The 144179-nt window shown below is 41.4% G+C and overlaps 3 protein-coding genes and 3 non-coding genes across 6 annotated transcripts; 5 read left to right on the top strand and 1 right to left on the bottom strand.

The window, feature by feature from the left end:
* Positions 1-6114: 6114 nt before the first annotated feature.
* LOC139646145 (kelch-like protein 10) lies at positions 6115-10554 on the top strand. The gene is made up of 5 exons (XM_071522072.1): positions 6115-6260; positions 6993-7482; positions 8318-8932; positions 9318-9467; positions 10192-10554. The coding sequence occupies exons 1-5, from the start codon at positions 6115-6117 to the stop codon at positions 10552-10554; spliced, it is 1764 nt and encodes a 587-aa protein (XP_071378173.1).
* Positions 10555-44597: 34043 nt separating this feature from the next.
* Positions 44598-109871, bottom strand: LOC139646061 (contactin-associated protein-like 4). The gene is made up of 22 exons (XM_071521966.1): positions 109800-109871; positions 104429-104576; positions 98242-98448; positions 92440-92615; positions 92069-92215; positions 89969-90236; positions 88079-88228; positions 86516-86687; positions 80778-80884; positions 79665-79784; positions 78622-78822; positions 76216-76378; positions 74635-74762; positions 73856-74026; positions 70945-71163; positions 61064-61303; positions 56733-56957; positions 54529-54662; positions 51361-51448; positions 47692-47910; positions 45861-45932; positions 44598-44797 (listed from the first exon to the last, which is right to left on the bottom strand). Exons 1-22 carry the CDS (start codon positions 109854-109856, stop codon positions 44598-44600), a joined length of 3612 nt encoding a protein of 1203 aa, XP_071378067.1. The 5' UTR covers positions 109857-109871.
* LOC139646072 (E3 ubiquitin/ISG15 ligase TRIM25-like) lies at positions 67560-75566 on the top strand. Its single transcript, XM_071521977.1, has 2 exons — positions 67560-69213; positions 75547-75566. Exons 1-2 carry the CDS (start codon positions 67560-67562, stop codon positions 75564-75566), a joined length of 1674 nt encoding a protein of 557 aa, XP_071378078.1.
* On the top strand, positions 85661-85743 carry trnal-caa (transfer RNA leucine (anticodon CAA)). The gene has a single exon. It is a non-coding gene; the product is annotated as a tRNA-Leu (tRNA).
* Positions 88816-88898, top strand: trnal-caa (transfer RNA leucine (anticodon CAA)). Its single transcript has one exon. It is a non-coding gene; the product is annotated as a tRNA-Leu (tRNA).
* On the top strand, positions 89379-89461 carry trnal-caa (transfer RNA leucine (anticodon CAA)). Its single transcript has one exon. It is a non-coding gene; the product is annotated as a tRNA-Leu (tRNA).
* Positions 109872-144179: the final 34308 nt, after the last annotated feature.

Below are 144179 nucleotides of genomic sequence, written 5' to 3'. Positions count from 1 at the left end.
GTTTTGAAACACCCTGCACCTTCAGTAGAGGACGACACATTTCAATCTCATCCACAAACTGAACGAGTCGTTGTCTGCCGGAGCAAAACGAAGCACAAACAGTGACAGAACTGTAATAACGGAGTAATTAAAGATCATTTCACGCCCCTGCGGTTTGTGATGCAGCAGACGCAGAGAGCTATTAGTCAAAATTAGCCGGGATGCTCAGAGGCTCGTCAGACCTGTCAATCAACAGACGACCTTTCTGATCAGCAATACTGAAGCTGATGAAGGCTGGATAGATGAAACAAGCAGAGTGTAACGGCCCTGTAAAGACACAGCTCATTCATCTTTTCAGTGTGCTGTCTCCTCTTAGTTTTTGGGTCTTTTCATGCCTCTCACACCGGACTTTGTCTTTGTTTGTTGTATGAGTTGAGGACCATTCAGCCTCTAGTTGTATTGGTCAACTTTTTCTGTCCAGTCTTGGTGCGACTGCTGTGCCTTATGTCAAATTTTTGGAGGAACAACCATTTGCATGTGAACTGACTGCAGTCAGAGGAGGAGCCAAAGGGGTGGTCAGGGTGGCACCCTTGAAATCAGTTTGGTGCCACCCCAAATTTCTTTGTACATTGTAATGTATCGTGTGGGTATCAGTAGCGTCAGAGTGCGTATGACGTCATGACGTAGAGTTGGTACACGGAAGTCGAGATAATAAAACGTGGTTCAGTCTGCAGCGGTGTCCGAGTCACATCTATACAACATACATCATTGGCTTTTTAACTCTGATTGGCACATTGAAATTGCCTGAAATGTAAGATTGCATTCTTTTAAGTTACCAAGGCGCCCTTTTTGACAGAAGGAAGTGCTAAGGAGTGACAGGTGTTGATGTTATATTTCATTTTTTATTTCAATATGAGTCCTTGCAGGACGTATGCAGGACGTTGTCCTGCATATGTTGAGCATATTCAAACTTATTTCTTGAATCTTGAGTACACACAATTGATTAAAAACAATCAAACTATATATATATATATTGCACTATAGTTCATTTTTAACTCTCAAACTTTTTTTTATGCAAGGTCCAGAAGAAAATCCAGAAGAAAATTAAAAGTCTTTCAAGAATTAATATTGGGAAAGTTGTGATTGTTCTTTAGTGTCTTTGAACTTTGGACAGTTTGTGTTATAAATCATGATGGAGACAGCAGGTTTCACATTTCTGCGAGGCTGTGAAGGACAGATACTGTATATTGCAGATATTTGAGGATTTCCAAAGCTACTTTTAAACAGTTTTGCAAGAGATTTCCTCTCGGCAGAAAAGGACTAACACTTCAAATGAGCATAAAAGCTCTTTTTTTGCAGCAGCATAGGGGGAATTTTATTACATTTTACCATTGCTGTATAGCTTTCCTAATTCAATATATCATAATTTCAAAAAAACACTTCGATGGAAACCCAGCAAGTGTCTTGGAGGGAGACCCAAAGAAAAATGACTGTGGAGTTGAAGTTATATATTGAAGTGCTCTAAATTCCTGAAATCCTTCATTGTGATTAACACAGTTGCTTCTCGGTCTCCTGAGGCGCCGGCCGGCGGTGAGAAGTCTGTTTAAGATGCCAGACAGCAGACAGACAGAGAGACGGAGGAGGATCCATCAGAGAAGAGTGAAAGCTCTTCATCTGTCAGACTGAGTGCGATCCTCATCAGTCATGCAGAGAGAAGAGAGTAATTACACAAAGCTGATCTGTCAGCTGAGGCTGTGGTCTGGACTAATAGAAAGTCAGTCCACTCGTGTGGATGATATGAAAACATGTCTGCTGTTTGTTGGCTGCCTGTCTGTCTTTAGTATTCCTGCTGTACGGCTCCATGTTGATTTGTTGTTGAAAGGTTCGTTCAGTCCAATAAACCATAAAGCTCCATTTCATCCCTGAGTGAGAAACCTGAATGGTGTATTGACTGGATGGACATTAGAGGGGATGAAACTAGATGGACATGACCTACCTATCTCCCCCTCTCTCTTGCTCTCTCTCTCTCTCTCTCTCTCTCTCTCTCTCTCTCTCTCTCTCTCTCGCTTTCCTCTACATTTCTTTGTTTCTACTAAACACTGACCTATGTTTCCTTTCTTCCTTTTCTCCCTACCTCTCCCTTTCTTTCTGTCGCTCTCTCATTCTCCATCTCATGCCGTTTCTCTAGATTTTCTTTTATTATGAACCGTTGACCTTTCATTCACGCCTCTAATCAGAGGCAGAGAGATGGACTCTCTGCCTCTGTATAGATGACCCTCTCTGCTTTTATATCTATGCAGTATTCTTCCCATTTGAAGACAACAGTAGTGTATATTTTCCAGCAGGGAGCAGTGTGTGTGTGTGTGTGTGTGTGTGTGTGTGTGTGTGTGATGGCAGATGCCTGCTGAGGTTTGTCCCAGTGATTTGTTTGTCCTGCAGTATGAGTTTGCATGCCTGTCATTAAAGCAGCCAAGCAGGGAGAAACCGTCTGTCTGTCACACGCCGCTCTGTGGCTGATCTGAGTTCAGCTTTCCCCCGGTTCACTCTCTGTCTGGCTGTGTCTCTGTATAACTCTCTCTCTCTCTCTGTCCCCCCATCTCTCTCTCTCTCTCTCTCTCTCTCTATCTCTCTGTCCCCCTATTTCTGTATAAGTTTCCCAATCTCTCTCTCTCTCTCTCTCTCTCTCTCCCTCTATCTCTGTATAAGTTTCCCAATCTCTCTCTCTCTCTCTCTCTCCCTCATCACATTGTCCATTTCACTATATATACTGTATCTATATATATACTGTTGTATCTATATATACTGTATCTATATGGATCCTCAGCACAGTCATCATTCAAATAAGCAGATAGTCGAAAAGCCACATCAACACACAGCGCTGTCCTGAGCCTGTGATAGAGTGCATATTGGTATGGGAATGTGCTGTATGTGTGTGTGTGTGTGTGTGTGTGTGTGTGTGTGTGTGTTAGCATGCAACTATGAGCTTATCTAAGTGTGTGTGTGTCCATGTGAGTGAGTATGTATGTGTGTTATTCCCCATTATCTGAGGCTCCCAGCTCTCTAGACATTTCATTTACAGTATATATGGATCATTGTCTGACAGCCCAGTCTATAATAAACCTGTTTATTTCCATCCATCTCTCTCTATAATAATCCCTGAGCTGCAGCCACATCCTCACAGTCTCCTCTTCCATACATTTTCAGTGTAATGCTCTTTTGTTTTCATGGATGAGATGAGATCTGGGAAAGCTAATCAAACTGTCTGTCTCTCTGCCTGACTGTCTGTCTCTCTGTCTGTCTGTCTGTCTCTCTGCCTGCCTGCCTGTCTCTCTGTCTGTCTGTCTCTCTGCCTGCCTGCCTGCCTGCCTGTCTCTCTGTCTGTCTGTCTCTCTGCCTGCCTGTCTTTCTGTCTCTCTGTCTCTCTGCCTGCCTGTCTCCCTGTCTGTCTGTCTCTCTGTCTCTCTGCCTGCCTGCCTGTCTCTCTGTCTGTCTGTCTCTCTGCCTGCCTGTCTCTCTGTCTCTCTGCCTGCCTGCCTGTCTCTCTGTCTGTCTGTCTCTCTGTCTCTCTGCCTGCCTGCCTGTCTCTCTGTCTGTCTGTCTCTCTGCCTGCCTGTCTCTCTGTCTCTCTGCCTGCCTGCCTGTCTCTCTGTCTGTCTGTCTCTCTGCCTGCCTGCCTGTCTCTCTGTCTGCCTGCCTGTCTCTCTGTCTGTCTGTCTCTCTGCCTGCCTTCCTGTCTCTTTGCCTGCCTGCCTGTCTCTCTGTCTGCCTGTCTGTCTCTCTGTCTGTCTGTCTCTCTGCCTGCCTGCCTGTCTCTCTGTCTGTCTGTCTCTCTGCCTGCCTGCCTGTCTCTCTGTCTGTCTGTCTCTCTGCCTGCCTGTCTGTCTCTCTGTCTGCCTGTCTCTCTGCCTGCCTGCCTGTCTCTCTGCCTGCCTGCCTGTCTGTCTCTCTGTCTGCCTGTCTCTCTGCCTGCCTGCCTGTCTCTCTGTCTGCCTGTCTCTCTGCCCGCCTGCCCCTCTCTCTCTCTGTGTCTCTGTCTGCCTGTCTGTCTCTCTGTCTGCCTGTCTACCTGCCTGTTTGTGTGTTTCTCCATCTGTCTGACATGCACTGTTGATTTTTCAGTTTCTCTGCCTGTCTCCATTTGGTGTGTGTGTCTTTCCCTCTCTCTCTGTCTATGTAACTTTGTAATGGTAATTTGTTTTTTTCCACGCCACCATGTTGGAGGAGAGACAACAAAAGGAAAGATAAGCCTCTTGCTCCCTGACAAAACAAAACAAATGTCTTATTTCTGTGCAGGAGGAGATTCAAATTATACTAAAAGAATGGGAAGGGATCAGGAAAGAAGAGCTAGGTAGCAGTGTTCCCTTTTGTCGTCCTCTGTTGTGCCAAAATTAGTTTCACCTAAAAAAACATTATTTCCCCTGGCAGTGTGTGTTTGCCTCGATTTCATGTCAGCGTACAAAATAACATCATTTTGATTTTTGTGGATTGTTTTCGTCTCGCTGGCTTTTTTGTTGTAAATATTCATAATATAACAAAGAATGAAAGTAGCCCAGAGAAAATAATCTACCTATCCAACATTATGATCATTAAGAGTAAATTTAAGATCTTTTTTTAGTATAGCTTAAACCTAAATGGTTAATTATTATTATTTGTATTGCTGTCATTGTTGTTATTATTACTATTATTATTATTACTTTTTTTATATATTTTATATATTCCTATGTGTTTAACTTTGTAACTATGTAACTAACTTTTACTCTTTTTTTATTACTCTGTAAAGCACTTTGAACTACATTTATGAAAATGTGCTATATAAATAAACCTGACTTGACCTGACTTCAGTAGTTGCCTTCTTATGAACGGAGATCAAGCTTGTTTGCGATCTTATTATCTCAAACCACAGGCGTCCACTGATTCTACATAACAAGGAAGTTGTCAGGCTTTACTTTAATCTACTTGTCATTTATTAAGCTAATTTCCTCCACAATAATTTCCTTTACAGCAGCAAAACAACAACAACACACACTGAGGACAAAATGAGGACACACTGCCAGGGGAAACACAATTTTGAGGTGATGCAAATTTTATCACAACACCTCCAACATGTGGCTGTGTGTCCCATAATCACTGGTAGCCACTGTCCAAAAAATTGCATGTGAGGCCTTTTTTATTCCAGTGATACAGAAAAAGAACATCACCCTGCATGCACCATGTGGTTTGTTTAGTGGCGTGTTCAGTGTTTTTCCTTGACGACGACACAGTGAAAGTGAAAACAGGTGTGATGTAGAGGCTATGTACGGGAAGTCGATGAGGGCCGGTTAAATCTGTTACGACCAATTAAGGAAGGCTGGGGCCCCTTTCCTTAGTCCCTATTCCTATAGAATGGCTTCTTATAATGAGGTCAAACAATTGCTTTTCCATCTTTTGTACTTAAAACAGAGGAGGATAAAAAAGTGTCTTTCTTTAAGAAAAAAACTGCCAAAAACACTCTTTTTAATGTATTGGCATGAATGCTTACTTGGAGGACAACTTTTTCTTTCATCTTGGCGTCTTTTTTTTTTAGCCTTAAAGCAATATTTCACTTAGTTTTAACATGGGGGTTATTCCCAGATATATATATATGTATATATTCTGGTTTTCATGACTGTCAAGTGCCGAATAACACAATACATATATATATATATATATATATATATGTATACATACAGTATATATATATATTACTATAACTGCAGTCAAAAACCCACTTTGGAGCTTAAATGCAAGATTAGTTAGATCACTGAACATGATGAAAATCTCCATACGACAATTCTATTCTATTTCTATGGCCTTAATCACATTATAGTAAGGTGTTGTTGGAGTAAAAACAGTATCACACTATAAAGTAAATAATGAAAATAATGAAATTGTGTTTTTATTTGTGTTTCTGTGTTACTATAATATCGACTGCTTTAATTTCTGTTTATTGTGAGGCTTTGTGATGCAATAAAGAGCCACAGAATCTGACCAAGAGATGCTTGAAGGTTCATGATTCTCACATGCAGACAAACTGGTGAAACCTGACTGAGAGAAGGACAAAATCATTCAGGACCTGAACAGTAGAGAAAATGATATCATATTGATCGATAAAACAAAATGAATGAACAAGACAAAGCATCAAACAGCTCAGTGTTTAATGAGCTGCGTCTGGAGGGGAAACTGTGTGACGCGGTGATCAGAGTGGATGACGTTGAATTCAACGCCCACAAGATCATCCTCTGCAGCTGCAGCTCATACTTCCGGTGAGTTGTGAGGAGATGTCAATAAAGTTTTACTCTTTAAATAGAGAAGGAAAACAAAATCATGCTTCCAAAATGATGACTGAATCAACTGAATCTGAAAAACAAAACCAGACCAAAAAGTCTCACTGCATCATTTCTTACTGCGTTACTTCTCTTTAAGTCAAGTCACACTGTTTCCTACAGAGCTTTTAACTTTCTAACAAAAAATATAACAACAAAAAACGAGTAAAATTATTGTTAAATAATCTAATTACATACAGCAAGCATTGCAAAATGATTGGGGGAAATGTAAACTGGATGCAGACAGACGTAAATGGGCTGTAACTCTAAATGACACTGGTATTTTCCTTTTAAGATATGAGGCCTGGTTGTGTGTGTGAGTGTGTGTGTGTGTGTGTGTGTGTGAGAGAGAGAGAGAGAGAGAGAGAGAGAGAGAGTGTATGTGTGTGTGTGTGTGTGTGTGTGAGAGAGAGAGAGAGAGTGAGAGTGTGTGTGTGGGTGCATGCATGAATCTCATCTTACATCACTCTTTAATTGATGTTCAGGACTGTACTTCACTGAATTTTCTGCAGTTAAACTCAAACCTGTTACAAATTTCAAGATACAAGGCCTGATTGTGTCTATCTATGTACATATGCATGTATGTGTGTGTGTGTGTGTGTGTGTGTGTCTTGAAAGAAAATAACATTCCCAAAATAATCCTCTGCTCTCCTCTCCATCCTGATCCCACAGCGCTCTCTTCACCCACGGCTGGACGTCCCAGGAGCAGCGGCTGTACAACATCCCCGGCGTGTCGGCCGACATGATGCGCCTCCTCGTCGAGTTCGCCTACACCCGCTCTGTCCCGGTGACCGAGGAGAACGTGGAGGAGCTGTTGGCGGCGGCGGACCAGCTCTGCGTCATGGGCGTCGTACGCACCTGCTGCGAGTTCCTGGAGGAGCAGCTCTGCCCCGAGAACTGCATCGGCATCTGGAAGTTCGTGGACGCCTACTACTGTCCGGACCTGAGGCGCAAGGCCTTCCGGTTCATCCTGCGCCACTTTGAGGAGATCGCCGCGGCCTCCGAAGAGTTCCTGACGCTCTCTCTGCAGCAGCTGGCGGACATCCTCGAGCGGGACGACCTCAGCGTGAGGCAGGAGAGCACGGCGTTCGAGGCCGTGCTCCACTGGATCGGCCACTCGCCTGAGGAACGTAAAGGTCACATCTCTGTGCTGCTGCCCAAGGTAACCGAGGGATGGACAAGAATATGAGGCAGCTGTCACTATTTTATGTTTAACATCTTTGGTATTTAAATGATGGTTTTAGCCTGAGTGCAATAGTATAATCGGGGTGGTAGTCAAGACCACCTTAGTCGAGTCCAAGTCAATTCTAAGACCGGGTCCAAAGGGAGTCAAGACAGAGACAAAGTCAAGACTGAGACCAGAGCAAATCGAGTCCTATTCAAGACCAAAATAGACAATAAACAGTGTGCAGGTCTTTCCAAATGCAAAAGTAATGGGTTTCTTAAGGATGAACAAAGATATATAGATCTATCTGCAGGAGCTGTGCACTAACCACTTCAACATCCAACTAATCAATGAATAGAAATTCGAGGGGCGCCACACATTAGAATTAGATATAATCCATTTAATTGTTTGTAGTGCTGGGGAGAAAAAAAAACAAAGGTGGCCAAGGTGGAGAAAAACATATCTTTGAATTGTTTAAGAAAAATTTGGGAGGCAGGAAAAATCCAATAATGTATAATTAAGTCAACATCCAATAATGGCTGAGAACATGAAAAGTCAAAGACAAGACAAGTCCAAGACGAACCCAAGACTTCAGAAAAGTGTTCTGGAGACCAGACTCAACACTAAAGTATCATAAAGTCGAATTCCTAGATCAAATATTTGGGAGTGCAAGGAGTGCAAGGGGCAAAGCTACAGATGACAAATGCAACAAATATTCCTGGGTGCTTGTTATATTATAAAATTATAGAATATATTCCCCAATATCTGCCTCATCTCACAAATCTGTTCAGACTGTTTAATTTCTAACTTGTGTCTTCTCCTCTCTGTCCAGGTCCGCCTGGCCTTGATGACCGCAGAGTATTTCATGAACAACGTTAAGAACAACACTCTGGTGAAAGACAATACAGAGTGTAAGCCGGTCATCATCAACGCACTGAGGGCCATATACGATCTGACCATAAACAGACCCTCCAGCCCAGATGTCCACCCTCTGAGCCGCCCGCGCCTGCCCCATGGCGTCCTATTGGCCATCGGAGGCTGGAGCGGCGGCAGTCCGACCAACGGCATGGAGGCATATGATCCCCGCGCCGACCGCTGGGTCAACGTGACGGATGACAGCGAGAGTCCTCGGGCTTACCACGGCGCCGCTTTCCTCGACGGCGTCGTCTATTGCGTCGGCGGCTTCGACAGCGTTGAGCATTTCAACAGCGTGCGGAAGTTTGACCTCGGCACCCGCGCCTGGCACCAGGCGGCGCCCATGTACGAACGCCGCTGCTATGTCAGCGTGGCCGTTCTGAATGGGCACATCTACGCCATGGGAGGCTACAACGGACATGTTCGGCACAACACCGCCGAGCGCTACGATCCTAAGACCAACCAGTGGACTGTGCTCCCGCCCATGCACGAGCAGAGGAGCGACGCCAACGCCACAACGCTCTACGGCAAGGTGGGTGGAGCTAGAAATAACTCAACAAACAGCTAGAAAGATTGGGAGAGAGAGAGGGGGACGAAATGCCAGCATCGAAAGACATTTCATCTATGAAGGTTAAAAAGCCTCATTCTCAAGCCAAAAAAGCAAATGACAAAGATATTTTATTATTCCAATATTTAGCATGGGGATATATCAGCTCTTCACTAGACAGATCTCTGCTCTAATTAGTTGCTTATTCCTCTCTATTGTGAAAATGTGACTGTATTGTTTGTGTCAATTACAGGCCACCGTAAGCTGAGCCAGAGGCCTACAGTCAATGTTGTTGTAATTCCTCCTGGTCGCCAGCAGAGGTCTATAAAAGATCACATTACTTACTTAATGTCCCTTTAACTCTCCCTAGGTGTTCATCTGCGGCGGTTTCAACGGGAACGAGTGCCTGGCGACAGCTGAGTGCTACGACCCAGAGACCAACCGGTGGACGCTGATCGCCGACATGAGAAGCAGGCGCAGCGGCGTGGGCGTCATCGCCTACGGAGAGCACGTCTACGCAGTAAGGAGCACACAAACACTGATGACACTCATATGACGCTCAAACACTCTGAAACACAGAGAGGAGACTCCAGCCGGACACTAGAGGACTGTCAGGGAATGTTAGGGAGGGTTTGGTTACCGGTGGTTTCAAGTAGGGTTAGACCGATATATCGGGCCAATATTGGCCTTTTATTAAAAATCACTATCAGTCAGTCAGTGTCGTTCACCACTGATATGATGGAGGTTCCTCCCTGACCACAGGTGCAGGAAAACAATCTAGAAAACCTACAACAACATTTCATTATTATTTGTAAATTAATTCTTAATTTAAAGGCAGTAATGTTTCCCAGAGTTTCTCTACCATTGAACAGGTGAGGTGGGTCACCCTGCCTTAAAGATCTGCTAACACTGAAAGAATTTCATTAGTCTGGGTTTACAGCAGAGTTTTAATGCACATAACACAGTGGTTCTCAACCTGGGTAGATAATTTTGGCAGGTCGCAAGATGATTTTTTTTATTTTTTCTTGTGAAATACCGAGTACTACAGTTTTCAGCCTCTCTGATAATCAAATGGAACGACCTGAAAGGTAAAATCATTCTCTGGTTGTACTGTCTTTAACGGGGCTTCGTTTTAAGGGGTCACAAGAGCAAAAGGTTGAGAACCACTGCACATAGCATGAACGCAGCACCAGCCCCACCTCCACTTGAAACCTCTGACCCATAATCCTCCTCTCCTGTCGTAGGTGGGCGGCTTCGACGGCGTCAACCGTCTCAGCAGCGTTGAGGCCTACAACCCGCTGAGCAACACGTGGCACGCCGTGCCCTCCTTGCTGCAGGAGCGCAGCAACTTCGGCATCGAGGTGGTGGACGACCAGCTGTTCGTGGTCGGAGGCTTCAACGGCTTCAGCACCACCTTCAGCGTGGAGTGCTACGACGAGAACACCGGCGAGTGGTACGAGGCCGATGACATGGAGATCTTCCGCAGCGCGCTCAGCTGCTGCGTGGCACACGGACTGCCCAACATGGCCGAGTACGCCGCGCCTCGCCACGCCCTGTCCCTCCCCGGCACCGAGGAGCCCGCCGGCGGGTCAAGGGGATCCATCTAACATCTGGATAGACCTATTTTTAGCCCAGTCCCACCCGTCCACCTTGGCATAGACTGGCATTTATAAATGAATAAAATTCATTTCTCTTTGCATCTAACAGGAGTGGTACTGTTGTTATTCTAGGATTTTTTTCATTTTGTGTGACTCTTTGTTAGCTTTGTGTTCAAGCCCCCATAACAGTGAGAATCCACACTGCTGAAGTGTCCTGAATCCCTACCTAATGTCCTGAAGACACTGAATCCCTACCAGCTTCAGTGTGTTGGTCTGTAGCTGAGCCTGTGTGTGTGTGTGTGTGTGTGTGTGTGTTGGGGGGCGGGGGGGACAAAGTTCTAATGAGTCAATTCCGACATATGACATTACTTATCATATGTCAGTAAGAGTTACTTCTTAATGTAATATAGCTCATTAACATCAGTACAACACAGCAGCATCCAATCACTTAAAAACGCTTTCCATCCTGACATCGGCATTTCTTACATCCAGTACATTCAATTCCAAGTTGTCACATGGCAAAGCAAGTTTCACTGTTCAGTTCACTATTCGTGGCAATATTTAATATGTGGTCAAATAGTGCAAATACATGATCACCACCTACTAAGCTGCATGGATAGTTAAAGTGTGATTTCTTGAATGCCACTGCAACACATTCACCTTCATTTGTAGCATCATTAGCTGCTGTCAAATGGCTTTTGTTTCTCATTAAAACTCTGTGTAAATGCCACCAAAACGAAAAGGACCTTTGGAACTGTGGTCCACAGAGAGACAGGCAACATCAAAAGACTTGCTTGTTATTCCCACAGTTTTCTTCCACGAAAATACACCCAGTGAGGAGGACTGTAACGAACAGTGTAACCAATTCTAAAAGTTGAGATTTTATTGGAATATAGCGATGCTTGGTGGATCAGTTGAATGCTGAATTTACCAGGAGACACTAACAAAAATGACTTGAGTCTTGATCTACGAGTTATGAAAGTTACATTGGTTGAGAACCAAGGCATCGTTAAACTGTCAGATCTTTGAATGGAGTTCGACATGATGTTCTCTCAACACCAGAGAACGAAAGGTACTATGTACAGGCTGAAGCAGAGTGTGTAAGTGTCTATCACCAGCTATTCCTGTTATCGTGTGGCCATGAAGCTGTGAGAATGTGCCCCCTCAAAAATTGTGGGTGCGTGACGCTCCTGTCTCCAGAGGTTTATCTGTTTGGCTACAGGCGTATGAATCGTCTTTGTCCTTCACACGGCGTCTAAAAACACCTTCGAACCAGGACTGTGAGGCAGTAAAGGAGCGGATGTGTAAAGTTTCATGCTTAAGACAATTTGAAGCTCACGTTAACATGATGCCTTTATTAGCATGCATGGCAGCAAACTGTTTATTAGCCAGTAAATGTTATCTAGAGGAGGCAGGGGGTAGAAAACAGATCGCTGAGGGATAAATAGCAGCCTGGTGTTTATTCTTTAAAGATGGAAAGATTAGGAGGGTGCTGGATCTGACAAAATGTTGGATAGATATTTACTGTCAATCTGTTTGACTGACTGACTGACTGACAGACTGACAAATACATTGCATGCCTTCTTGAATTTTTTTATGTTAAAATGATGTTTTGAGCACCAAAGGGCACCAAAGTGAGGCAGCGAGTCCAGTAGCTGATATCAGAGGTTCAGAGTGGTCGAAACAAGAGAAAGTCAAATCAGAAGCGTGTTCTTATTGATCCTGTACAGCTTGATCCCAAAACTATTGAGGTATGTAGAATCAAAGGCTTCACCGTAAGCCTAGAGCCTTCTGTCAGAAAGAGAGAGAGAGAGAGAGAGAGAGAGAGAGAGAGGAAGAGAGAGAGAGAGAGAGAATCAAACACTGTACCACTCACTAACTCCTACCAGAGAGACTGTGGGGGAGAGAGAGAGAGAGAGAGAGAGAGAGAGAGAGAGAGAGAGAGAGAGAGAGAGAACCACAGACTAAAGGAAAAATCAGGCAGAATCAAAGGCTTCACCGTGCGTTTGGGAGTCAGCTAGGTGGGCAGAAGCTCCTCAGTTCCTGGATGAAACATTATGCAGATACAGACCAGAACGGTGTGAAATATTCGAGCGGAGCCGCCACCATCTCCACCGCCAGCAGCCCAGAGGGGGAAGCAGAGGAAGATAATTAAAGAGGTTTTGTTGCAGCGCTGCAGTGAAACAGCCTCAGGTCGACAAAAAACTGCTGCCGCCACAGGGAGGCTTCAACCAGCAGGGAGGAAGAGGAGGGAAGACCGACTGGAAGATAAATCACATTATGATACCTACATCTGAGCATGAGCACAGACTTTACAGGCTGAAGATTTAAAAGTTTTTCTTCTTCTGCGGTGGATACAAAGCCATCGACTCTCTATCTCACCATCGCGGACCAAAACCAAATATCTAGTGAAAGCAGTTTTTTCTAAAAGTAATTAAGAAAATAATGCTTATTTTCCTATTGATTTTATATTTCTGAAATTATACAATGCTGTTTCGACAGGTGTCAAGAGCCCAAAGGTTGTAAAAGTCACTCAACATATAACTGACCAAGGAAACTTTCAATTCAGGTGATAAAAAAAAACACAATAGCAGTCATGTGATTTTTTCCCATGACAGCAGCATGTCACTATAATGTCAGTTCCTGTACAAGCAAGGACAGGGTATAAAGCATTAGATCTTTTCTTGCTGAGGATCCTCTCCCCTCACTCCACTGCGTTGTGTTAACTAGTGTTAATTAGGGCTAAGTAGAGTTAATTAGTAAATGGATATTCCTGTCCATTTGCAAGAGGAGTAGGAATCGTTAGTAAAAGTCTTTAGTAAAACACAGTATATTTTCCAGTGCTAATAAAGTTAATAAGTGTCGATTTGTCGGTGGCAATTGGCTGTTCAAAACTCTTAAAGTGTAAAATGAACTCTGATGGGTGTGGACTTATAGAAACACTCATATAGTATTGGACTGCACTCTGAGTTAAATTCACACTGACGATTTTGCTGTGAAGTCATTTGTACCAGTCACTTGTAAGTTGTTCATAATGTTTTTCAAAAAGCCATTAGCAAGTCTTAGTAGAAGTCTTTGCAAAAGTCATTAGCAAACATTAAAAAGTCTTTCTAAAAGTCATTAGTAAACATCCTAAAAAGTATATCAGTCATTAGCAAGAGTCATTAATAAAATTCTTCAGTAAAAGCTTTTTTAAAAGTCATTAGCAAAAAGTATTTAGAAAAGTCATCAGTAAACATCATAAAAAACTCTGTCAGTAAGAGTCAGTAAAATTCTTAATAAAACCTTTTATTACTTAAATTTTTTATAAAAGTTGTTAGTAAATGCCATTAAAAAGTCTATAAAAGTCATGAGTAAAAAGTCAGTACTTTTGTATTACAGTAAAAGTTGCAGCCGTTAAAAAAATGAAGTATCAGTCTAGTCGAAGTCATTAGCAGTTCAAATAGAATGAACAGTGTCCTGCTCTCCAGCTGTGAAGCTCCACTTCATTAGTTCCAGCTCTTCTCCTCCTTTTTCCCCTCCTTCTCTCCTTCCCTTTACACCTCGTTGTCATCCTTGACCGCCTCCGTCTATCCCTTTCTTCATCTGACAACCCTCATGCTTTTAACCCTCCCTCCTCCCTCCTTCCCTGCTTCATCTGCTTCCTTCCCTACATCCCTCCTTTCCTTCCCTCCCTCCCTCCCTCCCTCTCCTTGCCACTTGTATTTCCCCCAGCAGGATGATGATGAGTTGGCTCGGCTCCATCTCATTTTCCATGTCCTGCAGCCGTCAAACAGTTAAGTCGGTCCTGTAAAGCGTTTGGTGTCTTAGTGTAATCCTCGCTCCCAGTGTTCGCTGTCACAGTTTGGCTTCTAACCGGAGGAAACGTCCAGGGGTTTTTTATTTTTAGAAATGGGAGTCAAACATTCTAGTGTTCACTGTCTCAGTCTGTCTTGTAAATGGAGTGGAAGTTCAGAGATTTTTTTTTTTTTTTTAAGAGAGGGAGGGAGGAAGGTAGGTAGCAAATGAGGTAGGGAATAAGGGAGGAAGGAAGGGAATGTTCACTGCCTCAGTCTGAGTCCAGTGGTTTTTGGAAAGGAGAGTAATTAGTCTGAAGTTCAATATCAGTTCACTCAGTTCACTGCTTTCCCTGACAGTCTTGCCCTGTCAGGGAAGGTTTGTTTTATTAAAGGGTGAACTAAGTATTTCATTGTGTTCACTGTTTCTACTTGTCTTATAATTTAAGGTAAAGTTTAATGGCTGTTAGAAGAGAGGATTAGAGATTCTAGTGTTCACTGTCTCGCTCTGTCTCATAACTGGAGGCAAAGTTTGTTTTGTAGAGCAATGTATTGAATATTACAGTGCAGCATGAGGGGAGAGGAGAGGAGAGAAGAGAAGAGAGAGGAAAAGGCAGGAGAGAGATTGCTGAGGTTAAAATGGGCCTGAGTCCACTCAGTAGTACGATGGTGTATTAGGGCCATTGTAGGTGTTTTTTTTTTTTACCGCAGCCGGGGGGAGATGGGTAATATACTGAGAAAAAAAGCATTTCTGAGATTAAAGTCAGAAATTTGCGAGAAAAAAAAAAATTCTAAGATTAAAGTCAGAAATTTGCAAGAAAAAACTTGGAAAAAACATACTTTAAATTGGCAAGGAACCACGTTGGTTCATTTTGCAGGTAAGGATCAAACAAGTGGAACACTTCAGTTTTCTCCACACCACAGACACCTTGAACATGAACGCCACACATCAGTGGAACATAGCATCAAGTTTACTTATCTAGATAGTGAAATTAATGAAGTTTTAATTAGTTTTTTTTCTCGCAAATGTCTGGCCCTAATACGCCGTTGTCGTACAGCAGGACCGATGCTCTAATTGAAAACAACTCAACTTTCAACTTTAGATTCATTTGTCCCAGATGGGCGACTGCTTCTGCAGCAAAGTCATAAACACAAGACAAACAAGATCCAAGAAGAGCAGGGACTAACCGAATGCAGTGAACGGGAATAATCAGATCATAACAGCGATAATATCATCACAGACTGAGATCGCTATAAAAATAAAAAAAAATACATACACACATATATACACACTCCCACATATACATACACATGCTGCTGATAAAATCTACACAAGCTATTAAAAAGGACAAGATACCCGATAAGTAGTAATAAGTGATTACAAGTTATCCCTATCTAGATGAATAATGAGATAATTAAATGACTGGGGCTTATGGAGCTCATTTAACAAAGTAGAAGACTGTGTGCATGTGCATACTCACACACACACACACACACACACTCCTCCAGCCTCAGCGCAAACATGGCTGATAGGGAGAGACCTCAGCCAGCTGCAGATCTCTCCAAATTATCAGGGGCTCAGTGCAAAAATGGCCTTTAAAGTTCATAAAATGCCTGTGAAATTAAAAATGAGGGGGCAAATTATACGGATAATTAAAAATACCTGTCATGTTTTTTTTTACTGAGTTGTCAAATATTCACGTATGAATGAAAGTATGAAAGTACTGTCCCCCACAGGCCACCGTAGGTGATTTGGAGCCTATGACCAGGGGATTCTTTCCAGTGCGTTCTGGGTGAGAAAAAGTATGTATGCAGCCTGAACCAGTAGAAGACATTGCCACACACAAACCACTGCATTGGCAAAAAAATAAAACAACCAATATCAGAGAATCAATAGAGGGCTGGAGTGACTAGTTGGGGACAGAGAAGGGAAACGTGTGGTATAATAGGATTTAAAATAAAACAAATCTTAATGGTACAAATTGAGTGTTTTTTCCACCAATATACAGCACAAATGTATTATTTCATAGTTCAAATTGCCCTACAGTCAGGTCAAAAGAAAATTCTCACCCCGGCTCCAGCCAAATCACAGCTGAGATAAAAACCCTTCTCAACCTCAGAGATCCCGGATTGAGGAGCGTTCACAGGGAGACCCAGGCCTTGACCCCCCCCACCCCCCCTCGACCCCCCATCAGCCTCCTCCATTACTCTGAGCTCCATCCCTCACCTCTGAACTGTCAATCACCTGCAGCTGCAGCCGTGGATCCGGCTGACCGCTCGCTCTGTTTTCCACCTCAGGCAGCAAAACCAATTAGAGTCTCTGACAGTCGGCCGCAGAGCCGCTCTGCTCCTGAAGTTTCCAGACTCTGTTGTTATTTTCTTCTCCCTGTGACCACGAAACAATCTCGCCCTCTGACCCTGTCAGCGCGGGTCGAGCAGAGAGGAGACGCTGCGTTTCCTTCGTCCCTGGACTGTCCACAGCAAACTGTGTTTGTCCTTGTTTGTGTTTTTAGAAAGGCTGTTCTGAGTCCCTCGTGTTGTTTAGTTTATCTGCACCTCCAAAGCATTTTCACATTCACTGACTTCATTTTCACACGGTAGAAGTCCCAGAGTGGGAGTAACAATCACAGCAAAATTACCAACACAGTTTCTGTGAGACCTGATACAAATGACCTTTGTGAAACTGCTAATTTCCTTTAGCTGCATGCGTCTGTTTTATTTGCATATGAAATGTGTTTTATTGTTCTCATGAGTCATTGGGCTCTTTGACATTTGGCAAACACAACAAGTTTCTATTTCTGTTTCCATTTGGCAAACACAACAGGGCTAGCTGTCATTGTCATTGTCAGACAAAGTGTTCAACTGTTTGTCTCCATTTAACAAAGACAGCCTGAGTAGTAACAATAAAGTATGGCAGCATCCATCACCTTTCTCTGAATCAGCTCATCAACGATTCCCACTCCTATTGTTGTTGGGAAAGCCAGTAATTAAGTTCAATCCATATCAGTGCTTTGTTGAAACTTTATAATAAAAAAAAGGCTGAGAGAAAACCTGGAGGGGTTTGTTCACTCAAAGAGTTTTCTTCCATAATGAGATATCCGTCTGAAAAAAGTGACACCTACACAACCAAACAAAAAGGCTGCTAGCATAAACTTAAAACAAACTGTGTTTCATCTTAAAGCATAGTGGGTGAGGTGTTTGAGTGGCACAGTGATGGCTCTTAGAGACTGGAGCTTCTATGTTTCAAATACTTTGAAAAATTAACTTCAAATTATGTTTATCTCCAGTGTGGATATAGGCCTACAGCATTTTTGCAAATGGCCTCTTCATTGCCATCAACCTATCTGTCTCTCGTTTTTCCTCCCTCTCTACCTGACAGACTGGTGAGCTGCTACAAAGAGAGAAACACAGAGAGAGTGAAAGGTGTGTGTCTAGCTATGAGGCAAATGTTTTGTAAGACTGCAGCTTGGGCTCTATTGTACATCAGTGAGGGAAATGACAAAGAGAGATAAGTAGCCCAAAAAAGAAAGAAATGAAGAGGGACATGAAGCACAAAAAGACGGGATACACCACACTCACACACAAGGTTGGCATGGAAGTGAACAATATAAGATTTTCAGCATCTCTTCAGGCATAAAACAAAAGTCAGAAAAATTGGAGAGAATCAGAGACAGAGAAAGAGAGAGAGCGACAGAGAGACAGAGAAAGATAAACGGACATCCTCCAGGAAACCAAAAAAAAAATTAAGTAAAGATGCTCCTGCCTCTCACCGGCCGTCTCATCGCTTCTCCCTTTCCTCTTCTGTCAACTCTATCTCTCCTCTCCTTCCTCTCTGTCATCCACTTTCTCACTTCGACTCTTCCTCCTCAGTTTTCTGTCCTCTTCCTCGCCTGTCGACCTCTCATCTACCTCTCATACTTCCCACTGACCAAACGCACCTTCCTGAAGGGCCGATAGAGAAGAGCGCCCAGTGATTCATCTCTTAGTGGCAAAGCCTGAAAAGAGAAACAAAGGCTGGTGAGAGGATTCAGGACCTATCTGGACTATTTTTGTTAGTCCAAAGCTGTTTTTTCTCTGAATTGCCCCGATTTTGATAGCTGTTTTATTAATGGGAGTACTTTGATTTCTATTTCAGATGAAGGGAATCTAATATTTGACTTGGAAATGTGATAGTCATTTCGATGCTTTGTAGTACAATGGTCTGGTTTCTCTAAGATAAGAGCAGGTGTTTAGGCAGGCAGTGATGCTGTAAGGCCTCTTTTTTTTCATCTGCCTTTATTTTTTGTTTGTTGTCTTTATGTATGTGTTATTTTTAATTTTTAATTGTTTCCCTGAGTTGATGGGGGCCTACAGGGAAGTGGAAACACTGTAAGGCCTGATGTTGACCTTGTTGCCCTCATGCTTTGTTTGGAATGCCTGCTGTGTTGGAAACAGCATATACAACAAGTGCTACAAAACAATGGTGCAGGTAGTAGGGATTATTTGTATTCATTCTTTTGTAAATATTGTGTTTATATATGTAAGTATATCTATTTTTGATAATAAAAGAAAAAAAAAGATGTGTCTGCATGTGCGTATAAAAGTATTTAATTTTTGTGTGTTTTAAAGTGGCTCCATTGTAGGAATTTTCCTGCTGACTATTTAATGAGGAGATTGTTAAAACTTTACTTTGTTTGAGTGGTTGAGTGTCTGATTGGCTCCCCTCAGTCCTCACTAAAGAATTACTGAAATCCATCCAATCAGGACTGTTTGCAGCATTTGAACTGAAAATCCTCCATTCAGCAGGTTTACCTCATTTGAATTAAAGGAACTTCTGTTGTCAGCCAATTAAGATCCAGTATTGTGAGGACTTAGTCTTCAAATTGATTCAAATAAATAGCCTTTTAACTAAAGTACAGTACTACATTTATTTGCAAAACATCCTGAAGGAAATTAGTTTTACTTTAATCAAATATATCAAATATAGTACATATAGTATATTTGAAAAATAATATAAAACCGAACAATATGGGACCTTCGAGCTGAAAACTTCTAACCAATTAACTGATTAATTATGATCAATTAACTGATAACTATGACCATTTAACTCTTGACTAAGACCAATTTACCAATGTCTATAAGCAAATAAGCTTTACATTTGCACAGTTTGTACCAGTGTGAGCATGCGTGTGTGTGTTTATCTGAGTGTGTACGAACAGTGTGTGCAGTAAAGTCAGACATCATCCCAGCTAATGTGCAGACAAACAGCTTTAGGCCATTGAACACAAGCCGCTCAACTCTCAGCTGCAACAGCGGCTTCCTGATGGATTCCCACTGAGGAGAAACAAGTCCAAAGCACCAAATACCAACTACCAGTCCAAACCTAATCAGCCGTTCAAACACCGATACACACAAGAAGAAATGATTAATGGGACGCTGATGTTTTCACTTGGAAATGTTTCACACCCACAGACACACACAGTGAGAGAGTCAAAGTGAGAACGGTTAGAGGAAAAATAAAACACATTATAGAGGTGATAACAGTTTGTTGAAGAGGGGGAAGGGAGTCACACAGTGAGACAAGAAAAGAAAAGCAGACAAAGAGAAACGCTGAGAGAAGGCATGGTGAGGATGGAGAGGAAGGATGAAAAGGAAGGGGATGGGAGAGAAGGCAGAGAGGTGAGGAGGCGGAGGAAGAAGAGGGGGAGGAAAAGGAGGAGGAGGAAGGGGAGGAGGAAGGCTGATGTGATTTCAGAAGCTGAGAGACGCAGCTGGAAGTTCATTCATTCTTCTGTCAGCAGATAGAAACATCACAGCTCTCTGCTCTCTGAATGAAGGACTGCTATCAGGCAGCTGCAGCTTGTTATGGGAGAGAGAGAGAGAAAGAAAGGGACCGATAAGAGAGAGAGTGACATATAGGGAAAGAGAGTTTAAAAGAAAGAGGAGAGAGAGAGAGAAAAGAGAGAGAATGAGGGTCATACATGGGGTTCACCAGCTTCAGGTTCATTATGCAGATTGCAGTGGTAAAATGCCTCCATTCTGTGAGTCTGACTCCTCTTCCATGAGTGTGTAGCTGATAGTAGTCATACATACATAAAGTCATAGTCATACATACAGAAAGTGTATTCATAGTCATACATACATTTGATTTGAATTATGCTTTATCACACACATTTTTCTCCCATCCTTACCTTTGTATAACAATATGGTCACATGAGAATTACAGACGGAGGGGGTTGTAGGTATCAGAGAGCTTTGTGGTGGATATTATAATGTGAAAATACTGCTGACTAGTTCAAATTAACATGTACACAAGCCCATTTTAGTATCGCTTAGTGTACAAACACATATACGCACACACACACACATTATCAGCACATACTCAAGCCCAAGGCGGTATCAGCTGGTGTAGATATGCATATATTAAAGTAATACGATACGATGCAATAAAGCTAAACTCTAAGGCACTTTTCAAAACACAGGCGCAAAACGCTTTACAGACAATAAAATAAAACAATGTGAATTTACTGTGTGGGAATGAAAAGCGCTGAACTGTAAAGACGTCTGATGGAAATCTGGAAACTTTCTATACCGCAGTAATCAAATTATATAGTAGGAAGTTGATGAATATTCAACAAAATATTTCAACCACTAAGTATGATTTACAATTCTAATTAATAATCTCTGACTTGTTCCATATTACAGAGGATATACTACAACTATACAGCTATACATCCATGAATAATTAGCATTCTGTTTCATAATTAGAACAGAGGATGCCAGTGCATGGTATTTTTTTCAGTAATTGCATGAATATTATCGGCAATTATACTGAGTGTTCTGAAAGGAAGGAGCGGGAGGGATTCATTAACAGAAAATCAAAAAAGCATTACAGTAACACCTGCAAATGCTGCAGGATGTTTACTGGGAGGAGGGGCGTTAAACTAAAGATCTCAAAATAATTCATAACATTTTCCATGAGATGAGATTAAATGAGATGAGGTGAGATGAGAGGTGAGATGAGGCAAAGTGAGATCAGGTGAGATGAGTTGTCATTAGATGAGGAGAGATGAGATGGGAGGTGAGATGAGAGGTGAGATTAAATTAGGTGAGATGAGGTAGATGAAATGAGAAGTGAAGTGAGAAGAGGTGAGATGAGTTGTCATTAGATGAGGAGAGATGAGATGGGAGGTGAGATGAGAGGTGAGATTAAATTAGGTGAGATGAGGTAGATGAAATGAGAAGTGAAGTGAGAAGAGGTGAGATGAGTTGTCATTAGATGAGGAGAGAGATGAGATGAGAGGTGAGATGAAATTAGATGAGATGAGGTAAGGTAAAGTGAGATGGGATTAGATGAGAGAGAGGAGAGGTGAGATGAAATGAGATGAGGAGATGAGTTGTACTTGTTGTGCTCAAACCACAACAAAGACTAATGGGACGCTATAATTAATTGTCAAAATGTTATCTCAGATACCGCTGGTCTGATTTTGATCAAACTTGGCCCTGTGTTCTGGTATTGATACGTCTGATGGGGGCGCCATTATTAATTCAATTTTTAAATTGAAAGGCCCTAACTCCTACACCAAGAGTCCGATCCTTACAAATTACACTGACTGGTCTAATGAGAGTGCCATAAATTCTCAACTCGACTCAAACATGACATCTTGGACACCACTGCTCCAATCTTGAACTTAGTGGGATGATGCAGAGAATCAGAGAATCACACATTTAAAAACCAATACACACAACCATAAAAAAACATGACAGAAAGCAAAAAAACTAAATAAATAAATAAAACTAATATCCATGATAAAAACAGAAGAGACATTTCCCTCGGTGACTGAAAGTATTTGATGTGTTCCCTCAGGAGGAGGTGAGGCATGTGAGCAGCAGGATGAAACAACAGAAACGCTGCCAGCAGCCTTTTTAACGACAGTATTGACTGACAGGCCGAACTGAGCTGATCAAATACTTCTTTTGACTTTTCTGTCTGAACAGATCACATGCATCTTTTGAACCTTCTGGGCCTCTGTTGATAGAAATCTATGAATCAGATCTTAGCCCGGCTGTCTTCACACAGGTCTGTTTGTACTCGTCTCTGTAGGATTCCTCTGAAGTCATCTTGTTGTGACACTGGACTCTCTGCAACTTTAAACAACTAATTGGCTTTTATTTTTGTCCCCCATGTATTGAACAGGAGTGGGTGGGTGGAGGTGTGTCAAATGTTGTATCTCAGGTGATAATTCTGATACCACCGGTTTGATGTGAATAAAATATGGAGGGATGATGCATCTTCCAACACTGGAGTAAACAACAACCAAAAGTTCCAACTTTTAAAAAGTTACACTGACCTAATAGGGATCCTATAATTAAAGGTTATAATTTTTTAACGCAAATGTGATATGTCAGAACACAAAAGGTCCAATTTTGAATTTTTCTTTTGAAATCTGGAGGGATGGTGCGGAGAATCAGAAAATCACACAATCAATACCAAAACACACAATATCAGAAAAAAAGATTACAGAAAGCAACAAAAAACGCATCTTGGCACAGTTTTAAAAAAAATTACACTGATTGACCTGATGGGGTGCCATAATTAAACGTCAAACTTTTTAACTCAGACTTAATTTCTCTGACACTGCTCATCCGATTTTGATGAAACTTGGAGGGATGATTGGCCCATGAGGTGCCTGCATCATTTGTGCGAGACGACAAGTTCACTGCTGCCTATTTTACTTTTTTCTTTTTATGCCTCATTTTTAGGTATTCCGCTGACATTTGTCTCCAGAGCAAGTTATAATGAGCGAGCAGGTAGACGTTCAGCGTTTCATCACTTTGACAGGACGAATAATCACTCAAAATTATAATTAACTTTTTGAATTTGGATCCCATATCAGTGCTGACAGGCCACATTTCCTCCAGGAATCTTAGAAGATCTTACAAGGCAAGGCAAAGAAGCTTTACCATGTTCATATCTGTTTTAATGTCGCTCCTAACTACCACATTCTGCATGGGTGACAATCTGTTTGTGGAAAACACTTGGCTGAATTGATTAGCATCACTTCAGGCTGCTCAGATTCATTTGCACTCACAGCAGTATAAAGACCCAATCTCCCTGTTTCTGCAGCATGCTTGGGAGATTGGAAAGTGTTGATTGGATTCTCTCTCTCGAAATGTAATGCAGGTTTCAAAATTCAAGACATGAAGCAGACAGTGTGGTTGGTATTATCTAGGATTTGCCTCAAAATTAAACAGATCTTTTTAACACGTATGCTTTGTGATAGTAGTGTGTCTTGTTGATCTCTTCTGAGATCATCTGAGCGGCACTACATTGTCTTTTGTAATCCTGAGCTCATGTGAACATCAGATTGAGTTCAGGTAATGTGTGGCACTCTAGTCTTCGTCCTATTGAACCACAGTAGGAGGGTGTGGGTTCAAATCCCATCCTCAACCCACTCCTGATCTCCATCCAACGCTCTCCATCCTCTGTTTCTTTCTAAATAAATTCTGTCTAAATAAAGGGAAAGTTATAAAGAATAAACTAAACCCCAGATTTATCTTAGTCTCTCAAAAATTTATAAGACCTAGAGGAATGGTAGTGCAATAATATGACAAATCAAACCCTGAAATGTAATACATTCAGTAGATTAAGTTAGTGAGTGCCAGTGGATTCTCTGCACACTGCAGCAGAGTCTATACCTGATCAAACACATGTTCAGCCTCTTCAGCTTCATAATCAACCCTGAAGTCTCCTTTTTAACAGCGTATTTGACTTAAACAAGTTAAATTAGTTAAATCGTCTTTCTCACACTCGCTTCAAAACCTCCTTAAGGAGTAATTATCATTAGGACAGTTATTTCCCCGCAGACTCCTGGCATGCTGCAGGCCTGCAAAGCGGTTTCTAATAACCATTTTGGCCAAATAGAGCAATGATTATGATATTAGCAGTCATTGTTCGGCCTGATTGTGAACACTTCATTAAGATTCAGTAGGAGCGGAGTTGAGTCTCGGCCAGCGAGGATGACAAATCAAAGGCCGGATAATGACACTTCTGTTTACACACAGACACTGGATGAAAGATTACCCATAAGCCTCTGCAGACGGAGTCTCGGGCGGTCGGCGTGTCGACGCTGTAACAAGCTCTTAGCCAGCGGCCTGCTGGGAGGAGGCGGCCATGACAGACTGAGAGCTGAATGAGAAACAAACAGACACACTTACTGCACTTTCACCTCATGATTAATGGCTGCTCATGGTGTTACAGCACTGGAAGAATGGAGGAGTAAATGGTATTATAGGAGTGGCATTATAACAAAACAGAGTAGTAGCTGGTATTATAGAGCAGAAAAATAACTGGCATTATAGGAGAGGTGTTAGAGAAATAAATGGAGCTGCAAAATCATTTGTTGATCCATATGTTTTGGTATTGGGCAGCAGAGTAATGAGACGGCCTGAGAAACAGAACAGAAACGAGCCATAAGGGCCAAACCGGGGCAATGTGAGGCTCTGGGGAAATCAACATAATGAAATCTCCCTCACCTAAAAATATAGACTGCCAAGCCGCAGACTGATCGCCTTTCATTCTGGATCAGATGGAAAAATAAGCCAACGATGGTGCGGACAAACACAGAGGTTTCTGAGTGCGGATGAATTCTACTTTGGTTTAAATGGCTGTAGAGATCTTCCAATGGTATTATACAGTATGTATTATATTATGGCTGGTGACTTATGACTGTTCTGTTGCTCTCAGACAACAGAATAGACCCATATGTTGGGTATTGTACAGCACAGTGACTGAAATAGACTTAAAAAAGGAGTAGAAATGACCCAACAAGGGGGCAATGTGAGGCCCTGTCACTATAAATATAATGAAACAGCCATTCCCAACTAAATAAGGACATAAACTGAGTGACCAGGGTGTAGTCGGGTAGACAGGGCATAAAAACAGAGAAAACCAAGCAGCCGAACACAGAGGTTTGTTCCTGAGTTCCTGTCGGAGTTAAGTGGCTGATATAGATGACAGTCTGGCCCAGATCTAATATCCAGGTAATGGAATGACTTTTCACACATGATGAAAAGAGCCACCAATCTCCGCCCGCGGCGAACGGGAGTAAACAACCAAATGATGTTGAAATGAATATGGATCAGATCTCATTACGGCTGCAGGTGCTTTCTTTCAGCCATGCGTGAATTTACTCCCTCTAATTAGCCTGTTGGGGAGGATGTGAGGAGATTCCAACTTGGTGTTAAATACATGACACTTTTCATCTGGGCAGAGAAAGTGGTTTGGTGTCAAACGCCTGGTGTTCCTGCTGAATATGATTATGAAATAATGTGCGTCCAGCCTTCTGCCATCTGCTCTGGTGGCTTCACTGGTTTTTATGGATCAGAGGGAGCAGCGATGGACCATAGGATGAAAAATACTGTGGTCGAAATGCATAGAATGTGACCGTGAATGAGTCTGTGCACGCATGTGTGCACAACTGTGTGCATTTGTTATTGAGGGTTAGGAGAACAATGAATTCCCCTCTGAGTCGACAATTAACTCTCATTTTCTTCCAGACAGGAAGCTGAAGGAAATAATTAATGCAAGAGAACTTCATTAGCGCTCTATGTTGCTCCAGTGACCAGCAGCACTGGTTATACTGGGCAGCTCCAAGTTGTCAAAGTGTGCAACTAAATTAATGTAAAGCTGAAAATGAGTATGTGTGCTCAGCAAACCCTCCCTGGATAAATAAAGGGGGAATACATGTGTCTTCCTGCAGCATCCCAAAGAGCTGCTTCAAAAAAAGCTGCTTCAGCAAACCAAACCCACTTTTCTAGGACCTGAAGGTGTGTCTCTGTGTGTGCGTGTGTGTGTGAGAGAGAGAGGGAGAGAGAGAGAGTGTGTATTTCTATGTAAATGATCAATAAACTATTAGAGATGTTGTAGGAATTGTAGCATCTCTGCAGACATTCTCCATCTTGTACCATATTACAGAGTTTTCGTTTAAGACAAGTTAGTGAAGCTAAAATCCCTTAACGTTTACAACCACAGAACTTTCTAGAAACCCAATATTCTTCCATTTCTGGTGTTGCAGTGGGTTTTATGTTCGTATCAAACTGTTTTTAGAGCTGTGAAAAGCCCTGAGGAGCGCTGAGCGGTGCCAGCTCTCGCCAAAGCTCCTGAGACCGGCGTGGAAAACAACAAACCCAAACCGCAGCAAGGCCAGCGCACAAGGAGACACGGCGGAGGTTTGCCGTAACAAGCCGCTTTATTGTGTAGGTGTGTGTTCAGCCGAACCGTGACTGAACATAAAAAGCCCACAGCAAAAACCAGGTTGTTGTTTTCCTTCCAAGGTGAATCCCCAGAGATCTGAGACGCTCTTCAAACAAAACAAGGCTGAACGGATGGTTATGTAGTTGAGAGCGAAGAGCAGCACAGACAAGAATCAAAATCGATTTTTTGATTAAACTAGGCTGAATGATTGATTATTAGGTGGTGGGAAAAGGGCAACACAAAGTAGAATCACTGTGGAAGAGACGCATCAGCGCTCTGAGTGTTCAGCATCCAAAACAAGGCGGACAAACACCCATGAAACATGAATGAAATGGGATTTGCTATTCTTACACACTGAAATCCTCCTTATTGGCAACAATTCACCTGTTTCTATTCAGGCAACACAGATGAATAGGAAAAAAAAAATCTATTAACATAAATTAGCAAAAATGTCATACAAAATGTGACCATTTGCATATCAGTTAGACTTTTTCTCAGTGGATAATATCAGTGTGCGTTTTCCCATTTCATTCTGCTGAATAACAAGTTGGCAATTTACAGGGGGATTTGTAATGTTTTTTGTGTGAATTATTTCAATGCAAATGTGAATGTGAATGAATATTTCAGAATTGATGAATACAGCCATTTTGCCTATAGGCTCATTCATGGAAACAAGCAAGAAATCTAAGTTCTATACAAGTTTGGAGGTTGTGGGTTTTTTTTTTTTTAACAATGGGTTAGATTCTCAGTGTGAGACCCAGATCAGCACATTTAATCTACAAGTTTACAGGTCAGGGTCCACATCACAACATCCAACCATACAGTATATCTGAATGTTTATATGTAGAATATCAGGTAAAGTTAACTGTCTGTTTTATACACCAATGTAATGGTAAGTAAGAAGGTGGGTAAACTATGGCCTCCAGTCAGTGATTAAAATAAAGATAAACCACCTCCAATATGACGAAAAATCAATTGTACTTTCAGAAAATAATTCATTGAAGTGATGATGATTCTTCAAATGCCTTTTCCCCTTAAAAACCCTATTCTCATATGACTTACATCAGCTTGATACTATTTACTATGCTGTATAGTATGAATTTATGTCATAAAGATTAATGTCATCCTAAAAGAGGTGGGTTTACCCTCCACTACATTCTGCTTGTCTGTCATATATCTTGTCCTGTATGTGAGGTCCTGCTGTTCCTCCACCATACAGTATCTGTCAGCATGTACTGTAAAACTCTGTAAGTTATCCATGTGTCTCTGCACCAGTGTCACCAAGACAAATCCCTCTACATTTGTTGACCATGATGGTCAAAGTGCTGCTGCTCCTGATCTGCTTCAGCTTCCCACTCAGGAAAACACACAGGCCATTTTTCATCCGGCCGCTCTGAGGCTTCAAAGATCCCAGAGAAAACCGCCTTTCCTCGATTTAGTGAAATCTGTCACTGTCTCACACAGTTCAAAGCCTCGTAAACTAATAATCCATCACTGGGCTCTGACCTTGGGCTGTAACCGGCGTTACTGATGCGTTTCATGAATAGAGACTGAATAATCACACAGAGGAGCGGAGGACCTTTAACACTCAGCCGGACCGGCCGGCCGCCCGCTGTCAGTCTGGATCCAGAGTGGGATTTGAATATGGATGTGATTACAGTCTGGTTCCATGTAAAACCCAGTGTGGGTGGTGATCATGATGGAGCTGGGACTCTAAACTAGATTCACTGACGGATACACAGATACTCTGTCAGCGGTGTAGGTTTAACATGGTTTAATATGGTGCAGCCTGCTGTGTATGGTGAATATGATTAAGAGGACAAATGTGATTACATGTAAGAACACAGTGTGGGTGGAGACTATAATAGAGCTGGAACACAACATCAAAAGAGATGGTTTCCATTGATCTATATGTATGGTGCTGTCATGTAAAGACACATATTGATATTACAAGCTTATTTTTCTGAACATTTAACATCATTAAATAACCTAACAAGGCAGTCTCTGTCTGTGAGAATTAATGTATGTTTGACAATAAAGATATTTGGTGCACAAGTAATGGCTAAACAATAACTGGGCCAGAAAAAGAGAGATACTTGAAAAAGATTAGTGTGGTGTGGATGTGAATAGTCTGATGAATTTGTTTCAGGTTACTGTGACAGAAAACGATAGCAAAATAATGTAATCAACGCCAATGCATCAACACAACTAACAACTGAATCAATGTTGAAATATAGCATTGATTCAGTTTTACACCTTGGAATAATGTTGATACAACATTGAAAATGTTTTGACACCGGCACAAAAATCAATGTTATTTCAATTCAAACAAATTCAATCAATAATTTAACATTGAATCAACAATGAGATCAACAGGTAGATGTGATGCACCATGGGATGCTGGTTCAAACCTCAACTCCTTTTGTGTTTTCATGTTCAGAAAACTGATTAAATATAAGTTGATAAATGTTATGTACAAGCAGTACATGTTGCTCAAACACAATGACACACTCTTACCATCTGTAATTTGAACACATACATAAATAAGCTGATGAATGAAACACAAGCAGTCCTTGACTATAGCTCAGTGAGTCCCAGCCCTGTCACTATGTGCTTCCACATTATTGTTACCAGTAGTGTGAACACTAGTAGAAATACGATGATAAACAGACATCTTAAAACTCAGAATTAGCTCAGTTGGAAGAACTGCTGGTGTTGGTGTGTTGGTTTAATTCCTGATGGGGGTAGAAAGGCTCTTGCTAAAACCGCTGTGCAGTGTCTTTGACATGACTGGTAAAGACACTGGCTAACAGAGCACATATACTCGCTCCTATAGGCCAAAGAAATACAGTCCAACAGACTGGGCTGCTGTCAGGAATGTAATACATAGCGGCTCCTACAGACAATTAAATAGGATACAGATACTGAGAGACAAATGGTAAATCAATCAACAAGATCTAGACAATCATACTATGTCAAATCAGACTCAACATTTGCACAGCTTATACTTTGGGACGATTTCAGGCCGAACATTTCTAAAAACCTTGTTGGTAAAATTTCCTCTTCTACAACCATCTGATTATAGCTCTGTGGAAGGTCAGAGGGAACAGTTTTTTTGTGCTCCAGTTACTAGCAATGGAGAGGGAATCGAACCAGCCACCCTCAGACATATCCAGAGCGTGTGTTAACCAAGACGTCACGCCACCAGGTCTCCTTCACACTTCCAGCTCTCCTCTGAGCGTCTTTCCTCTAGGTGTCGGCTTTCAAAATTTACTAAGTGGCTCAGGCTTGAACCCAGACCCTCAAAATGTTTGTGTAGCCGTTCAGTGCTTTTAGCCACTAGGTCATACTACACTTTTCAATCTTCACTTGAGATGTCGGGTTTTAAAAGTGTCTCACATACTCTGGTTTGAACCTTCATGCAGCCATGCAGCTCTTTAAGCCACTGGGTCAAACTGGTGCAAAACATTCACTTGGCCTTGAACCCACAACCTCAAATCATGCAAGTAACCACCTGACTATTTGAGCCACTCGGTCATACCGGTTTGGAGCCTTTTTTCTCAACATTTTTCAAACTTTACTTGGGATGCTGGTTTTCAAAGTTCTTTAAGTCAGTCAGACTTGAACCTTCAACCTCAACCACTTCGGGTGGCTGTCTAGCTCTTTAAGGCACTGGGTCAAAGTGCTCGCTCAGAGCTTTTCACATTTATTCAGGACGCTGGCTTTCAAAATGTACTATGTTACTCAGGCTTGACCACACAGCCAGAGAGCTTTGGAACCCAGGTCTTTGAGCCACTGGGTCATACATCTACTGAGTACAACTTCTTGTTTTTCAATCTTTACTCGTGCTGTTGGCTTTGGAGTGGAAACTGGGCCTATCCCTTGACCCCAGAACCTCAAAACCTTCCAGTAGCTGTGCAGCACTTTGAGCCACTGGGTCATTCTGGTTCAGAGGGTATTTTCTCAGTGCTTTTCAGTCTTTGCTTGGGATGTTGGCTTTCAGAACTTACTTGCAACCCAAAAATGGAAAGTGGGCCTCACTCTTGAACCCAGAGTGTCAAAAGCTGTCTAGCTTTTATAGTTGGTTCACCGGGTATTCCCCAACATTGTGGTGGGCATTAAGGGAGAGGACTGACAGGGACAGTATAGGAGAACAGCCGGTGAACCAACTATAAAAGTTGAGATTTTATTGAAATGAAGTGCGCTTGGTGAATCATTTGTATGCCAAATTTTCCAGTGACTGCTACTGATATTCAAATGGTATTAAGTGATATTCTACAATGCTGATAAATAAGGCAACTGAAAGGCATCTGAGAGGTTGCAACAGCAGATTCGAGAAGTTGTACTCACTGAGTTGTATTTGTACTCGAAAAATATATTCAAGAAAAAATACATTCAAGCAAATATTATATGACATGATTGCAGCTTCTACTCCAATCATCCAAATATTGACTTGCACATTTCTGAATATTTTCTGTGAATTCAAATTTAGGCCAAATCTAGGTCACGTGTCTGAGTTTCTGAGTGTAAATTCCAATGTGTAACAATAATACCTTCATACAATTGTATGTTTAGAAACACAAGCTCTGTTCACAGCTGTTCTTGCCCAAAAGCTGAGGACCTCCAACATGGCCGCCAGAGGATGCATTATGTCATCTGAAAGCCCTCTATACACTATAACCTGCTGGGATGGGAATGCTCTCAGACAGCCTCATATTGAAAGGACCAAATCCACCTGATGTTGAAATTGAAGTGCTGCCTGGTGCTGCTAATACCCAAACAGTGTTCAGTGTCTCCATGTAACACAAAGATTGATATTCCAGTCTCGTTTTGTTGAGAGATTGATGTTATTATTAAACAACCAACAACAGGTTAGCCTCCTGATGTGTGACTAATATTCTATACAATAATCGGGATGTTTGGTTTGAGGCGAACCCTGTCAGATACCTGTGCTAACGCATTGTTCACTGAGCTAACATTTTCTTTGCACATGTGATATCTATCCTGCAGAGATGGAAATGCTTTTCTAAACCCCTCATTTCCACTGGGCCAAATCTGCCTGGTGGGGAAATTAAACTGTAGCTGTCAGCTCCGCCTCGGCTCCGGTGCTGCCTGTCTGAACAAACACACAAACACAGCAAACCTATCTCGGTTTTAAATACATCCATTTGTAAATACATTATTCATATTCCCTCCGTAACCACTAATATATTTTTACCTGGTGCTATGTTTAATTCATCACTTGGAGGCATTTTTCTTGCCTTCCATGTTGGTGAATACATTCAGGTTGTTGTGTCCACTCACACTGCATGGCAGGGTTGGTACTAATGATTCCTCCAGCACCATAATCAACCTAACTGTAGCTTTACCAAACTGGGAAGAAATGCAGCTCCTATATCAGTTTGTTGCTATACTGTAAATACATTTTCTCCCACAGCAAACAGTTTGAAATGGCATAAGCTCTAATGATCGCCTAACATCACCCAAGTGTATCTTTACAGCAAGTATTCCTCCAGGGTTCAGCAGCGTGGGCAGAGAAGCAGCTTATTATATGTCTTTGTTGCTATGCTCAAAATGATTTTTTTTCTCTAGCACTAATTAACATTTGATCGCAACTTACTGTAGCAACACACATTTTTACTGGTTGACTAACCATGGAAGAAAAGAAGCTGCTACACTGTAAATGTCAGCTCGTTGCTATATTTTACAGCCTTTCTTTATAGATTTTTCCAAATGTCAACCATTTAAAATGGCTTATAACATTTCAGAGAAACAAGTGTCTCTTAAAGATGTGCCAGGTAATTTCACACACTGACAGCGCCGAATGGCAGTGAGAGGTAACTGTTTAAAATTTAAGGACTTCATTTGCCATAAACCCTGTAATGTGATGTCAGTAAACTGCAAACAACACGCTCATGTTTACCAACCTAGCCGGTCTGTGATACAAGGAAATCAAAGAGACAAGTGAGGAAAATATTTTGCTCTTAAGTTTTGATTTGTGACCCAACACCAGAATTTAATTTGGGTAAACAGGGTGAATCTATATGACGTCTCAATTAGTGTTGATGGGACGTTCTTCTGTACTGCAGCTCCACTTTGATAAGACAGCTGGATTTTTATAAAACAATCTTGCCTAGTGCAGCTTTAACACCTTTTGGTTTCGAAGATGTTACTGTCTCAACCATCCAGAGCCGCCGCTGGTCTTAAGCAGGAAAAAAAAGCACTCAAACCCCCAGTTAGAGGCTTCAGGATCAGAGAAATTGACGTATTTCACAGTGATAACGGAACAATCTGTTTACTAGAGGATTAAATCTGTGACCGTATTGACAGAGCAGCTTCCCTCTGGAGCTTTAGCTTAATAAAACTGTTTTCTGAACGTCTTAGCCGGCAACAAAACACACATCACAGGACAGATTTCACACTAATGCTGTCTATCCACACACTAATACACCACCAAGCTACTGTCAAAACATCTTTCTGTTTCCCTGCCTTTCATCTCAACTAAACAGAGAAGGTAAATTGATCAGTATTCAGTATTGTTGCTACTGTGATTGCCATTTCATATCGGCTTGGGAGTCCCTTGTAGTCTCACGAAATCATCATGCAAGAAAAATTGAGGTTTGGCAAGAAAATTGAAGATTGAAAGTAGAGAGAGAGGGAAAAAGAGAGACAGTGACAGGCAGCAGGGCAAAAAAAAAAAAAAAACAAGTTGAAGAAGATGAAAATACAAGAAAGAGAGAGAGAAACAGACAGACAAAGAGTGAGAGATAGTAGGCCAAAAACTAATAATTATAATAATAAATTGAAGATGGAAAAGGGGGCAGAGGAGCAGAGACTGTAATTTGAGAGAGAATGAGGAGGTGAGCTGCTGGGCTGAATATGGCTTACCGTCTCTGTGTGAGATAACAACAAACACGGAGACTAGTGTAAATGTCAGCATGTAGGTGTATGTGATGGGAGGCGTGCCATGGGGTAAATGACAGAGAAAGCCTCATAATATTGCCGACAGTGCAACAGCTTATGGAAGACCTGGAGAAAAATAGAGGTTGAAGCGTATAATTTAAAGCAGAGGTCTCAGATGATTTTCATATCTCTCTGAAGTTTCGTTTTATATTATTTCCCTGACAGAGAAATGACAGGACTGGATGCTTATCAATGTTCAACTCATGTTATTTCCCTTAGAGAGGAGTGGGTGCATGATATGAATTTTTATACTAAAATCAAGCAAGTTTAGAGCTTGTTTGCTGTGGCTTAGGGGTTAGCACAGTGACTCAGTGGTTATTTGGCTACTGTTTCCTCACAGCAAGAATATATAGGTTCAAATCTCCACCCCAGTCCTTTGTGTGTGAACTGTACTGTCTCCTTGTGTTTGCGTGGGTTTCCTCCCACTGTCCAGAGACATGCAGGTCAGGTGGATTGGAGACTCTAAATTACCCATAAGTGTGAGTGTGTGTAGTGTGCAGTATGGTGTTGGTGTATGCTTGTGATAAAGGACTATATAAATGAACATGACTAAACTTGACAAGTGCAACGTCTTTAAAGTTTCAACCCACAGAGAGCAGTGTATCAGCAATTTTCTGCCCCATGTGATTTAGAATTGATTTACTCTTTAATAGAGAGAACTATTCAGTTCTATAAAGTTAGTGCTTTCAATCATATGCTGCAGTATTATAATAATTTTCCCTTCCGTTATTTTCTCTTCAAAGAAGCTAACAGTGGTGTTTGCCTCAGAAAGTAAGGCGTCTTTCTTGTGTGCTTTTCCCAAGTCATAAACTGCCAAGAACAAGAGGCATATTTTCCAATAGAAAGTTTAGCCATTGTGAATAACTTGAACAATGTGCGATGAACAATATAGCCACATTCAAATGATGGCAAAAGACACACGCTAACACAAAATCAACCATAACTAATCAATGGTGTGTCCAATCTTCACAAAACTTTTTGTCTGTATTTTCAAAGTGTATGGACCCTCAATCGCAGTTTGTGGCTACATTTACATTATATTTTGCTCATAGTTGTGTTCAATGACATGACTGAAGTGTACTGCTGAGGCGCTGGCCCACATACAAAGCATAGGCTACTACAGGGTTACATGTTGGTCTGTGCATGCAAACAAGACTACACCTGCTCAGTATTACAGTGGAAAACGAAAACCAAAGGGTGCTGATACTGTCCCATAACCTTAGCAGGGCCAATACAGGTGCAGGAAGCTACTGATACAAAGGAAAAATCCTATAACTGTTTGGACGTAGAACATCAATAAACATGAGGTGTGTCTGCCAGATCGCTGTTATTTATGGAGCCTCCTCTGCATAACGCTGAAGATGTAATCAGCAGAGCAGCAAATCCAAATGATCTATGTCTCTCCTCCTATCAGATTTAAGTCTTTACCTGCTTATCAGAGGGGTTTAAAGCTGGCGGGGGGGGAGACAGAAACGCTGGTCTTAATTAATAGTCGAGGTCGTCTGGATGCCGCCGTGTCGAAGGCCTGCAGACTCTTCCTCTTCCTCACAGCTATCTACCAGCCTGATAAGAGAATGCCGAGGTGATACTGAAAAATGTTTGGAGGAAATCAATTTATTATTGGGTAGCGAGGCCCGAAGGTGGCTCGGCCGTGATAACCGATACGTATCAGGACGAACGCCGACTCCTCTTGGTGGAGGCAGACAGAGGAGACGCTGGAAATGTTTAGGAGAGAGCAGGTGAGGAGTGTGAGGATAATCCTTTAAAAGTACCTGTCGTCTCCAGGCAGCCATGTTTTAAAAGTTGTCCTCCACAGCTGTTATTTCTCCATCACAGATTAGCTCAGTGTTGTTTTTCCATTAGAGATTAGCCCACTGTTATCTGCTATTAAGAGGTAAAGGTAGTAGGAGTCAAGGTGCTCTCAAGCCAAGGTGGTGAGACTGTAGTGCAATCTGATAAATATTCCCAGCAGACACAGAAGAGATCTGCTCTATTAAACTTTCCAGAGAAGATCTGCACTATTAAACTTTCTCTTTACTTGCCTTCTCTCATTTCCTCTTGCCTTGTCCTACCTCCTCCTGTCTTGCCTTGTCTTGTCTAATCTTGTTTTCTCTTCTCTTCTCTTAACGTCACCTGACATCTCTCTCTGTGCCTTCCATCTGTTTTCCTGTTTAAAGGTTTGAGCGTACCAGTCCAGCAGAGCCAGGTGACAGCCATCAGTCATTCCAGTGTAAGACCATGCAGAGATCCACTGTGAACAGCATGAAGGAAAATAGAAACCTTTCTGTTTAACAATCATTTTCAGTACATTTCAATCTGACATTTCAGTCTTGAAGGCATTTCACTGTAAATAGTAATTAGTTGTACTTTGTTGGTTTAGTTGAACTTCATGTAAACCAAGTACTGCATCATTGCAGTATTTTCCTTATTTGTGTGTTGATATATGGTACAACACATAATAACAGATTGTGATGTCTGCCATACAATCGTAAACTACAAGTCCCAGACTCCATAGCTTCAACTGTAGCAGTTTTGATTGGTTACATCAATAGATTGTATGAACTTTAGTCACATTCAGATTAGTTCTCACCTCCAATATTTTCAGGGGCTCAGATTTCACACAGATGTCACACTGCTGAATGTTAATTGACTGTAATGAGCTGCTCAGTCGAGGCAGGTGTCGGGTTTCCTGAGTGTTGTGAATTAACATGCTGACACATGAATGAAGTGCGTCTGTTAGATCTTCAGCAGATGAATGAAACAGGAGCGATGAGAGGAGAGGAGAGGGAAGAGAGATGAGAGGAACAGAGGAATGAGGAGAGAAGGGGAGCGATAGTGGACTGACTCTGTCCTCCTCTCCTACATGCTGCGGGTGGGCTGGATAATTAGCAGGATAATTTCTGCTATCTAATCACTGATCTGATTGAATTCCAGCTCTACAATGAGAAACATCTCCCCAGCCCAGCAGATTATAAACAGTAGGTGGGCTGGATAATCACCAGCGGCCTGCTGTGTGAGTCGAGATCTTTTCCTTCCAGCGGAGCGTCATGACAAAGAGTCCAGGACCTCCGCTGAACCAGACAAAAGGCTCCGCTGTTCCTGTGACTGCTGTATGATGAGATGAGCCCCTCCTTCATCCCACCGCTGTCTCTGTCTCCCCGGACAACCACAGCCAAACAGGTTGTCACAAGTTGTCATGAGCTAAAGTCAACTCTCGCAGAAGATGTTTCTCAAATCCAAGAACAGCAAGTCGTTGCAACTTCCCAAATTTTCTTGGGGAGAACGTCATCCATATGCGTCGTTCTTTTTTTTTGTGATCAATTATTTATTGTGTATATAAGGAAGGGGGAGCACCATCACAGTCACAAAAGTGACACAAGGCAAACAAAGCAAAGTATACTACAACAGATCCCCCCCCCCCCCCCCTCCCCGGATTCCCTTGTTGCCCTCCCACCAACCCACTCCACCCCCACCCTCTAGCCCCTAACATGATGGACCAAGGCAGTGTACATCGATAAAAACACAAAAACAGACACAAAAACAGCAAGCAAACATTAACAAAACTACCAATACAACCCACCCATTCCTCCCAACCCCACCCCCCTGCTACCCAGGAATCCCATGATCATTATAGACATGAACCAGCAGAATTCAGACACAAAGGAATTAGATAATTATACTAATTTCCTCCATCATACATGATAATATCCACAGAAATAGCCAAGAATATACATAAAATATACGTATATATATGCAGTAACCAAAGAATGTATGTATATTATATACAGTATATATAATATCTAAACAAGTAAGCAAGCAAGCAAACACATAGAACCACAGCTGAAAAAGATAGTTAACCACAAATATTTATAATAAAACACTAATTTTTTCTAGTAGCTTTGAATGCGTCGTTCTTATAATGAATCTTGGGGTTTCCAATTCTTTCTCATCAGCCAAGTCAGCATCTCATGCTTCCTTCGTTGGCAAGTACATTTCTCTGATTTTTATCCGTCCTCAACGTTCTTTTGTTTTGGAATCACACCATTAGATAATATGTCAAATGCGTCATAGAGAACACAAAAACACACAAGAACGCATATTGAGAAAGACCCAGAGTTCTGACCCCATGCTGGTGACTCCTCTTATCTGCATTGCGCTCTGTCATCATTGAAACAGAACTAATTTACACTGAATGTACAAACTATTAGGTACATCTTCCTGATATTGAGTTGCAGCCCCTTTTGCACAATCCACACCTCATTTGTCTCAAAGCTTCAAACTCCTCCTCGAACTTGTCTGCTTCTCTTTATCTACATCTCCTCCTTTGTGGTCAATATAGTTTTAATAAGAGAAATCAATAAGGGATAATGGCTTTTAGCTGGATCCACCTCATCAGTGTACTCCATGAGAAGAAGAAGTGTCCCTAATATTTTTTTATATTCAGTGTACTGTACATCCTGTCAGCTCATCTGATAGGTGGGAGGGCGGGAGCTTGAGGCGACGCAGCGAACGGTAGCAATCAAGACGTCTTTAAGCATCAATAAATGTCTCAACGATTTTCTATGATCATGGGTGTCGTTTATCATCAGTTGTGGAGCTGGTTAGCAATGAGCTGCTGCAGTCCCATCTCATTACTATTCACATAGCGGGCCACTGGTAATTATGCAGCCCACCTACAGTATGCATGACAACACAGTACGACGATTAGCCTGTAACCCCCCACCCACCTCATTCACTACACTGGTTGGTCATGTTTCATCTCTCTGACAGGACAGCATCATCTCACTCTCCTCTCATCCCTCCTGTTTCATCTATCCATCATCAGATGTGTTAATCAGTTCGTGTGTGGGTCTGTTTATTCATAAAGCTTGACACCTGTCTTCACCGAGCAGCAGATTAAATTCAATCATCATTCTACACCGAGCTTTAGATGCATACTGTATCCCCACCTGCATGTAAGAATCATCATGATCTATGATGTTATTATGGTAATGTTGAATCATGTGACCTCGGCAATTATACTGAGATGATAATAGCTATTGAGAAAATGACAGTGAGTGTAAAGGAGGCTTTGACAGACAGTAAATCAGGCTCTGAAGGGCCCACAGATGAAATCACTGCTTTCACTGAAGCCAACTTCTTAGGACTTCTGCCTTACAATATCCTGTCAGCGTGACAACATGGGGAATCATTGTGAACTGTAATACTGTTAAAACAGGAGAAAACAGTGAGCACTGGGTTGCAATTAATACACAGAGGTTTGTTTTCTCAGACTTCAAGGGACTAATATAAAATCCTTCAGCATTTACAGTAGACTGGAGGATCCATATAAGACCATATTATTACAGCACCAGTGGCTGTATGCCGCTTTCAAAATGATTATTTATTCTGTTCATTCTTCTTCAAACACACTGAATGAAAAACAGATCTTAATCTTTAAATTACTATTTAAAAGAAAATGTGTGAGACTGCACATCATTATTCACAAATTATTCCAGCATCCGTTGAAAATGTGCCCCATTTAAAAACACTTCACTGTTGCTATGAGTTCAATTATTCTGCTTAATTCAAAGAATTCATTGAGTTTTTTTCTCTGAACTCACTGAACGGTACAACAGAAGATCTTAATCTTTAAATTACCATCATTTCTATGAATTTAATACATAGTAAGCCTCAAATGAAACCTGTAGAGGCAGCGACTGGTTGTCAGTCTGCAGGAGGCGTCTGTTCCTCCTGTTTCCCCCCTGAGGAGCTGCTGAGAGAGGCTTGGGTTCCTCCTGCTGGGTGAACCAACCACCCGTGACCTGCATCATCTGATGGAGAGCAGCGGGAGAGGGAGAGAGAGAGAGAGAGAGAGAGAGAGAGAGAAGAAAGAGAGAGAAAGCCCTGACGAAGATCAAGACTCCAGGATCTCAGCAGGTTTCAGGCCTCCTTCACTCTGCTTCGTTACTGTAACCATCACACTGCATTGCATTAAAACCAGATTGGAGTTTTAGTTCTACACTTTGAAGTATGAAAAGTCAGATACGTCAGAGCCATGCATGTGAGCAGTACCTGGAGACAAACTGTTACTGTAAGTCTGCAACAGAACATTTATTGTAGCAGATGGAAAGTCCACACCTTAGTTTGACCTTGAGTTTCAAACATGTTCTACCTTGGCAATGACACCAATGGTAATTTGTTATTTGGTTTACTAGCTAATGTTACTGTTTCTTAATTTGCGCTAATGCTCTGAAATTGCATCAACAATATCTTTAAGCAGCTAGTGGCAGTTGATAGCATAAAGATACTGATATTTATTTAACGTTACAAAACATGAATAATAAAATATAATTGGACTGTCACTACCCGATCTGAGTCGCGCATGTGCGCTGTCGCTGCCCGATCTAAGTCAACCGTATGTGAGTCATGCATGTGTAAATGGTTTACAGCACAGACAACCCCTCTTTAAATTTCGGCCATTAGCTCTGTCACTACCACAGATTAATGTGTATCTTCAATTGGAAAGACAAATGTAATCGTCTCGCACTTGAATAGCATTAAGGTTGACGCGGACTCACTAGCCAGCTATAGGCTTTTATGTTGCCATGGCCATTTTATATTCATCGCTAATGTTACCGAGTTGGCTAGTTAACTGATGTAGCAAACAAATCCATCATGTTTCACATCACATCAGCCAAAGTGGTGATAAATATAATTCCATAACTGGATACTACTTTGTTTCCAATCATATACTATTATTGACTGTCCCAAATGTACATTTGATGTTTCGCCATGGTGTCAAAACATTATGTATTTGGGTATGAGTCTTGAAAGTAAACGAGAAGTCGATCGTATTTCGCAAGTCAGCAAAGAAAAAAAAAAAAAAAGCGAAGTATAGTAGGTTTCATGTGAATAAGCAGATGCTGGAGTCTAGCCAGTAAAGCAATCTAGCCAAATTTAAAGAAGATTTTAACATAAGATAAGATAGGTATTTTATTCATCCCCGAAGGGAAATTATGACGTTACAGCAACTAATAACAAAACAGTGGTAAAATGTTGTAAAATGGCGCATGCGCGACATACGGTTGACTTAGATCGGGCAGCGGCAGCGTGCAGGCGCGACTCAGATCGGGTAATGACATTCATCATGACCATGGTGTTGGAAAGTCAGCATGCTAGCTAACTATCTTATCTAGCTAGCTCTAGGCTAGTATGAGTAGTTTGAGCATCAGCTAGGCTAACTAGCTAACATTGATAACTTAGCTATATTGCATGTTTTCCGTTAGTAGCAGAGCGCTAGGCTTCATAATATTACCTTCCTCTCTTACCTCTTGCCTTTTTCACTGGACTTCAGTCTAATGTAATCTACTTAGCCAGAAAAACTGTTCCTTGGCTCCACCCATTGAGGTTTAACTCAACCAATCAGATTATTTCTGCCTCCAGAGCAGCTCTGTCCCAAGGAAATGTTTGTAGAACTAAACCTCCAGTCTGTACATCATTGGAGTTGACATGCTGACCAGTTATATTCAAGAAGCAGATTCACAACATGTAGGAAGGGAAGAGCACCCATCATGGCTCCTGATGCAGAAAGATAAAAGAGTAGCAACACTGACAAAGATCAAGGCTCCATGATCCCAGCAGGGTGCCGGCCTGGTTCACTCAGGTTCAGAGTTGTGGACATCAGGATCCATCGTGGCTGCTGCCTTGTAGACGGAGCTGATCTGTCATATTCAAGGAGAAGATTTACAACTAGAAACTGAAACTCGTCAGCTGACAGCAGAGTGGAAGAGATGAGGCTGCATCCCAGTGTCATTTATCATCCTCATCAAACATGTAAAGTAGAGCTGTATACTGTCCTGCTGAAAGATGGGATTGAATCTGTATCTCATTTAAATTCTGGTTTGCAACAGATATTAGTTGATCCTAATGATGCTGGAGTCAACTTTGCTGTTTTGATCTCACCACTGATGCTGAAGTTGTCAGTCATCGGCCTCAGATCTCGTCTCTGATCACAACCAATAAGAGGACATCTAATTGAATCAAGCGGGGATCAGTGATCTCAGGCTGTTGAATCAGCTTGTAACCTTGGGCGCTGGCTGTTTAAACTCGAAGAAAGGCTAAGTGAGTCTTCAAAGAGAATCAGTCTGACATCTGCAGCTCCTGGATGCTTCACAGCTTTACATATTTCCTTTATCTCCGGACTGCAGACTGACGCACATTACCAGCCGTCAGAAATGTCATGTAGTGAATGAAAAGAAACTCTCCCGCAGAAAGTTGTGAAGGAGCAACAATAGTATGTAAATTTATGTTAATTATACCTGCTGTTTAGAGGAAATAATTTGTATCAGCTCCATTTAACAGAGAAACAAAAGAGCTCAGTGGTTTCTAAATTATATTTTTCCACCTTTTGTCTGCCACAATAGTGGGTTTTTATCTCCAACAAGACTTGGATGTGTTGGCTAATATGTCAGCTTTCCATAAGTCCATCAACCAAGTATGGAAATTTAACTGAAGTACAAATTGGTTCATAATGCTGCTGTCATGTGGAACCTTGTAACGCCAATTTTCATGTTTTATCTTCAGTTGGAGGATTACATGGATTGAGAAAACCCCATTGGATGAACTCAAAAATGCATGGCGCTCAATCTAAAAGCTGTTACTGAAATGTTGACATTTTGGAGATACGAGGTTTTCACCCGACAGCTACATTAAGCTCCAACTGTGGAACAATGAATGTATGGAGTATGTGTTAGCACTCATTCATTCATCCATACAGCCCCCCAAATCCCCCAAGCACAATGAAAATCATACTCAACCTCTGAAAAAGCACATTTTTATTTTCATCAAACAGGATTTTGTAGGTAACCAAACAACCTGAATATAGTTAAAATCTGTATATTTTTTATGGCATGTCACTCAAACTCACTAACATGACTGTTATTCACCAATCACCAAAACTGTACCATTACATCATCATAGTTACACTGATAACTGTTCAGTTCAGCTCCAAAACTGGTGCATTGTCAGAAAAGAAACCAAACCACTGTCAGCCAAAATACTGACTCCTCAAATTTAAGATTCAATGTGATTTTCAGTATGCAGAATGGCATAAGCAGGTTCAAATATAAAACTGCTGTGATATTCTCCATCTGTCTACTGTTAATGGTTTGACAGATGACAGGGCTCCATCATAGTAACACTGGGTCGAGCCTGAAGGTTCACCATAACTAAGTCTTCATGCCTTCATTTCAGCCGGATTTCATTTGGATTTTTTGTCTTTTTTTAGTTACATGGTATGACCTGGTTGGTTGAGACACAAATTTTCTCTTACAGACCTTACAGCAGTAACCATTGTTTGTGTTTTTCAAAGGCCAAACTTCATGAGCCTTCATTAAGTTTAGATTTCATTTTAACAAAAATTAGACCTATAGGTGCTACTAAACAATATCTCATCCACTTCTGCACCGAGAATACTTTTGTCAGGATAGGAGATAATGAAGATGAAGATAATGAAGTCATGTTTTCTGTTTTCCTCTTATACAGTTATGACCCTTTAGCTTCGTAGAGATGAAATTTGCTTATGGAGCAACCTTGTATACAGGATGGTGACCGATTTGTAAGATCACCTGGCTGGCAAGGTTACCTGTTCAGATCTACCTCACATTTGAGGAGCAAGCAGCTGCTGCAGTATTACTGCAGAACTGATGCAAGAGAGATGTACAACGGTGAGACTGTATGATGGCTACTGCTTCTTCACCATGGTATCAACTCTGTGATGACAAAGCTATGACAGAAACAAATAAAAGAATGACTGGCTTGCTGTGGAGAAGTAAAAAAAAAATCACAAACACACAAAGAGATGAATAATGCACTTTGAAGTTTTTATAACTTTTCTCATTAAAATCCCATCTGTGCTTTGGGGTCTAGCAGAGAGACAGTGGTGTGTGTTTGATAAACAGCTGCTGTTGATCCTCTTCCTGCTCCTCATCCTCTCTCTATCAGCAGCACTGTTTACGGATGAGCAGAAAAGACATGCAGGGATTTGCTTTATTTTCAAGTATTAATATCAGAGAGGCTGTCATCATATCCATGTCTCTGATTATCTCTCTTTTGATTTTGGATCATATCTCTGCTTCCAGTGAATCACAATCCACCTGTCAGACCAACGCAGATTAGCATTTCTAAAACTCATTAAATGCCTGTGTGGAGTGAAGGAGGTGACAGACAGTCACAGTGTTACAGAGTCGCTGCTGCCGTCTGTGTTAAAAGCTTTACTGTTCAGAGACGTTTAGAGAGCTGCTGGAGGAAACTCCCAGCAGGCGGCAGGCGGTGTGGAACAGAAAACTTTTATTTAAGTCACGATGCAAAGAAAAAGCAAAGTGAATAACTTATGAAGGCTTTTGAGAGAACAGCACAAACTATAGAAAACTAGAAACATTCAACTCTCATGGATGTGCTCTGGTTCCCTGCTTTTGCTGTGCTTTTATTTTTAGAGAAGAAAGAAAGAAAGAAAGAAAGAAAGAAAGAAAGGTGAAAAGGAAGAAAAGAAAGCAAGTGTAAATTGAATGCCCATGTCAGTCCACCAGTAGCTTAATTATGGCTCAGACATCTCTACTTTCAGTGAAGCAAACACTCAAGCATTCATCATTCTCTTAGAAAAATGCTTAAAAGTCAATCCAGACTGCAGACTAGGCATCTAGTTTCATAGAAGAAAGTTGTGTTTGAATCCTCTGAACCACACTCCATGAAAAATACCAATACCTCCAATAATTACTGTATTTCTAACATTTTCAATATGACAGATTGACATTAGCCAGAGATTGTTATAAAGACATGAATTCAACATTTACATTTTTTGAATATTTACAGTTTCTGAAAGTATCAACACCTTATAAGTCCAACACTTTTTCTCGTTTGTAGCAGTATTTACAGTATTTACAGTAAAAGCAACCGAAAGACAAAACGGTGTGAATAGTTCTTGTTCCTGTGGAGCCTCTGCTGCCAGCTGAGTGTGTGAGCGGCTCAGAGTGCAGAGTGAGGTCCTGAGGCGGGAGGCTGTCCGTCTCCTCGGCTCGTCCGGAGGACCGGGGCTCCGCTTAAATGAAATACTCCTTCGGGTTTTCCCCGGAGACGTCGTGGGAGTCGGCCTGGCCGCCGGTGAAGGGGAACTCGGGGCTTTCGTCGGGTTTCACTCCCTTCACTTCCTGGTTCTGATACGTCTCTTTCCTCCGGTAGAGGAATCTGGCCGTTATCGCCAGGACAGACACGATCACAAAGATCACCACCGCTATCACACCTGGGAGGCAGAGGAAGTTTAAAATAAAAAGATAGCAGAAAATTGTCTTTTGTCATATTTTTATGTGTGTTCATCCTCTGGAACTTGTGTTGCTGACATAGTTTTTCTATATACAAAATTTGCAACAGTCAAGTTTTTCAGAGGGTTTATGAAGCTACTATGAAGTCAGAACAAAATTTCTACCCATCTCTTCCCTCCAGGGTCTGTCATTTCATTTCCTAGCATTTTGATGATCTTACTAATTTAACTTTAATGCATTAAACAGCATTTTAAATCTTTGGACGGCACTGGACTCTTCTGTTCTGTTCAGCACATTTCATTATTATGAGAGCAAGTTTCATCTAATTGGAATTCCAAAATACTGCTGGAATCAATTTAATAGTACATTACATTATAAAATGACCATGCACTTGAAGATAACAGCAAAAAAAAAGTTGTTTCATCAGCAAGTAATTTCTGCAGAGGTTTAATTAGGTGAGCTGCCCTTTGTGCAGTGAAACACAGTGAAACACAGAATCAGGCTGATTTAATGGACAGTTTTAAATGACTTTTCACTGTGCCTCAATTTTTTTCTCTCTGCACTCTTATAGATTGAACCTTTTCAGTCTTCACTTTGAATCAATCTGTGCTGGTAGAGGAACAAAGTTTTAAATGGGTTTTAAATGGACTCTTGCCTCACATCACTTTGGTCTGCTTGGAATATACACAACATCTGTGTGCATCTATAAACTTGATCTTAGACACTTTGTTAAAAAAAACAAAACACCACGTCATTATTATTAATAATCTGTTCTACATCCTGTTCATTTGCATCATTTCCAATATGGAGTTATCAGTTAACAGTTCTGGCCTCAAGAGAGTGAAACATGATAAATCAGGTTCTTGTTACAATACTTACACTACAGTAAGGAATAGTTACCAGTAGATTTGGTAATATGACAATAAAAATCTTAAAACAAGGTGAAACGAGTTCCTGTTGTGGTAAACTGGTATTATGACAGTAAAACATGGTGAAACAAGTTCCTGTTACAGTACAGTGAAACATGGTGAAACAGTTCAGTACCTCCAATCAGAGCCGAGTCAGTCCTGATGGCATTGACTAAAGGTTGACCTGAACCCACTGAACCAGACTGGTCTACAGCAGAGAAAGAGAAGGTGAAGGAGAAAGATAGAAGAGCAAAAATGAAAAGCAAAAGAGCCCAAGAGAAAAGAGAGGAGAGAAATGAGAGGAAAAGTGAGAAGAGAGAAAATGAGAGAAGTTGAAAAAGATAAACAGAGTAGAGTGGAAAGAGAGAGACAGGAGAGAAACCCAGAGACAAGATCATAGCATCATCATTCAGAGCAGATGGGGCCCATTGAATACCACAGCACCTCTCCAAAAGACTATTAAAGCAGCATGGAGCTGCATGAGGACGGCCCTCGAGGAAAGATATGCCAGTGGAAACTGTCTGGTCCAAATTAATTAACTCATCGGCCACATTGTCTTTAGTCTCCTTAACAACGAGGATGCTGTATGTACTTAAGAGGCTCTTTATGAGTTTGAAAGGCAGCTCTCATCCAGAAAAGATACACAGAAATGGAGAAAGACAATAGGAAATAAAATGCTGCTCATAGAGTCCCATCCAAAACGTGTATTTTTAGATTGTCGGTGAACCACATTTAAACATCTAATTGTATTTTTGTTAAGCTGTCATGATGTTAGCCATGTCAACTTTTACATATTTGGATGTCTCTTCTTGATTAACAGGCACTAAGAGAGACTAGTAGCATCACTAGCGAGTTAGCTGTCAGAGATTGCTATTGATTTTAAAAGCAGAAACATAAAGCTGGAATATGCTGTGGTTCCATGGTTCTGCAAGAATTCTTCCCACGTTAACCAACCACTCAATGTAATTCTATTAGTGACAATTAACGGTAATGATAATTAACGGTAATTAAAGGTAATAACGGTATCAAGCAGGTGAAGAGTCCTCTACTGGGTAGGAAAACATTTCATTGTGTGACAGTAATTGCCATCGAATACAGTCTGTTTTGAGAAATATGCTTTTTTGCTTTTTCACCGTCAGGTATTGACATTTCCATGACAACAACTGTAATAACCACAAGCATTGCTAGCTCCCGACCAATCACGTGATCAGAAGAAATCTGTGTCCTTTTGCTCAGTTTGTACGCCAACAGCTCTAGCGGCCTCCTTTAAAGGAAGTTGACAAAAGTGTTAGCAAAGGCAAAAATCATGACAAATCCAAACATGTTGAGCAGTGTGGGTTGTCATGCTATACTATGTGGAGGCTGGATAATGAACAAGGCTTGTCAAGTCGAGCCAAAAATAAGAACTTGCAATCTGGCTCACAGCATTGCACCATCGTTGCCCCTGTCACCCGCACTGACTGTGGCTTCTTGGGGTTTTTATGTATTCTGTTGTCCAGTTCTGGGCTAAGGCTGCTATGTACACAGTCTTGTACTTTTGACTTGATCGGACTGTTCTTAAATTTCAAAAGGCAAACAGCTTTTAGATTAGCCATTTACTTTGCCTAGTATGTTCTAGGACTGATTGAATGCATGGAACTGCAGTTATGCTAAAAGAAAATGGGCAAAAACAAATTTAATTTAGGATTACCATGAGACATTTCAGCTCTATTCCTACCAGAAAAAAGAAAATAGAAACAACACCTCTAATCATTTGAAAACGTAATGGCAAACCTAAGTGATAAACCTAAAACTCCTAGAAAACCAACCTAAAGAACCTAGAAAACCAACCACCTAGTAAGTCAATTTTAAATGTATTGTAAATCACTCCTACAATATTGCTAATTCTTGACATATCATGCCAATAATGCATCCTTGATTTTCAATTTGTAAACCCAAACTGACAAACCTGACTCCTCCCCTCTTACCTGATAGGTGGTGTGTGTTTTCTGCTGCGTAGGGATTGGCTGGAGTGGAGGAGCCGCAGTTGGACTGGACCAGCGGGCCGGTGATGAGGACAGGACTGCTGCCCGGGTGGAGCAGAGCCGCTTTCAGAGGACAGATGGAGTTAAACTGAACCACTGACAGACAGCCTGCAAAACCTAGAGAGGACAACCGGGCCAGATCTGGATCCAAGTCATCAGAGTCTGGAGGGAGGGAGGGAGAGAGAGAGAGAGAAAGAGAGAGAGAGAGAGAGAGAGAGAGAGAGAGAGAGAGAGAGAGAGAGAGAGAGAGAGAGAGAGAGACTGTGTCAACATTGTGGAAATAAGAATCAAATACTACCCTGATTTTTTCTCTTCTCTCCAATGTCATGAAACTTAAAGTGGAAAATTCTCAGCATGCTACAAACTCAGAAAGTGATTTATTTAATTTACTCCTGATTAAAATTTTCTGCTTGTTTCTATAGAGTAGCAGCATAATGTAATGTAATGCCTGTTACATTAAGCTCTGTAGTTGGATTTCTTCATTTCTTCTACTAATTCAGCTCTTGTATTCCTGGACTAAACGCTTTCTGATATACTGACATGCTTTGGCAAAATTGGTTTTCTTCCATTCATGCCAATAAATGTACTTGAGGGAGAGACAGAGAAGCTGGTGAGTGAAACATTCATCAACTGATTCCCTGAAAAGAAAGAGGCATGATTACATTTTTTGTCATTTAGCTGATGTTTTCACCCGTTATCCAGAGCGATTTACAATGAGTGAGCAAGTAGGGCTTCAGTGTTTCGCTCAAGGACACTTCAGCGACACACATGGCTGTAATGTGGGTATTAAACCTGTGATCTTTGGGTTACAGTACAATCTCTCTAACCACTAGTCCACCCTGCCACAATTTAGCTCAATAAATAACATGACATAAATTAACAGGTTTATTGACTCTGCTACAGATTTCCCTATTATCCCTCAGACTGGGACAGTAGTGGCAGTAGATTGACTTCCATCGATTAAGCCTCCAGCCTGTGTGTCACAGTAAGTACACACACACACACACACACACACACACACACACACACACACACACACACACACCACGATCCATTCATTATACTGTATATCTCTGCTATAGATTTCTCTATTTCCTCCAGAGTGGGACAGTAGTAGCAGGAGACGGACTGGCATCAACTCAGGTGCCATAATCCATCATCCAATACTAAAGAATCACACCCACACACACACACACACACACCCTCATTACTGTAAACTGGCTGTCATTGATTCAGCCTCCAGTCTGTGTCTATCACTCCACAAGACAGATGCTTACGCTTGTCCCTATCTGTTCATTTTATTGACTTACATCCCTTCATTATTCACCTCTACTCCTCCACAGCAGTGTAAACAGCAGCTGTGAAACTCAACATTACGGCTGTAACCAGCTGCAGCAGTGGCTGTTCAGGAGACTGAGAGGAGACTGTTGGTTTACCAGGACAGCTCTCTCTCTCTCTCTCTCTCTCTCTCTCTCTCAGTTTCTGTATTCCTTCCAGCTCCATTAGTTAGTCTGGTTTAAAATCTCTCTCTTTCTCTTTTTCTCTCTTTTTCTCTCCCTCCCTCTCTCTCTCTCCCTCCCTCTCTCTCTCTCTCTCTCTCTCTCAGTTTCTGTATTCCTTCCAGCTCCATTAGTTAGTCTGATGGATGACAGGCTTGGCACCGAACGACAGAAAATCCACTTTCCTGCCGTTTTTCTGCTCATGATCTGACTCTCCGTCTCCTCTGGTTTGACAGAGTGGAGGACGGGTCACATGCTGACATGACCCGGGTCCAGATATACTGAGTTACACTATGCTGTGTTACACCATGCTGCAGCTTTATACCAAAAAAACATGAGGAAACTATTTGTATCAGATGTGCCATGTGTGCCTGAAACATGAATTTTAATATTGTATGGTTGGTTAAACTGTTTGAAATTACCAATCAGTAATATGGGTTTGTGATGGCCAATACCGATACCAATATTTTTTGGATTGTAGCTGACGATAGCTAATATTTTGTGCCTATAAATTTGACCATTTTCAAGCCACAAATTTCCAAACAATTACAATTATCCAGTGTTTCCCCCAGAATGCTTTCCTTGGCATGTGGAAGGGGTGGAAAACCCTCAACCCGCAATTCGACCATGGGACACTAAAAGTCTCATCATATCCATCACATCGACAGTGGAAAATACTGACTGATATCTGATTTTTAATAAAAGGCCAATCTCAGTCCAATATTGACAAACCAATGTATCAGTCTAAACCTACTGCAACACTAACACTAACACTACATTGTATATTACGTAAGATATAATTACATGCTGGGTGTCTCTAAAAAGCTGATGCAAATTGTCAGACAAAATTTTTACTAAGAGGAGTTAGTGTTTCCTTTTAAAGTGACACTGCAGTCTCTGTAGCTGTCCCTGGTCAGGGAGTTGAGCCTGCAGCCTCGGGCCACTCAGCCCCTCATGTTATTAACAACTTATATCTCAGTCTGACTCTCTGACGGCGCTGTTCAAAGAGAACATGAATAAGTCATAACAGAGCCAATTACAGTCTCACCCTGTTACAGGTCCCTATCCCTTTAACAGGCACTCCAGCAGTGCATGGCTCAATGGGCAAAGCATGGCATTAACACACCCAAAGTTAAGGGTTCAATTCCCATAGGGAGCACTCATGCTTAAAACCACTTCTACCCTAAAGTCCCTCATGCAGGGCCATCGTTACAAACACGTTTCTCAGCCAGGATTTGCTCAAACCCACAAAACTTTATTTTAAATTCTAGGTTTCCAAGGTTTAAATTCTAGGTATCCAAGTTTTCCAAAGATACCAAATATGTCACGCTGAATAACAGGAACATGTGTATAAAATGGTGCACAAACATCTAGACTTTTTCCATTTGATGTAATGGTGCAGCCATAAAAAATGGCATCTTGGATTTGAATATTTCACTCAATATAAGCAGCTGTAGCTACAATGAAGCGTTGGAACGAGCTGATACAGAAGATGGATGTGACATTGTCGTACAGTATGGAGAAAAATGTTTTTTCTAACTTTGTAGCTAGTTAAGAGGGAATTTAAGGGGAAACTCAGGGTGCGAGGGGTTAAAATGTGTACATCAAATGGCATTTGTGCTGTTCAGTCCTATAGAGAGGGTGAGGAGATATGTGAAGGTATATAGAGGCTGGACTGGACAGTCTGACTTCCTGGATTACCATGACCCCCCCCCTGTATTTATTATTACCTCCGCCAAGGAGGTTATGTTTTCGGTGCCGTTTGTTTGTTTGTTTGTCTGTTTGTCTGTTAGCAGGATTATGGAAAAACTACTGGCCCAATTTTCATGAAACTTCATGGAAGGGTGTAGCATGGGCCAAGGAAGAACCCATTACATTTTGGAGCGGATCCGGATCCGACTCACAAACAAGCAATAATAGCACGAACCTTGGCGGAGGTCTGCGCTCTCCGAGTGCCCTTCTAGTTTCTTTTGATTTCTTTAGAAAGTGCTAGTTCAGTGTCGCAGGTCATCAGATGAGGTCAAACATCACAGTGCTGTTATTCAAATGAGTCTGTCTGAGTGCTGTGTAACTAGAAAGGCCTTGACTCTGCTTTTACTGCCTCCTCACTCACCTTGCACTCTGCCCAGAACCAGTGACTTGATGGCGTTGAATTCTCCATCAGATGTCAGGTTGAAGTCTTCTCTGGCGTTTTGGTCGATCTGAAAGAACACAGAGTTTTATTCCAAAATTAATTTAAGGAAAACATTGTTACCTGATGTTAAGGGCTCAATAGTTCAAAAGTACATCTTGTTATATAATCTAAAATGTTACTGTTTTATAAGAAAAGGTCGCAAGATGACTAATAAGTTCAGTAATAATCCCTGGTGAGTTTCATGCAAGTAATTATTTTGTCAAAGCAGAAGTAACATTTTCAGTTAAGGGATATTTCATTTATTTAGGAATAAATCTCCGTACATGCAGAGCAGCTCTGTAAACACTAAGAATAATTCAGCAGGAGAAAGGAGAGAGTGACTCCAAAATCTCAATGTAAGCACTTTCTTTACCTGATGTACAATATCTTTTGGTATTTTCTGGTATTTCTATGATGACACTGTATTTGATTTCAATTTATAATTATATTTCAAGAGTCTCAGTCTAAATTGAGATATGCACCATTTGAAGAAATTGGCACCTTCTCTAACAAAATGATTGCTGGCATGAAAGTAAAGCAAATTATGCATCATTCTTATTTAAGTAATGAATCATCTGAAGACCTCTGCTTCAAAGAGAGTCCAATTTCTGGGAAAAGAATCAGAGTAGTAAGTTTCAGGTAGCTATGTTTTACAAGATACTGTATATAGTCTTTTGTATGGAAGCTAAGAGCAGCCGTGATTCATTTTTATTTTACTCCTGTTATCTCAATATCACAGTCTTATTACCATGAGATAACAAAATGTGGTTGTCTCGAGATCCTGAATTAACTGATTATTGTTGCAATTTCTGCCTGTGTCATACCTTAACTTAAGTAAGCACTTACTTAAGTACTTAATGCATTTCTACACATTGATCTTTCTATGGACATTTAATACTCTGAGGAAGTTCTGGCTGGATCGCAACGTACAGTTTCATTCTAAAATGCTAGATATTTAAAAAAATAATTCTTATCTAGATGTTCATTCCTCAGAACAAAAAAAGAAAACACAGACCATTACATCCTCTAAAATGCTACTATTTTGTACGTAAAGGGTTAAAGATAGCTAATAACTTCAAAGATTACTCAATAATGACTTTTACTTACAAGCCCGCACTCATTTTGTCAGAGTAGGGGTTACTATTTCAAAACAGTGAATATCTCAATTTGGAACTGAACTCTTCAAATGTTGAATTGAAAGAGTAGTATTGGAGAGTTTCCCTTCATGTTTGATCTCATCAGCTCAGCAGGAGAAACGAGAGTCAGACTCCGCACTTTCAATGACAAGCCTTCAGTGATCTAGAGTGAAATTCTCCCCTGGAGATTATTTTAATGAGAGCTGCTCTGCAGAGAGACTCGGCACACGGCTGAGGAGAAGAAAGCAGGCAGTTAAACAGAGAGAGGAAAGCCAGTCAGACCCTGAGCTGAGGTTCCAATCCACGCTTCAGTTTTTAAATTCCATTCAACACCAAAGCTTAGAGAAAATTCACTTTGGTAAAACATTTTTTTTCTTTTTTGTGCCGTTTGACTCTGTATGGTCCACAGCCAATACTGGCCACTCCACTGACCTGTATGTCTCACTCACTTACTGCATTTGGGGTCATACTCTTAAAAAAAAAAAAAAATCCTGATTACAGTTATGATATTGAGATCTGTGAAAAAACGGCTGAATGTCTAACTTGATAACATCAGATGCTCAGGGCAGCTAATGTTCACTGCTCCTGAACTCCTGTGGAGGTGAAACACTTTCTAGCTAAATAAAATTTCTACTGAAAACCAACAGATCCATGTATAGAGTTTCTTTCTAAAGGAAGATCCCCATCATTCGAAAAGTCTGAAACCTACTCCTACACCTAAACAAAATATAATCTACCATAATTATGGACCTTGAATTTATGGTAGATGATAGGAAGTTAAAATATATTTATTGTAAGTTGTTGGTTGACAAACACTTTTACAGACATACTGTATATTCTAGAGATATTGAAAGCTAAACTTCATGTAATGTTTTTGTTTTTCCTAAAATGGATATACTGTATATAGCATGTGGGAATAGATTTCTTCATGTTGTTATGATCTCCCTGAGTGTCTGAACAAAGTGAACTAACTGGAACAAGTTGTGAGCTGAAGAAGAAGATGAAGGCCTTGGAGGAAAACACTGCAGACTGGCCTCTGATAGAAGTATAGAGACAGAGGACACAGTGTATTGGTGGCCCAAAGGGATTTGGGTTTCAGAAAGTCATTTTTCAGTGGGACATCTGCTAATGGGAGTAGATGATGTTGTCCACTCTGGGAGTAGTGTGGAGTCACAGAATATGAAGACAGAGAGGCTGCTGGACGTCAGGAAACAGCATGAAACTCCAGTTGCCGTTCAGAGTCTGTTGCTGACAATATAATGATTCAAGGTGATGGAAACAGGCAAGATGAGGAGCAACTCATATTTCACTGGAGGCTTACACAGTACAGGGAACCAGGGTTGGATCCACACAAGATGAGGTCACCTTGTATTTCACCCGAGGCTGCTGATAATTACACAGTCAGTCAGGCTGCTGGATCCAGGTTAGATGAGGTTTCATCTCATACATCATCTGAGGCCGTTGTTAACAGGATAGAGATTCAGAAGATCTAAATAAGATTAAGACACTTCATATTTCATCCAGGGCTGGTTGCTGTTGCTGTCTGTAGTTTGTCCCTGCTGCCCTGCCGTAGCTGCATCCAGGACAGCAGCTGCTGGTGGCTGAGGTGAGAGGGAAGTGCTGACTGAGGCTTTATTATGGCTGAGAGGAACAACACAGTGTTGTACCATGCTGCACACAGGGAGGTGTGTGTGTGTGTGTGTGTGTGTGTCATTTGTATCAGTAAAGAGTAAAGTGTTTATCTTTGAGATAGGTTGCTCCTTTGACCAATCATGATCATGAAACAAACTGGCATTATGGAACAAGGATTCTCAGACAATCTGCCCTTAGCTGCTTGGGTCTGTTCACAAACTTAAACACTGCACCCAAAAAAGGCAAAACAACCAGTAAACTTTGGTTAACCTGTGTAACTTATAACTGTACAGAGTGTGTGTAATGTGTGTGTGTGTGTGTGTGTGTGTGTGTGTGTTACCTGGACAGAGACAGTGTCTGCCAGTCTCCTGATGGTAACAGTGTGTAGCTGTCCGTTGGCCAGACTCCTCACTCTGCTCCTCAACACCTCAGCATCTCTGCTGCTGTCCAGCTTGTATCTGACCTCCAGCTTATCTTCACACACACACACACACACACACACACACACACATACACACACACAAAACATCAAAACACGGTGTTACTTTATGTGACCTGCTCACAGAAAAAGGCAGGTAAACATTCAGAAAGACAAAACATTATAATAGGAGAACAAACCATTAGCACACGTTATTAATTGTACAATATATACAGTATATATATTGTAAATTGTCCTGGTCTTCTCCTCTTATCATAACTTATCTCCATAAACATGCATTTACCACTTCAATAATAAATCTGAATCTCAATGAGCAGTAGCTGAATTAATAAAGCTTTCAATATTAAGAGGATTAGTGCTAATTCCCTATCAATAACACCACTCTAAATCTAATTACTTTTCCTAATATTCGGATTTGATGAAATCCCTGTGATGTCTTCAGACTTTACAGATGAAAGGGATAAGAAATCACACATCGTCTTTCAAAAACATTTATTATTTTGCTCTGCATGCAAATTATCACTTCAACCAAAAGTAAAATACTTAATCCCATATAAAAACCTCATGATTACAACTCAATAAATTCATATTTTTCTTACAAAGGCACACATACTAATAAATAATTGAATAACTATTTGGTTTCATAGTTCATCTAGCTAACTACTGATTCTGATGATGAATGTATGAAATCTTGAAGTGATTGGCGGAGAGTTTCAGTGTTTGGGCTGAAGAGGTGGAACTGCATCAGAGGGAAGGAGGAAGAAGAAATAAGCCAACAAGAGAAAGCTCTCAGGGATTTAATTAGACACTTCAGTATAAGTGCACTTACCTTGCGACTACTCGATCAGCCTGGCAACCCTAATGCCCGGCTGTCCGTCAGCTTTCTCTGAGTCATTAAGACCAGGAAAATCCATTTACGGCTAATCTAGCTGCAAAGTGCTACTTCCATTAAGTTTCACTGCTGAAAATGTCATTTTAGATTCAAATTACCTCCTGCTACTCTTAAAAGCTGAACTCACAACGTGATTATTAGACTCAGAAGTTTATAAAACACATCAGCAAATTTTCTATTGTTTTTATCAGCAGTAGAGTGACTTGCCACCCATTTGTGACCAACCGAACTGTTATTCCCTAAGCATCACTCCTGAGGTTTTAGTGATAAGACCAAGGATAAGACCAGAGAACAGTTTCTTTCAGCCTGAGACAAGACATAATAGCCGGCCAGGCTGGACGGATCGAGAGGCAGCAGAGGCTGACGGGCCGAATCCAGAGAGAGTAAGAATCTGACTAATCCTAATGGATCTGGTAAAGCTGCAGAGCAGAGGAGAGGAGGAGGAGGGGAGGAAGAGGAGGAAAGGAATCAGAGGGAAAAGGGGAGGAGAGATCAGATGAAGTGAGGAGAGATGGTGCTGAAAGAGTAGAAGAAGAGAGCCAAGTAATTGGAGAAAGTTGTGAGAGGAAGAGGGAGTGTGGTGTAAAAGAAAATCTCTTAACAAGATTCTTAATCTCCAGTTTGAACAAAGTGGATAAAAATTATATGAATGGAGAAGAAATTACAAAAAAGGAAAGGGGAAAAAAGAGAAAGAAAAGAAGCCAAAGGGATGTAATTAGATGGAACAGAAGGGATAGGACAAGATGAGCAAGAGACGTGGAGGGAATTGGAGAAAGAGATGTATAGAAGGTGGATTATGAGTGGAAAACTAGGAGACAAAGAGGAGGAGAGGTGTGTGAGAAGCTTTTTATAAATAATAGAAGACAGTCAAACTCATGTTTGAAGGAGAGGAGAGGAGAAGAAAGGAGAGGAGAGGAGAGGAGAGGAGAGGAGAGGAAGAGGAAGAGGAGAGGAAGAGGAGAGAGGAATCAGAGGAAAAGGGAAAGAAAGATAAGATTAAGTGAGTAAAGATGGTGTGGAAAGAGGACACACGAGGAGAGGAGAGGAGAGGAGAGGAGAGAAGGAGAGGAGAGAGGAGATAAGAGGAGGTCAACAAAGAGGTAGGAGATGTGTAGAAGAAGATTTAAATAAAAACAAGGCACTCAACCTCAAGCTTGAACAACCTTGTGAAAAACTCCTTCAAAATAAAAGCCCCCCCCCCTCCCCTCCTCACCATGCTTGTTGATGAGCAGGGCCAGGTATTCTCTGTAGTAGGAGCCGACGTAGAGCAGCAGAGCCGGACTCTGGCCCGTCCTGAAGCTCAGGGAGATGTTTTCTCCTCTCAGCGTCATGTCAGAGTAGATGGAGGAGGGCAGAGCGCTGCTGTTCCTGCTCAACTCGTACGGCTCCTTGAAGGTGTAGCTGACCGACGTCTCCGCCTTGAAGCTGGCTGAAACCTCTGAGGGAAGGGAGGCGGCAACAGAGAGGCTCATTACAAACTGGAGGTAGCGGTATCATGTGAATTACCCATATAAATAAATGTACAATTCTGAAGCTGGCTGACACCTCTGAGGGAAGGGAGGCGACAACAGAGAGGCTCATTACAAACTGGAGAGATGGCAGATGTTTTTAATTACCAATATCAAAAACGCTGTTTGCACAAAAATAGTCAAGGGAAAGGAACGCTGCTTTTTGCTTGGAGAGTGTAGAAATGAGAGGCGCTCTTTGGAGAAATGGGGCAACTCTGGCAAAACAAGGATAAATAAAAGAATCCAAGGCGACTCTCTTTTCTGAAAATACGGCATAAAAAAGCTATTATTTTTTGGCTATTACATCTTGCAAGATTAAAAACACATCCAAACATCCAAACCCTTTTAACCTTGTAAGATGCAATAGCCAAATAAATACATTTTGATATTTTCAGAAGAGTGTTGCCATTGATTTCTTGTGTTGCTGTTTGTACAGTTTTGAAATTGGCTGGCACCTCTGGAGGACAGGAAACAACAAAGAGGTTCATTAGAAACTGGAGAAATTCCTCTTCCTTGTATCTGAAGCATATTTATATTCTGCATTTTAGGCATTGAGCTGATGCACTTATTCAGAGCGACTTACAGTGAATGGGTGAGCAGGCACAAATTCGGGGATTCTTGCTGAAGGGCACTTGGGCAAGATGCGTAGTTGCAGATATACATACTGGCTGGGATTTAGTTTACTTGCAGGGATTGAACCTGTGAACTTCTGGTTACAGGCAACACTCTCTAACCATTACAGGAACCTGCCACCCATCCTGCCACCCACTTTATTTAGAGCTGCACACTGCACTACATCTTTTTACAACGATTTTAGTAATATTTTGAAGTATGAACTGGCATTGGTAGAATCTCTACTACTTTATGATTATTTATATGCTGAACATCAACTGAGCGTTAGATGATTCTACAGAAAATAATTCTCCATTTCATATATCGTTTTAGAACTAGTCTAGTACTGAACATCAGGAATTCAAACCGGCAGCAGAATTAACAAAATTCCAGTGGTTCCCAGCCCTAATTATATCAAAAAGGCCTTTTTTGTTTTGTTTTGTTGGTAGATTGCTTGGAGAGTTTTTATCCTCCTGCATAAACACTTCATTTCACTTTATATTAACATATCCATATTTTTCCTGCAATGTTGAATATTGCCAGGAAGTGAATAATTATGTTCCCAGGCGTAGCACAATACATATATTTACAGTAACTCTGCACTGTTTCAACAATATAACAAATTTCCCAGGGAAGCTGCTGCTCAGTATAATATTTACAGCAACTTTGCACTGCTTAGTTAGATTGCTAGAGAAAACAAAGCTATCCTCAAAATACCAACAGACAGCAAAGAAAAAATGAAAAATAAGAACATGAAACCTGGCTCCTAATTATAGCTTTTATGGCTGTTATTTTGGCTATTATAGTTTTTTAGAGTTTTGATGTCAGCACCAGAGTCGTCTCTGTGATTTTCCAGCAGGAAACAGAGCTGAACTTGTTAAATATTGAACACAGGTATAGTGCGTCATGGAGCTGAAGTATTCATATGATGATTCACTAAGACATCAAACAGATTTAAACACACTTTCTGTGCATCAAGCCCTTGATGTAGCATGATGCTGCAGATAAGTACAGTAGATATCTATAATAGATGGGAAGAGGGCTAAGAGGGTCCTTTTGAAAAAAGTAAAGATTGCTGAACTCACATATTGAACCCACATATAAAGCCCTGCTGATGTGTTGGCTCAGTGTGATGACTCATTGTTACTGTGATGACTTACACATCAAACAGAATGGCTAAAAGAGACTCAAATACCCATCAGACTCTCTTTGCATCACACCCTTGATGTCACATGGCAGCTCTAGATGCTTGTTGATGTGTGTTAAGTGCAGTAAGAGGATTCTCTGGACTAATCTAGATTCTTAACCTTTAGACAGCAGCAGATAAACATATGAATCCACACACACACACACACACACACACACACACGCACACACAAGCTCTGGCCCCATCTCTTGGAGTTTGTGAAGAACTTGTTCTGTCTCATTCTTATTTTCCCTTGTTTCATTATCTGCAGTTTTTATGTGTATTTACGTCCTTTGAGGTCTGTAAAGCACTTTGTGAGAATCTTTTATATTAAAATCCCTATATAGATAAATCTGACTTGCCTTGGCATGAAGCTCACACTGTAAATGGCTGTTTAGAAGTCATCTTTATAGAGAGACAGAGGTTCAGGGTCGCTCTAATATCTACAGAGTGAAGGACTCTCCGCTGCTCCGTTCTCCTCCTGAAGGAGCCGTGGGCCGACAGATAATATCCAAACAGCTTTAACCTTGGTTGAGGAGATATATGAGCCGACTAAATGCAAAGCAGCAGGGGGGTGGATGGTGAGGCGTGATGTGACACAGTGCAGCGTGTTGTAAAGCGGTTCGACAGCTCTCCTGCAGAGAGGTCAAGCCATGTGGCATCATTAGTCAACACCATGTTGTCTGAGGGAAAGGGAAATAAATTATGGGATCAGCCCTTTAAATGGATTCAACTTTTTAAGGTCTTTGCTGAGTTTCCACACAGAACTAAAACTCTTAGACACTGCAGCTTACTGTTGTCTGCTTGTACAACATGGATGTGGTGCTGAGTGTAGAAGCTGGACAGGAAAGTCACTTTTTCATCTAGCTTCTTTCAAAATCCCCCCTGCCATTTTGCAACAGCCACTGTAATATCATTCCATTAACATAATAAACCATTAACACAGTAACAATTTGGAGTTAATAGGGTAATAATCCTGTTAACGTAATACATTTTCCATTGGGTTTTACTACAATATCCCAAATCAAAATCCAATACACGAATATCATCCATTCAGCATTTTGGTCGTGATCTACAGTGCTATGGGATGAATATGTATGAAGAGGTCTATGGTGATCATTGTAAATGGATTACATTTAAAAAAAAAATTAAATGTCAAGGCACTAAGACCCAGTGATGTAATAATTATTACATTTAGAGGAAAAACGTTTTTTACTTATATTACATTAATGAGACGTTGTTACATTAACAGTTGTACAGTTACTTGACAAATTGACTTTTATAATACGACAGAACTGGCAAAACAATAAGTGAGTGTGTAATACAGTAAGTGAATGAGTTTATCTGCCAAAGTAGCTGAAAGAGTGTGTGTGTGTATACCTCTGTAGCAGAAGGCTCCAGAGAGTGTGTGTGTGTATGTGTGTGTGTGTGTGTGTGTGTGTACCTCTGTGGCAGATGGCTCCAGTGTGTGTGTGTGTGTGTGTGCACCTCTATGGCAGAAGGCTCCAGTGTGTGAACCTCTATGGCAGAAGGCTCCAGTGTGTGTGTGTGTGTGTGTGTGTGTGTGTGTGTGTGTGTGTACCTCTGTGGCAGAAGGCTCCAGTGTGTGAACCTCTATGGCAGAAGGCTCCAGTGTGCGTGTGTGTGTGTGTGTGTGTGTGTGCACCTCTATGGCAGTAGCCTCCAGCGTGCGTGTGTGTGTGTGTGTGTGTGTGTGTGTGCACCTCTGTGGCAGAAGGCTCCAGTGTGTGTGTGTGTGTGTGTGTGTGTGTATGTGTGCACCTCTGTGGCAGAAGGCTCCAGTGTGTGTGTGTGTGTGTGTGTGTGTGTGTGTGCACCTCTGTGGCAGAAGGCTCCAGTGTGTGTGTGTGTGTGTGTGTGTGTGTGTGTGTGTGTGCACCTCTGTGGCAGAAGGCTCCAGTGTGTGTGTGTGTGCGTGTGTGTGTGTGTGTGTGTGTGTGCACCTCTGTGGCAGAAGGCTCCAGTGTGTGTGTGTGTGTGTGTGTGTGTGTGTGTGTGTGTGTGTGTGTGCACCTCTCTGGCAGAAGGCTCCAGTGTGTGTGTGTGTGTGTGTGTGTGTGTGTGTGTGTGTGTGTGTGTGCACCTCTGTGGCAGAAGGCTCCAGTGTGTGTGTGTGTGTATGTGTGGGTGTGTGTGTGTGTGTGTGTGTGCACCTCTGTGGCAGAAGGCTCCAGTGTGTGTGTGTGTGTGTGTGTGTGTGTGTGTGTGTGTGTGCACCTCTGTGGCAGAAGGCTCCAGTGTAGGCTGACAGGCCACAGTCGCAGTAGAAGCCGCTGGCTCTCTCCACACAGCGGCCCTGGTTGTGGCAGAGCGAGCCGTAGCTGCTGCAGTGTCCCGGGCAGCCGGGCCGAACCCCGGGGGTGATCTGAGCCCGCTGCTCCAGGTCCAGGGTGACGCCGTTCAGCTGCAGGGAGCGGATACACCCCCGAAAACCCTTCTGCCGGGACGCCGTGCCTCCTGACAACGTTAAGACATCACATGACACTCACATTACATTTCAGGCGTTTGGCTAGTCTTTTATTAAAGCCACAAGGAAACCTTATATATATCTTGCTTCCATAATCTTTTTCCTTGGATTTTCTGTTAATGAAGTTTGAGTTTCTGTAGTTTCTGTTTCTTTGTCACTGCTCATGCTAACTACCCAGTTCTTCTTCTATTTATTCCCAAAAAAACACAGTTGCTGCTGCCAGAAATACTTCCTGTGTGGCAAAGGATTTTTCCCAGGAAAGAGCTACCAGACACCAGGTGTTTAGAACAGCAAATGTAAAAGCTTTGATGAACTGGATATAGGTTGAATTGCAATCAGTTTGCGATAGAGAGTAGTTGAAAATGTTGTGGATTATTACTTAAATTCCTATATCGCTAGCATCACAAGCAATTAAGGAGTGTAAGGACCAAAGCTACAGCTCCAACGCAACAGATGTAATATTCACACAGACATTACTTCAAAACACCAACACACACTCCGTCTTCTCCATCCCACTCCCCCTCCCTCTATTTCTTTGTGTGTGTATAATTCTCTCTGTCTGCGCTATGTATTCTCTCTGTCTAGTTTTTCATTTCTCTTCCTCCTGTCATCCATTGCAGATCCACGTCGTCTCTGCTCCCCCAGAAGCACGACATTGTCAACACTCTTTGTATGAAATGACAGGCTGATGAAACAGCAATGAGGCAGGAAGTTGTCGGTGGAAAATACTTACGGAGAGCTAACTTTTATCAGCTGTCTGTCTGACTATCTGTCTGGCATCACTCTGGCTGTTGACTGGATAAGTGGGTGGTATGAATGAATTACTGTCTGACTGTCTGTCTGGCTGTATGTCTGACTGTGTGAAACCTTGTCCAATACTACACCTACAATTTTTCATAGAGTTTTTATATCATAGCAATACATCAGAAGGCAATGAAACAATACAATGAATGCACACGTACATAGTCTCATATGTGCCTACAGACCCACGCACTCAGAGTTCACAGAGTACAAACCTGACAACCTCCTATTTCTGCAGAGATCACAGATCGAAATTCTCATTGTGCTCAGAGTTCAGACTTGGCAACACTTTGCTCTCAGAGTTTGCACCTGACAACTTCCTATTGTTCAGCAGCAGCAGCAGCTTTTCACACCAATAAATCACTGAGCTTTGTAACACTCTATTCCAGTCCCCTCTCTGTGGTACAAGCAGTGAAATTATTGAGCTAGATTGGCAACACAAAAGGGGCACAAAAATTGTGCAGATATGAAAATTTCCTCTTAAGTTTTTCTGACACACTGACAAAGAGTACTTTGAATAAGCTGAATGAATCACAGTAATATTTTGAGTGTTAATAAGTGCTGATGGGACTCATATAAACACGGGAAGTCGTGATTTTAATATTTAGTGAGAGTTAAATTAACACTGACAATTTTAGCTCATTATTCTATTAATAATACTCTGTCAAAGCTGGTGTTGATTGCAATGTAATGACTCTAATTCAGAGATGAGAATCTGTCCTCCTGAGAACTGGTAATCTTTAAGCAATTATTCATAGCAGTGAGACGACGACTGCCATTGACTCCAACAGGGACCGAAGACAGATCCCTGAGGAACACCACCTCTGACAAAAGGAACAGAACATAGAAAGGGAAAGGCTGTGAGAGAACAAACCCTCCTAACAGGGAAGTTATCAGCAGAACCTTCGAGAGAGTTTCAACCACATACCCAGCAGCACAACTTCAGCTCTATCAAAACAAATTACAGTCCCTCAACATGAGCTGAAGACACTGCTTACAAAAAACGCTTCTGGGACCGTATGACTATGAATAGCATAATGAGGGATTTGTGAAGCGGAGATCAAAGCAAACATCAAAGAGTCAGAATGTAGATGAACTCCACCTCTGACCAAGGGAGCAAAGTTATCAGTGGAACCTTCCAGAGCAGTGAGAGTTTCAACCACATATCCAACAGCACAACCTCAGCTCTAACGAGACGATTAGTGTCCCAACATGAGACTGTGAACTAAAACACATATGAAACCACATGAAAGAGTATGGAAAACAATACTTGAGATTAGTGAAGTGGAGATCAAAGCAATCATCAAAGGCAGTGAGTGTGTGTGACTGAAAATGCAGAGAAACTCGACCGCAGAGCAAGAAAGCAAAACAAGGGAGGAGAGACTAAACTCGAAGCAGGGAAGTTATCAGCAGAAACCTCTGGAGCAGTGAGGGCTTCAACCACATATCCAGCAGCACAGCCTCGGCTCTGAGAAGAGGATTACAGTCTCTCAACATGAGATCAGGATATTGTGTGATAAAACACATATGGGACCATCTGACAGTGCAGCAAAAGGCAATTCTGTAGCAGAGATTTGTGTAGTGGAGATCAAACCAGTCATCAAAGGCGGAGTAAGTGCCGTGTGGAGCGACAAAACGAATCACCATATGTTTGCTGATGCTGCACACAGGAGAAGGGAAACATATCTGTACGTTAATCTTGTTTGTCAGGAAGCTGCTTACATTACATACTATAGGACGATTTGATGTCGATTCCACTGCGATTTGAAGGATTGATGAAGTGGAGATCAAAGGAATCCTCAAAGGCAGGATGCATACAGTGGGTGTCAAATTAAACTACATGCTCATACTGTGTGTGAACGCACCACACACCGGCCCAGAGGAGAAAACAAACTGTCATCATGCAGCATCAGTCAACACGGATGCCGATTCAGCACCAATAATCTAAAGCTTATCTTTATAAACGAGACAGTACAACAGGTTATGAGCAAATCTTGCAATGAATGCAAAAAATTCCTCACTCCAAATTGCAGCGTATGGATTTTTAAAACCTACAGCATAAATGGTGATAAAGGAATTTCAACTTGAACAATGCTATCGCTTATAAATCCATGCGAGGCAATAATATGGCTTATTAATCAAAACAATGGAATTCATTGCCTATAAATCTGTGCAAGGCAAGATTGTGGCTCATAAATACACCGTACATGGAATTATAGCTTATAAATTCATACAAGCCAACATTGTGCTTTATTAATTCAAACAATGGAGTGCGCTGTCTTATAAATCTGTGCAAGTCTCATAAATACACTGTATGTGGTAATATAGTTTATGAATTCAAACAAGCTAATGCCATGGTTTACAAATCCAAACAACAGAATATTTTGCCTTATGAATTTGTCAAGGCAGGATTATGGCTCATGAATATACTGTGCATAGTAAGATAGCTTGTATGGCAATATTGTTGCTTGTGATTGCATAGAAGCTGAGCTAATATTATGGCTTATCAGTACATGTACATATTGAGATAAAAGTGCACCTTACATTTACATTTAGTGCACCTTACAATAGCAGGTAGAGGGTTCAGTGTCTCGCTCAAGGACACTTTAACAGAACTCATCACTCATTGGTTGACTATCATTTGGTTTTTCCAACCACTGGAACAAACTGCTGCCCAGGTCTCACACTTGATGCATTCCTGTACATCAAATCAAAAACAGCCAAGTCAAATATTCTCGTACAAACATCCATTCCCAAGCCAATCTAGCAAATAACACCAGCACATCTCCATGCAAACACATAAATCCATCTGCATTATTCCAGTGTGCTGATAAGTCTGAGATAAACATATACGGGTTTAGGCTGACGGTCAAAACCTGCCGGCTATTCAGAGCGGATTATTGGCTAAACACATTCAGCCAATCAATATTCACCTCTATTTCCCTGCCACTGCTTCCGTCCAATCTCATCAGTGATTGTTGGTTTGTTGGTGATTTTCCCTCCAGAATGTGTGTTTACTGATATGAAGTGATATCCATAATATTTGCAGAATGATAGCGCCTGATAATAAAGGATGGATTTTCTGTTTTTTTTCTTCTCCTTCAGTCTGAAGGCAGAGTGAGAGGTTAAACAGAGAATCAGAGAAGCCTGTAGTATTGAACTGATGCAGTTGAGATAAACAGAGTTAAACAGGACTGTAGTATTGATTAACTTTATATGAATTAGAGAGGTTCTTAACTAACTGATGTGTAACTAATGAATATAGGTTTAGGTTTGTTTACAGATTAATTACAGATAGCTGCAAGAAAACACACCACACACAAACAAAGAACGCTGCATGATGCATGCTATCACTGTTCCCTGATGCATGGTGATTTATTGAGTGTGAGTATTGTTCAGTGTTCAGAAACCATCGACTCAGCTCCTACATATCCAATACTGCTGAGCAGATGATGGCATTCAGCCAATAGCAGTTTAGCACATGTAAAATAGCCAGAAAATGTATTTCCTTTTTTCCAAGGAGTCAATCCCAGCCTAATGGGGAAATATATAGGACTCTAGGTGAAGAGGTGTCAGACATCCTAACTATACTGTCTTGGGTCTTGGATCCTGGTCTATCAGGAGTAAACACTGTGCAGGAAGAGGTGTTAGACCTCCTATAGAATAGACATGTCGACTCAGCTCCTCCATATCCAATACTGCTGAGCAGACGGCTTAGCACATGTAAAAAACCCAGAATATTTTTAGCCTTTTTCTGAGGATTCAATCCCAGCCTAACATTGATATACTGTATATATAGGACTCTGGACTGGCTATGCTACCTTCTACAGATTACCAAACTTTCCTTTATCTGGGGATTCACTTCCAGTCTATCAGGAGGAAGAGGAGCAGTATTAGACCCACTGTAGAATAAATGTGTCGACTCAGCTCCTCCATATCCAACACAGCTCAGTGGCAGGTGGGAATTAGTCAATAACAGATTAGCACATGTGGAATAGCCAGAATATTTTTTCCAATCCCTGTCTAATATGGTTTATAGGGCAGTGGAGGAAGAGGCATTAGACCTCCAACTATACTGCTCTATAAAGTCCTGAAATTACTGCAAAGAGATGAACTGTAGATCCTTTAGTAGGCTTTACAGGTAGCATTTTATATTTTATGAATATTTCATCTAGAAGCTAGTCATGACCCTTGACCTTTAAAAGACGCAAAAAGTAATAATTACTGCTGCCTGCTTTTACAGGGAATATGCTCCATTGGCTCCTGTGTAGATTTGTACCAAAGTCCTGAATAACAGAAGCAGCGCTGCACAGTTCCGTGTTTCATATGAAACCGTCTGATGTGAACTACAGTGGGAAGCAGAGAGAAAAAAAAATCTTAAACTTCTGTGATCAGCTGCTGATTTGAGGAGGAGCTGCAGACACAGGCTACTGCTGAGATAAGAGATAGGGAAAGTGTGTGTGTGTGTGTGAGAGAGAGAGAGAGAGAGAGAGAGAGAGAGAGAGAGACAGAGAGAAGCGGCGGTGAGATTTTGAACCAGTCAGACGTTTTGAGAGAAAACAAAGAGGAAAGGACCTCACAGCTGTTATCACCAGCACTACAGTACTAATTGGGAAATGTTGTTTCTGCACTTTATTTTGTCGTTTCCAATTTTTCCAGTGAAAAGAATCGGGTCTGAACTCTGTCCTCTCTCCTTTTAGAATCACATGGAAAAGGTCACAGCTAACAACGTTCTCTGTTCTAAAGAGGAACTCAGGAACTTTTACTCTGAGGACATTTTAAATTAGACAATTTTTACTTTTACTAAAGTAGATTTTAACTTTTACTTCTACTGAAGTAAAATATCAGCAAAGTAACAGTACTTCTGGGGCAGGACATTTTTACACCACTGAAGAGAGAGAGAGAGAGAGAAAGAGAGAGAGAGAGAGAGAGACACACACAGAGAGAGAGAGAGAGAGAGAGAGAGAGAGAGAGAGAGAGAGAGAGAGAACCATTCAAAAAAGTTTTACTGTTCAATTTTCCGCAAGTGAGGGGGGAATAAGGGACGAGAGAGATTAATCCTAAATGTAACTATTCCTTATGTATTTATCATGATCTTCACTTCATATTGTAAACAAGAGCTAAACACACACTTCCTCTTTCAAACCGCTCCTCTTCCTGGAATAAAGCAAAGCCTGATAACCCCTCCCTCTTCTCCCTGGTCTCAAACACAGCCAGTTACACTCAGTCCAGATATTTCCTGTTCCCTCCCCTTTCACAGATCTGTCAGTTTAAAGATGGGTGTGAACAACATGTTGTGAAGTGCAAGAGCTGACAAGCCCATTCACTGCAGATCAGCAAATGAACATGAAGAAAAGGAACAGATTTTTGGTTTGGATCGGAGCACAACTTGTTTTCTGTTGAGGGGAAGTGAAACTATCTGACACACTGTTACTGAGAAGTGAAATGGCGCAGCAAGGAATTCAGCTGGACGGGGCAAAATTCTGCTGTTCGATCTGTGTGGATCTACTGAAGGATCCGGTGACTATTCCCTGTGGGCACAGCTACTGCATGAGCTGTATTAAAAGCTGCTGGGATGAAGAGGATCAGAAGAAAATCCACAGCTGCCCCCAGTGCAGACAGACCTTCACACCAAGGCCTGTCCTGGGGAAAAGTACCATGTTAGCAGAGTTGGTGGAGGAACTGAAGAAGACAGGACTCCAAGCTGCTCCTCCTGACCGCTGCTATGCCGGACCTGGAGATGTGGCCTGTGATGTCTGCACTGGGAGAAAGCTGAAAGCCCTCAAGTCCTGTCTGGTGTGTCTGGCCTCTTACTGTGAGCAGCACCTCCGGCCTCACTATGATGCAGCTCCATTAAAGAAACACAAGCTGGTCAAAGCCACCATGAAGCTTCAGGAGAACTTCTGCTCTTGTCATGACGAGGTGATGAAGATTTTCTGCCGTACTGATCAGCAGTGTATCTGTTATCTCTGCTCCATGGATGAACATAAAGGCCACGACACAGTCTCAACTGCAGCAGAAAGGACTGAGAGGCAGAAAGAGCTCGGGGTGAGTCGGCAAAAAATCCAGCAGAGAATCCAGAAGAGAAAGAAAGACGTGAAGGTGCTTCAACAGGAGGTGAAGACTATCAATCTCTCTGCTGATAAAGCAGTGGAGGACAGCGAGAAGATCTTCACTGAGCTTGTCCGTCTCATTGAGAAAAGAAGCTCTGAGGTGAAGAAGCAGATCAGATCCCAGCAGAAAGCGGAAGCGAGTCGGGCCGAAGAACTTCAGGAGAAACTGAAGCAGGAGATCGCTGAGCTGAGGAGGAAAGATGCTGAGCTGGAGCAGCTCTCACATACAGAGGATCACACCCATTTTCTACAGACTTACTCCTCGCTGTCATGTCTCAGTGAATCTACAGACTCACCCAGCACCAATATCCATCCTCTGCGCTACTTTGAGGATGTGACTGCAGCTGTGTCAGAGGTCAGAGATAAACTACAGGGCATTCTTACAGAGGAATGGACTAAGATCTCAGGGACAGTGACTGAAGTGGATGTTTTACTGTCACAACCAAGAGAGCCCAAGACCAGAGCTGAATTCTTAAAATATTCACGTCAAATCACACTGGATCCAAACACAGCACACACAGACCTGTCATTATCTGAGGGGAACAGAAAAGCAACAACTATGGGAGACGAACAGTTATATTATAGTCACTCAGACAGATTCATTGACAGGTCTCAGGTCCTGAGTAGAGAGGGTCTGACTGGACGTTGTTACTGGGAGGTGGATTGGAGGGGGACACTAGTTTCAATAGCAGTCTCATATAAGGATATTAGCAGAACAGGGGATGAATGTGGATTTGGAAATAATGACAAGTCTTGGGCATTATATTATTACAACAATAGTTATGAATTCGTACATAACAATATCAACACTCCCATCCCAGGCCCTCTGCCCTCCAGAGTAGGAGTGTACCTGGATCACAGAGCAGGTATTCTGTCCTTCTACAGCGTCTCTGAAACCATGACTCTCCTCCACAGAGTCCAGACCACATTCACTCAGCCTCTCTATCCTGGACTTTGGCTTTTTTTTGGAGGCACTGCTGAGTTGTGTGAGCTCAAGTAGACAGGAGTTATTAAAGCAGCAATGTGTGAAAATCAGATTTTTACATTGTATTTGTTTCTTCTCCATGTTTGTCGCTCAGCCTCACTGTGGTGTTTCTGCACTGCACTTCCCAGAGATCACCTGTCAATCAAACAGTGTGGGCGGAGCATGGATATAGGTTGAATCACTATTTAGTTATATCAGTCAGTAATAGAGAGTATCCAAACAGACGTTTATTCATATGAAAATGTAAACTGTTGTGTGGTCTATATAGTTATTATCTTTGTTGCATATTTGTATTGTTGCTGTAATATTTTCTGCTGTTTCTGTTCCACTGCATTGGCCTTAATGGAGCCAGCACTAGAAGTCTTCCCTGTATTATAGCTGAATAGTTGTTAATATGTTGATTTTGTTCCTGACACTTTGTAACTTTGTTAAGAAAAGTGAATTACAAATTTAATCATTATTATTATAATCAATAGGGAGAGGATCCATTGTTTTCCTCCACAGTGCTGACATACTGGTTTAACAGATTGATTGTGTGGATGAAGTGAATATGTAGATGGAAAGATTGAACCAGAGTCTTTTACCAGGTTTCAGTGATTTGATGTGTGATCAAAATGAATGTTTGCAAAGATTAATAAAGTTTTCCCCCAAGAATGAATAAAGTATTTCTTCTGTATTCATTCCAGGAGGTGTATCAAAGCTGATAGAGAAAATGTGAAACTAATATGACAGTATAACTGAGCTGATTTTCCCCCTAAAACACAACAAAGTGCAGTCTTCATGTTTAGAGCAGATGTGGAATCAAAAGTCAAATGAAGCAGCAGTGTTACCAAAGAAGAAACACTAGTGAAGATGGAAAGAATGAAGGACAATCCTGTTGTTAATGTAACTGGTTAAATGTATGAATGAAGTGAATGTTTAGATGGAGAGACTGAAGGACAGTGTGGATGGATAACATTTGCCAATCAATCTCTATCCTTGCAACTTTATTCACTGAAACAGTTTTGTCATGGAGGACTAAGCTTGCAACCTCCAAGTGTTTAATCATCTGTTGCTTTTTAGAAGCTAGATTGGCTTTGTGCACTTGCTCAATAAACAGTGTTTCTTCTGCAGGCCTGAAAAGCCTGGAAAAGTAGGAAGAATTAATTTGATCATTTCCAGGTCGAGTTTGGGAATCACATAAAATGTCTGAAAAAGTTTTGTTCAGTCCTGACACACATATGACCACAGACTTTATGTAGTCATGGACCAGCTGTCATTTCAGATATTGTGATGAAGAATAAACTTCAAAATGATATGAGCTAGTTAAGCCACGATCAGAATATTTCACACTGGACAAGGAAAATAAAAACTTCTACATTGGACTTATATGGGTTCAAATGAGAAAAAAAAGCACTAGCACATGCTATCCAAGCTATTGGACCATAACACACACACACACACACACACACACACACACACACACACACACACACACACCCAAATCCTAATCCTGAAACAGCCGCTTTAAGAAGAGTGGACAGGCAAAGTGTCCACACATTAAGAGGATTTTCCTCATCTTTCTATCCTTGTGAGGACATTTTCTCCTCATAACTATAGAAATACAAGATCACAAACACAGAAAATCCATGAATTAAAAGTGAAAGTGCTGTATCTCAACCACACACACACACACACACACACACACGCACACACACACACACACACACACACACACACACTCGCTCCCCACCTATGAACAGCTGGCTGTTGAGCTGCAGATGGAAGTGTCCGTCAGCGGGAGCCTCCTGCGTGGCGGCGGGAAGTTCGTCGAGGCGGAGCGACGCCTCCTTCACGTTCCGCTCGGCTCGGACTCGATGCCACCGGTCGTCGTTCAGCGGGACGCCCGACGCCACGCGAACCTCCAGAGGCCCGTTACCCACATCGAAGGAGAAGAGCACCTCAGTGGAGGCTGGGGGAGGAGAAAGGGAATGGAGGGATGTGGCAGAGGAAAGAAAAAAGAGAAAATACAGAATTAGTGTACTGTCACATTTGGATGAGCATGTGACTGTCATACCAGCAAAGTGTGTTAGACATTTTACCATTTGTTTGCCAAATAATAGCTGGCTTATTAACAAACACCCTGACATGCTGAAATTATTCTGTCACCTGATGACACTGTGACATTTTATTGTCTTAAGTCATATTTGATTCCCTAATCTCACATGAATCAGACTAAAGATTCAGATAATACTAAACCTTAATTGAGCCGTCACAACAAATGTTTTTCCCACATAACCATGATCAATCAAGGAGGCAAATTCAGGTCAGTCAGCTGAGGGTGAGACGCTTCACTCCTCTATTCTTGCGTGCTTTCAAACTTCATGACGTTCCACAGCATTTGAGAAAATAAATAAAAAAGAAGGAACAGTTGTATCATTGCGAAAATGTTATCTTGAAGCTGCACAAGGAAATTTTGCACGTTTGTGGCTCCAAATGGCAATGAGAGGTTAACTGTTTTAAATGGTTTGAACTTCAATACCCAGAAACTCGGCCGGTCTGTGATGATTTTATACCAAAGGAAAGAGACAAGAGAGGAAAAGATCTAACGTTGGTGAGCTTTCTCTGGACGGAGCGCTGCTCACTGCTGTTTGGATTTCATTCTGAAGTTTTTTTACATGAAAATACTGCAGCTTTCACTATGAATCCTCACTCCTTAGCTTCAAAGATTCACACAGCTCCCAGAATCCTCCTATAAACCATTGCCACGAATGTGAATGGACTGGACAGAATCTGTATTTGCTCCCCTCTCAGCCTGTCTGCTCGGCTTGCAACATCCTCATCATGTTCATCATGTTCACTTCAGCAGCAGCAGAGGATTTAGGAGAGCGAAACAAACTCTCATCCTTCATGTTGCGGCGGTGCAATGTGAGGATGTATTACCATGGGAGTACAGAGCCAGATGAAACAATATCCCAGCATCCTACAGGAACTTCATTTTGAAACCGCTCTCAGGCCGAGCCACGCTGCTACAGAACGATCTGAACCGGTCGGCATCAGAACAGCCGTATTCTGCACCGTGCTGGAGCTAAAACAACCAGACTGGCAATGATTTCCCTGAGGAGAGCGAGGAGGCTGTTGGAGCAGCAGCGTCTCTGGATCAGATGCTGTGTGTGTCGCTTCAAATGCTATTTTAAAGGAAACATTGCTCCAAAATGCAACACAACACAAAAAGGAGCCGCCCAAACAGACAACTAAACCAAACAAAACTGGTGAAAAAGCTTCAAAAAGGCAAGTTGGCAATGATAGATAAGTCTAAAGACTGATTCAAAGCATCTACACGAGGCTTTCTAAATGACACACACCACAGTCCCATAAATGTTCGCCTCACACCTTGCTGCATCACTGTCACACCCATAAGCACAAGGATGCCCTCTTGGGTATTACTGCTATATTTTATATGACACACACTGTGGTTGCACATAAATATACACCTCCAACAGCCACAATACTATGGCACCCATAAACTCAATAACACCCTCTTGGTTATTACTGCCATATTCTACATGACACACACTGTGGGCGCCCATAAATGTACGCCTCATACCAGGGAGAGAAATTACTGGGGGCGCAGAGCAAAAATGCCCTTGAGGGTTTATAAAATGCCTGTGAAATTAAAAATGTGGGGGCAAAAAAATCCCCCATTAATTTTTTGCATTTCACCCTGTTCACATTTTATTTGCTGTGTTGTCAACTAATCACGCCTGAATGCGACTACTACTGTCCCCCGTGGGCCACCGTAGCTGATTTGTGGGAGGCTATGACCAGTGCATTCTGGGCGAGGAAAATGGAGCGTTTTTTTTATCAGAAAAGAACCGAGCATGCAGCCTGAGGCAGTAGAAAATATTGGCATCACATTTAAAGTAGTAGAAGAAAATACCGGCTCACAAACTACAGTGTCAATAAAAAATAAAACAACCGATATCATAAAACCTCATCCTCTTCTGTGAGGCTTGCCGCCAGTTTCCAGCAGTTAAAACAAATCTTAGTGGTACAAACTGAGTGTTTATTTGCCAATATGCAATGCAAATGCAATATTTCATAGTTTCATAAAAGGACCAAAATGCCCCTAAAAATCAGATACAACAAAAAAAATCTATAAAAATAAGCATAAACACAGTAAAGAATGCTCTCTTGGGTATTTCTGCTATATTCTAAATGTCACAATACCATGGTGCCCATAAAGTAAAAAAACACCCCCTTGGTTATTACTGTCATATTCTCAGTGACACACACCATGGGCGCCCATTAATGCTGACCAAAAGGTAGAGAAGCCAAGCAAAAAACAGGGAGCTGAAACAGAAAGATTTGTCCAAGTAAACAAAGTAGAAACCCAAAGTGAATAGGAGTAGAGCCTGGTTCTCTTGCTCCAAACAGTAAAACTCCTCTTGAAGTACTGTGCAGTAGAGCAAAACAAACCCCACCAGTCATTACAGGTATTCAACATTCCCTTTAAACTGAGTTTGATCAGGATTAAGCCTTTAACCTCCAGGTTTTATTTACAGCTCAATTCAATCCAGATTAAGCCCATAAACTCCAGGTTTTACTGTCCTTACAGCTCAGTTCGATCTGGATTAAATCTTTGACCTGCAGGTTTTACTCACAGCTCAGTTCGATCCGGATGAAGTCTCTGATGCCAAGGTTTTCCAGGAAGACGCCGGAGGAGGCGGTGGTTTTAAACAGGAAGGAGATATCTGCGCTCAGCTCTCCGTGGAAGGTGGGGAAGTGGAGGTACGACGTCTCCTTGTCGAAAAACGCAGCGTTCCAGAAGTTCTCTGCATGGGCGACACAAAGTGAAAACTCACTGTAAAGAGCTTTTAATGAAAATCACGTAGCAAACAAATGAGCCGACCGTTCAGCTAATTAGTCCAGCTATGCCATGCCATATTGATTTATCATGCTGAGCATTCATTTATTAATTTACACAGGTAACTAAGGGCTGTAATTGTGAATAATTAAAAAGAGGAAAGAAAAGATTGTTACTTTGATTTGTTCTGTATTATATTGCAGTTAATTAAAAGCAAATATCAGAGTAAAACATACAAGGAATAATGTTTTGGCAACAGTTTGGCAACAGAAATTCTAATGGTAATTGATTACTGGATGCGGAAGAAAATACAAGACTTAATCAGCTTATTGGTAGGTGGAATGAAAACCTCAAAGACTCCTGTGATTTTATGTTCATGTGTTTTAAACTTTATTTCCATGTCGCGTGAAATAATTACTGAAACTGAAGGCTGATTGGTTGGATGTTGTTTTAACCCAGTCAGTTGATCTGACTGGAGCCAGCAGGTCAGCAGTGCAGCTGGACAGAACCATGAAGAAGTGACAGTATTTTCCATAACAGGAAGATTCATATCATGTCAGCATTGATCGGACTTACTGTCTCCATGACAACGGAGGGGTCCCACCCTGTAGGCGGCCTCTGACCCTGGCCTCTGGATGTCACCCAGCACCACAGACCGGACTGGGAGGCTCTCCTTATGGGTGAGCAGGCCCGAGTCATTAGCCCTGGAGGAGAAAGAGGAGAAGAAGAAGAAGAAGAAGAAGAAGAAGAAGAAGAAGAAGAAGAAGAAGAAGAAAAAGAAGAACAAGAACAAGAACAACAAGAACAAGAACAAGAAGAAGGAGAAGAGGAAGAAGAAGAAGAAGAAGAACAAGAAGAACAAGAAGAAGAAGAAGAACACATCAAGAACCATGTTTTAACTATATTGAGAATTGGAACAGAAATAGAAGAATATACAAATCACAAACCACAGTCTGTGCTCGTTTTCTTGCAGAAATTTACCAGTTTGTATATTTACAGGTTACATCACTCACTCACTATAAAAATATAAAATATTGTTATAAGCTGACGCAACGGTGCAGTGTGGAGGCGCAATCGTTTGGGGAGAAGCTCATTCTGAGACCTTATTATAGCCGTCCTGACACCCAACAGTCCATCTGGTGTTGGGTGTCGCCAGTTTTTGGAACAGCTATTTCCAAAAGAGCATAACAGACAGGGAGTGCCTCAGTCCACCTGCATCTACATTCAGCTTCATGCACCTGATAATCCACCTGTCAGTCTTGTTACTAAGGGAAATTCTGTAAAAAAAAATACATCCAGGATATATATATATATATATATACATATATAGTATATGCAGCACTCCAGTCTCCAGTCTCCAGTCTGTAAAAATAGTAGTCAGTGTTGAACAGTTTGGACTGGGAGAGGAGAGAAGAAAGGAAGTGAGGCGTGACAGGATTTTGTTACAACATGAGGAAGGGTTTTTTTCCTCCACTCATTTCTGCCCAGTTGATTTGGTCAAAGTGTAGAGTGTAGATGCTGGTAGAAAGCATTCAGTCATATTAATTGTCCTTTCATAAGAAATTGTGTCCTGGCTGTATTTAAGGATTAAAAAAAACAAATTTGTTCCTATGCCAACCCAAATGAAGGCACTAACAAGAGACTAATAAAGTCTATTAAAGTTACAATAGAATTAGTAAACCCCAGAAAACCCCAGACCCCAGAAAAATTAGTTTTTCACCTTGTTAGCTAATTCTCCTTCATGCATCATAATATACACCTATTTAACAATAAATGGCAAAAAACATTACAAAATCACTATTTTCTTGTATTTTTATATCAAAATCCCAGTACTTTTACTTCCTAGGAAACAGATCATTTTGAGTGGTTACAGCATTACAAATAATGGCCAATAATACCATCATATAAAACCTGCAACGTCACAACTTTCGAAGTGACATGTTACAGCAGTGAAAACCATGTGAAAACCAAGTATTTCACCTCCGTATTTGCCTTTGTTTGCCCACTTTCCCTCATGCATTACATCTTTTCCCAATATCCTGTTTCAACTGGAAATATGTTGAATTACAGAAGTAAGGCACCATCAAAATGCTGTTTCCTTGTGGCTTTACTTGTTGATGATGATAAACATTTCTATGGGTTAATAAGGTTCAGTACCACTCCATGCGGTTGGCGTCACAGTTGCAGTAGTGCTGTGGGTCCAGACAGTTTCCCTGCAGGCCGCAGGAACACTGCTGGCTGCCTGGCTGCGCTCCGCCCCAATAAGTCTGGAGACGACCAGGACCTGGACCACCCAGCCACCAGCTGAATGGAGAGCCCTCTGGAACACACACACACACACACACACACAAGCAAACAAACCCCTTAACTTTCTTCAACAGGGTACCACTGTTTCATCTCTGGAAACATCTTGTTCAGTCTGCCTCAGCCTGTTAAACCAACACAGAGGATCTACTTCAATCATCTGTACTAACAACAGTGTGAACAGTGTGTTTTCAATCTTTCACACTTGCACAGATTCACTCTCTTTGGGAACAAGACATGAGGTGGTGAACTAAGATGAACTGCATTGCGAGAAAATAGCTGAGTGCTGCTTGTAAAGATTTTTGTTGAGTAAGTCAAGGAAATATGAACATCCACCTTTTTCTCTGGTGTCAGACAAAGATTAAACCGTAAAACTAAAAGTAGCACAACATTCTTGCTCAACCTAATGTATTATTGTGGAAAACAATGACAGTTCTATCTATTTGGCCTTCGTCAGGTGTGCTTGGGACCGTCCCATCATCCCTTTAAATACAGGAGCTTGTTAGGACGTCACATGATCTCCTATTGAAACAGCACATGCAAATTAAGCTTGGGTTGAATATACTTCATTATTGACCCAAGAACGATAATACACAAAAGCAAAATACGAAATGTGAGTGTCTCTCAGCTTTATCTCTGAGGCAGCAAACAAATATCTCTCAGGCAGATTGAACTAGATGTTTCCAACTTCTTACCCTGACACTGAATACACTTTTGGACAGAACATTGATACCACGCAATAAAAATGTCTCCTACAACAATGCGAGTGTGAGTAGTTGGAGAGGATTGTGAGAGGATGATTGGAAAGACTTCTGTAGAGTCAGCGCTTCTTTATTTTCCCAGAGAGCAAGACGGAGAGAGAGAGCTACTAAAGATCTTCCTCTGTCTTCCTCCCACTTTCCCTCCTTTCGTCCATCCACAAAAATCAAATCCACCTCTCTACATAGATTTTATTTTATGTCTTTTCCTCGAATTTCTCATCATCCTACGGTCATAGATATTGTCAGAATGCTCCAAAATATTGATTCTCTACGCACTGAAGCTTATACAACTGTTGCAACCATTGGAAGTTGCTCTGGATGAAAGTATCGGCTAAATGCCTAGAATGTAAAATGTTAATCCATTCAGCCATCTACATATCCATCAGTCCTTCCTCACCTCTTCTACACTTCCCTCCCTTCTTTCCTCCATCTATCTACTGTCTGATCCCATGCATCTGTCTGTCTATCTCCTGTCTGTGTGTCTGTATTTCAACACAGACAGGTGCTGTCGTCTGTCTCACTGCTGTCCAATGCAAATGTCTCCTCTGTCTTGTTGATCAGCTCTGTCTCAGTTTCCCTGCTGTCTCTCTCTGCTGAAACCAGACAGATGATGGACAGTCTGCTGTCTCAGACTGGGAAGCCGTATCCTGCTTACTCACAGACCTGAGAGAGTCCTATTAAGATTAATGAACAATGAAGATTATAAAGCATGAGTAAGATTAACGATCGACCAATGCCCCACTGGTCACTCACTACAACAGAGGGGATTTTAGAGCTGAGATGAAAAGCTAGTCATGAGCTTTGTGGCACAGAAAACAGGTCAAGGGGTTTCAGGTTAGAGAAGAGGGCTTGCAACACCCTTTCTAAAATGATTGACACTCACTTTCCACAGGATCCTGAGTTCTGTGTTATAGGTATAGTTTCACTAATATTCTCAGAACTCTGAAGGGGAATCTCAGAAATAAATAGATGTGAACAAAATGTGAAGAAAATTACATATATTTTAAGGAAGAAATATGACAGCTTTCTGAAAATTTGGCAGCCTTGCATTAACAACACTGTAACGTTTGCCTTTGTCAACAATGGAAAGGTATGAAACAGATATGATTAAGTGATTTGGTCCAAATTATCTTAATTAAATGTCTGTACTGCACCTTGTATTTTTTCAGTGTTAAGTTTACTTAGAAGTTTGTACGTTCTATATTCTGAAAAATGAAATATAGATTGTGGCTTGTGACTGGAGGGTTGCAGGTTTGAATCCCAGGTTGGGAAAATCTGGGCCAAGAGAGTGAGTACTGTCCACTCCCTCAACAACTACCTTCAATTTGTCCTTTAGCAAGACACTTTATCACCAACTGCTCCAGTGCAGCTGCTCAGTGACCAACAGTAGAAGACTGGATGAATGAAATCACAGTGTTGCTGGAAAAGAGGATATATGAGGATATATGCAGCAAAAATTCCCTGCATAAATAAAGGCTAAAATAACAACAGGCCTCACCTGGTGTGTTGAGGAGGCGGGACTTCCTGCAGTGGTAGGACAGTTCCTGTTCGCAGTAATCTGATTGGCCGATGACGGCCAATAGCTGCTCGTCTTCAGATGAGTAGTCAAAGTGGGCTGAATGCTGGTTTCCGCCCGGCGACGGTCGAACTCTGGTCAGATCTGTGTTGTTGTGCTGGATCACCATCCAGGTCTGCTCCTCTGGTGGAGAGAGAGAGAGAGAGAGAGAGAGAGAGAGAGAGAGAGAGGGGGAGAGAGAAAGAGAGGAAATAAGGGTCATTAAGCCTGTAATAGCTGTTTCAAAACTCTGAAATATTTTGTTCTCATGTCATTGTATTTGGAATTCATGCATATGCCTTTTCTATTGGGGTTGTATATTTAATCATTTGATTATATTTTTTATGTTCATTTCACTTTACTTTTACTGTCATTACCAGATTTTAATGTTATCATTCTCTTTCTTCTTCCTTCATCTACTATTTTCCCCTCTAATGTATTTACATGTCATGCCAATAAAGCAAGTTGAAACTGAAACTGAAACTGAGAGAGAAGGAGGGAGCAAGATAGACAAGAGAGAAGAGAGGGGAGGAAGAGATTATCATCACCATTCGTATTTATACAATTATGCAAATGTTGTAAAGCAGTGACACATAGCCAAAAAGAAAAGGAAAAGAGAGAAGAGTGAAATAGACTAGAGCAAAGGAGGAGAGAGAAACAGAAGGAAGAGAGTATCATCATTATTCACGTTTATACAATTATATAAATGATTTGAAACGCTGAAACACAAACAGACAGGAAGAGAGAGAGAGAGAGAGAGAGAGAGAGAGAGAAAGAGAGTGGAGGGGGAAGAGAGGAAACAATCATTCACAATTATGTAAATGTTAATGATGCAAAGTGCTGAGTGATGATGGGAGGATGAGAAAGAAGAAGGAGTGAAGGAGGAATAAATGGTTGTTACCGGGAACTCCTCCTGTCCTCCAGTGTGTGTGTGTGTGTGTGTGTGTGTGTGTGTGTGTGTGTGTGTGTGTGTGTGTGTGTGTTACCGGTCATGTTGCAGTAGACTAGCTGTGGTTTGATTGGTCCGCTGCCGTCCACGTCGATATAATAATGTCCTGATGTGTTTCCTTGGTGTTTGTACGCCTCACAGGACTGCTGGTACACAGCTGGGACGAAACAATGAGATCAATACAATTATCAATAATAATAACAACATCAACACATCAGCTGACAGACATTATTCAAGGTTTTACTGCTTCATACATTTGTATCTGCATTATATCTCCGTCTCATATCCTCCAGGGTTTTATTACTACAGCAACATCCATAAAGTAAAGATTGATCCAACTGTTTCCTATAGGAATACTGTATTCCTGTAATGTATTATACATTATAGACAGACTCAATAAATAAAAAACACAGTATATACCTTTACTGCTCCCCCCTCGCCCTTTCTACCTCCAGTCTCTCGCTCTATCACACACACACACGCACACACACACCACTGCCTCCTCCTCTGCAGTCAAAGCATCAAGCGCTTAAAGTCAAATCCATATCCAAAAGGCAAAACAAACATTCCCACACTCTATTCAGCTGTTTATTTTTCTTATTCTCCACAGCGTTCCTCAACACATTCCCTCAACGTGGACACAGAAGATTTTTCACAGAAACATCAGCAATAAAAACAAATCCAGAGGTGAACGATGTGGGAATCTCTCCTGTTTTTCTCTCATGGGTTTGAATAGAAGGAACAGGCAGTGAACCAGTTAAGATCTGAGCTTGAATGAATCCTGCTTGGATCCATCCAATACTTGGCAGTTTGGTCACAGCTACAGCTTAATCTCTATGATATGACTTACCCAGAAACAGTTTTTAAATACTGTAATGTTCTCCACAAGCAAAAAAGACATTACATGAAGCTCACAAAGGAGTCGGCTTATTAGAGAACAGTAAACAGGCTGTAAACAGTAAACAGTAAACAGGTATGGCTGCAGCCTGAACAAGAAACAACACCACACTCAATCTGCAGCACAGAGAGGCTACACTCTACTACTACGCTACTCCTCTCTCTCTCTCTCTCCCTCCCTCTCTCTCTGTCTATGCCTCTTGCCCCTCTCTTAAGTGGTCATGTGACGCTGTTTGACTGACAGGTGACTTACAGCTGTGGCAGGTCGCTCCGCTGTAGCCGCTGTCAGAGCAGTTACAGTGGAAGACGGTCCAGGACTGACTGCAGCTGCCGCCATGTTCACAGTGACTGGGAGAACACCTGAGAGAGAGGGAGAGAGAGAGAGAGAGCGAGAGAGAGAGAGAAACATGCAGATAGAGAGACAGAGAGAGAGGGAGAGAGAGAGAGTAAGAGAATGCACTTAGTCTTTCAAAAGTTAATCAAAGTTTCTCAAGGATGTTATTTCAATCTCAATCAACAGTCCTTCAGCACCGAATATTCTGATGGACAGGAGTGAAAGAGACTGGAATAAAAATAAGACTTGAAGCGAAAAAAAAATTGATTTAATTTAACTGTCAAGAGGAGCACAAATTGAGTGAATTTAAAAGTGTATTCTGAGAGGGCTGATTTGAAAAATCTATTTGTTTGGTGCAGCAGCTTGAACATTTGGAAACAATTCTTCTTCTTCTTCTGGATCTGCTGCTAAATAACTCTCAGAGAGGACAAAGGCAGTCGGCTCCAAAAAGTCCTTTCATCTGTTATTTTAGTTTATTCTCTGCTACTCTTACAGTGAGTGAGCAGCTTCAGTGTTTTGAACCAAAGGACACTGTGGCAGGACAGACAGCTGCTGATGGACACACTGGCTGCCACAGGATCAAACCTGTGACCTTTGGGTAACAGGACAGTCTTTCTAACCACCAGGCTCCTTCTGTTGACACTGAGGACTGAAAGAAAAACCGAAAAAAAAAAAAAAAAAAAAGCTCTGAAACTCCCACTCACCCATCAAAAAGAGAGAAAACTACTTCAAAATGACCGTCTTTTTATGTTTAATTTTCCATTTCATGAAGGAAAAGCGTTTTCTCAAGGATGTTGTTTATTTCACGGCCATCGGCACACCTTAATATTCTGCTAAACAGGAGCGTAGGAGGGTCAGGAGTAAAACAAGCACTGAAAACAAAAAGTCTTTTATTCTTAATGTCAGGAGGAGGAGCTCATAACATGTTGTGGGAGGTTGTTGATTTGAAAAACATCTCTGAAACAACTCAACAAACAAGCAATGTTGACTGATTCAGCTGAACCACCTCTCACCTTTACCCAGGAAGATAAAAAAGAATCACTACTTCACGGCTTTCTTTCTTTGCATATTTCTTTTTATCATTTCATGCCCTAAAAAGAGCAGGTTTTCCCCTGACAGATGGAGAACATCCTCTCTCTTCTCATCAGCACCAGATCTTCTCTGATGTTGAACCATGCTGCTGCTCTAAAGTGCTGTCAGACTGTTTGAAGAAGCTGCTCACATGAATCCAGGGGTGGAAGCAGTAGAAGTACTGTCACTTTGCTGAAATTCTACTTGAGTAGAAGTGAAAGGTAGCTCAGTTTAAACATAGAGTAAAAGGTACTGGGTAGAAGTTACTTGACACACACACACACACACACACACACATAATGAATAAATAATGTCCTTACTCCCTTCACTCCTTAATTCTAGCTAGCTGACAGACTGATGCAACAAGGGTATGATAGGTGTGTGTGTGTGTGTGTGTGTGTGTGTGTGTGTGTCCTCTCCTGTGCTCTGAGCCAAATCCCTGTGAGGGACAAACATTTTGTATCCCAGTGGTAGAGCCGCTGGCTGACAGACGCAACATGGAGATATGACAGGTAGATGTATGTGTGTGTGTGTGTGTGTGTGTGTTGGTTTGACATACTGGGAGAGTCTGCACGTGTATGTTTCTGTCTGTGTATATATTTAGAAATGCATGTTTTCGTAGGTGTGTGTATACTTGTGTGTGCAGGAGTACATACTGAAGAGGAAAGAGATGACTATACAGAATCTGCCCCTCCGTCAGATAAAACCCCTGACTCAGCAGCCTGGCTGCCTGCTACAGTGACATTTTTACCTCCATTTATCTCTATATTGCTTTAATCTAAATGTAAGCTGGGGACTCATAGATACAGAACTTATCATTCACTTTAAATTCACATTATCGCCCTAACCTGCCACTGCTTTTGGTGTTAAGTGTGTGTGGTAGAGGTTCAGGGAGAGTATTCCTCAAGTTCAGGGTTATAAAGTTGATGTAATGAACCCAGTGTGTCAGCGATGACGTTTGTCCTTCATCAGAAATATTAACAAATATGATTCTTGGTTTTAAAGTGGTAATCCGCAAGAATTTTTTGGGGTTTTGTTTCCATCTTTGTTGCTAAGCGCTCATTGCTGTGGTGTTTCTGCACTGCACTTCCCAGAGATCACCTGACAATCAAACCATGTGGGTGGGACTGTGACATCATTTATTTTTATGAAAATGTCACAAATTATTACTTTAATGTTGGTAACAGCAATGAAACACCCATGCAAACACACTCACACACCCTGACACCTAGATTTACATTGACACTTTTGGCATTTAGCTGATACTACATTCATGGCTAATTTGCTTTGGCTAATAATGCTGTTTGGTATTGGTAACAACAATGAAACACACACACATCTGCAGAAGAAATAACCTTCTCTGCAGTAAGACCAGCATAGGGAAGCATCTAACTTTATGTCCAATGGACCCACAGTTTCTTCAACAGAGTTACAGCGAGGGAACATACAGGAGGATTTCTGATTTTTACTGGGAAACGGCAGCAGGATTTTGTTGTTCTGTTCCAGTGAGCAGTCAGATCTGTGGAGGAACTTTATTCTGCTGAATAATAATCTGATCAATGTAGAAACAGGAAGAGATTTAATTAAAACCACTGGAGCAGATTCTCCCTCCGTGGCGAGGATGCGTGATTGGTTGAATGGGTTAGGGTGTATGTGTGTGTGTGTGTGTGTTTGTGTGTGTGTGTCTGTTGGTTAAGGCTTAGAAGAGAGTTTATAATTGTTATAATTGTCCCATTAATTGTGCTGCTATTTTAGTGTGTTCTATTTGCTAGTGCTATTTTAGTGTCTTTCTCTGTCAGAGATTGCTGCAGTAGAGATTACATTAACATAATGCCATTTGATTGACAATTTTATCCAAAGCACCACTCAGTACCATTTGTGCATATAGATTTTCACATGCATGTCTCTAGAGGGATTCTGTGGCAGTGTTGACACTATGCTCTACCCATTGATCCACAGAGAGTGTAACCCCGAAACCACACCAAAAGCATAGCACGCGTGATGCGAGGAACAGTGTCCCAGAAGCAGCGCTGCACAATACGCTTCAGCCCAATTTTTTGGGTCAGGTCATGCTGATGAAGAGTAGCCTAGGCGCAGATGTCAATAAAATACAAATAAATAGAAACTGATGACAAAGAAAACTGTTATGCCTTTTTTTATTTTTTGTTTATCACTATGATAATTTGAGTGCATACTAGTGGCACAGGTGAAATAATCTAACGTGACATATCAAGGAAGAATGTAAAAAAAGATGAGGAAGCAACAGTAAGCATCTACTTACTCATTACTGCGATTCTGTTTGATTCTGATCTAATGATGGCGAAACTCCAACGGAACAAAAACGTTCCGCTTACATGATGTTTGCAGTGTGGTTTTGTGGTAAGGTAATAGAGCAACAGATAGGGGTAATAGTGGTAATCAATAAAGATGGTGACAATAATGATTTAATGAAAGAGCTGATCGAAGCAGGCTTGATCAAACGTGGACAACAGCAGAAGCAGAGAAACACTGGTCAGAATAAAACATGCTCCAGTGAGAACAGACCAAAGACCAAGAAGAAAAATTGACTTGGCAGCTATCAGTAAGAACAAAACAAACAGGATTGTCACAGTGGTTATTTCACACCTCTGGTCTCCACTGAACAATAATTCTATATTTCATAAGGGAAATGCTGTGATTGTTTGTGTGTATTTGTGTGTGTCTCCTGGGTGGTGCAATCTCTCTCCAACACCCGCTTCACCTCACAAATAAATTACTCTGCCAAAAAAGAAAAGCAAAGAAAAATCACATTTCACCACAACAAAAAGTTGGATGACAAAACAATCATGGAAAAAAACATCTGCAAGTTCCACCAACACACTCTTGATTGACAGAACAGTGCTGCTATTGCTCTGTCTGTCAAACAACCCATTTTACCACTGCTAGAAAACTGCATATTGCATTTCCCCTTTATAAGCCACAAGAGAGGAGCTTTTTCACCTGAGTTTTCTTCCCAAATGAAATACTCATGGTTTTATGTAACTTACATCCTTGTTTGACAGAATGATAACACTTTTACAGACTAGAACTTATAGGAATATAAAATGTTGAACTTCAGTCAATACATTTTCCCCAAATGGCTAAACAGTGTTTTGGAATTCAAATCCACTTGGAGAGGCCATAAATCAAGTGTCAGATTGAAGTCAAATAATGTGTTATACAACCTCTTGGCTTCCTCCAGTAATTAAGATCTAAATGTTCAAACCCTGCTCCTTGTGCAGCAATAACATGCTCACTGACTTTCATTAAATGAATGGTTGGGTGAATTAGAGACCTTTACAGTGATGTATTTTTTAGCCATTCAAGAAATGCATTACAATAACCAAGCTGGCTGATGGCTGATGGCTGAGTGGTTAAGGCTTTGCACTCAAGATGCAATAGACACATGTTCGCATGGGTTCAAGTCCCACTCCTGGTATAGATCTTTTTTTGGCCAACCAATGCAGCTCAAAAATAGCAAAGAAATAAATGTTCCTCAAACATGTTCTAAATGTGTCTTCAGAATCGACAATAACTGCACCAGAAAGGATTAGTGTTTGTCTCCAATGCACATGTTTCCTGATGGTTTCAAACCCCACTACTTGTACAAGAATGAGGAGTGAATTTCTATTCTCTTCACTAGCTTCAAAGATTTTGAGTGCTTTATCTTTACACAGTTGGTTTTTGTTCTCTCAAACTAAAGACAACAAGTGACCAGGATGGCCATGTGGTTAAGGCGTTGCACTCAAGATGCAATGGACATAAGTCCTCATGGGTTCAAGTCCCACTCCTGGTATAGATCTTTGTTTGGCCAACCTCTGGAGAGTAGAGTAGAGAAGTCAGTCACAAGCTTCAGGTATATATTTTCCTACACACGGATGTTTTTTGACCTTTCAAACTGAGGCTTTTATGTGATGAGATGTTGGACTCCAAGTGAAAATGGATATGTGTCATTTGAATAAGTATTTCTAAAGTCGTGGGTTCCATCAGAGACAAATTGCCTTGTGTGGCCAGATCTCTTTTCACATTTATTTTCACCTCTGTACCAGGATAACAACTTTTTTCTTTTTTTTTAACAGCTTCACCTTTGACCTTTCACACTGAACCTTTCATGTAAATAAGAGAGCTGACTGGTTAAGGGGTTTTGATGTTCAGATGCCTCTTACAGCGATCATATTTCTTTACCCTTGATTGGTTTCTTGGACAGATAACGCAGCAGAGAGCTTTATCTTCACAGTGTTGGTTTTTGGCCTCGAAACTACAGGAAGTAAGTGACCAGGGTGGCCAAGTGGTTAAGGCATTGCGGACAAGATGCAAGGGACACATGGTTACATGGGTTCACATCCCACTCCTGGTAGGACAGCTTTGATGACAGGGAGTAAATTGAGAAAGTATATACTTAAAGTTAAGTGGTGTCTACAACAGAGAGAACACCATGGTAAGTGTATCTCAACTGTGTTATGAACAACAATAGCACGTTTTCCTGTGTTGATACATCTCAACAAACGGCAATGGAGGCCTAAAAAAGGTTAATGGTCGGTTCAATATCCAGTTTTTTGGGGACTGACCTGTCAATGATGCCACACATGTCGATCTGCAGCTGGCTGTAGTTTCCCAGCAGTCTTTGCTGCACCATGATCAGGTCCACCGGTTGGTTGTCCAGAGTCAGAAGACGCATGCAGCCCTGGAAGACGTTAAAGGGGTTTCTGCATTCCTGACTGTCGTCATCAAGAGGACAACCTGGAGAGGAGAGGGAGGACAGCAGTCAGCCAATCAAACAACAGATAATGAGGTAAACCAACAGGTGCTGCATATCTGTATCCATACAAATGTTTTATGGATGAAATTATTTTAAAGATGGAGTGAGAAATGAGAATTTGAACACAATTATTTTTGTCTAAGCAATATCTGATATATGACTTGACTCCAGATCATTCCCTAGTCAGAGCTAGTAACACACAGCAAGCACTATTCAATGCACTGACACACTATCAAGTACTATAATTTATTCCATTTACACCTAAATATACTATACAGTGGGTTATACCGCACAGTGATTTACCATAGGGATTAAAACTCACTATGATTTATTATAGAGGTTACAACCTAATGTGATTTACTGTAGGGATTAAAACGCACTGTAATTTACTGTATGCATCAAAACTTATTATCTACAGGGGTTAAAGAACAGCTGTGGCAAATTTGTTCCATTATTCATGTAGAGAGCAGAGCTGTGATTTGTCATGTGTTGTTTATTCCTAAGTGGTTAGAATAATGCTATAGGAGGGCAGGCGCTGATTGCAGGAGTAGCTTTTTCTCCCATTCTAATCAATACAATGTGTGGGGATAGATGTGTGTGTGTGTGTGTGTGCAGGCAATATGAGCATGTGTGTGTTTGTGAGCGAGTGTGTATGTGCTGCAGGTTACAAAGCCTAAAGCAGTTAAAGAACATGCCTGGACTGCAGTATTGCTGAGCAGAGAGGAGACAGGAGAGAGATTAAAAAAAAAAAAAGAGGCAAAAGAGAGCCAGTGGAGAATGAAGCACAGAGAGGAGAGGAGAGGAGAGGAGAGGAGAGAAAGAATGAAGAGAGAAGAAGAGAGAAGAGAGGAAAGGAAGCAGGAGGGCAAAGAGGAGATAAAAGAAGGGAGAGAGAAGAGAGGCGAACAGCTTGAGAAAAAAAAAGGAAAGAGAGGAGAAAGAGAGAGGAGGCGGCAGAAGTGGAAAGAATGAGAGTAGCATGATTATTAAATTATAGCCATGAGTTGGGTCTGAATTTTGTTCAGTGAATACACAGTTGTAGAGGTAAGAACTGGCCACACCAAGTGTACTGTGCACTGTGGAATATAAGATGTGGCAAATATTAATATATTGATATTTAATATAATATATTAATATTAATATATCAATAATATATTAATACATATATTAATATGTTTCAGGGCAAATTCAACAAACTCCTGTACATTTAAACCATAGTGAAACATTTCCAGCATGCTAGAACCATTTTAAGTTTGGTATATTGTCTAGTGTTCAGCAGCCTCTACATTGTTTTCTGACACGACAGAATTGAATTGCCAACAAAGATACCATTGACCTTTAACAGTAAACAACATCCATGTCCCACTCTTACCACCAAAGAAGAGGCGACTTCCTGTGGTGGCAGGAAATGAGGGGCTGGCGTGAGCGGTGCCTCCTTCCTCTTTGTCCACTGCGATGGTGAGACGACCTCGTCTGGAGTTCAGCTCTACCGAATGCCACTGACCATCATTCAGACCAGAACCTGAGAAAACACACCCATACAGTGTGTTTACATGCATATTAATATCCTGTTTATATTCCAGATATTCAAATATTCTGTGTGTTCCATGTCTACAATAACCAGGACAAGCCCATATCCCGAATAAGAAAAGCCTGAATATGCTAGCTGGGATATGCTGACATTAAATAACATATATATATATATATATATATATATATATATAAAGGATATAAGGTATATCCCGGCATGTAAACACCATATCCTGTTTATTGTTGGATTTGGTGAACAGTGCAAGCGCTGTTTCCATGTCACGTGTGATTCCATAGAGTCACGAGCATCAAAATAACATGCTACTAATGGACACAGCAGGAAAACTATGCAATCTTAGATTATCTCCATGTTTACAGGTGTACTGATTATTCTATGTAAATTCTATATCCTGACTAAGACCTGGATAAGGGTCATATTTGAAAAATTGATGTACATATACATGTAAACAAACTCATGACACATTCATCTGATTCCCTAGATTTCAACAAGTACACGTTTTCATCTTCTCACAATGAGTAACCCTACGAGTCCAATCTTTAAGGACTGAGTTTCATCCAACCAGGATGGCCGAGTGGTTAAGGCGTTGCACTCAAGATGCAATGGACGTATGTCCTCGTGGGTTCAAGTCCCACTCCTGGTATTTATCTTTTCTTTCTTACAAATGTGCCGGAAGAACAGATTTTAGTCCCTGTGTTTAGCTTTACTTCCTGGATCCTCTGTGTGACTGACCTGCACTGAGCTCCAGTTGTGTCCTTCAAGCTTTGTTGCTTAGGGGTTACGCCTAGGACTTAGTGGTTAGTGAATTTTAAAGAAACTGTGTTAGTCCTAGAGAAAAACTTTAATCAATGAAGATCTCCATTGAAAGAAAAAGCTTACATCCATCCTTCTTTCTTACGTCTAACCTTCATCCACATCTGTGAAAGTGACCCATAAATGAAAACGGCCTATCTATACGGCGGATCTATAATTTAATGACACATCCTTGTATGCCTGCATTTACTGAAATGCTTTTTTCAGCTCTTGATAAAGTAATTAGGCAGTAGCTTCAAAGACAAACAACAGCTGAGCTCTTTATCTTCACAGACTTGGGTTTTGACCTTTTAAGAAGAGCTTTCATTGAACCAGGATGGCCGAGTGGTTAAGGTGTTGCACTCAAGATGCAATGGAAGCATGTCCTCGTGGGTTCAAGTCCCACTCCTGGTACTTACTTTCTTTCTTTCTCTGCCTAACGAATGTGCCAAGTCTAATCTTTGTCGATCTGTATGAGGTTAGGACTAGGACTTAGCGGCTAGTATTTATGATTTAGGGGTTTTAGGTTAGGGGTTAGACTGACCTGCACTGAGCTCCAATAGGGCCCTGCCAGTCTTGCAGATCTGTATGGGTTTAGGGGTTAAGGTTAGGGGGTAGAGGTGAAGTGTTAGGGGTTAGGCACACTGCAAAAAATGACAAGCTGTCCAGTGATTTTAACTTGTTTCCAGACACATCAAGCTTATTGTGATATTTTTAGTCAAATTATCTCACTGCACTGACAGATTTCACAAAAAAAAAAAAAATCTAAAATAAGCTTGGTAAGTCTGGATACAAAATTAACAGGTTTGTCAGTTTTTGCAGTGCAGGTGAGGGGAAAAGGTTAACAGTTAGGAGTTAGGGGTAAGAGGTGAAGGGTTAGGAATTAATTGTTAGAGTTTTTGGGTCTGGGGTTAGACTGACCTGCACTGAGCTCCAGCAGCGCCCTGCCAGCCTTGTGGATCTGTAGGCGGAGCTTGGCCTCACTCAGGTACAGCCAGACCACGCCCCCTTGCTGGGGGAGGTCAAAGGTGAGCAGCAGCCCCGCCTTGTTCCACGTCCGGAACTGAAGCCCCACAGACACGCCCCCTGACGACGATGCTGTCGCCCCCGGCAACTGGAGGAAGCTCTGGGGGCCGGTGAACGTCACGGCAACGGAAACTGGCTCAGCACATGAAAAGGTCACATTGCCCTAAGAGAGAGAGCGAGAGAGAGAAATATAGAGTGGAGAGGGAAGAGGTGGGACAGAAATTGATTACAAGAGAGATGAAACAACATAAAACATGAATATTAATCAGTTGCAGAGGGTGTGTGGGTGTGACCCGATGTCACAGAGATCTCATCAGCAAGTCTCCTTAAAGAGGACACTGGTATTACCATAATGATAACAGCCAGGCTTAGAATAAGCACCAGGAAAGCAAACTGAAAATACCAAGGTCACCCAGCAGCCTGGAGGTGAGAGAGAGAGAGATAGAGAGAAAGTGGGGGATATGCCCAATACTATCTAGACATCTCTGTTACAGTCCATTGTTTTGAGCAGTGGTAATGACACCAGGTCCATGGCTGAGGCTGCAGCAGCAATACATTACAGTCCAGGTTCTCAGTAGGGAATATCAGCTATCTGCTATCTTCGTAATGGTCAGGGAACACAGATCACATCTAAAAGCCCTGTGTAGAGCAAATTAAAATGATATACGGTAATAATTAGTGGAGTGGGCAGATACCTTTGGAAAACAAAGTAAGAAGTGACCTTAAATATGCTCAGAAGCCTTAAAGACACACAGCCACGAACTGAAACACATCAATTCACTCCCCGCTCCCACACACTTATTTTCTTTGCAATCTTGGCCAACTTCCATAGCCACATAAAGTAACATTTAGCCTCTGTATCAAATCAGATTGTAACTTTGTGGATAGCACCTTAAGAGCTACAGTGCTATAATAAAGCAGCCTCTAACAATCTTTAAGCCAATCTCTAAGCAGCTTTGCCAAGAATTCTTGTTTCTGCTCCCTGTTCCTGTACTGGATTCTTAGCTCCTATGTCCTCATGGTGTTTGTGAGATGCCTTGTAATAAACAAGTCACAAAAAACACCAAACAGAATATTTTATCAATCTCTGGAAGCCTTTGGAGGGCCAAAAAGAATTTCGTGGAGGGCCAAATTCATCCTGCAGGTCTTATTTTAGGTGGCCCTGCTCCAGCTACTGATGATGTATTCTCTCTTAGATCTGAAGGCACAGAGCCTCGAGCTCAACTTGAAAAAGACAAAGCTGTCGTTCTCTCCCTGACGGTAGTCTCACCACAGATATAACTCACTACATAAACTACAGAGAGATCTACAGACATTATATGCTGTAATTTTAGGGTTAGGGGAATATTTTCATGGCACTATGGCTCTGACCCTTATAGTCGTTACTATTTGGTAGGTTGTAGTGATGGTAATCTAGAAACTGAAGTTTAATCTTCTGTTGCACTCAGTGTAATTAAGTCACTCTGGATAAGCTAAACACCTAAAATGTAAAATGTAAATGAGACAATATGAAACCTCATTGATTCCAACACCAATAGTGCAAGACAGCATGCTAAATAACTTACCATTAGATTAACTGTGTTAAATTCAGTCTATCAGGTCAATATAGAGATTTTGCAACCTAACTTACCAACAACAGTAACCTGGGGGTCGTTTTGTTCAGTAAGTCCCTCGCGTTAGCATAGTTTTCTAGCTAGCTACCAATAAGCTAACTTACCGTTAAAGTAACCTGTCCTATAGTTTGAAGACTGTAAACACAACAGTAACTTGGTGGTCATTATGTTTAGCTAAGTTAAGTCAAGTTAGTAAGTAAATTAACATAACATTAACTTTGTGGTTGTTCAGGAAATAAATAGTTACCAGTAACCATTCCAGTAACTTGGTGGTTACTCTGTTTAGCTAGGTCAATAGTTACCGGTAAATTAGCTTACCATTACAGTAACTTTGTGGTCTTTCTCTTTAGCTAGGTCAATAGTTAGCAGTATATTAACTTACCATCACAGTAACTTGGTGGTCGCTCTGTTTAGCCAGGTCTATCAGGTTGAGGCCGTTGTAAAACAGGTTTTCCAGGCAGCCATGGAAGTTCGTCTTGGAGATGACTGGTTTCTGAGAGCCGAGGGCTTGGACTGCCCCGACACTCAGCTGGATGGGGAAATAACACAGGAGGGTCACAGGTAGGCTACATGAAATGATAGAAATACAATATAAACTGCAATGTTTCAGTAATGTAAAGTAACTAATTTTGAATTTCCCATGGTTGTACGTTACTTAGAGTCCAAGAAAAGCATAATGTGTATGTTTGTCTGTATATGTGTATGTATATGTGGGTGTGTGTGTTTGTATCAGTGTAGTGTGTTTCACCCCACCTGCTCGATGTGCCAGTGGCTGAACTCGGCTGGGATTTGAACCTGCTGTGTGTTTTTGTCCACAGTGAGGTTGAGGTGAGCGCTGAGCTGCTCCACTGCTACCTGGTGCCAGTGCTGGTCGTCCAGCAGGCTGCCGAGGGAGACAAGACGCTGGACTTCAGAGGACGAACTCCTGCCTGGAACAGAGGAGGAGGGAGGAGGAGGAAGAGGAGGAGGAGGGAGGGTGGCACGCAAAAGGAGGAGGAGGAGGAAGAAGATGAAGAGAGGAAGAGGGTGATAAGAAGTAGGAGGATGGCAAAGAGGGAGAAGAGAAGGTAGAGGAGGGGGGATACAAGGAGGAAGAAAGGGAAAGAGAGGGAGCAGGTATAGGAGGGAGAGGAGGAGAGGATGATGAAAATGTCATAGAAGAAAGGGAGGAGTAAGAGGAGGAGAGAGAGGGGTTTAGGAGGAGGGACGATGATGAAGGAAGAGGTGAGGGCAGTCGAGGAATAGAAAGAGGAGAAGGAAGAGGAAGAGGAGGATAGGATGAAAAGGGATTGTAAGGGAAGGAGAAGAAAGAGGAGAACAATCAGTCAGAATACTTCTGGGATGGACAAGACCATGTTGCACAGAGGAGTGAAAAAGTGGATATAGTGCTTAGTGATTAGTCTGTTTTTCTCCTAGTTATCTGGCCTGGGACTTTGGTTTATCCTAGTTATCTGGCCAGTTAGTCTGTTTTCTCCTGGTTATCCAACCTGTTAGTGTGTTTATCTGACCTAATGCCAACAGTACACCATTCTATTGTAAGCCTCTTCATTGTGGCTGAATATTTTAATCTTCTCAGTATCCCACCGAGAGCAGCACACAGAGGTCACCCTCTCTCATCTCATTAGGGACTACTGAATATCTGCATACTGGCACAGAGAACTGCAGCCAAATAATTATGTGAAGATTCCTAATCCTAAAAACTGCAGAGAAAACATAGCGGGACATCATTAATGATAGATGAACACCAGCAGGTCCAAATTAGCAGATCCATTTCTGCATCCCCAAAAGTACTGGGAGAGAGACTTTCTGCTGAGAGAAGGAACTATAGAAGGAGCTGAACACAGCCAGTCATTAAAAATGTATTAGATATTCTTCAGAGAGAGACAATTCCAAATTCAGAGAGACAAGAGACGGAGAGAGAAAAACAAGAGACAGAGAGGGAGATTATGAACAATATGATAAATATCTGTTTGGTATTTCAACCCATTTGGTGAGATGAAACATTTGATCACAGCTTGGATGAGAGAAACAACTTCATCTAGAGAGAGAAAGCAGGAGTGTGGAGCTTATGACAGAGGGAATGTGTGTCCTGTAAACACATTTATTGTGATGACTTATTTGATTACAGTCTGGATGAGTGGATAGAAACAGGGGCAATCAATATGAGAGGTTGGATGGTGAGACTTAAAAACAAATAAGACCACTTTATTGGGATGGATTAATGGAACAATATTATTTAGAGAGAGAGAGAGCACGCAAGAGAGAGAGAGAGAGAGAGAGAGAGAAAGAGAGAGAAAGAGAGAGGATGGATGATTTGATTACTGCTTGAATGACTGGAAAGCAATCTGGAATCAATATGAGAGGTCTGAGGGCAAACAAATAGAAAATCACTCTACTGATACTCAAAGAACTCTCCCTCTCATCCTTGCTCAGTAAAACCCCTGGATAAATAAAGACAAAAAAAATAGCTTAAATTGCTAAAAACTACAGCATTTTTTATTCAAGTTGAGGGTGTCAGATCGGATGTGCTTGTTTTAACATTGCAGAGTCGGTGCTGAATATTAGTTTCCAGTATTTATTTATGTATCTAGCTTTTCAGTATCATCTTATCATATCCTGTCTGCTATTCCATTATGTCTGCTCACTGTGACTCTGAATCTGATTACTGAGGAAGACAATGGTAGCTCTTATCATGAAACAGACTGGTGTAATTGTTTTAAGCTTTGTCAACACAATCAGCCCTGAGCATAATGTACAAAGTGAACAATTTCATAATGTCACATAATGCCGTCTGCCATCAAAAGCAAAGGTTTTAGCACACTGATAGTCCATTAAGAGTACTGTATCAGATCTTTTCTTTTCTCAAGTTTGTTTCTCCCATTGTAAGGAGGGTGGGGTGAGGGAACCTTTTACTTTTCACTATGAGTTAAACACTGTCTCTGTGTGTCTAGTATGAGTCTACAGTTACAGGTGTTTTGGAGGTTCTAGAATATTCTGTGTATTGTAGAATGCTCTGTGTGTTCTAGAATGTCGTGGGTCTTCTAGAATGTTTGAGATGTTGTAGCATGTTTGGGGTGTTCGAGGTGTTCTAGAATGTTGTCTGCAAGGTCTAAAATGCTTTCTGTACCTATTCTACAGTAGAAGGTTCCAGGCGTTACAGAACAGTTTGACCTGTTCTGGATTGTTCCAAAGGTTCCAGAAATTTCCAGGGGTTCCAGAATGTTGTGGATGTTCTACAATGTTTGAGGTGTTCTAGAATGTTCCATGGTTTCTCGAGTATTCTGGGTGATCTAGAATGTTCTGCGTGTTCACAGAATGTCTGCCTATCTGACACCACCTTAATTAAGTCAGCAACACTCCTTACCCAGAATGCATTGGAGCAGGACCCACCGACCCCCAGTGTATTTACTTCCAAAATCTACCCCAGTGACAGGAAAGAATTGGGCTGAATTATGAGCCAGTGGGTTACAATATACTAAACCGACATGTTGATGAATGTAAAGCAGAGAGGAGATGGGATGGTTCTGGATAGCAGGCATAAATCTTAATCAGCCAGCCTGTTTACTCCAGCTGTTTGGACAACAACAGGCAGACAGAGTGGAGCAAACTGTCTGCTGTTAGGAGTTGCTTTTTGCAGGGCTGAACTTCCTGAAAAAATCATCTAAGGTCATTTAGGTTTACATTACTAACATTAAAAACAAGGGGAAGAGAGAGAAGAAAAAAATTACAAACGAGACAAAGAAACCCCTGCAAGTCTTAAAAATAATCTCATCCCATGAAAGACAAATAGAGGAAAAATAAAAATATAAAAATGGCAAACAATGACACAAATGACATAAAATCTAAATGGACAAGAATAATACAAAAAACTAATTGTAATAAAATAAAAATAGAACTGATGCTGAAAATCATTTAAGGAAAGTGAGCGTGCAGTAGTGAGTGAGTGTGTATATGTATTACAGTCGATGTGTGTTGAAACTCAACTCAACTGGTCTTAGCTGTCTGAAAAGATCAGACAGCTAAGACCATCATATAGGTAAGATCAGCTAACTAAGACCATTGGCTTTGCAGACTTAAGCCCACCATAAGACTTGAACCCACTGCAACATGATGGTTACAGTGTTTTGCCTCATAGCCTGGAAACTGAACTCCATGATATTCAAATTCCCGTTACACTCACAGAGTACATGTCAAAACTGAACTGTACATGAGTTTAGACAACAAATCAATATACCATCATTATTTTAACAATGGATGGTTTTTTTCCCATGAACTGGGACAGTTCTGCTATTTGTGTCCATGGCTGTTACAGAGTTGCCTCATAAAGCAAACTCCATCTGCTTGGGGTCAGGCCCGGGTGTGTTAGTACAGCAGAACGGACCATGCTGGGGCTCAGGATCGATGCTCAAAGCTATTGAACTAAATTACACAATCTGTAGCCTGCAAAACCCAAGGAGAGAGAGATATACAGAGAAGGCGAGAGAGAAAGGAAAATGGAGACACAGAGAAAGAAATAATGAGCGATAGAAAGCTGAAGGGCATCCAAGTGAAAAAGGCAAATGACCGTCCAAAAGTAGGCAAAGAATTCAAATGACATATCCAAAAGTTTAAGATAAATAATGAGGATGTGAAAGAGAAGGGGTGGGAGGGGAGGGCAGGGAGATAGAGAGAGAGAGGAGATAGAAAGATGAAGAGCGCGCAGCTGAAAAATGCAAATGGCCTCTTCTGATATGGAAACAATGCCGGAGGAAGAGATGTGGGGAGACAAACCGTGACAAATAGTAATAACAATAGAAAAGGAGGAAAATAGAACAGGAGAATCAGGCGAGGAAAGGCAGAGAAGTAGAGAGGGAAGAAAGGAGGTAGAGAAAGAAGCAGTAGTATGACTAAGTATGACTGCTTGTTGTTTTTTGTGTTGATCTGCAGCAGCATTAGCAGAGAGCCTCCCAATCTCTGTTCCATCATTACAATGGATGGTTTTAATTTCCTCTCTCTGAGCCAAAGTCTTTCTTTAAGGTGACACAGTCTCTCTTTAAGGTACCACAGTCTTTCTTTAAGGTGACAGCCTTTCTTTTAGGTGACAGTCTTTCTATAAGTTGACAGTTTCACAACTTTACACTCTGGGAGAGGAAATGGAAGAAAAAGAGAGGAAGGGGAAGCGGGAAAATGGAGATATACAGTACACTACACTATATACACTCCCTACACTACACAACACTAATAGCTGTTGAGAGGGTTGGATGAAGGAAGATAAGGATACGGGGATGGAGAGCTTTTGACAGAAGCAGCTGACAGTGAGGCAGATAGAGGAAAAGATGAAAAGACGAAGAAGTGATAAAGGAAGGAGTGTTCTGGGAGATGGGAAATGGAGCAGGAGAGGGAGAGGGGGCGATAGTTAGAGGGAGGGAAAGATGGAAGTAGGTAGAGAGAGGGATGAAAAGGAGGGAGGGATAGATGGATGGATGGAGGTAGAGCGAGAGGTAGAGTGCTTCAGCAGCCAGATGGGATGTCTGATCAGAGCTGAGCCATATGGAGATGATTCAGCCTGACAATGCCTCTGGCTTAACCCCCTTTACACACACACACACACACACACACACAGTTACGCTCCCCACAGAATGTAGGCCATGCATCAAGCTTTACAGAGTCCAGCCCTAGCACATGCTATAGTGAATGGGACCCATCCATCATATATAGGTGTAACTAGAGAGAGATGCAGCAGTGTAGTGTGAGCCAAGACTTAAACCAATTTAGTTGTGGTGTGTGTGCCGGCCATCTCACCCAACCAACCAAAACCAATCTAAAGTTATTTCAGAGGCTTTTATATTGTTGCAGACCTTAAATAGGGTTTACAAAGATGCTTTGTACCAATATACCCATAAAGTGCTGCACAAATCCAATAATAGGAAAAGTTGATAATGCTTTTTTGACAGGGAGATTTCAGCAGAACGTTTTCACCAGATGACAGGAAAAGTGTCAGCTGGCTGATACAGATGGAGATGATGTTCCCAGTCAGAGATGTGCTTCTGTGACACATTATCATTTTAGCAGGAGATGTCTGCATACTGAACATTATCCACAAATCCAAAATATATGTGACAGCAGAGCATTCACCACTCACTTTTACATCCCATACTTTACTTTTTTGGGTATTTGAATCATGCGTGGTCTCTAATCTTTTTTGTTTGTGACAATTAGGAGTAACAGCATGTATTGAGAGATAGTGCAAGTGTCTTTATGGTGATATCAGTGATAAGTTTATAATAAATATCTGAAGATGGTACCAGATCGTTTCAGGACATATCAGTCTGGTACCTGTCAGTACCTATTAGTAGATATCAGTATCTATCAGTAGATATCAGTATCTATTAGTAGATATCAGTATCTATTACTAGATATCTGTATATATCAGTATATATCAGCACTTATTAGTAGATATCTGTATTTAGATGTCAGTCTCTACTAGTAGATAGCAGTACCTATTAGTAGATATCAGTATCTATCAGTAGATATCAGTATCTATCAGTAGATATCAGTATCTATTATGTGTTGTACCTTGTCTGAGCAGCAGCAGCAGCTTCCCTCTCTCTAACTCCAGAGTGAGGCTGAGTCCTGCCTGTCCCTCTGCATGCAGCAGTATCCCAGAATTCCTCAGGGTTTTAAACTTCAGAGAGACGATCTGTCTGGTCGTCTGCCTTGGCCCGGGACTCAACCTGTAGAGCAGACCGCTGCTGCCGCCGTCGAAGCTCGCCACATCAGAGGCTGAAAAACACAACAGAGGGATGGTGGTCAAATAAGAATGATGCACTTTACTGTGGAGTCAGAAACACAGATCTAAACAACATGGGAAATAAAGATCAGAAAATACTTTTGGTGTTAAACAATACAGTTATAAAGTCAGCATGTTACAGTATGCTACTGAAGTCAAACAACACAATGAAATACTCAAATTCATGTTAACATGTTAGTTTCAATTGTCGACTTCTACCATGAGCGAAATTTTAATTTATTTTTTCTTTATTTATTCAGGGAGAGTTTCACTGAAAGCAATACTCTCTTTTTGAGGAACGCCCTGATCACATTCACACCTGGAAGCTGACCAGTACAACCACAGTCTGATCTGCTGGCCACTGAGCAGCTCCACTGGAGCGGTTGGGGTTAAGGGCCTTGCTCAAGGGCTCAGTGGTGGTAATGAGGGAGGGACAAGCACTGCTTTTCACTTTCCCCACCCAGATTTATCCTGCCGGTCTGGGGGACTGAACCGACGACCTTCCGGTCACAAGCTTGCTTCTCTACCCTTTAGGCCACCACTGCCCCAGTGAAAGTTTTGCTTATTTAGCCAGGACCAAAACCTAACCTTCACCCTAACCTTAACTGCAGTTGTTTTCCTTGCCTAAACTTAACTGTTAGCTAACTGTTTCACGTGACAAGCACATGAAAATGCTGTGTTCAATTTGTGCTATTTGTCATATAATCCTTTAATGTTAGAGGAAGTAATCTTGAGATTATTTGTGTCCACAACAAGTAATCTGCTTTTCAGAATTTGTGGCCATTTTGCCCAAAATGTTGTGAGACTGTGTTGTCTGTGTTGCTAAATATTATTGAGATTTAAACAATGTTGGTCCTTAAATTACCTCTGCGCCTCCACCAACACACACACACACACTCACCCACATCCAGGCTATCGATATTCTGGTTGCATCAGAACTTGTTTGTTGAACTGATATTGAGCGAGAAACCTCTCAGCGTGGACGGAATCTGTATTCTGTTTAGACCGTTACATCAATAAGTAGCAGCAGCACCTTAGCTCCGGTCGGGGATTTGGGAAGAGGAGAGGAGCAGAGGGCCGAGGTGAGAAGAGGTGAGGAGGGGTGAGGAGAGGAGAGGAGGGGTGAGGAGAGGTGAGGAGAGGAGAGGAGGGGTGAGGAGAGGTGAGGAGGGGTGAAGAGAGGAGAGGAGGGGTGGGGAGAGGTGAGGAGGGGTGAGGAGAGGTGAGGAGGGGTGAAGAGAGGTGAGGAGGGGTGGGGAGAGGTGAAGAGAGGTGAGGAGGGGTGAAGAGAGGTGAGGAGGGGTGGGGAGAGGTGAGGAGAGGTGAAGAGAGGTGAGGAGGGGTGAGGAGAGGTGAGGTGAGGTGAGGTCAGGTCAGGAGTGGTGAGGTGAGGTGAAGACTGCAAACTAAAACACTACTAAACTTGAAAAGAGAATTTGAAAAGAGTAGCAGCATCAATTTCCTTTTCAGCTGGACAACTAATTCCTCTGACTGAACGTTTTTTAATGAGCTTAGCAAGCCTTTGACTCCCTAATGCAAAGCCACACACACATATACTGCACACACACATACACACACACACACACACACACTCCAAGCCACTTCAACCAGTGCATTAGTACATTCTGTTGTTCCTGCTGATGATTGCAGAGCAGCAGGTCGAGAGTCGGAGGCTCTAAGTCGACCTCAATGTGTGAAGCTGAGAACTTTTAATATATCAGTCCATTCTGGTGAAGTCTTCCATTCTCTCTGTTTCTCCATCTGGTTTACCTGCCAGGACTCTGCTGTACATGCTACACTACACTTTTGGTTCTCATATACTGTACAGTTTATCACGTAAGTCAATTCAAGAGAGTGTGTGTGTTACTGTATGTGTGTTAGCAGTGTGTGTGTTAGCTACATTTGTGTATACTTGCACACCTACACACATGTAGGTGTGTTACCAGTGTGTTTTCACTAAATCACAGGCATGTAACAGTCACACATTATATCACACAAAAGTGTTTTCTTGTGTCCTTAGATAACTTGAGAATATTTCCAAACCGCCAGCGGCTATTTATCAAAAACAAGTCATTTGAATATTTCTCCTAATCCATCTTCTTCCAGAGGGGACAACAGCAAACATGCTATTATGGGATGCAACAAAATGGTTTCATCATAAATCATCTCTCCACTTGGTGGACTGATGGAAAATAAACAAGAAGAGAATATTCTGGACTCCAGTACAAGCGGTAAGAGAGAAATCCAGACAGAATAGATACTGAGGTGAAGATAACACTGACAGACCAAAGCAGAACCAATCCTCATATTTCCTCACTGTTTTCTCTGGTTTTCGGCACATCTTTAGCGAACACCTTCTCACCTGATGGACTGTGTAATCTAAAAAAATAAAAAAAACTCGATGCATCGCCTCTATGCATCGCCTCTATGCACTGCCTCGTAGCACCTATGTCCTGTCGGACCAGAACTTAGCTTTATGACACTTACTCTCATTGTTCTCTCCTGTCTAGATCCTTGCTTGTGTTGTATTAAAATCTCATATGTACGTCGCTTTGGATAAAAGCGTCTGCCAAATGGGAAATTGTAAATTGTAATTCAATACTTTATTGCCATGTCAACACAGTTGATAGGAATATGCTTTGTGATTTGAAAGTGCTTTGTGCTGCTACATTCATTTTAAAGTACTTGTTGCCTTGTGCTGCTACCTACCTACTTTTAAAGTGCATGTTGGCTAATGCTTGCTCTACTACTACTAAGTAAATTGTACATAAAACACCTTCCACAGGCACCGGCAGCCTTGTGGTGAGCACCATGAGTGTTTTCAGTTCAATGCAGTCCAACATCATCATGACACACACTGTGCTTTGACTAGTTTTCTATGGTACCATTGCATCTGCCACTAGACAGTCTGCTCTCACTGCAAAAAAAATTCCAACTAGGCAAGTCATTTAGTCTCATATTCAAATCATATTTCAATTCCAGACACAGGCAACAACATCTTAAAATAATGATCTGTATTTGCACTGAAAGCAAGTGAAATAATCTCAGCCCATCATAAGACCTACAGTTGGAAACAACTTAAACTTATCAGACTATTAACTTTTCCTTATAACGTTACTGAATTGATCTGCACCCACATTACAGCAATCTTTTTCAGGTATCTCTCTTTTTCTAGACTATATTTAGCAATTATTTACGCACATCCAGTTCTCCAGTGGACCGTGATGGCACCAGATGCACCAGATGTGGCTGATCAGAGATTTGTGACACAACTGCAAAGCTATAGCAGTTTGGTAAATATCTTTGAACATATGCACACACAGGTATATGAGTGGCTCTAATTCCTAATTCCTGTGTTTATGTTTTGGCATAGGGGACAATATAATACACACTAATAAATATGGAGAGAAAACAATGAAGTAGACTGATCAGGTGATTCCAGGTGAAAGATATGATCTGTATTGATTTCACCTTTTGAATCTTCTTCAGTCATGAAGAGCAGAGGCAGATGAAGAGGAGTCATATTCAGTGAAGGTGTAATGTGTGTGAGAGACGCTCATCCTAAACTCTTCTGACAAGAGTGGAGAGGAAAACAACACTGAGCAAATTAAACTGACAGCACAACATGTTTTTATGACTAAAAGAAGAAGAGGTGTGATATGTGTTGATTTCCACTGTCAGAGCAGAAAGTGAACAAATCAAACTGATAACTCTATAGGTTTTATGGCTAAAATAAGAAAATTATGATGCATGTACTTTTTCACAGTGTTAATGCCAGCAGTCAAAGTTGTGAAGTTGTGAAGTATGAAAAAAGGAAGTGAATGATTTCAACTTACAATATGTTTAATTAAAAAAAGTGTGATACGCGTTTGTCTTCACTGTTGTGATAACAAGGTGACAGTGTAAATCAGCTGTGAAAGATGAAAATATAGAAGGTGTGACAAAAAAATGTTGCCAGTAAGCCTTTGCTAAGTTTCTTAGTGTCTGTGGTCTATTATGAAAAACCCACGAATAAATTGAACAGGTAAGAATAGATGTGACATGTGATTTGTTTAGTTCCGTTGTAAAAGCAGAGTATGAACAAATTAAACTAACAACAGCATATTTTATGCTTAAAATAAAAATAGTGTGATGCAGTGTGAAGGTTATTTTGATACCTGCGGTGATATTGTGTATGCATTGTGAAATATGAAAAAATTAAAAGGCGATAAAAGAAAGTATTCATTGACGTCAACATGTATATCAGTATGTCTCACTGCAGAGGGTAGTGGTGGAAACAGTCTGGAAACCAAGTTCAACTCATCCACAAGATAAAGGAGAAAGTCCCTGGACACATGCACGCACACACACGCACACACACGCACACACACGCACACACACACACACACACACACACACATACACACACAAACACTGACCCAGAAATCAGCTTGTTACCAACTGGGGACACGGCTTTTGTCCCCAATTGCACAAGCCGTCCCCAATCAACTGGTCTTAAGTCTGGTGTGTGTCCCTGAAAGTGACTTAAGTAAGTACACACACACACACACACACACACACAAACAACATCATTACCCTGTACCCAGGGGTCTGTCTCACAAACCAAGTTCAACATAGTCAGGGTATAGGTGGCTTCACAAAACCAACCATTGTCAATCCTAGTTATCAGACAGACCAGACAGATCCAAAGCAGTAAGCATTATAATTCTAGAATTTGAGCAATACAAAAACATTGCTACAGCAAAAGGTAACACTGTTGTTGCTACCAAAAGCTAGAGAGGATTGCTGTAGGAAAATTACAGATAGTGTAAACGTGTAAGTAAATAGGCTTATCACCGCCTCATCATTAAGGCACAGCAGGAATATTTTTCATTGACACAATATTGTGCCGTCACATTGAGGTGATGAAAAGATTTTCTATTCACAAAGCAATCTACTGCATCAATCACTCTCTGGAATCCTACGAAAGAATTTCAGCTCACTTAATATGCAACAGTAAATTTCATTCATTATTTATAACTATAGTCAACTAATGTAAGCTACTTGCTATTTAATAGAAGCCCTCTTACAGCCAGAGTGGGCCTGGAAATGGCCGGAAACACTACAAACATTCATTATATCTGATATAATAAATCATCAGGTTTAGCAAAGTGGTTCTTCTGCTGGTCTCTAAACACTGTCGCCCTGCAAACAGCCCTTCTTACTTATCTGTTAATGCAATAGTTTCCCCCTGTGCAGTTCTTTTATTTTCTTGTCTCATTAATTTGAATGTAATGTTTTTGTTCATTGGGTTTTGCAAATGGAATTTTTGCAATAAAGGTTACTTAAAAAAAGTCCCAAAGATCCTCTAGGAGTAGGGAAGCCATTTCTTTGGCTTTTGGATCCGATATACTGAGCATGCCGTGCTCCGGAGCAGGTTAGCTGACACCGTTGTGTTCCCATGGCGATGTACTCCGCTTTAAAGCGAGCCAGGAGACCGAAAAGCCAGCGTTAAACCCCAAATTATGGCTCTCTAACCCTCTAATCTCACTCATCATGAGACAGGACCTGGTCCCTTCCTTAGAGAGCAGTTTGAGCTGATGCCCTTTAGAGCTCTAATCTCCAGAGTAAATGAACCAGAGACTCATTTATCCCCACTGCAATTACACTGTTGAATTTGTAAATTAAATGTTGTAGCTTAAAAACTTGCACTGCATCGAGCTGCTGATTCCCTCTCTGCTCTTGTCAACTGAAGTTTTGTCTATATTGTATAAGATGCAGTGATTTGTTATGTTTGTAATTTCAACCCTGTCTGCAAAACAAATTTCCCTTATAGCACAATAACAAACTGAACTGATAAAAGGCCACAAGCGCCTTCAGCATCTTTCCAAGTGATCCCAGCAGCAGTGGAAGCCTCAGTCTTGAATCTGGAAGAAAAGCCTGGAGCGAGGTCCAGCGAGGCCGAGCGAGGCCGGTGATGAAGACAGGACTTACTGTAAGGACAGCCGTAGGTCTCTAGTCTGAGTCCGATCCGCCCGCTGGGATTCCAGTCCAGAGGAATGAGGCGGAGGAAGCGAGCGATCACCGGCTGCTGCAGCTTGTACTGAACCACACTGTCTGCATTACTGTTACCTGGAAAGACCTGGAACACACAGACACATAGAAACATGTTAACACTCTATCTGTCTGCATTACTGTTACCTGGAAAGACCTGGAGCACACAGACACATAGAAACATGTTAACACTCTGTCTGCATTACTGTTACCTGGAAAGACCTGGAACACACAGACACATAGAAACATGTTAACACTCTGTCTGTCTGTCTGTCTGTCTGTCTGTCTATCTATCTATCTATCTATCTATCTATCTATCCATCCATCCATCTATCTATCTATCTATCTATCTATCTATCTATCTATCTATCTATCTATCTATCCAGCAGACATGAATATGGAGTCTATTTTGTTTATTGGTGTAAAATCAAGCTGAGTCAACTTGTTCCCCTCTACCTTCTTATTGAAGTTACACTTCATTCCTAGAGGGCAACAGCTACTGGGTGCTGGGTAGAAAGAGCCGTGTTTCCTCGATCAGATGGGAAATGAGCGAGTTGGAGCTATTGCTGATTTACATATTTGCTGTTGCTCTGTGGAGATTTTCACTCATTAACCTCCTAAAAATTTGGAGCATGAAGAGGGAATTGAACGTAATGTCAGTCTCTTTCTGTCTGGGCTGAATGCCTGATGGGTCGGTCTCTATCTCTCTCTCTCTCTCTCTCTCTCCCCCTCTCCATCTCTCTTCCTCTCTCTCCCATCTGTCTATCAATCCTAATTACATCCTTCCTTTGAAGTTGACACGCAGGTTAACTGGCGCTCCCACTGCAGCATAAAGCTTAAACACATAATTAACTTATTAATTCCTCTGTAGTCTTCAGAGAGCGGAGCTGGATCTCCTGAAATGACGCCTTGTGTTTGACTGAGAGATGAGGATATCATCGCTGTCGGGTGAAAACCTTGTAATGGATTCATGAGAAAGTTCAATGACTCTTGGTCAGATGAAACTCTTTGAAACCCTGAATACATGATTGACAAGATAAAAACATGGCCGCTTGTCTTAGCTTCTGAAATCTGACATTGTGGAGATACGCATAGTGTTGTTGTCAGTTTTCACTGACAACGCTATGCATAAGTGTGTGTGTGTGTGTTTGTGTGTGTGTATGTGTATATGTATATTTATACCATGGTCTGGGTGAATACTCGATTCTGATTGGTTGCAGGGTGTCCATTAATTCCTGATAATGGACACCTACTAAGTAGTTCCAGTGAAAATGTCTGTTCACCGTTCTAAATTAATGCGCTAGCTACGTAGCATCAGCCTGTATCTAAAATGAGTAACCATAGCAACAGGGACGCAGTCAAAGCCTCCGTTTACAATTTGTATGTTCGTGAAAATCTTGATATTGATTTGGGGACAATGACATGGCTGGATAGCTAGCTAGTCTTGTTGTTAAACATACTGTCAAATTATATTTACTGTTTGTCAACTGTACGCAATGTTATTGACTTTGAATGTTGCTAGCATAACATTAGCTTTCTGGCTCATAGCTGAGCCAAAGGGTACTATGAGCTGAGCGGACTAGAAATATCTCCCGTTGCCAAGTCGTATCTATGGTTCATCCTATTTACTGGAGTAGTGAACAATGTTTCCATTGCATAAGAACCTTATGGGACGGTAATGATTGTTCCAGGTATTAGTCAAACCGTCAGGTGTTACCATGGAAACTGAGTTACGGCTTGTGAAAAACTTTAGATTTTGATTACAAAATCACAAAATATAAATTAATGGTCTTAATTTTCTTTCTTTGGCAAGTGACCATGATATAATCGGGATAATGCCCTTCGAGCTGTCCATTATCAGGAATTAATGGACGACGGGGAGGCATGGTCTCCTCCGCGGAGACACCTCGTCGGGCATTATCCCTTACGTACGCATGTGTATGTGCATGTGTATGTATATATATGTGTCTGTGTACTGTATGTGTATATACATGTATATGTACAAGTGTATGGATGTGCTTGTGTGCGTGTATAGGAATGTGTACTTTGTACATGCATGTGTATGTGCATATGTGCATGTATATGTGTATGTGTACATGTATGTGTATGTCTACAGTATGTGCATGTATGTGTGTTCAACGGTATGTGTGTTCATGTATGTGTGTTCAACGGTGTGTGTTATAGTGCCTGTATAAACATGCCAAATGTGTCTGTGTGAACAATTTGTCTGTGACATTGCGTGTGTGTGTGTGTGTGTGTGTGTGTGTGGTTGTGTGATAATCTAATAGAGTGAAAGCGGCTGATGCTGAGAAACAAAGTGCTGCGTTTCCTGCTGAGGAGGCTGAGGACAGAGCTGCATCTCATTTACTGTTAGAAATCCTTCAACAGAGAGTGAGAGAGAGAGAGAGAGAGAGAGAGAGATAGATTAACAGTGCATGGGCAGAGAGAGAAAAGGTAAGAGGCAACAAGAGAGGAAGAGGAAGAGGGAATGGTGGACAGAGAGACAGTAGAGAGAATCAAAAAGATAGAGAGAGAAAAGTAGAAAAGAGGAAATAAAGGGAGAGGAAAAATGAGAGTAACACTCATTCCCTCATCCTCACCCCTTAAGCTGAGTGGAGAGAGATAGAAAGAAAGACAGAATGAAGAGAAGATGAGAGTAACACTTCCCCGCATCCTCAGGCTTTAAGATGAAAGGAGAGACAGAAAGAGAGAATAAAGAGAAAACAGAGTGAGAGTTGTGTTATTCCTCCCCTCATCCTTGGCCCTCTAAGTTGAGAAGAGACAGAAAGAAAAATAGAAGACAGAGTTGTCCTCCTTCCCTGCTCTTCAGCGCTCTAAGCTGAGAAGAAACAGATAGAAAGAGAGAATAAAAAGGAGAACGATGAGAGAGTGAGACAGAAAGAGACAGAAAGAGGAAAAACAGTCGTCCTTCCCTGCTCTTCTTCTCCTCCACCAGACGTTGAGACTGATCCAGCGGCTCTGACATCAACTTTCTTCTCCGACCGACCCGCTAAGCTGAGCTGACTAATACATGGAAGTTCAGCAGCACTTTGAAATGAGCCTCGGCTTCAGCTCGGTTGATGCAGAGCGTCAAATCAACACGTTTTTAAGCTGCGAGGAGTCAGTGACGAGCCTCAGTACTGAGATTAGCTGGATTCCTCTCCTCAGCTTCTAATCAGCGGCTCTTCTTCTGCACCGCTGCTGTAACTAATGTGTTTTCACCCTGGATAAGAGTCCATGCCCACACTGGCAAAGTTTACTGTGTTTTTCTGTTTGTTGTGTTGGAGTTAGATCCAGTGGAAGCGAGCAGGTGAGGCGCCCAAACATATTTGGCAGCGGCTCACTTTGCCGGCAGGATGTAGGCGTTGTGTTTGCTTCCGACACAAACAAGACCAAAACTACTTAGTATTCCAGAGGCTGTGAACCAAACCGTGTCCCACAGCCACACGAGGACAAGAACAGGTCCGACACGACACAAAACACTGAAGGGAAGTGTTGTGTCTGCAGGAAGGAGGAGGTGAAGCCTGACTGCCTCTGCTGCCCAGCTGACTGCTTCTCCATTAAATTGAACTGAGACCTATACAGGCCAACTTAGCTTCCTAACTTTATGACAGCAGTTCTGGTTAAAGCTGCACTATTCAAGATGTTCATCGCTGTTTGCATCGCCTTGAATCTCCAAAATGTCTGCATGAATGACCATGCATTTTTGTGTTTATCTAATGAGTTTTGAAAAGATTCTCAACCTACAGAAGAGCATGCAATCCTTCACTTGATGCCAAAACATGAAAATCACAAGCACTCCTTTGTCCCTCTGTCAGTCAAAGCTCTAAACAACAACTAATCCCAAACATATGCCAATTTATGAATGTAAGTAGGATGTATATAGACATGCATGTATGTATTGGATGTATGCAGTAGGTATGTAGTTATGTTTTATGGACCGGCAAATGCAATTGTAGAAGATTATATGTATTTATGTGTATTTTAATGTGTATTTTAAACAGCAGGCGCTGTTGTGTAGACACATTTCGTTCGGGATAATAAAGTCCATCTAATCTAATCTAATCTAACCAAAATTGGACATTGGACAAATTTTCACCAGACAGCAACGTTATATAAAAATACACCTTTCTTATCAGTCTAAACCAGAAAGTGGGTCTGACAGAGCAAAGCATCCCATCTCCAATAATTGAAACTCTGTAGATTCACTGTATTTCCCGAATGAAATTCTGGTGTCGGTTATGGACACTGGTGGGAAATCATCTCCACAAATCCAAACTGTCTCCTAAACAGCAGTGAGCAGCGCTCCACCAACATTAGATCTTTTTTCCTCCCTCCAGTTGGGTAAACATTAATGTACTGTGTGCAGTTTACTGACGTCATTTTACATAATTTATGGTTATTGACATCCTTAAATTTCAAATAGTTGTCTTTTGCTGCTATTTGCTGTTTTTGTTGCTATTTGCTGCATTTGCTATTTGCTGTTATTTGCTGCACTTGGCAATTTCACATGTGAAATTGCCAAGTGCAACTTTAAAGGAGAGCAGCCAGTTCTCCTTTGGGAAGGAAAAGACACTCATCGCTAAGTGGGCAAAAGTATGCACTGTTTCTACCATGACCAACACTGTATGTCATCTCCTTGTCACTCTCCCCTATATACTGACTATTAAAGAAGACACGCAATAAAAAAACATTTTGAAGAAGTAAAAAAGAAAAGGCAGAGAGGGTTTCAGACACAGAGAAAAGCGGCCACAGCTGTGACTTTGCCTCCTCCGACACATGGAGGGATTCTCTCATGGATGTTAGTGTCAGACCGCACCGCACGGTCTCAGCTGGCGGAGCGACGCTCGGCCGCCTCTCCGTCTCCATCGGTGTCTGGCAGCCGCTCCGTCCAGTCAGCAGCTCTGCCCAACTTCCTCTCATCGCTCCATCCATTATTAATGAAGAGTGGAAGGCTCCTGATGACTGTGTTTATGTCTGCAGGCTGGACGGCTCCCTGCAGACACTACATGACTGTGATAGTCCCGGAAGACGAGCTTTATCTCCAATTAATATAAGTCAAGAACTTGAGTGGTTCAGTTTTTAGCTCTATTGCTGTGTAACATACCCACAATATCTGATACCTATGTGCCTTATGTAACAGTACCTAAGGTGGTACTGTTTTCATACTCTGTTTAATACAATAGACCCTGTTCTGACTACCTGGTGGTACTGTTTTCAATGGTACTGCTTTAACTTTAACCTATACTGTCTTCCTCCTGGTATTGTTTTAATGGTACTGTGTTGGTACTGTTTACTCCAGCAGACTCACCCCTATACTGTCTTCCTGTCGGTACTGTTTCCAGTTGTGTCCCGTGTCGCTGAACATCAGCAGGTAGCCCGTCAGCCAATCAGAGCTGCCGTAGCGACCCTGCGTGGCGACGGCGGTGATTCGGATCCGCCCACCCAGGTCCACCTCCAACCACTGATACCTGTCTGAGGAGAGAGGAGACCAACCTCCAGCTCCTGGAGGGAGAGAGAGAGAGAGAGAGCGGGAGAGAGAGAGAGAGAGAGAGAGTGAAAACCAGAAAACGCAGCAACCCAGATCCTCCTCTGTCCAGGCACTGACTCACACACACACACGCACACCTAGACTGATATTCATCTTGATGCTTTGGCAATATTGTCTTTGTACTTTCATGCCAATAAAGCACATTGAATTGAATTGAGAAAATCAGTGTCTAGGATAATTTCCTGTTTTTAGGAAGTGAGGTGGAAGAGTGATGGAGGGAGGAGAGAGTAGAAAGGAGGAGGAGTAAGAAAGAGAGGAGGAAAAGGTGGAAGAGAGAGAGAAATACCAGAATTCATAAGCGATTTATTACATGGGATGAGATGAAACAAGCTTTGGAGGCACCTGTGTGTGTGTGTGTGTGTGTGAGAGAGAGAGAGAGAGAGAGAGAGAGAGAGAGAGAGAGAGAGAGAGAGAGAGAGAGAGAGAGCGTGAGAGAGAGAGAGTGTGAGAGAGATAGAGAGAGAGAGAGAGAAAGAGAGAAATTGTATTGCTTGACCTTTAGTTCTCGACAAAAAAATCACATTCTGTTGTTATGGAACCAGAACGAAGGAAACTGAAAAGCTTTAAATCCATATCCGTAGCTATAATAGGATACAGTGTTGTGTTTAGTGCTGGAACAAATGAACGGTTTCATTCCAAAACACTGCTAGGATTTTTATTTAGTGTGTAGAATTGAAAGAATTTAGTGCAGCCAAATTGCTATATTACACAGTGTGTAATTTGTTTCCCCATATAGCCCTCTGAAAACCTCTGTTCCTCTTTATTGGTGGAGGTAAATTTAGGTGATTCCATCCTCATACACTCAGAAAACATCAAAGCAAAACACAACAATATTCACTCCACTACAAACCGGGAATCAAGCCAGGAAACGGAGCTCTGTAAGCATCAACCAATATCTTCAACTGCAGAATCCAATTATCAGCATACTGCACACGTCCATATAATATCAAACAGTCACTAATAGGGCTTTATATTTATTTCAAAACGCACAAACAACACAGAAAGGAAATTACTTTTAGCTTGCATTGGTATTCAGGGGATCAGGTCAGCAGTTTCTCACTTGAAGCAGGATCAATCGCATACACACATTTTCGTTTTGTAGCCATAACTATCATTCCTCGTCCATCTGGTGGTCCGACACCTGGGACTTCCAAGTCGGCCGCTAAACAGCATTTCATTCATGTGCTATTTTGTCAGAAAATCAAACCGGAGAGCCACAGACCACAAATCACACACTTATAAACGCTTGGATTCACTTTTAGATATCATCAATCTGTGATGTTCAATGCATTCCAGGAGTTATTTTGTGATGAAATGTTGCAATTTACTTTTTTTTTGGTGAACCCACTTTCCCTCAACCTGCCTTGTCTACTTCTACTTCAGTTAGTGATTTCCTATATTTCCCAGAATGCCTTTTGACACCCACCAAGAAAAGGGATGTGAACTTGTCGCCTTCAGTATGTGTAGATGGAGAGAGCGATAGCGAAAGCATCATGAGAGCAAGAGTGCAAGATCCTCTCAAGTTGAGAAAAAGCGAAAGTTGTGTGAAAGTAAAGTAAGTCAAATATCTAGTTTTATCATTTATTAATTTTGTTCTGATATACCTTTTACCTATATTGTGAAACAAAGAGACCCTGGTAGAGACATTTCAGTGGAAACAGATGTTGAGGCCCTGTTTTGAAGGTTTCCTGTAACATGACTTCATGTATGTGCATGAGCTGGGAGCATGAACGGAGCATGTCCTCTCTCATGGCTTTGTGCCAATTGGTTGAAAGTACTTAAGAAAATATGCATTGACCAATAACAGATCATTTCCTTGTCTCTTAGAAAACTATATAAGATTTGAACTGAGACATACTGATGTAAGCTTTGGGTGTGAGTTTATGTCTCCTTATTATTGATCAATAATAATCTCATCAATCTTCAAATCCGTCAGTGTCTGTGCTTTTATTTTGTGTATGTGTCCAGTGTTTTTTTTTTTTTTTTTAACTTTTTATTTATGAACATTTTTCACAGTATAAGGACAACAAGCAAAATAAAACAAGAAACAAAAAATAAAAAAAGCAAACAAATATGAGGTCATGGGGTGATCAATAAATCAAGGCAAATTTGCCTACTTTAAAATAAAATATCGCACGATACATACAATAATTATGAAAGATCTGTCTCATTGGCTAAATCACCCACTTCCTTTTGGAGCCGTATGGAGTAGGTCATCTGTTCTAGAAGATGTAGGTGTTTAACAATGTTGACAAAGAGGCCAGCATGTGTCCAGTGTTTTGTTAGATTTCCACGACAGTCGCACCACTCACAAACACAAACACACAAACGCATGTCGTGTGGCTGCATTGCATTCTGGTCTATTTTCTGCTACAGCTGGTGGAGAAATTGGTCTCTCTGCCTCTTCTACGATGGATTTCTCCCTGTATGATTGTTGAACCTCGGTGCAAAATGGCGGCTCTAGAAAGAAGCCCTCGCTCTTTGATTCTGAGGGACTGACACCAAAACCTGAAGTTCACCGCTGAAGTTTTAGATCGCTTTATATCACATTTTCTGCTATAGATCCATTGTAGCTGCTGCTGAAAATATGTTAACGTGACGTTGCGTTTGGCTAGTTATCTGCTAGAAAAAGAAAAATACACCGCTAAACAAAATAATGGGCTGAGATGTTTTATTGAAACTGGATTGAGTTCATGAACCAGGAAACAGCACAGAACAGCACAGTGGAAGCTGTGTATTGATCAGCTATAAAGCATGTCAGCAGGTTGATATAATTTCCCATGCAAAATATCATCAATAAGGGGCTGACTTGTAATGCATTGATTAGTTTTACAGCATGTCACAAGGTTTGTATCCTTTCCCATAAAAAGGAGCATCGATAAGAGGTTGTGGAGTAAACTACTCCACAACCTTAAACTTCGCCATATAAAATATCATCAGTGAAGGGCTGTGTTGCAACTTATTGATTAGCTGTACTCTGGGTCAGTAGGTTGTGATCCTTTCCCATAGAAAATAAAAGGGGGTGTGGTGAAACATATTGATTAGATGTAAACAAATACTTCATTTCAGTTGGTTGTTATCCTTTCCTATGCAAAATAGCATCAATAAAGGGGTTAGAATGCAATGTATTGATCGGTTGTACAGCATGACAGAAGGATTGTATCTTATCCCAAAATACTATGATCAATAAAAAGCAGTGGTGTAAGTAATTGATAAGTCATTGATTAAGTTATTGACAAGCTCAGTGTCAATAGGTTTGAATGTGTTTGTGTGCAGATACAGAGACAACGAGTAAGGGAGGAGGTAGGTGGGCATGCTGGGTGGTTAGGACTGTGTGTGTGTGTGTGTGTGTGTGTGTGCATGTGTGTAAAGTGCTGTGTCAGGCCAAAGCGACGCCTCAGAGCTCCAACACCAGATGGACAGATTCTGAAGGAGGAGGATGCTGACCAGTCTCCAACAGAGAGCACAGATACACACAAACACACACACACACACACACACACACACACACACACACACACTCACACACATACACACCTACACACACACACACACACACACATACACAGAGAAAGAGAGAGAGCGGGGAAAATAGAGTGTGCACGCTCACACACACACATACAACCACACACACACACACACACACACACGCAGTAAGTCAGCTAGCTCTTGGAAAGCATTAAAAGAACAAACACAGACACAGACAGCTTAAATGCCACTTGACATTACTTTGCCAATGGTGTCGTCTAGTCTTTGTTTCAACAGCAGGAAACCGACATTTCTGTCCACCAGCCAGTAGACCTTGGCTGATTATCAATATGCGTTTTTGGATTTGACAATCAGCCCTTATTTCCATGGTAGCCATTTTGAAGTTACGTCACACTGGGGTTGGGAAACTCTCCAGAGCAAGTAAAGTTCTGTTTACTGTTTTTATTGGAAACTACCAAGAGCACAAACACAAATGCTGAGAATCAGACAAACATTTAGCATTTCACATTTTCCCCACCGAAACGTATTAGAAACAAATGGATCTATAAATCCAGAGGGATCTAGGTTCACAATTACAGTAAAAGTAATACATTTGGCCCACTATAGCTACCTGAATCTACCCTAGGGATCTAGAAGCCTGCTAACTTCCCTGTAAAATTCAAGCAGTCGTATAGTTTTTGTTCCCGCTACAGCAAACTGGATAACTGTTAGGTCTATCTGAAGTCCTCACTTATGTGTCCTCACTTTCATTTTGTTGGCTGGCAGAGGAGAAACACCCAGCAGCCACAGTGAAACTGCATCAGGATTTGTGCGACTGGTGGAGCCTGATATTTAGAAGAGCTAAAGGCCAAAGCTAATAAGTATGGGACTAGCAGACACGTCCGCTGACAGCAGAACAGAAGCGAGCAGCCACACTGCCCTTTACTCATTACAGTTTTTTCAATTGCTAACACACTAAAATGACACATAAAGCACAATTATTGAAACTGACACTCAGAGAGCAAAACCTCAGCTCAAGTCTCCAAAACTCTAAACACATTTTCTGCTTTGCACCCAATTTGCAATTCAACATGGTACTTTTTGTAAGACACTGCATGCACACGGTTCTCTACATAAGACACAGGAAGCTGATTGCCATTTCAAAACACTGCCATTCAAAATGCCACACCCATGGACCAACTGGCCAATACACGTGCCACCTGGCCAAACACCTCATTGCTTAAGTAATTGTGGACTCATCAGTCAGGATGTAAGCACTATAAAAAGACCACATGTGAGTACCTTTTACAACAACAATGGAAGCCAACATAGCAGCGAGAGGAAGAGGTAGAGGGAGGGTGAGAGTGAGAGGGGGAGGAAGAGTGAGAGGGAGGGGTAGAGCTGGAGGGGGAGGGGGAGGACGAGGACAAAGAAGAGTACAAGGAAGAAGACAACTTTCTGATGAATGGGTTGATAACGAGAGAGGCTGGACAGAGAGTCCAGCCCAACTTGAGCCGATTTACTGTTGCCTCTGTCATCCGGACATTTAGACTTGAGCACAGGTACGTAACCAAATTTTCATTCACTCTACATAATTCAGGACTCCACAAATCATACTGTATACATCAGTTGTTGTGTGACACCTATTTACTTCATGAATGGCTGCCATGTCATACACTCTATAACTGTACAGGAATCCTGCACAATTTACTGTGGGAAAAAAACTTCTTCAGGCTACACTGACCAATCACTATATTTCTGTTTTTTCTAAAGGACAGAGAGACGAAGACATAATGGTGGAAGGGTTCGACTGTTCAATGAGGCACAGGAAGCAGCAATAATCAACTTGGTTTTGGCAAATACATGCAATTAGACTCCGAGAGATTCAAAGCCACATCATAAGGGACAACACAACTTTCAACATCTGGCAAGTCAGCCTGTCCACATTGGCCCGTATTCTCCACCGAAACCAAGTGCACATGAAGCAGCTTTACAGGGCGCCTTTTGAGAGAAATTCTGAAAGAATCAAAGATCTGAGACATGAATATGTAGATGTAAGTACAAGATTGACTACAGTACACTACACCCAGTACAGCCTTTTTTCACAGTGTACTGGACTACACCATATTGACTGATTTTTTAAATATTTTTTTTGTTTTCAAATGGATGCTAATGTGATCCCACATGAGGTTATTTTCATCGATGAGGCTGGCTTCAACCTCACGAAGACCAGGAGAAGGTGAAGGAACATCACTGGTCACAGAGCCATTGTAGATGTTCCTGGCCAACGTGGCGGCAACATCACAACACATCACATCACATGTCCTCCACCGCCATGCCAACCTTGGGCCATACAACACAGCCCACATGCTCACATCTTTGGACAGACTGCACAACATTTTGATACCGGCGGACCACATGGATGACGCAGAGCAGCACAGATAATGTTGTAGTATGGGACAATGTCAGCTTCCATCGTGCAGCCCTGGTCCAAAACTGGTTTGTTGACCACCCACAATTTCTTGTTCAATACCTTCCACCCTACTCTCCATTTTTCAATCCAATTGAAGAGTTATTTTCGGCATGGCGGCAGAAGGTGTATGACTGTCAGCCCTATGTGTGTATGCCTCTTCTGCAGGCAATGGAAGAGGCATGTGATGATATTGATGTGGGTGCTGTCCAGGGCTGGATACGACCCGATGTCTAGCCAGGGAAGATATTGCCTGTGGCCAGACCCAGCTAGGCAGCGAGATGCAGCCTAAGTAATTTCTTTCCTCTGTTTTTTTTTTTTTGTTTTTTTACTTTTTTTTTTCTGTATATATTTTCCTCAAAGTTTTCTTCTCTGTTTACTGTATTCGATAGAGAGCATATTTTTTGTTCACACAACTGTAATGTATAATGTATGTGCTGTGCATATGTTGCACTGATTTGTTGTGGAGGAAAATAAAAAGGTTTTGTTTCAAGAGTATATTTGTGTTTTTGCACATATTTCTGTAGACTTGAACGATCTCTCTCTGCAGAATTCCCTACATACACAACTATTATTATGACAAAGCCCACCAAAGATGAAAGTGCTTTTGATTGAGCACAACAGTGTGTAGTTGGTCGGACAAACATCTGGTAATATGAATGAAGTGTGTGCCATTTGGTGCAAAAGTTTGATTTTGATAAGTGTTTATGCAGTTTTGAATGCAGTGCTTCATTTTGCAGGATATATGAGGTGTTTTGCACGTTGGGTGTGTGGTTTTGTGAATTGTATTAAGTGTTTTGAGAAAATGAGCCCTGTTTTCAAAATTGTGCTTACAGTAAGCAATCATAAAAAAAACTGTAAGATCAGACTGGAGAGGAAAAGAGAAGAGATCAGAGAGAAACGACACAGAAACCGAGAGGCGTTACAAAGATTTACTGTGTCCACCCTGTCAGACAGAATTGAGTCTGAGGTGAACTGATGGCTGATCGTCTCAACACTTTCTGTCACGGCTGTCACTTTGAATCAAGCGGCTCTCACTGTTTTCTCTCTCCTGGTGTCTATCATGAAACACATCTGACTCCCCACTGAGGAAGGTACAGGTTAATGACAGGTCAGGAGTGTGACATCACTGCTCTGCCGGTCAATCAGAGGACCAAATTATCATTATGGCTTAACCAATCAGGGAACAGTGAGACAGTTGGCATGCTAATGTTGGAATGCAAAACTAAATTGCACATGTGCTCTCACATATCAAAAATCTATAAAATAAACAGGCATATTTGTTGCTTTTGATTTCTGAAATTTAGTCATGCAGGTTATAATTGTGTAAAGGCTTGGTCTCAGCTGAAATTGCTTTGTAACTGAAATGATGTTTTTTATTCACCCTTCACAGGTTTTCAATTGAAGTGAATGAGAGGCAAAGCTATTTTTTGCAAAATTTGGTGCATAGACAATACCTTGCAGTGATGTAGTGTTAAATAAAAAAGTGGGTAAACTATCATGTCCAGTTGGTGATCATCATAAGGAAAATATACACACAGCTCAATTGAAATTTTAGAAAGGTATTTATTTATGTGTATTTGACTTAAATCCTATCCTCATGTAACTTAAATTTATCTCATAGGATTCATGTCAGCCCAAAACAGTGGGCAAAGTAGGTAAACCAGGTTTAGGTGTGTTTACCCTCCACTACATCCCTGATACCTCAGTCATCCACTCTACCAATAAAGACTCCACCTCAAACTCTCTAAGAGTTATTAGACCTGTGGCATCAATCATGTGACTGCAGCCTGACCTGCTCTCCTCCTGCTTTACTGTTGAAGGGAAACAGAGCCTGACATGAGGCCGGTCTGCTCAGCAGCATCACTATAAGGAGCAGATGGATGGATGGATAACTAAAGAAAAGACTTTTAGATCATCAATAATGCACTGATATTCCACCTGACAGACAGGCAGGGAGAAAGAGAGAGAGTGAGAGACAGGTAGAGGGACAAGAAGGGAGAGTCAGACAGGCAGAAAGGAAAGTAAAGGGCCAGCCAAGCAGAGGAAGAGACAAGCCGTTAAAGAGAGAGACAGGCAGTTAGTGAGGAAGGTGGGCGGTGGAAAAAGAGAGAGACAGACAGCTAGAAAAGGCAGATAGGCAGTAAGACAGACAGGCAGCTTAAAGGAATGGAAAGGCAAATGGAGAGACAGGTAACAGGCAGACTGTTACGGTGCGAGGCCCGCAGTGAGCGCGGATCATTTGCATGAGAATACGGAGCCTGGCTGGTAATTTCAGCAGCCTGATAACATGTCAGACGGACAGAGAGGCCTAACAAGAAGCTAATGGGCCCAAAGCAGCGCTGACAGCAGCAGCAGGCTGCAGGACGCTGCCTGTGTCCTGCAGGTGAAGCACGACAGATTCCCAATAGTGTTTACAGGCTTTTTAGGTGGAGCAACAGTTACACAGCTGAACTCTGTGGAAGCCATGGAGGACGACCGAACACATGGATCAATACCTGATTAGTTGGCAGTCTTTACACAGTCGGACCCGACTAACAGGTTCCAATTAAACTTTAATTCCACCTTCACATCTAATTCTTTTAGAAAGTGATTACTGAGGCACAATTATTCTTTTACAGTCTATTTCAGCATAATTGCAGCGGCTTCACTGAAAAAAAGAAATCGTTTAAACGCTGAGGACTGCTATTAACATTTGGCTGGAAGATGCAGCCGGCTAAATGAGTTCTTACCAATGCAAATGTGACTGGAGAGAGAGTGAAACTAATGATTACAAGTACACACACTCTACTGAAGAACAGGAGACTGACAGGGAGGGAGGGTGGAGGCGGAGAAGAGGAAGAGACAGAGATGAAAAAGAAAAGAAAAAGAGGGATACTAAGAGAATGAGAAGAAGGTGGGAGGGAGAGAGAGCGGCAGGGGAGAAATGAAGGATGAAAAGTGAGACAGGGGAAAGCAAAATGATGAAAAAGAAAGAGGATAAAAAGAGAGCGACAGGGAGACAGAAATAGAGAGTCATTCATCCTCCAGGTTCCTGCTGAAAGGATTCATTCATCTCCAATCAATAGCCTATCAGGGCTTTTCATCCACATCTGGTGTCGGACTCAGTGCCATCAAGCCTCCATTGTGATCAGCTAGATCAGGTTAAAGTTGTCTGGTCCTCTGGTCTGACTACAGAGAGGAGCTGGACCACAGGTAAGACCAGAGAGAGAAGGCTGAAATAGTTTGTTGTTTCTCTTCAGCAGAGCTGCACTGCAAGTCAGTCTCAAAAAGTCATTTTATCTCCTGTTGCAGTCAATTAATTTTTCTAGATTTTTAAGTGAATATTAACATATTTGACACAAGAATATCACATTCAGAATAAGAATCACTTTGTCTTGGCAAATCGCAGTAGCTAAACGCAGTAGACAACATGGCACAAGGACAATAGGACCTCACATACAGTGCAAAGGGACAGTATAATACTTGACTATACATAATCCTATACATATACATTCAACACTTAGAGCTGCACTGTAAAACAAAATGCTAATCTGAAGTAATCTATCTCTGATTTAGTTCATAAATCAAACTGAAAAACTCTTCCAATTTAACTGTTGTCAGTGCACTATAACCTAATTTGATATTAAACATCTTGTAAGCCTGATCCCTAAACTTTTATCATGAAAACGTTGTTTGTTTCAACGTGATTCTTGAAAAAAAAAACGTTTTCATGAAGCAGGTTAAATTACAGTATGTCACCCCGCTGGCAGCAGATGAACTGCCTTGTTAAGCTGCGTTGTGTAGGTGGTATTGCAGGCCTCTGATAACCTCTGTTCATTTAGTAGGTAAATTAAATCAGAGCGAAGTGGCTTCTCTGAGAACAACTAGAGGAGGCAGAGCGTTAGCAGCAGCAGGAGATGGAAATGAGATGGAGCCTTTCATTTATTCATCGATTTCTTCAGCAAACAGCTGGGATCGTGCCGGCTTTGCACCGTTAATATAGCTGGGGAGGCAATCTGACGCACACAGCTCTCCTGATCTACCAGCTAGATACTAGAATAGAGCTAGATTTGAAGAATGCATTAATATTACAGTGGCTGTAATGTGACTGGTGAAGCCATGTTATGGTGCTGTCAGCAGTAAGGCGGTCACAGGTCACATGTCAGTGCCTCCCACTCCCAATCCCCCCCAGGTTTTTCATCTTCATATTATTATTAATGCTGAAATACAGACTCATGGGTGAACCTGAACACGTTGCCTGTGTGCCTCCATCAGAGCCTGCTGGGTTTATCCCACTACAGCACAGCTACAGAGGCAATCTGAACCACACAAGTAGATTTGAAAAATACATCAGCACAGTTGTGTTTGTAATAGAAATGGTGAAGCCATGTTATGGTGGTGACAACGTGACCATATCAGCAGAGAATTCATTTCTTTAAAGAGTGTCTTGTCACTAGTAACATGGAAGAGAAGCCTAAAAATAAATGTAGTATAATAATATGATATTACTATTAAGAACATGTGACCAGGTGGTCAAAGGTTACATGCCAGGATCAGTCTGTAGTGGACTGTATCTTTAAGGAGGATCTTGACACTAGTGAGAAATAAAACAATTAGTGTAATTGTAGTTCTTATGTTTGTTTATGGTGCAATTAAAGGAAAAATCCTTGGATCCTCTTACACTGTTATACATCATCAATCTGTGATGTTCAATGCATTCCATGAGTTATTTTGTGAGCTATATTTACTTTTTGGGTGTACCCATGTTCCCTCAACCTGCCTCATCTCACTTCTATTTCAGTTAGGGATGTCCTACATTTCCCAGAATGCCTTTCAACAACCCCCACAGATCAGGCCTGAATATGTAGCTCTAGAAAGAAGCCCTCGCTCTTTTATTCTGAGGGACTGACAACAAAACCTGACATTTACCGTTGATGTTTTAGGTCGCTGAAACATTTTCTGCTATCAATCTCCATTGTAGCTGCTGGGAATATCTGGACGTGATGTCTTCTACGTTTGTCCAGTTATCCACAAGAATATGAAAAAAGCACCAAACAACAAAATGGACCCAGGAATGCAAGATACACCGCCTTTTTTTTTTGTTTCTTTTTAAGTAGAATAAGCTTAAAACCATAGATCACAAGCATTGCAAACAACCAAAAGTAAGGAGTGTAAAGATCAGCGCTTTAGATCCCCTACAACAGAATAATCTAGTGCTAGGAAAATAAAATAAGTAACATTTGTATATTTCCACATGTGCATAATGTGTATATATACAGTATATATGTGCATATTTTAATTATAATTTTATTTTGTTATGTGATTATATTCTGTCTGTTGCTGCTGTAACAAAGACATTTCCCCCCCTTGGGATTAATAAAGTACCTACCTACCTACCTACCTACCCAAGTAGAGAGGATATATTCACTGGGCGTGATGGGAAGCACTTCTTGATCAGAAACATATAGGAAAAATGGTTAAAGGTCATAGTTTCAATATAGAGTTGTAAGTGTGGGTGCTTACATATCTGTGATATCTTATCATATCTTTGTCAGCTCTGGCTTAAGCCTGCCTTTTCCCTAGAGACATTTAATAGAAGACGAAGAAATTTCATTACAGCAGCAGAGTAGCAGACTGGTTTTGTAACCACTCAAGTGTCAGAGAACAATTCCCTCATGATAATTAGTACTTACACAGCTGTGGCTTTTACCCTTAAACTCGGGACAAGAGTGTCTAAAATACAAAACATTTGCCTTACTCACACGGCAGCCATATTTGATTTACATCATACTCACAGTGGGAAACCCCACCTGGAAGACTACAAAGCAGATTTAAGTGACGCCAGCCTCAACTGGTCTTTGGGGAGAAAAAAAAAATCACAAAAATTATCTTTCCATATCATCAAGAGATGAGGAGAGCTGGAAGCCAAATTACTCAAGAAGGTCCAAGTGAAAGACTACAGCAACTAGACTGAAGTGAACATACTGAAGCTAAGACCTGCTCACATCAGTTGTTCACCTATCGATAATGTTAGCTAACATAATGTCAACAAATGTCAAGGAGTCACAGAGCATGAACACACAACATGTGAATCTGATTCTGATAAGGGTGCGTGCAAGTGTGAACGCTTTCGAAAACCGGTTTTAGTGAAGACTTGCACTAAATACTAGTGTAAATATGGGTCTTTTGGACCCACAGTGCGATTGTTTGGCTTCAGAACACTTGGATTATGCGGCACGAGCTGTTTGGAGAAATTTTATGGTCAATTTCTGCTCTTTTTCGAAGTCTAAAGAACCAGTTCCGGCCACTTGTGTTGTTTTGGAGAACGCTGGCATGAAGCTGCGCTAGCTGATTTGCTGTGTGTAGTGGACATACAAACTTCACTAGTGTTTTGATTGACATGAATAGATAATGACATTATTTTCATTTTTGGGTGAACTATTCCTTTTAGAAGTATACATACTTTTGTTAGAGTATGCACAGTAAAACAGAAGTACACATGCTGAGACACTAGTATCTGAGTAAACATACTGTTACAGTAGTATAGAGGTACATTCTGTTACCAGAGTAAACATACTTAGTACTCAGAGCCAGTCAATCCTCTGTTCCCCAAATCCAAGTGAGATCAGCAAACAGAGAGAGCAGCGCAGCAGCAGAAAGTGTGTTTGCTTCCAGCCTGGACCATCAAACACTCTGAGGTTTGAACAGTGTTCTGCAGGCTCGGCCTCCTTCAGTCTCCCAGGTGGTGCGAGTCGTTCAGATCCACATTAAACCCGTCCCACACTCCCAGCTGCTTCTGCTTTTGATGTTGGGATAAAGCAGTAAAGCCCGTTCCCTCCAGAGAGCTCAGAAACAAACCCGATCGTCATTTTGTCGAAGCCTCACATCAGCATCCAGCACAGGAATCCCTGCTGTATTTTCATGGTGGACGACCAATCAGCATTCACATCTATTCTACTGGAATAAACTTCCAATACATACACACCTATAGGGAATATAGCAACTATTGCTTTTTCTTACTCTTATTTCGTCTGTCTCTCACATATTATTCCGATACTCTCTCTCTCTCTCTCTCTCTCTCTCTCTCTCCACATTCACCAGTGAGTTATCTGTCTGTCTTTGTGAATCCGGTAGAGATTCCTCCTCCTGTGTTTGATGTTTTGTGCTGTGCGTCCTGAGCTAAACTGCCGCAGAGCACCTCCTCAGGAACAGAGGAGAGATTTGGCACATTTCACCGGCCTGAAGGAGGAGAGCGCCTTTCCTCTTGAAAATAACATTACAAGCAGACAAAATGATGCCAAAAGTTATTTATATTAAGCCTAATCCACATTTAGCTTACATGCATAATTCCCTGCAGTGGAAGCAAGAACGCCTGCATGTATCTGCAGAGTATAGTCTGAACTATAGTCTAGTATTCAGCCCAGTCATATTCCATCAAATCCTCCTTAGATCCAACCTCATCCAGTCTAATGTCAGAAGCAGGAAGTCTTCCTCACCTTCTCTCCTGTTGAGCTTGGCGAAGCCCGGCCCGTGGCTGTTGGACAGCTGGGAGGAGCTTCTGAAGGACGACGGCGGCAGATTGGACACCAGCTGGCTGTCGCACACCTCTGTCAGCCAATCACAAAGCAGAAAAAGACACAAGGGGTTAGCGTTTACAGTCATAGTATATTCCTAATGTGTTTGATAGTAATATCTTCTGGATATTCTGTTGCCCAAAGTTGGCCAATTGAGGAGGGAGGAAGGCAAATGTGAGAGATTGACGGGTCTTTTGCTAATCAAAAGGATTTGTGCTGCAGAAGCTTCATTAGAGCAAACTGGAAATGAAGTCTACAGAATTTCCATAAGGAAAATCTTTACAGACTGAAAGAAAAAAAGGGTTTTCTAACACAGCATTTCTCTATCATACATGCTCATTCTAGGGTTAAGAAGACTTTGTTATATATCATGTCTTTTCACAACAGGATTATATGGTCTTCTATGGGTTGGGAAAACTCTCACAACCCTCGGGCTTTTGAAACCCTTTAAATTCCACATTAGATAAGCTCTAAAATGCATGGTGATCAAATGAAAAACAAGTAATTTTTTCTCCCAGAAATGTTCCTGTAAAGCTGATATTTTGGAGACACAGTGACGATATGTTTCAGCAACTTCCATCAAATTAAACTTCCTCCTCCTGGTCAGGCTGTGACTCTGATCAGCTGACCATAGCTGCTTTTATCAGGCCTTAGTGAAGCAAAACATCACTGGCTCACAAGGTCAAATGATACATCACACTATGTGCTGCATCACTGTGTTGTTTTATCAACACACAGCCACAGTATACCCACAGCACTCATCATAAATTGACCACCAAGTGTTAATATTTCAGCCATTTCTTGCAGTGGCACACATTTGACAAGTGAAACAACAAACTACAGGGGCTGCAGACATTTTGGGTAAAGCTTCCACATCAGGGATGAAATGGACAGACTGCTGTATGGAGAGAAAACCACACAGCAGCATCCAAACATTTTACCTGAGTGAAAAAAAACATTGAGAGGTTGAGAATAGCGGAGATAGTTGGACAGGAGTACAACACTCAACCTGAGTGATACAGCACTTAGTGGTTCAGAAGAGCAGAAGAGCAGAAATAATTGGGCAGAAGCATCACATCTCTTAAAAACCACTGAGCAGCAGACAGGTGGAGTGGAGTCTTCTCTTTCAGCAGCAGCTTTAACGTTTACCTGCTGAAAACAGGCCTTTTAATACATTTGGTTCCAGTCTCTTAGTGGATGTTGAGAGGTTCACAGCAGCAGGTTGATACAGGAACGTCTCCTCTCTCAGAGTAAAAACATTACTCTGGATCAAAATCATACAAGCAGTTATAACGCATCCCAACTCTTATCCTGAGTGAAAAAAACAGGAGAGTGTTTCAGAGAGCAGAGATCAATAGCAGCTTCTCCTCTAGTGGCCTCAGTAAAAACACGCTGAGAGGTTGAAATATCACAATATCACAGAGAGATGGAGAAGAGTTCAACATCTCTTAACCTGAGTGGAAAACTCTTAAATTGTTCAAAACAACAGGATAGCAGAGAGAGTAAGACTTGAGTTTATCCTCTTAGCTTCAGTAGAAACCTGTTGAGTGTTTCCGAGGATTACATTATGAGTGAGAGTGGAGTCTAATGGTTCAGAAGCAGTTCTCATGTTGCCCAGGTGGAAACAGGTCTTTTAGCTGTAATGATGCCATATTAGATGAATGAATGGTATAATAATGTCCAGTAGCATGGATGAATGGTATAATAATGTCCAGCAGGATGGATGAATGGTATAATAATGTCCAGTTGGCTAAATGAATGGTGTAATGATTTCCTATTGGGGAGATGAATGGCGTTCTGACTGGCAGGCTCATTAATAAGACAAGCAGGAGTCACATGGAGGGGAATCAGTGTTGTGAGAGGAAACCTTTACATGTTTCACACTTTGAAGGTTGTGGATGCAAAAAAATACAGTAATTATCTTTAATTGGCCTTGTTTTAATTGGTTTCTCTCTCTCTCACACACGTAAACACGTACATACACACACATATTAAAGCAAGAATACATTTTTTTGTTTTTTATTGATGCACTGCAGCTGTATTGCCGCAGCTATTTCTGTTATTTGCTTGTTTAAATTGCATTACATGGGGAAATGATAATACTAAACAGTAAATAGACGAGCTATATAGGAATTGATGTTTGTTTTATGAGACGGTCTGCGGTCTGAACAGCATAATTGTATCCCACACAGAAATCGTCAACTTGATAAATATTCATAGTTTCTCTCCTGAGCTCCAAACTGTAAGCTAAAGCCAAACTAATGCAGCCTCCAACTAAAGCCTCTGTGTTAATGGATGTTGTTCTCCACCGCTGAGACAAGAGCCAATTACTGTGATTCACATTCCAGTCAGCTGTTGGCGATCCGGCCCACGACTCCGACAACAAGGCTTTAGTTTAGATTACTCTGTCAGCATTAGAGCACTTCATCTCCACCGACTCCTCTTGGTATCAACCAGCCTGATGGGAGTTTTTAAAGAGGAACAGCACTCCATTTAACAAGTCACTTACATGACACACATTCAACACTTGATCGTTTATTTTTAATAGTTACATTCTTTGGTATGACGTTAAATGTGCTCCATGTAGCATTTTTATTGCATTATTGCATTAACTGTGATACCTCAGTATATTTACCATAAACAAGTGAGACCATGGTCTAGATGACTCACACCAGCGGCATTGTTCAAGTGTTTCTCCACATAAAGCTACACTAAGCGATTTTTTCTGACCACTAGAGTGTGACAGAAACCTCAACACATTTGTAAACACACAGCAAAGCTACTGAGTGACGGAAGCCCTTAAGGACAAACCGTGCACAAAGGCTAATGGCTAAAATAAACGTACCTACGGAGAAATATTGCCGGTTACCAGTCTCGCTTTGCCAGATTTTTTCTCCCGCTGAAGGTCACATGTCCCACAATAACAAGTGAAGAGGCAAGCAGCAAGTTTACTAGTTGAAAACAACAACACAGCTGGTCCTGGCGTGTGGCTGTTTGTTTATATCATTACATCTCACGGAAATCTCCATGTAGCACACGTTAGTTTCAGGATTGGTTACAGGGTCTGAAATCACTTATTGCAGGTTTAAGACTACATTTCCCATAAAATCCTTTGCTTCCTGCTGCAAGGAGGATCTTTGCTTCTTTAGTCAAAGGTTTTCTCTTTGGTTATTCTGAAGAGGATTTTCCTTCTACCATCTGCCGTTGCTAGAAACTCTGAAAGCTTTAGCTCTGTTTGCTCTGGAAGAACAGCGCCCTCTTCCTGTTTTGTGCCGTAAAGCAATCCAGCAGATTTCCCTCCAGATCCAACCCAGTGTAAAATACATACATGTACTACAGGCAGGTAGAGGCTGACAGTCTTCCTAGCTATGACCTGTTTGTTTATACTAATATCTCAAAATCAAGATGGTGATGATTTATTGATGCTGCATGCAGCACCTTTAAAGTTTTTATAGTGTGTGAATATTAAGAGTTTCAAAGTCTCAAACATTCAGTCCAGCTTCTTGATAATCACCAGACAGCCTCCAGCCTGTCAATCCTCTGAGTTTCTCTTTGATGATGAAATTATTTGGCATAAAGTAGTTCTGATCTCTATTTAGGACAGTTTGATAGAGGGCTAATCATAGAGCATCCTGATGTAAAGTCACATTATACAGACTCTCTAATGGCACTTTACAGTTAATCTTCAATAATTCAATTGTTAGGAATAGAGTGGTTTTGAACTCCATGCATATTTAATCCCAGCACTTGACAGTCGGTGGTTTTAAATGCAGTTCAGCTACTTGATAATCATCAGAAGGCCTCCGGCTCGTCGCTCCTCTAAATCGTCTTTATCCCTCCAGGCCTTGGGCTGACAGACTCCTGCTAGACTGTGGGTGGAGGCCGAGCCCTCGGTGTGAAAAGCAGCTGAAATACAGTAGTCTGGAGAGGTGAAATGAGAGGGAGTGTAATCCCTGAGGAGATAATGTGTGCTGAGGTAACACTTGATAGAGAGAGCAGAGGAGTTTGATGACACAAGGCTGCTTTTCCTCGGCGGAGTTTTGGCATTTAAAAGCCGTCGTCCCTGACGGTGCGACCAGCGGAGCAAAACACAGACGGCTCAGAGGAAAACGGAGCTAAATGTTGAATACCTGCTGGACTCCAAGCTACTGAACCTCAACACCGACCTGGCTGTGCTGGAAAGAGATTTCTGGAATATTAAGATACTGTACTGTCCTGGCACAAATACTGGTCTGAAACCAACACATTGCTCCTTTCTCTGTCGAATTATTTTTTCACTGCATCGATCTCAGTGTCTAATAAAGGTTAAAATCATATAAACCAGTTTACTCATTAGATTACATTTACATTTTAGACATTCAGGTTATGCTCTTATTAAAACAACAGCAGAATACGCTGAAATTGCAAGATAACCAACATTACAAACAGCCAATAGTAAGGAGTTCAAGTTCAAGAGCCATGCTGCACTGACAATAGATGTGACAAAATATTCCTATAATGCTAGAATGATCATGCATGATGGAAAAGCTTGGGGAATGAGAGATGTGGAGAAAGGTTGAAAGATTTTTTAACGTCAAGATAAGTGCACATTGGAGCAAGAAGAGGAAGATATGGGAGAAGGAGATGTGGTTCAGGATCAGATGGGGAAGTGAACTATTTCTTGAAGCGATGATTTTTCAGTTTGTGATGGAATATAGAGTGACTCTGCTGTCTAAACTCCACTGTGGCGCAGAATATCAGTATTAACTGATCCAATACTCACCCAAAACCAACGCTGTTTCTCCCTCAGGTGAAACAGTAAAATGAAGGAAGTCACACTGTAAAGCAGAACTCCTCCAACAAGGACAGGAAGCCATTATGTTGACATTTTAGTGATGGAATATGGCTTTTCATCTCAATAAAACATCCTCCTTGACACCCATCAAATGAATGTTTAATTCCTGGACTGATACTTGAAGAAGACAGAGAGAGGGAGAGAGAGAGAGAGAGAGAGAGAGAGAGAGAGAGAGAGAGTCACACCTCTGTCCTCCAGGTAATCCATCCATCCATAGTGTCAGGTTTATCATTCTGCTGAAATAACAAAGTGTCTGTGAATTTGACAGCAGTAAAAAGCCTCTGACGATTAAAAGAAAAAACCCTCTAGAGTGTCAGAGGCCTTGGCACCATCAAATGTATTTAATCACCACTGACACAGCAGACGAATACTTGGCACAGGAGAGAAAGAGAGAGAGAGAGAGAGAGGGAGAAAGAGAGAGAGAGAGAGAGAGAGAGAGAGAGAGAGAGAGAGGCAGCGCAGCTCGTTCATCTACATTGTCCATTTTACCACTTTGCTGAAATATCAAAGTGTCCGCAGAGTTCATGATGGAGGTGGAGAGCCTGAATACCGATGAGCTCCATCCATCAGCTGAACAAACAGCAGTAAACAGAAGGTGCAGCAGTTCAGACATTCAGTTTAGCTTCTCAGTGAGTCCAGCTGAGTCATTTAACCATTCAGAGCATGCAGCAGTAAGAAGGATAATGAGGCTGCAGCGATGCTTGTTTTCACTGCAGACCGCTAACAATCATCCTCAAGCAGAAAATGTCAATGTTCATTTACTAATCTGCACAACTTCTAGCTCAAGTTTGACCTGAAGGGCCTCAGCCTGCTCCTCCCTGGATGGACTGAAGCAAACACAACAGTCAAAATAGTGTTGTGTTCATTACTTAATGAAGTGCAGTGGGCTTTCTTAACAAGTTGATTGAAACTTTTGACTCACTTGGCAAGATTTTAATGTAAAAATACACTTGTCTTATCAGTGGTCACAGGTGGGAAATATTCCCTTCGCACACTGACTAATCATCTTTTTTTTTATTAATTTTCTTATAGATGTTACTAAAGATGTTAGTAGATGTTACTAAAACTAAAGAGCGAAATTCAAAACTTTCTCCTCATCAACCTCAACATTGGGGCCACAAATGTGCGAAGTTGCCTAGTGCAGCTTAAATATTGTTAAATAGGAACTAGCATCTCTTTTCACAGTATATTCTGGTCAAGCTAACTAAATAATAGAAAAACAAAGCTGTCTATTGGTCTGAACAATCAAACCCAGAGATAAATTGCAGCCCTAGCTAGACTGAAAAAAATGAAGCAAAAGAAAAAATAATAATCTCATTCAAAGATCTATGGGACAACATGCATCAACAGTCATATTTTGTGTTTTATATTTTATATACCATGTGGGATTTTCTTTCTTCTCACATTGGATTTAACAAGCTGATGAAAACTGCTGAATTATTCAACAGGAGCGATCTATTCTATAGCAGCCTATGGTTCTGACTTGTTAATTGATTGATTGAAATGCAGAACAAACCACTGTGCTAACTAACACCCTGAAGGTAAGGACATCGCAGGAGACCTCTTCTCCCGGTTTAATTAGCGTTTCTCTGGCACATAATTAATAGGACGGGATGCGAGAATCTGATTGGGCTTCAGACCAGCATATGGCGGCTACCATCTCGAGCCACACTGCAACAATAAAGACCTCATCAAGTCATTCAATTCAGTTTTATCTAGTATATTGATACTAGTTGAGCGATCTTGTGTATTTAAAGATAATGCATTGAGAATATAAATTATCTCATTCCACTGGCAGATTATTTCACTTGCTTAAAGATTTTTTTTAAAGATGCATGAAATGACTTGATAAGATGGTAATTTTTCTGCAGAGCATGAAGCAGGAAACAGAGCCGGTCCTGTGGAGAGGAGAGCTCTCTGCAGCTGCTGCTGTACAGACTGACGCTCCACAGGAGAAATATCCCTATTAATAATACCTGGCTTCTACGAAACCCACCAGGTGACATTGGAATGTTTTGGGTTTTTTTTATGTGTGGTCACAATAGAGTAAAGCGTGTGCATGAGTAACTAAATATAGGTAAAGCGTAGCCACACAGGTATTCAGGTTTTAGTAAAGCAGGCTCCCAACACAACAGGTGAGAGTGAGCTTAATAATGAGCCTCTCAGGTCTGCGGTGAACAATCATGGGCTCCATGATTGTTCACGAGGCAAATCAAGTCTCAGTATAATCTTATGCCTCACAGCATAGAATAAATTCCAATCAGGAACGCTCTCGTCATGAAGTTGAAACCGTTATTGCACAAATGGTTGTACAGTTATATTTGGCAGTACAGGATCTGCTCCCTGTTTGAATCCAAGCAGCTAAAGATTCAGCAGGGAGTACAATCAGCCCCCCAGGGTTACAGAGCAGAACCCTGCAGACACGTATTACTGACATATGATGGAATACATAATTGGAATACATAATTTCCAGAGACAAGCCCCTACAGAAACATAGGGGGGAGAGGGGGGAGGAGCAGCACAGCCAGTCAACAGCAGCTTGACTGGTAGGAAGCAAAGGGATGAATGAGGAGCTGACAGGTTAAATGGACCGCCTTGTTTGAAGTGTGAATGTGATTGATGTGAATGTGTTTGGATCAGCTGATGGTCAGATGATGTGGAGCACATCTGCCTGAACTAACGCGATGTTTCATTACTTGCAATTTCTCAATCTCCATCTCTACCATCAGAAAATGGTAGCAATGTTACTCACAAACTTTACTTTTCTAAACCTTGCGGCCACACTTTAGTAACGTGTGCACGCACTTTACTCAGCCACGCATTCAAAAAATATTTTTCTGATGTCACCTGTCAGGATTCGTAGGTTTCTCTCCTTTAGTCTGAAAAGACCTGACAGCATGTTCCTTCCAGCCTGCATTCTGTTAAAAGATAAACTGTGACAGAGTGCTGTGTGAGCAGACAAGGCTGTTTTGCCAAAAATGTTTTGTTGAACTAGTTTGCAGATTGTAGTTTTAGTTCTACAAACATTTCTCAGAGGCAGCTGCTGCATGCAGAAATAATCTCATTGGTTGAGTTAAACCTCAGTGGGCGGAGCCAAAGAACCACAGTTTTTCTGTCTAAGTAATGATAGACTTAAGTCCAGTGAAAAAGGCAAGAGGTCAGAGAGGAGGAAGCTAATATTATGAAGCCTAGCGCTCTGCTACTAACTGAAAAGATGTAATCTAGCCAAACTAAATTATCTAGATTAGCTAGTTAGCCTAGCTGACCTTCTTCCAACTTCATGAATGCCATGGTCGTGAGTGAATGAAAAAAAAATATTATTTACATTTTGACCAGAGTCTCTTTGTTGCCATTTGTTGCCAGTTTGCCAGTTAGCTCCCTGTTTAAATCCAAGCAGCTAAAGATTCAGCAGGGAGTACAATCAGCCCCCCAGGGTTACAGAGCAGAGCCCTGCAGACACGTATTACTGACATATGATGGAATACATAATTTCCAGAGACAAGCCCCTACAGAAAGATATCTCCAAGCTAACTCCAAAAAAACTTTATTCTTCAGTTCCACCCACTGAGGTTTAACTCAGCCAATGAGATTATTTCTGCCTTCACAAATGTAGCAGCTCTGCCTGTATGAGAAATGTTTGTGTTTTATATCTGCAGTACCCTACTAGTTAGTTTAGTCTACTAGTTTGTTTCAGAATGTTATTTTGATGCTGCCTAGACCAGAGTGTTTTGGGGAACTAGTTTGGTTGATATATTATATCATATTTCAGTGTCTCAGTCCCTGCCTCCTCTTCCTCCCTACCAGCAGAAACCTCTGTCTGGAGAATCAGTCTGTCTGTCTGACAGCTGCTGACCTGTGAAGCTCAGCAGCTTCCAGTCTGGCTGCTAACAGTGACACAAATGTTAGTTCCTCATTTCCAGCCCTTCATCTAGCTGTTGACACACTCCTGGCATGATGCTGATCCCTCTGCCTTCAGGCCTTCAAGCCTGATCCAGCTGGAAAATGCCAGATAATCACTCATTGTATAAATAGCACATACATGCATGTATCCAGCCCACATATCCACATAAAGAGCATCCCTATGCATACACCACTCTCCACAACACACCGATCTGCCACTGTCTTTGAAACGATACAACAATCATCCTTCTCATTCAGGTTCGTCACACTAACTGAGTGGCAGAGCGGGTGGCTGTGTGGGAGACAGACATCAAGCCAATGAAGTGATCAGAAGAGCGACATGCCACAACACAGCAGCCTTTAAAACCTCTTCATCCTAAATCTGCCAGGTTCAACTCACATAAACACACAGACAGAGAGCTGAAACATGCAGCTGAGAAACAACTTTCACTGGAGTTAAAATGCTGCTGAAATGAGAGTAAATCCAAAAATGTTCACTGTGAATTATAATGCAGGACTTATGCAGATTTGGAGGGAATGCTGCAGGCTACATCACTTGTACTAACGGCTCCAGGGGGAGATATGTATAATAAAATATCTACTAATTTCACCAGCTGCAGTAAGTAAATGATTTGAATACATTTGCCTGTAAATGTCTCTTAATTGAGAACAGCAGACCAACATATCTCCATGTTAAATAAAAAACATTTTGGCACAAAATGTCATTTGGTTCTGTCATCCAGACAAAATGCATGGCACAAGGATATTCACATCATCCAAGCACCTTTGCAAAACTAATTTATTTCAGAAGTGAGAACTGAATGGGACACTGGGGATTCATAAAACTGAAAACACAGCATTGCTCCAATTGAAGGAGTCACGCTGTGGAATATTCTGATGCAAATCAATCAAATGGCAGAACAGCATACTGCAGCTCTTTTTTTCCACTGCAGTCCACTGCTCTAAGTATTTTTTTTCTTTATTGAGACAGCAGGAAAGGTGAAAGTGACAACGTTTACATGGACAGCAATAATCCGATATAGTCTGAATAAAATAAAATAAATTGCCTTGTAAACAGCATTTTCTGATTACCTTATCGAAAAAGGTCATAGTCGGAGTAAGTAGAATCACATTAAGACATGTGTCTTAGTATTCTGATTTTAGTTGCATTACTGAAGGGCATTTTAGATATGGAAACACCTTAATCCAACTATGACTCTCTATCAGAGTATTCACAGCTTTTTACGACAAAAGCGGTCAATCCAACTGCTTGTCGAGACATGCTCTACTTTCAAGGTGAAGTTGTGAACTTGTTTACAGATGAAAAAGATGACTGACACCAGAAAAAAGAAGCCCCAACATTTTTGGGGTAAGGCTGAAACTGTCACCGTGCGCAGGATTTTGAGGGAAATGGATATCATGAAGGTTAGATATGGAGAAATTTTCAAAAGGGTTGCTGACCGAGTGAAGGAAGAGAATGTGCGTTTTGTCTGAACAAGTTCGCAACCGCTGGACGATGTTAAAAAGCAGCTACTACTGTATGCCGCAAAGAATTAGAACAACACTAGCAGTTGTAATCCTTGTCCTACTAATCTGGCTTTGTTCTGTAGCATGTAAACAGGAATATGAATGGAATAGTTCTATAAGCAACCCATGTAATCAGCTTTATCGGTCTTATTTAGAATGAGGCTAATAGTCGGATTATTGCTGTCCATGTAAACGTAGTCAGGGACAGAGTATGTGGAGAAAGTTTTGGTGGGTTTTGATCCTTAGCCGTGGGGCTGCAGCACATTTGGCTCCAGAGATGGGAGTCTTACCCACTGCAGCATCACTGGGGAACATGCTCCACTTTTTTATCTATTCTGTTTTGGATCCACAGGAGAGCAATGTGTTTCCTCCAGCCTGAATCCAGTTGGGATTCCTTTAAAAGCCAAGCTATGGAGACTAGAAAACCTCTTTACACAGTCACTGGAAGTGCAGCCACAGCATCTGCTTTGTTTTACTTTACAGCCGTCCTCCCTCAGGAGGCATTAAAAGATAAGTGCTCTTTAAAAAGTTCTCCACAGATAATTAGATGTTCTCCGTCTTGTTTCCCCTGCCTCTCTAACACTTAGAGCTCGGCTTTCCTAAGGCTGGAAACACAAAGGGTTCTCACAGATTCCCCAAACTAACTTATTGGAGAGTTGCTTTCCTTTCCAAAAGATCAATGTGCAGTAAAAAAGTTGTTGAGACAAGCTTTGGTGCAGAACTTTTACTCTGAACTACACACTTTTGTAGGACAGAGTAATTGGGGTAAAATCCTGACTAGACCCCAATTAGGTCATTGCTCACAAATTGAGGATTTGGTGGTGAATATCTCCTCATATATATAGTTATATATCTATATAGTTTTGATCACATCCTTTTCAGAGTACAACACAGATCTTGAAAACGCTGGCTGGAATGGAAACTTTGGTACATCATTAGTTCAAGAAATCTCAATTCCCAAGATGTTAGTTCTGAATTGCATGAATAGTAAAATCTTTTGTAATTTGAAATCATGAATCTACCAGAGGAAGCCTTTCAGCTCAGTGGAATACAAGAGAAGTACACAACCTTTATACCAATCAACACATAAAAGTGATAAACCATGCTCTTCACACCAAACAGACAGTTCATTCCTCACTCAGTGTGAGTGCTGCTGGTGGAGCTGGTGGAGCTGGTGGTTAGGGAGCAGAGGGTTGTAGGTGGCATTGCTTCACACCAATATTACACACATTTGTTCTCAGCCTGCCTCAAATGTAATCTTCTGCTGTGTTTTATCTCCGTGTTGCTAATGCACTTCACAGTAATCCAATTTTTTTGGTAGTTTAGTGTGCAGGGAGAGAGAAGTTTATAGTGCTGCTGTGATGTGATTGGTCCAGAACTGAAAGCCTCCTGCAGCCAAAGTCTGCTCCCTGAGGAACGCCATCACTTCAAGAGAGCTGTAACACACACTCTGACAGTCCATTAACATCAGCTCACATCAGATACTGTATGTTGTAATGGTCTTTCTTTCCGTAATGTAAAATAATGTACAGATACCTTCAGCAATAAAACAGATGAGACAACCAGCTAAAAACAGCTCACTCTCTAATCATTTATTCTCAAGTATCAAATTGAGATATGATGTGTATGATGTGATATAATTTATAATCTATGAGTTTTACTATACGTTTATTTGATTTTATATTTATTTGGCACTGGGCTTCTATTCTATTAATGAATGGGCAAGAAATCAGTCCCAGATGGACCGATTATTGCTCATTCATACTGGAAATCACTGCCGGAGCCCTGTATGTCTGTCTTCATTGGAAGCAACATTAATTAGCTGGCTGCCATCATCAACACAACACACAGACTTTTGGCTGCAATCACTATCACTATCACTGTCTTTTATGTAAGCTGGGCTCTGGTTATTGAGAAGATCTGAGACATTTTTTTCATTTAGTAAAATTACACTAGCTAGTCTTAATGTAGCCTAGCTAGTCTTAATGTAGCCTAATCTACCAGGTTCTTCCTACTCCAGATGTTTGTATGCATAAACCTCGGGATGAAACCTCATTTACAATGCAGCCAAGAATACAACAATACAACAACCATCAAATTAAGTCAGTCAATCACCGTTAAAAACAGTTGCAGTATTAAAAATACTAAGATGAGATGGGGAGGAGGAGGCTGCAGGGCCAGACCGCAAAATGTGGAAAGGAGTTTATAGGATCTCCTAGCTTGTAAATCTCCAGCTGATTATCACTGCTCATTTGTTTCTCTAACAAGCTGCTCCCACTGTGCCACTCCACAGCTGAGCTACACTAATGTAAAGGCCAATGTTAAAATGCCAACGCTAGCATAGTGTAAAGGCTCACGTTAAAATATTGATGCTAACTTGTGGGCGGAGGTGAGGCAGGCTTGTGAGCAGAAAGTCGCGGTTCAAATCCCTGCATGGAAAATGAATGAGAAATGCTTCCCACTCCCTCAGCTACTACTGTTGAGGTGCCTTTGGGCAACATACTCAATCCCCTATCTGGAGCTACTCACTGGCTAACATAGACTGGTTTTACTGGGTTGTTCCCAGATGTGAATGTGTGTAAATGTGTGAATGTGCTGAAAAAGAGCATGTGTATTCAGTCAATTTTATCAGAATATTTAAAGGATTTTGCATTTTGTCAACATGCTAAACTGTTACAAAAGCTGACACTGAAATGCTCATGCTAGCAGGACAGTTAGTGCAAACAACATTGGTGCAAACAAAGCTAATTGGAAAGGAAGCCAGAAGCAGCAGTAGGTTTAATACGTGCTCTTTATTTACTTCACTAATCTAATATTCAATCCTTGTTTAATTGATTGAGTTAGAAGCAGCAGTGAGAGGAACGCAGAGGGACGGAGAAAATCCCAATTTGGGAAAAGCTGTTCCTTCAAACTCTCAGAATCACTTTTGGGTAAGCATTAATATTTATACCGGTGCAGTCTTGCAAAGCCCAGTACTCTTGAGGCTCTGCAAAGGAGAGGGCTGAACATGAACACACACACACACACACGCACACACTCCCTTAAAACCCAGTGGGGAGTGAAATTGTAGAACTAGTTGAAAATGTCACGGCAGGGAAACAGACGGTGGAAACTACTAGCTACACACTCTTTCTCCTCATTCCTCCTCGTTCCTTCACTCCCATCCTCCTTGTCTTTCACATTCATCTAGTTTCCCCTCCTTATCTCCTTTCTCTCTCCTCACTCCTCCTTCCTCCTTCTCCTCCTCTGCCTCCTGCTCCATCTTGCGAGGCCAAACCGTCTCAAAGTTGTGAGTCGGTGCATCCGGAAGGCAGAAGGTTTCCCATACACACACACTGGAAACTCAGCGAGGGATAAAATGTGAAAGGGAGTGGAAAATGTCACTGCAGTTCATGGAAACACGGAGGGAATACTACTACTAGACAGACAAGATACTCTGACCCCTAAAACTGTCTTCTTTCTTCTTCCTCTCCTTCACTCCTCTTCCTTTCCTCCTCCTCTATCCTGCTCTCCTACCTCCATCCATCTTCCTCCTCCCTACTCTTCCTCCTCTGCTTCACCTCAAAGGTTTTGGCTTTTTGGCTCCGTCCTGCAGCGTAGAAATTCAGCTTTACCCTTCAGTCTTTCACGGACACTGACTCAGCTCTGCCCTTCTCTCTAATACAAACCAACCCGCTCTACTTCTTCACATCAGTGTTCATCCTACAGAATATCAGAGCAGCTGTCTCCAGGATTGGGTTCATGAAAAATATATATACGGCAGACACAAAATTAAACTGCGATCAGCATCTACTTCAGTGTGTAAAGAGTAGCATTAGAGCCCGGACAGTGGCAATGCATATAAAGTGATGTTGATGCATTGGTTTGAGCAGAGAGACGAGCCGCTTTGCAGTGGAAGCTAATGACTAGATACTGTATAACTGGCTAGCTTAATGTCCAGTAATGTCTTAGTCAGTAATGGGCAATTCATAAGAGGTGTAATAATTGCTGTAGAGATAGCTGTTTAGTTTTCTGTTCAGCAAAGTTTCAGATTATACAGTTCATCATTGGAATAATAACAACTATTATTTATCTTATCATACTATGACTAGTAATACTTTTGTCTCTACTGTCTTAGTTCATAACTAGAGGAAAACTAATGTAGTATAAAGTATACGTGTAATACCTATAACTTAATGTCTAATAATGTTTTATTCAATAAGGGATAATCCATATTGCCTCAGAGAATGACAGCATATCAAGATGTTAATCATGTTTAATTTCATGTTCAGTAATGTTCATAAGTAGAGTAATAACTACTGTATGTATAGATAATTAGTTTAATGTCCACAATTGGCACAATATTTTAGCCCGTAATGACCAGATCATAATGAACGCATTAATTACTTTAAGTAAAGCTGGTTAGCTTAATGCCCAGTAATGTTTTAGTCAGTTCCGATCAGTTCATAATTAGAGGAAAAACTATTGTGGGCATAGCTGTTTAATTTAATGTCTAGTAATGCTTTAGTCAATAACAGCTAAGTAGAACTGATTAGCTTAATGTCCAGGAATGTTTTAGTCAATAATGACCCGTTCTTAGAGGAATAACTAATGAAGGTGTACCTGTTTAATTTAATGTCTAATAATATTTAGTCTGTAAGGGATTATCCATACTGCTTCAGAAGATGACAGCGTATCAAGACCTTAATAAACTGTTCAATTTCATATCCAGCAACCTTTTAGTAAATAATGATCAGTTCATAGTGACAGAGCATCAGTTCATAGTGACAGAGCATCATGACCTTGGTAACGACAGCACATAGAGCTGCTAAGTGTAAAACCCAGTGATTGTCTCAGAGTGACAGAGTGTCATGACCTCAGCAGAGGAAGGCAGATATCTGAAGCGACAACAAGTCATCTGAGATGACGACACGTCCGTTTGATGAACGGCTCCATTTTTGGGCAGCCAGACTTCTTCTGGGGAACCGGAACCTTGAGCTGATACAGAATCCAGCAGGTCCGACATCAGATGGATGGACCGCGGTCCTCTGTCAGGTCCTCACTTAACTTCTTGTCCCTGGGTTAATAAATCTAGATTCATGACTGGCAGCTCCAAGATCGCTCTGTAACCTTGACTTCATCAAATCCCATTCATGGCTCCACTTCTCCTGCACACATTTTCATAAATGGCACTAAAGAAGAAATATGAGCGGGATTTATCCTCAGCTACTTTCCCCTCTCCTCCTCCTGGCTGCTGCTGACGCCTCCCTCTCCTGAGTCATAAAGCACCGGGGGCTTTCACACCCAACGGATTATACTCAGAAGTTTATGTTCTTCTCAATGCAAACAACCAGATCATTGAAAAGGAATAAATTCCCTTGGGACTGGGCTGAGCCACATATGGAATAAACTGCTGAACTCAGATTTACACCATCTGCATCCTCAGCGTTTTCTTCACCAGATTAATCCGCATCTTGGAAGAGATGAGGGACACTTCCAGAGCTCAGAGATTAAATCAAACGTCCCTAATGTTCACCTGGAGCCTCCGCAGCTTAAATCATCAAACCTGTCTAAAGGCACCAACAGCCTTCATTAGGTGAATAATCACACTCCTAAATTTACCATTCAGCCTCTGGCATCTCAATAAATCAGCTCACATTAAATTACTCCACAGCCTCCAACAGCTGAATAATCAAACCTTCCCTTCAGCATCAATCTGAATAATCAAACCCAACAGATCTTTAATTTGATGTAATTAGCTGAAACACTGGTTGGCAAGATCAAGGCAAGGAAACCATGATTACCTGTCCATCATGTCTCATGTACTGCAATTAGTTTGTTTATGAATTAGTTTTACCTTTACTTACCCAGCAGTCTCTACCAGTCTCTACCAGTTTAGCAAAATCAGTGTCATCTTTTAAGTCACTTCTTAAAACCTACTTTTATGTAAAGGCCTTCTCATAATGTTTATTTGAACTTATTTTATTCTATTTGAACTTATTTTATTTCATTCTATTATTCATTATATTCCATTTTATTGTATTGAATTCCTTCTTTTAGATGTCGTTCTTTTTCTAGTTCTCATATGATGTTTTATTGACTTTTTAAACTGTATTTTTCTTGTTGTAAAGCACTTTGTAACTCGGTTCTGAAAAGTGTTATATATATATATGAAGTTTGTTATTATTATTATTCCCAGTACCTGACAACACACCTGCCTCTCAAACAGCTTTTCAAACACATACAGCTGACTGTGAAGCAGGACAGGAGCCTCTTTCTCTCTGCGGGCAGAAGGAAACAAACTATTGATATCAGCTCTAAGTTTTAAACTTCTCTCCTTGAGGGAAACTGGTGACTCAGAGGAACCAGCAGCATATAAACACAAATGGACTAGGATGAAACTAGAAATAACCGCCTCGCGGTTGTATGCCTCTGCCAATAAACTTTGTTTTATCATTGCAAGGACAGTCTTTATTTATTGAACATATATAATTAATGTGATTATTAGGCCAACTTAAAGGATTTTGGTGTCTACAAAAGTAAGTGACAGCACTTCCACCATTTTTGTAGAATGACAAAAGATCGTTTTCTCAGCTACAGTGGTAACATTATAATGTCACAGTGAAGTTGACCTTTGAACTTTTGGATATAAAATGTCATCACTTCATCATTTTATCCTATTAGACATTTGTGTGAAATTTTGTCATAATTAGTGTATGAATTCTTGAGTTATGGCCAAAAACTTCTTTTGTGAAGTCACAGTGACCTTGACCTTTGACCTTTGACCACCAAATTCTAATCAGGTCATCCTTGAGTCCAAGTGGACGTTTGTGCCAGATGTAATGAAATTCCCTCCAGGTGTTCCTGAGATATCGCGTTCATGAGAATGGGACGGACGTGAGGTCACAGTGACCTTGACCTTCGACCTTTGACCACAGTTCATCCTTGAGTCCAAGGAGACGTTTGTGCCAAATTTGAAGAAATTCCCTCAAGGCGTTCCTGAGATATTGCGGGTAACACTTTACAATAAGGGTCACTAAGTTAAGGGTTAGTTAATGCTTAATAAGCATTAACTTCGGCCACGGCTGTCGCCGGCACGGAGGTATAAAAATAAATCAGCATATACACACACACACACACACACACACGGTAGGGGTGTAGTGGTATTATCTGTCATTAAACCGGGATTAACGTAATTTAGTGTTTTTCATATTATCTGTCATTAGGCTAAGATTAGAGCACACACTCCACTGGCTCTAAATCGGCTCACAGGAGAGATATCAACCTTAAGGAAGACTGATGAGACCGAGAGAGAGAGGGAGAGAGAGAGAGAGGGAGAGAGGGAGAGAGAGAGCATACCTGGATATGATTGGGAAAATGAGAGCAACCTTCTATCCTCCATGTGTGGATGATGAGCAACATGATTAATGACTTGCTAGACAAAATCCATTTCATCGTCCGCAGAACCTGATACAGGAGATATCATTAAATGAATTAATGATAGACTGAATTGATCCTAGCTTGAGCTTTTTTTGCTCTCAACTTGCCCACAACCGTTCCCTAACGTGACCCGGAGGATGAGGAGGTTGTTTACAACTGCAAGCTACAGCTAACTCACTTAGCTGGGTCATTCAATCATGGAGGCATAGGAGAATGGAAGAGTTGTCCACCATTTGGAAAAGAAAAGCGACACCTACTCTTACAAAATGACATTTTGATGATAGCGGTAGCCAGTCGCCATGGTCGGTTGTCTTGGCTTGTAGTAAACCAGTTTTCATTGTTGAAGGATAGTCCGTAACTTCAGTCCTTTGTTGACAAAATGGTAACACATTTATGAGCTGCATATATCATTATTTTAGTGATATTGAATGACGAACTCCAGGTAAAGTTTTTCCCCAAAAATCAATACGTAGCAATTTGGAATAAAACTTGTGAGTTTCTCCCCTCATACTCAATAAATCACTTTGCTTGTTCTTGTCATCAAGCAGTGAAACTAGAGGTACAGTATGCAGTTTGAATGCTGTGCAGAATTATTGTGAGTGAAGAAACACAAATATCTCACCTCTCTCAGCCCCTTTACTTCACTCTGATAAACAGCTGCAGCCAGACTTTGCCCCTGGCTCTGGCAGGGCACTAAAACAAATGAAATGTGGAGAGAAGTCGGCCCGGGCGATTATTACTTGAATGATGTACTATATGTTCGCTCTCTAAGGAGTAAACGGCTGAAGGACAACTTATTGTTTTGAGAGAGCTGCAATTTCTTTCTTTGTCTTCTGCTTATGGCTTTTAAATGGCAGCTGCTCCTCTGAGTCCAGAAGCGTTTCCTTCGAGGCGATAAAGTCTTTCATCCTGTTTGGTTTTAATTTGGATCTCTATATCCTATAATGTCAATACTTCTCTTTCCAACAGCTGCAGTCTGTCAAAGACAAGATGAAAGGATCAATACAAATGGGATATGGTGGTGTGTCTGTCCTTTAATCTGTCCATCACTCATCTTCATTCATCTGTCCATCTCTCCTCTCTCTCCAATCCCTCAACAGCAATTTACTTTCTTAGATGCTGTAACGTGTCTGGCTTGTTAAATCTATCTTGGTGTCTAGCTGTTTATCCCTCCGTCCCTCACCTTTCTATTAATCTCCTGTGTATTGATTCATCTTGAATCCCTCTATTTACTGTGTCAAGTTTCATCTCAACTGTTTTTTAACCCTTACTTACCAAACCAGACATGTTGACTACAAAAACACAATCTGAGACAGTCATGATAATGTCTTTTAATGTGACATCCATCCCTCCTCTTCATTCATCTGTCCATCTTAAATGTGAAATCTATCTATAGTCAACATAGTGAGAATTTCTTCAGGCCAACAGCAGCTCTTTCTTTGCTTGATGAAGACGCTGCATCCTCATCTTCAATATGTTCTATTTGTATCAATAAGTATTGATTATTTTGTTCTTATCTCTATCCCTCTATTGCTTTTCTGTTGCTGTTTCCCCACGGGGAACATTAAAGTTTCATCTCTTCTCATCTCGTCTCATCCCTCCACTTTTACAGAGAGACCGCACTAGTCGTCTCTGTATTGATCTGTCCTGAATCCTCCTGTGTCAATATACACTGCAGAATTTCAATGTACAACTGTTGTTTTAACCCCTTTCTGTGTTTAAGCAGGCATGTTGGTTGGGAAATCTTTCTAATTCCCAGCAGCAGCCTGCAGTTGTTACACAGGAAGGGAGACAATCTTTTACCAAGAGGCTCTGAACTGAGTTTAGCAGCAGGTCAGATGTGGCTGCTTCACTCCAGGCAGAAACATCTTCACATTAATATGCTTACATAAACTTCAACCTCAAAACTAAAACACCCAGGGCCAAAGCAATTAATTTAAACCTTCTGAGAGGAGAGCAACACACATGGATTTAACACACACACACACACACACACACACACACACACAAACATATGTAGAGCGGCAGGTTCCAGAGTTGTGTGTGAAGTGTAAAACCAATAAACTAGATGTGGTGTAAATGAGCCACAGTAGCAGTTTGTTAGCAGTCTGGGTTCTGCTGTTTCCAGCTGGGAGCCAAGTGTGTGTGTGTGTGTGTGTGTGTGTGTGTGTGTGTGTGTGTGTGTGTGTGTGTGTGTGTGTGTGGTGCCAAAAGATCTTCACTGATGCCAGCTGTATTTTGATGAAGCCTCCCACTGATTCACTTCCTAGCAGAATAATCTAAGTTCAGGTTTTCAACAGAAACAGCTTTCTACAGCAGGGCGAGGTTTTCAAACACACTAGGCTACTGCCTTTTCAGTCCAGACCTTACTCTATGGCAATATAACCAACAAGAAATATGAACAGCAAATTACTGCAACAACAAATACAGAAATACTTTCAGAGTCTGTGATAATGCAACCAAGAGTGAAACATCTGGAAGATACTGAAGTTCTGCTTTAAGAATCAGTTAAACTACAGAAGGACAAAAGCAGAACGAGTCAGAGAACCAGGAAGATTTCTGAAAACAGCTGAGGGCAAACAAGGAGGAAAACCACTGACTAACAATAAACTAATTAATTTATACACTAATTAATACAGGAATGCATCCAAGGCACTGTTGTACCTGCTGAAATGATGCTTGGAGAAACAGTGAAATAATACAGAAGGACGCAGCAGAACAAAACAACCCAGAAGACTTTAAAGATTTCTGAGGGCAAAACTAGAGACACAGTAGACTGTCAATAAACTACAATACAATAAAGACAGCAGAGACACCACAGTCTCTACCTGGTCCACTCTCTATGAGTAAAATTAGAGACACAGTAGAGACTGTCAATAAAGTACAGTACAGTAAAGGCACCACCTGCTCTGCTGCTCTCTGTGTGGAGTAATGAGAGCAGAGAGCCATGATGAATCAATAACTGC

This window comes from Centroberyx affinis, unplaced genomic scaffold, assembly GCF_046629955.1.
Source record: "Centroberyx affinis isolate AG114_WGS23_722 - 3 ecotype Tasmania unplaced genomic scaffold, CSIRO-AGI_Caff_v1 ptg000082l_1, whole genome shotgun sequence".
Taxonomy (NCBI): domain Eukaryota; kingdom Metazoa; phylum Chordata; class Actinopteri; order Beryciformes; family Berycidae; genus Centroberyx; species Centroberyx affinis.
This window is presented reverse-complemented; position numbering and strand designations above follow the sequence as displayed.

Coding starts and splice junctions, on each gene's coding strand:
- LOC139646072 (XM_071521977.1), top strand. CDS start 67,560: ATGGCGCAGCAAGGAATTCAGCTGGACGGGGCAAAATTCTGCTGTTCG. Junction 69,214..75,546: donor TGGAGGCACTGCTGAGTTGT/GTGAGCTCAAGT, acceptor ATTTCTGCCCAG/TTGATTTGGTCAAAGTGTAG.
- LOC139646145 (XM_071522072.1), top strand. CDS start 6,115: ATGAATGAACAAGACAAAGCATCAAACAGCTCAGTGTTTAATGAGCTG. Junction 6,261..6,992: donor AGCTGCAGCTCATACTTCCG/GTGAGTTGTGAG, acceptor CTGATCCCACAG/CGCTCTCTTCACCCACGGCT. Junction 9,468..10,191: donor ACGGAGAGCACGTCTACGCA/GTAAGGAGCACA, acceptor CTCCTGTCGTAG/GTGGGCGGCTTCGACGGCGT.
- LOC139646061 (XM_071521966.1), bottom strand. CDS start 109,856: ATGTTCAGCGACACGGGACACAACTGGAAACAGTACCGACAGGAAGAC. Junction 88,229..89,968: donor GCTGCTGGAGCTCAGTGCAG/GTCAGTCTAACC, acceptor GTGTTTTCTCAG/GTTCTGGTCTGAATGATGGT. Junction 80,885..86,515: donor ATGTGTGGCATCATTGACAG/GTCAGTCCCCAA, acceptor CCTCTCTCTCAG/GTGTTCTCCCAGTCACTGTG.